Raw genomic sequence first — 108,113 nt, forward strand, 5'->3', positions numbered from 1 at the left:
ATTTGCAGTTTCGAGTTGAATTGTTTTGCAAAAGAGAAAAAATATGGACAAAACAGAATACAGAAATATCCAATGTATATTAACCTAAACTTTGGCAGGAAATGTACATAAAGTAAAAAGCTCAAATGACCTTTGCAAAGTAAAGGATATTTAGATATTGGAAGCAAAATAGAGACATGAAGATTAATAGGCTTCAGGTTTCAAGTTGGATTTGACTCAAGCTGCCAGTGAGGAAAATTGAAAGCTTTTTAATTAGTATAATTAATGTGCTGGCATCATAGACACATTTGATTTGATTCATTAGCCTCATTGATATACCTTATATTGTACTATATGAGTGTCTGCCAGCTGGATTACTGTATATACCTCGCATTGCTTTTAGCTTGAACTGTAACAGTTATTATGTTACTATTTGATGCCTGTAAAAAGGTAACTTATTCAGCTGATTTATCTATTATATATTTAATCATATCAATAGTTCCATATATTAGCAGAACATCTGTACATTAATAGTACTTTTACTACAGTACACATTTTGAGAAACAGGATAGACTTGGTTGGATTTGAAAGTTAAGTCTTTCAGGTTTGATCAAAATAATGATTACTTTCTCATTCACACAAATGTAGTCGTTACATACAGACTTCACATACCCAGGGGTCATAAAACACACATAAATAAATAAAAGAATAGCCTTAAAAATATCCACATAGCTGTGGTTTTCAGATTTTGCTACTTCAAAGCTTTTATGTTTTTTTTTTATTACAAAAATTAATACGATTAAGTATAAATCAGGTGAAATATTTCAAGAGAAACCTACCGCCTTACGTTAGATGCTCAACAGTCTCCCAAAAAATGCCAGAAAGTGGTTCCTTGTCACACTTTTATAGGGACAATTGATATAACCAATTGTCAAATATTAACTGAGTCAAAGAGAAGGAACAAGGAAGAATATTATTTTCAGTGGAGGTGGTGGCAGTGTGGCCACAAAGGTTATCTCTTTTTTCTGTTTTAACTTGAGAGATGATGGAGGTAAGCCAAGTTCATGAGGACATTTTGACTGATACTCACAACTCCATGAGCACTTTGAGGGTTAAGGTGAAAGTGTAGGTTTAAGTAGGCATTTAGTTGTAATGGTTAAGATTAGGATCCAGAGAATGCGTTATATCAATTAACATCTTCACAAGGATATAAAAACAAATTGTGTGTATCATACTGTCCAAAACTAACTGCCTAGAGAGCTAACTGTAGTGCTTAAATGGGACATTTATATACTGTTATGATGTTGGATGTTAAACATTGTCAAAATTACCTCCACTTCCTCCTCATGATAACATATGACACGTGTATTTTAAGGCCTTTCCTTATAGACGTAATCATGTGTGCACTAATAAACAGGGTTGTAATGTGCTAACTTTGCAGAGCCGTGAGTATTACAAACCAATATGCAGTGTTTGTCTGATCAGCCTTAAAAGCTAAAATCTGTTGTCTTACCGGATTTGCCTGATTTGTATTTCTTTGTCTCTAAGGCGCTTTAAACAACATCCCCACTCTTGTATTGTTTAACACAGGACTGTTGTCACACATTGGTTGTAGTGATGGTTGCTGGGTTAGTTTAAACAATTCCACGATATAAACCTGACATTTGTGTTTAAGAATTTATACTTTATATACAGTCAATGGTGTAGATGAGTAGGAGAACATAATTTGGGGCTTTTGAGCTCTGCAGTTTTCATTATCACTGGAAACTGCTCTGCTCATTGTAAAGAGTAACTTTTCCCAAGAAATGCCAGAATCCAAGTGGTTCCTTGTTACACTTTCATAGGGACAATTGGTATAACCAATTGTCAAATATTAACTGAGCCAAAGAGAAGGAACAAGGAAGAATATTATTTTCAGTGGAGGTGGTGGCAGTGTGGCCACAAAGGTTATCTCTTTTATCTGTTTTAACTTGAGAGATGATGGAGGTAAGCCAAGTTCATGAGGACATTTTGACTGGTACTCACAACTCCATGAGCACTTTGAGGGTTAAGGTGAAGGTGTAGGTTTAAGTAGGCATTTAGTTGTAATGGTTAAGATTAGGATCTAGAGAATGCATTAATCAATTAAAATCTTCACAAGGATATAAAGACAAATTGTGTGTATCATACTGTCCAAAACTAACTGCCTAGAGAGCTAACTGTAGTGTGTGGATGTTAAACATTGTCAAAATTACCTCTACTTCCTCCTCATGGTAACATATGACACGTGTGTTTTAAGGCCTTTCTTTATAGACGTAATCATGTGTGCACTAGTAAACAGGGTTGTAATGTGATAACTTTCCAGAGTCGTGAGTATTACAAACCAATATGCAGTGTTTGTCTGATTAGCCTTAAAAGTTATAATCTGTTGTCTTACCGGACTTGCCTGATTTGTATTTCTTTGTCTCTAAGGCACTTTAAACAACATCCCCACTCTTGTATTGTTTAACGCAGGACTGTTTTCGGCAAAAGGTCAAAATCTTCAGTCACACATTGGTTGTAGTGATGGGGGGCTGGGTTAGTTTAAACAATTCCACGATATAAATCTGAAATTTGTGTGTAAGAATTGATACTTTATATACAGTCAATGGTGTAGATGAGTAGGAGAACATAATTTGGGGCTTTTGAGCTCTGCAGTTTTCATTATCACTGGAAACTGCTCTGCTCATTGTAAAGAGTAACTTTTCTGCCTGTTGTACATCTACAGCCTGTATGTGTCTCATACAGGCATACAAGTGCTGCAGCATATTTCTAGTAAATAACGTAAGGCAAAGCAAGGCAGTTTTATTTATATAGTGCATTTCATACACAATGGCAACTCAATGTGCTTTACATAAAACAGAAAAACATGTAATTTGAGAAACATTAAAACATACAATTATCCCCCGCCCCTCCCCCTCCCCCATAATAAAAACAAAGTACAGAAAAATAGAAAGACATAAATAAAATGCTAGAATAGAGCATTAAATATAAGATTGCAGCATAAAATAATAAATTAGCTTTAAAATCATTAAAAGGACATAGAGTGCAAATGAAAGATTAAAATGTAAAGTGCTTTAAAAGAGCTCAATCATAAGCTCAGGAGAAGAGAAATGTTTTTAACCTGGAAGACAATTTTCCACCTCCTGTCAGAAGTGGTTCACAAAGGATGACTTACTTCCTGTGTACCAGTGACCTCCTATGTGATCTAAACTCCTGCGTCATTTCCACAATGATGTCCACCCTGTTTCTGTGACCAGGTTCTCTTGGGTCTGAGATCACTGTACAGGAAACTTTAAAGTGTACACTCATCATTTCTGTGTGTTTATAATTCTTATGTGCATATTTCTATACATGTACTGATGCTCAGTCAGTCAACAACCCAAAGATATTCAGTTCATTGTCACAGAAGACTAAAAATACCAGGAAGTACTCACATTTAAGAAGCTGGAATGAGAGAAATTTAGCTTTTTTTCTTAAAAATGACTAGATCAAAATAGTTCATGATTTAATGACTGATTGTTGTAGATCTGGACTTCATTATGTTATCTTCAACATTTGGTAAATATGTGTAGTTTTAAGTCCTCTCTTTGTGACAGGAAGCGAAGCATAGACTGTGTAAAATCACTCAATCAACTAAAAAATGAATCACAGGAGAGCAATTTATTTCCTAAATTTGCTTCCTTTTGGAACAAGTTTACTGATTTTAATTGATCTGTTTTTAATTGATCTGTTGATAGGCTCTGTAGTGAGAACAATGAGCCTGAATTTTACAAATAGTTTCATTATTTCAAGGTACTGCATGCTGTTTGATCAGCTCATCTTACTTTGCAGCTCTACATTGGAAAAAACAAAATTGCTGTTGTTGCAGTTCCCACTTCTGACCAGTAGATGGCAGCAGAGATCAACAATCTGCTGGATATAATTTGACACATGGGCTGATTGTCCTTCAATGTAAAGACTATTATACTTTAATATTCTCTGGGTATGATCTTTCCTTTCTCCTCTTATTGTCTTTCATCTCCAACTTTTCATCTCTTTTCAAAAGCCTCTGTTCCCACTCCTTCCTTACATCATGACCTTGGCCTCCTCGATGAAGTCCTCCTCGTACATGGCTCCCTCCCTGATGGCCTTGATGGCAACTTTGTGCTGAGCCCTCCACTTGCCAAGCCTCACCAGACCGAACTGACCGCTGCCCAGCTCCTTCATGAAGGTAAGCTCGCTGGGGTTGATCTCCCACTTCTCTGCAGGGGCGGGGAGGGAGGGAGGAGAGATGAATATTTGTTCATGGATGGTTTAATGTAAAAAGAAAAAAGTGGCTCAAGGACTCTTAAACTAAAGGAGCTGGTAAACGTTCTGCCAAGTGATTAATGGAAGAACGACTCCACCTCCTGAACCACTGCCACCATCAATATAAGAACAAAAGTAATATATTAGACTGAGATAAGCACTAAATAATGAGGCTCCTTACCTTGTAGTCATAGGCGGAGCTAAGCAGCAGATTCTCAGCTGTCGGATGCCACTCAATAAGCGCCACTCTCCTGGAGTGACCGATCAGAGTCTTCCTGGCCTGGGTGAGGTTCTGTTGGACGCCACAGACCGGGATGTCCCAGATCTTTACCTAGACACCCGCACATATCCTTATTTTCACTATACGTGTTCAGGGCTGCAGCTAACGATTTTTAAAATAGCTTTTCAGTAATCTGGTAATTGATTTATCAACTAAACGAGTAATCATTGCAGCTAAGTTTTAACCCAAAAACTGTGTTTCAGCTAAAACAACTGAGCATTAAAGTCAACACACACACACACACACACACACACACACACAGGGAAAACATGAAGGGGACAGTGCATACGGTGCAGTCCTCTGAGCACGAAGCGATGCAGTGATCGTCAAACGGGTTCCACTTGACGTCCAGGACTCTGCTCCTGTGACCGCAGACCCTCGGGTGCTGAGGGTCAACTCTGCCTGTCTGAGAGAGACAGCATGAAACCACTTTTACTGCTCTGAAGAAGTCAGTTGAATATGCAAAAATGTCAATACTATATAAAGTTACTTGGGCTTTAATATAGATTTGTGTGGCAAGAAAAATCCTATTTTCCCTACAACTAGTACCAAATTAAGAACTTTAACCACTGACTGATATCCAGCTGATGTCTGAGTTACTTTAAACGCCTCTTGACATGATTAGCATAAAATTAAACATTCTTATCAAACAATGGACTCAAAGGCTGAAACAAGTCTACACTGTGGAGAACATGACAACCCTACTGCAAAAAAAGATGGAGACTTTTCCACCAAAGCCTGAACAAAAGGACGTGGTTTGTTTTGTTAGCAATACGTGATAAAAGTCTTCCTCCGCTCCTCTTCATCTGATGAAAGTGGAAATTTCCTCAAATTTCTCCAGAGCAAATCTGGCTTCGGACCTCTCACTCATGCATTTAGATTTGGGTGTTGGTCCAGATGTGCTCACTGACGTTATTCATCCTTTCCAATTAGCTGCGTTAATAGTCCAGGACTCTCAAGGTTGCATTCATGTGTTATTTGACATTTGATTCCAGCTTTGACAGTCTGAGGATTGTTCAGCGTGAACTGACTGACTTGTATCATGATTATATTTGTACAGGCCACCAAGTAGAGCTCAAGTACAACTTCTCTAATATGGAATAACACAGATGCTCCTCTCACTCAATATAAATCATATCAAAAACATCTCAACTGTATTTATGCTGATATGATACATGAGAGTACTGAATCACAGCTCCCTTCACTGTATTTGTGACATTTCAACAAACCACAGATTAGGTTCCTTATGCAAATTCCCACAGTAAGGAAATGATGATGAAAGAGGGAAAATAACATTAAAATGAGAGGTCTTCAGTCAATGAGTCACTCATTTCATAATTTCAAGTCATAGGATAGGTGTCATATGATAACAAAACAATAGAATTAATAGAAATAAAAATAGACTAAAAGGAAAACATGGCATGAGATAAATATGACAATAAAATACAAAAGTAAGTATTCTGCTTCATTTGTTGCTCTGTAAACCAAGTACAAAGAGTTTTGTAGACTAATTTCAATCACTTTAAACATTATAACATTTTAGAAAGGGGCACCATGTTGGTCATGGTGGTCTAAAGGGTTGAGGTGCTGACCACGTGCCACAATGTCCATGATTTGAGTCTCCCCAAAAAACTGCATATAATGTGTCTTACCTTGCGTACAGTCATGTAGGAATCAGTAGAACAAACTTCTGCTGCTGTGAATACTGCTGTCTGTCTCTCTCCTCCTGCTGACTTCTGACTGCAGCCACCTCCAGGCTGCTCTCTTTGCTTTGTTTCTGTGTGTGTGTGTGTGTGTCTGTGTGTCTGTGTGTGTGTGTGTGTGTGTCTGTGTCTGTGTGTCTGTGTGTGTGTGTGTGTGTGTCTGTGTGTCTGTGTGTGTGTGTGTGTGTGTGTGTGTGTGTGTGTGTGTGTGTGTGTGTGTATGTGTGTATGTGTTCACTCCTGATCCATGACATCTAGCCTCCCCTTCTACATTAACCAGCGAGTTTATGCACGGCTGCATGCACACAAACACTCCTCTACATCCGATACTATGGTCACACACACACACACACACACACACACACACACACACACACACACACACACACACACACACACGTTTTAATGTTACAGCTTTCAACAGTTTTAGACAATAATGCAACAATAGTTACTGAAAGCTGAGAACAGTTAGATAGAAGAGTTTTAAAACCACATTCCTAGTCCTCATTACTTCTTTTTTCCTATGATTAAGGCATAAAATATATATACATAGATATATTTAAAAACATTTGCATAATGTAGCATACTGTCTGGAGTAGCATACTGTCTGGAGTCGCATATGCTGACATCAGTGAGTTGCTCACAGATCTGAATGTAGAGTAGAGGAAAACTACTGATGTATTAATAAAGTTTTCCTATTCATGCATTGAATAGCTGGTGATGCTTTTGTTCAAAATGTAACATCCTTAAAGAGTTTTCTTCTCCAGAATAAGCATGTGAGTTTTATTCTCTCTCAGGTCTAAAGATGGGATGTTTTTAGAGGCAAATTTGTGAGTGTAGGTTTGGACCATATCAACAAAACTCAACTATTGACAAACATGATTTGATTGATTTTATTATATACTGTAGATTAACTGCAGAAAAAACTTGATTCAACAGTCTCTCAAGTAAGAATGACAATTCTACAAAGCTTAGGTTACATTTTATTACAACTTTTTTAAACTGGTCTTAATGCAGTTAAGGTAAATTTGAACTACTTGATTAAAGTTACATTTTAACTCAGGGCCACTTGTAACAACTGTTATGAGACAGAATATACACATATCCCTTCCTATTTTTATTGGACATTGGCATGATTGTAATTTCAAGGAGGGCCGGAATGCTTTAGCACTGAATGTGAAGAAAAGGTTTAGCTGTTAATCAGCTGTCAGCAAAAACACATACAAGATATGTATAAACATAATAATGAACATAGGTGTAAGAAAAGGACACAGGGTGGAAGTCGAGTTGCTTTGGGGTTCAGTAGTTGTAGGCATACTCACTGTTGATGTCTCAGTAGTTGAGTTAGTTTGGGGTTTCGTAATTGTCGGAGTGATTGTCGCTGATGTCTGGGAAGTCGAGTTACTTTGGGGTTCAGTAGTTGTAGGAATACTTGCTGTTGATGTCTCAGTAGTTGAGTTAGTTTGATGTTTAGTAATTGGAGTGACTGTCACTGATGTCTGGGTATTTAAGGTAGTTTGGTAGTTGGTAGTTGAGTTAGTTTGAGGTTTAGTAGTCGAAGGAATGATTGTCATTGATGTCTTGGATGTTGAGCTTTGTGGTTTAGTAGTCAAAGGAATATATGTTGTTGATGTCTGGGTTGTTGAGTTAGTTTGGGGGTTAGTAGTTGTTGGAATGATTGATGCTGATGTCTCAGTAGTTGAGTCAGTTTGGCGTGTAATAGTTGCAATAGTGGCAGTTACAGTGGTTGGGAGAGATGTTGTGATCGGTGGGGCCGGGGTTGTTAATGTTTCTGTAGTTGTAGAAACAGAGTTGTTCAGAGCAGGGGAAACAGTAGTTAAAGAAATGCTAGAAGTGGTAGTGGCACAGCCAGACGTAGAAGTAAGAGAGGCAGAAGTGGTACTTGCAGTCACAGGTTCAGCAGTAACTGTTGAATCACCACTTCCCAGTCCATCACCACCTCCACCTCCACCTCCACCTCCACCTCCACCTCCACCACCACCTCCACCACCTCCACCTCCACCACCACCACCTCCACCTCCACCACCACCACCTCCACCTCCACGTCCACCTCCACCACCACTACCACCATCTCCTCCTTGCTCATTGTCATTATCTGAATTGTTCTTTGTGGTAGTAGTTGTAGTAGTGGTTGTGGTACTGACAGTACTAGTAACTGTTGTCATGGTAGTAGTTGTAGCAGCTGTTGAATGGACTGTAGTTGTTGGTGGAATGGTAGTAGACTTGGATTGATTAGTGGTAGGAAAAGTTGAGGACAGATGTGTCGTAGTAGAAGATGCCAGAACCGATGTTGTTGTCAGAGGAATAGTGGTTGTTGGAGGACTAGTTGATTTTGTGTTGTGAGGGCCAGAAGTGGTACTTAGAGGGTCAGATGTAGAAGTGGCAGATGTGGTACTGAATGGGGTAGTGGGAGGAACAGATGTGGTAGTAAATGGGCCAGATGTGGTATTGAGTGGAGCAGATGTGGTACTAAGTGGGTCAGATGTAGAAGTTTCAGATGGGGTAGTGAGAAGGGCAGAAGTGGTTGGGGGAGGGGCAGAAGTAGTTGAAATGTATGGTGGGCATTTGCAGTTAGCCTTAAGACTTGGGTAAAACTTGCTGACAGTTGTGTGGAGAGGACATTGTGTTCCAGGAAACACTTTAAATTCTGAGGCCGTTGTGTTCAGTTCTTTTTCGAGTTCTGCCAGGGTCTTAGTCTGCAGGTATTTGTCTTCATCTTGAACATTGTTGCCCCAGTGTGCACTCGCTAGCCACTTGTTCTCACTGCGACTATAGCAGCAGAATGCTGACCAGAGCATGAGGGGAATATTTACCCTGTTGTTGAGGAATACGGTGCCGGGTTGTGCTCCTGTTACTACAAACCCTTCAATTTTATTATTGTTGTTCATGCAGTACTTGTCCATAACACATCTGATGCAGTTCTCCATTTTGTACCAACTTCCTTTGTTGAATGTGCCTACTTGTGGAACAATGTTGGTCAGGGTGAAGGTAGACATTCTATCAGTTTCGTTAAATCCATAGGAGCTTGGGAATAAATGGCCCCTGTCGAACCCTCCGTGGAGATAATCAATGTCCCCAGCCTGATGCTCGTAGATCCTGTTTTTGGCTCCATTTTCCATGTTCTTGTTGTAACATATCTTCTCAAGCTGTAAAAGTTGGAAAGAAAGTAACTGATGCAGGCAATATAATAGGGAAATAGATTAAATGTTAAATAGATAAATAAAGTGAAAATAATTTAAACTCTCAGCAATCCTATCCCTATGAGCCCAAAACTGGCCATGTTTCAACAGGAAGACTCATTTATTTTAATAGATTCTGCTCATTTCCATTTCACAAAGCAAAGGTGGACTGACAACAATTAAAAGACTGAGATGACATCAGCTTTCAGCCAAACCTGGTCAGTGGCAGCATAAAGCAACATGTATTATGGGAAATATTCTGTATATATAAAGCACTAGTACAACAGTCACTAAATGATAAACATGATGCCTGAAAAAGTAGGATTTTATGATAATTGTTAAAAGCAGTTGGACAACTAAGCCAACTAGTTCAAGCACTTTTTCAGTTTTGAAACACATCTTAATTCTAATCTATCTGGCCCTTCATGTGACCCCTCAGTTCAGCCTCTGTCTGAAAGAGGCTAAAGTTAAAGGTAGGAGGGGACTGTGTCATTTTCAAATAATTTCAAAAAACCTATGAAATAACCTACATAATAAAGGGTACAGAATGGACAGCCATTTGTGAGCATGTGCGAACAATAAAGTAAAAGTAGAGCTAACTTTGCAAACATTCAGAATAGACTGAAGCTCTTGTTTTTCCTTGTGTTAAACATCGTGATTGCTGTAATTTCGCTGTACTTCTGTATAGTGACAAAATAAAGCCTATCTACTATCCAACATCCTTACAACATATAAATAATTTTATTTATATAGTTAGTACTATAGTTGGCACTCTGGGTGTTAGTTTGGTGTTAATTTAAAAAAAACTAAATTAAATTAAGCAAAACTAATTAACTAGTGTTAATTAGTTTTGCTAAGCATGATAGCACCCTAGCCAGATTTACAGTACATAATATTTTCTTCAGCCATGTAATAGCATTTACGAAGCTTAAGTTGTTAACTAGCTAGACTATCTGGTATCATGGAGAGGCTTGGGTATGTTGGTTGTAAAAAGGATTTTCTTTTTCGTCCAAAAACACACATGTGGTTCTATCTTCCAGAGGACTCGTTTGGGCCTCCCCGTTTCTCCTTCCCCTCTGAACTTCTATTGATAGATATGAACTAGTATGTGTGATATCAATGACCAGAGAAAGCCAGAATATATCACTTCTCTTTATCAAATAAAGCATTCAACTGTTCAGTATTATGATCATTTTTATACCTTAATATATAATGTATCTTGGAGGAGATACAACTCATAAAAATCCCCCAAAAATTTAAAAATATATTTATAAAAAGTTTTGCTTAGGTACACATGAGATAACTAGGATTTTATTGTTCACATCTCATGTTCTGCTCCTGCCTATTTAAGGGTTAATTTACTATTCTCCATTTAGAACAGAATCCAACATGGCACACTTGTAAAGTTCCACCTCATAACAAAAATATGAACATGTTCTTCCATCTGACCAACTAAAGTTGTTTGTTATGCGCTGTGGCAGTCCCAAAAACTCTTACAAATTAGCTAAAAGAGAGCATGAGTAAATGACAGCTTGTAGCATTTTTTTTTAAATTAAAAAACACACCTGTGGTTCTATCTTCCAGGGGGTCTTGGGTCTCTTCGTTCCTCCCCCTCTGAACTTGGCAGCAGAAAACACTGGGATCCTGTTCTTGGTGTCGTAGAGTGTCACAAATCTTCTTGTGTTCACAAAAGTCTGGCAAATGACTTTGTATCGGTTTTGATCTTGGATGTTCCCGCCCTCCAAGACTCCTGGTACCTGTGGTGGAGTTTCCTCAAGGAGAAACCCTTTACAATCTGACATCGACCTCACCACTTCCGTCGCTGTGGGAACAACGGACAGAAGGAGGAGGGCAGTAATGGGCCGGAAACACCACGTCTTCAGTGATGTCATCATAAAACACTGTGTGTCCTTTGGTCAGAAGAGAGAACAAAAAAATAATGAACTCATGTAAGTGAGCATTATTAATTGAACAGATGCAACAAAATTATTATCAAGAAAGAAAGAAACAGAAACAGCAATGCATACTTAGATGACCCCTGGTATCAACATATAGTTTTAGTTTTTTCTTTATTATGAATCATGAATAGAATATTTTTAGATGTTTTTTCTTTCTTGTCTGGGTTTTTGATTCATGGAGTTTAAAATATACGACAGTTCCTTTCGTGTTGTGTGCCCTGTACTTGAATTTTCTAGATCATGGCATTAAACTAATGAAGGTTCAAGGGTATTACAGCTTGGTTAATGATTGTTAAATCACCACCACTGTGCGCCTTTAACAAAGTACTCATACTGTAGCTGAAACACAAACGCTCACTGTGTACACAATAAGATGAAAAGAAGATTTGCAGTTTTGAGTTTAATTGTTTTCCAAAAGAGAAAAAATATGGACAAAACAGAATACAGAAATATCCCATATATATTAACCTAAACTTTGGCAGGAAATGTACATAAAGTAAAAAGCTCAAATGACCTTTGCAAAGTAAAGGATATTCAGATACTGGTAGCAAAATAGAGACATGAAGATTAATAGGTTTTTACGTTTCAAGTTAGATTTGACGCAAGCTGCCAGTGAGGAAATTTGAAAGCTTTTAATTATTTTGACTGTGCGAGCATCATAGACACATTTGATTTGATTCATTAGTCTCATTGATATACCTTATATTGTACTATATGAGTGTCTGACAGCTGGATTTAGCTTGAACTGTAACAGTTATTATGTTACTTGTTGATGCCTGTAAAAAGGTAACTTATTCAGCTTATTTATCTATATTTAATCATGTCAGTAGTTCCATATATTAGCAGAACATTTGTACATTAATAGTACTTTTGCTACAGTACACATTTTGAGAAACAGGATAGACTTGGTTGGATTTGGAAGTTAAGTCTTTCAGCTTTGATCAAAATAATGATTACTTTCTCATTTACACAAATGTAGTCGTTACATACAGACTTCACATACCCAGAGGTCATAAAACACACATAAATAAATAAAAGAATAGCCTTAAAAATATCCACATAGCTGAGGTTTTCAGATTTTGTGGCTTCAAAGCTTTTATGTTGTTTTAAACTACATAAATTAATACAATTAAGTATAAATCAGGGGAAATATTTCAAGAGAAACCTACCGCCTTACGTTAGACCCTCAACAGTCCCACGAAATGCCAGAATCCAAGTGGTTCCTTGTTACACTTTTGTAGGGAGGAAATGGTATAACCAATTCTCAAATATCAACTGAGCCAAAGAGAAGGAAGAAGGAAGAATATTATTTTCAGTGGAGGTGGTGGCAGTGTGGCCACAAAGGTTATCTTTTTTTTCTGTTTTAACTTGAGAGATGATGGAGGTAAGCCAAGTTCATGAGGACATTTTGACTGGTACTCACAACTCCATGAGCACTTTGAGGGTTAAGGTGAAGATTAGAATGTAGGTTTAAGTAGGCATTTAGTTATAATGGTTAAGATTAGGATCTAGAGAATGCATTATATCAATTAACATCTTCACAAGGATATAAAAACAAATTGTGTGTATCATACTGTCCAAAACTAACTGCCTAGAGAGCTAACTGTAGTGCTTAAATGGGACATTTATATACTCTTATGATGTTGGATGTCAAACATGGTCAAAATTACCTCTACTTCCTCCTCGTGATAACATACGACACGTGTGTTTTAAGGCCTTGCTTATAGACGTAACAGGCTTGTAATGTGATAACTTTCCAGAGCTGTGAGTATTACAAACCAATATGCAGTGTTTGTCTGATCAGCCTTAAAAGCTAAAATCTGTTGTCTTACTGGACTTGCCTGATTTGTATTTCTTTGTCTCTAAGGCACTTTAAACAACATCCCCACTCTTGTATTGTTTAACACAGGACTGTTGTCATGCATTGGTTGTAGTGATGGTTGCTGGGTTAGTTTAAACAATTCCACGATATAAACCTGAAATTTGTGTGTAAGAATTGATACTTTATATACAGTCAATGGTGTAGATGAGTAGCAGAACATAATTTGGGGCTTTTCAGCTCTGCAGTTTTCATTATCACTGGAAACTGCTCTGCTCATTGTAAAGAGTAACTTTTCTGCCTGTTGTACATCTACAGCCTGTATGTGTCTCAAGTGCTGCAGCATATTTCTAGTAAATAACATAAAGAAGACAATTTCCACCTCCTGTCAGAAGTGGTTCACAAAGGATGACTTACTTCCTGTGTACCAGTGACCTCCTATGTGATCTAAACTCCTGCGTCATTTCCACAATGATGTCTACCCTGTTTCTGTGACCAGGTTCTCTTGGGTCTGAGATCACTGTCTTTAAATTGTCCTCATGAGCAGATTTTTCAAAAATACAGTACTGTGCATTTCATTGGAGACAAGGCAACTTTATTTGTATAACATGTTTCAAACACAGAGGCACAAGTTCCTTTATATAAGGCAAAGAAATACAAGAAAATACAATCGTAGCAGGATAAAAAACAAATGCACAGAAAATATTCAACAAGAAATTGAGATTAACTGATATTCTCAAATTGATTGTGTTCTCAACTTGGATCCAATCATATCATAAGTGTGCAGTTGGGATGGAAGGTATGACTACTTAAGCACAAAACTGCTGCTATTGGTTATTCTGGTAATGATATAACACTTGGTAGTAGGCAAGGACATTTTCGTAATGGTGAAAAATGGTTTCTGGTGTAAGAAGAGGGCATGGGGTGGAGTAGTGGAGGAGTAGTATTAAGAGGGGCAGATGTAGTACTAGTACGGTCAGATGGTGGTAGTAAGGTGGTCAGTTCTGGCACTTTGTGGGTCAGATGAAAAAATGCCAGACGTGATAGTAAAAGGAGCAGATGTAGTAGTAATTGGGCCTGAAGTGGTACTGAGACTGGCAGATGTAGCACTAGGAGGGTCAGAGGTGGTACTTTGTGGGTCAGATATATAAGTACCAGATGGGGAAGAGAAAGGGAGCGGATGTGGTAGTAATCAGGCCAGATGTGGTACTTAATGTGTCAGATATAGAAGTGCCAGATGTAGTAGAAATAGGGCCAGATGTGGTCCAGAAGTGGTACTGAGACTGGCAGATGTAGCACAAGGAGGGTCAGAAGTGGTACTTGATGGGTCAGATATAGAAGTGCCAGATGTAGTAGTAATAGGGCCAGATGTGGTAGTTAGAGGGCCAGAAGTGGTACTGAGACTGGCAGATGTAGCACTAGGAGGTTCAGATGTGGTACTTTGTGGGTCAGATATATAAGTACCAGATGGGGTAGAGAGAGGAGCGGATGTGGTAGTAAGAAGGCCAGATGTGGTACTTGATGGGTCAAATGTAAAAGGTCCAAATGTGGTGGTAAAAGGGTCAGAAGTGGTACTTGATGGGTCAGATATAGAAGTGCCAGATGTGGTAGTAATAGGGCCAGATGTGGTAGTTAGAGGGCCAGAAGTGGTACTTGATGGGTCAGATATAGAAGTGCCAGATGTAGTGGTAATAGGGCCAGATGTGGTAGTTAGAAGGCCAGAAGTGGTACTGAGACTGGCAGATGTAGCACTAGGAGGGTCAGGTGTTGTACTTTGTGGGTCAGATATATAAGTACCAGATGGGGTAGAGAGAGGAGCAGATGTGGTAGTAAGAAGGCCAGATGTGGTACTTGATGGGTCAGATGTAAAAGGTCCAAATGTGGTGGTAAAAGGGTCAGAAGTGGTACTTGGTGGGTCAGATGTAAAAGTGCCAGGTGTGGTCGGAAAAAGAGCAGATGTACTAGGAGGTACAGATGTGGTGGTAAGAAGGCCAGAAGTGGTACTTGATGGGTCAGATGTAAAAGGTTCAAATGTGGTGGTAAAAGGGTCAGAAGTGGTACTTGATCGGTCAGATATAGAAGTGCCAGATGTAGTAGTAATAGGGCCAGATGTGGTAGTTAGAGGGCCAGAAGTGGTACTGAGACTGGCAGATGTAGCACTAGGAGGGTCAGGTGTGGTAATTTGTGGGTCAGATATATAAGTACCAGATGGGGTAGAGAGAGGAGCAGATGTGGTAGTAAGAAGGCCAGATGTGGTACTTGATGGGTCAGATGTAAAAGGTCCAAATGTGGTGGTAAAAGGGTCAGAAGTGGTACTTGATGGGTCAGATATAGAAGTGCCAGATGTAGTAGTAATAGGGCCAGATGTGGTAGTTAGAAGGCCAGAAGTGGTACTGAGACTGGCAGATGTAGCACTAGGAGGGTCAGGTGTGGTACTTTGTGGGTCAGATATATAAGTACCAGATGGGGTAGAGAGAGGAGCAGATGTGGTAGTAAGAAGGCCAGATGTGGTACTTGATGGGTCAGATATAGAAGTGCCAGATGTAGTGGTAATAGGGCCAGATGTGGTAGTTAGAAGGCCAGAAGTGGTACTGAGACTGGCAGATGTAGCACTAGGAGGGTCAGGTGTGGTACTTTGTGGGTCAGATATATAAGTACCAGATGGGGTAGAGAGAGGAGCAGATGTAGTAGTAAGAAGGCCAGATGTGGTACTTGATGGGTCAAATGTAAAAGGTCCAAATGTGGTGGTAAAAGGGTCAGAAGTGGTACTTGGTGGGTCAGATGTAAAAGTGCCAGGTGTGGTCGTAAAAAGAGCAGGTGTACTAGGAGGGACAGATGTGGTGGTAAGAAGGCCAGAAGTGGTACTTGATGGGTCAGATGTAAAAGGTTCAAATGTGGTGGTAAAAGGGTCAGAAGTGGTACTTGATCGGTCAGATATAGAAGTGCCAGATGTAGTAGTAATAGGGCCAGATGTGGTAGTTAAAGGGCCAGAAGTGGTACTTGATGGGTCAGATGTAGCACTAGGAGGTTCAGATGTGGTACTTTGTGGGTCAGATATATAAGTGCCAGATGTGGTAGTTAGAGGGCCAGAAGTGGTACTTGATGGGTCAGATATAGAAGTGCCAGATGTGGTAGTTAGAGGGCCAGAAGTGGTACTTGATGGGTCAGATATAGAAGTGCCAGATGTAGTGGTAATAGGGCCAGATGTGGTAGTTAGAGGGCCAGAAGTGGTACTGAGACTGGCAGATGTAGCACTAGGAGGGTCAGGTGTGGTAATTTGTGGGTCAGATATATAAGTACCAGATGGGGTAGAGAGAGGAGCAGATGTGGTAGTAAGAAGGCCAGATGTGGTACTTGATGGGTCAGATGTAAAAGGTCCAAATGTGGTGGTAAAAGGGTCAGAAGTGGTACTTGATGGGTCAGATATAGAAGTGCCAGATGTAGTAGTAATAGGGCCAGATGTGGTAGTTAGAGGGCCAGAAGTGGTACTTGATGGGTCAGATATAGAAGTGCCAGATGTAGTGGTAATAGGGCCAGATGTGGTAGTTAGAGGGCCAGAAGTGGTACTGAGACTGGCAGATGTAGCACTAGGAGGGTCAGGTGTGGTAATTTGTGGGTCAGATATATAAGTACCAGATGGGGTAGAGAGAGGAGCAGATGTGGTAGTAAGAAGGCCAGATGTGGTACTTGATGGGTCAGATGTAAAAGGTCCAAATGTGGTGGTAAAAGGGTTAGAAGTGGTACTTGATGGGTCAGATATAGAAGTTCCAGATGTAGTAGTAATAGGGCCAGATGTGGTAGTTAGACGGCCAGAAGTGGTACTGAGACTGGCAGATGTAGCACTAGGAGGGTCAGCTGTGGTACTTGGTGGGTCAGATGTAAAAGTGCCAGGTGTGGTCGTAAAAAGAGCAGATGTACTAGGAGGCACAGATGTGGTGGTAAGAAAGCCAGAAGTGGTGCTAAGAGTGGCAGGGGTAGTACTAGTAGGGTCAGATGTGGTACTTGGTGGGTCAGATGTAGAAGTCCTTTCAGGAGTTTGTTGGGTACTAGTTGCCAGATGATGAGGAATATCTATGAGGGAGAGAAATTTATTGGCAGTCTTAGATGTAGCAATGACTGTTGAACTACCACCAACTCCCAGCATACCAAAAAACCTTCCCAGTATACCAGCTAGTGCACGACCAGCAGCTACTAGTGCACCACCACCAGCAGCTACCAGTGCACCAGCAACATCAGCGACCAGTGCACCACCACCACCTCCTGCGTTACTGTTATTGTTATTTTCTGAATTGTTGTTGGTTTTCTTCTTAGTAGTTGTGGTTGTAGTAGTTGTGGTGGTGGTAGTAGTGCTGGCTGTTGTAGTGGAAGTAGTTGTTGTTGCAATAGTAGTTTTGGTGGCTGTTGTAGGGACTGTAGTTGTTGGTGAAATGGTAGTTGTCTGGGGTTGTGTAGTTGTAGGAAAAACTGTTTGAGTGGTGGTGGTAGATGGTTGGACAGATGTGCTCAGAGGAAGAGTAGTTGTTGGTGGACTAGTTGCTTTTGTGTTTGTAGTTGTAGGTATAATGGTGATCAGGGTGGTGGTGGGTATATTTGAGGGAGATGTTAGAGGGCTAGATGCAGTACTTTGAGGGGCACTAGGCATGGTACTGAGAGGGGCAGATGTAGTTAAATGGTCAGATGTGGTAGTGTGAGGAGCAGTGGTAATGAGAAGGGCAGTTGTGGTACTTGATGGGTCAAATGTAGAAGTGCCAGTTGTGGTAGTAAATGGTCTAGATGTGGTTCTGAGAGGGGCAGATGTAGAAGTGTCAGAAATGAGAGGAGAAGATGTGGTACTTGGTGGGTCAGATGTAGAAGTGGCAGATGTGGTACTGAATGGGGTAGATGTGAAAGTACCAGATGATGTAGTGGGAGGAGCAGATGTGGTACTGGGAGGGCCAGATGTAGTACTTGATGGTGTAGAAGTGCTATTTAAGTTAGTTAAAGGTCCAGATGTGGTTCCTGGAGGGGCAGATGTCGACATGTCAGAAGTGAGAGGAGAAGATGTGGTAGTAAGAGGGCCAGAAGTGACACTGAGAGAGGTAGAAGTTGTAGGGGGAGGGGCAGAAGACGTTGAAATATTAGGTGGGCATGTGCAGTTAAGATTTGGGTAAAACTTGCTGACAGTTGTGTGGAGAGGACATTGTGTTTTAGAAAACATTTTAAATTTTGAGGCCGTTGTGCTCAGTTTTTCTTCGAGTTCTGCCAGGGTCTTAGTCTGCAGGTATTCATCTTCATCTTCAACATTGTTGCCCCAGTGTGCACTCGCTAGCCACTCGTTCTCACTGTGACTATAGCAGCAGAATGCTGACCAGAGCATGGAAGGAATATTAACCCTGTTTTTGAGGAATACGGTGCCAGGTTGTGCTCCTGTTACCACAAAGCCTTCAATATTACCATTGTTGTTTATGCAGTACTCGTCCATAACACATTTGATGCAGTTCTCCATTTTTTTCCAGCTTCCATTGTTGAATGTGTGTACTTGTGGAACAATGTTGGTCAGGGTGAAGGTAGACTTTCTATCAGTTTCAGCATATCCATAGGAGCTTGGAAATAAATGGCCCCTGTCAAACCCTCCGTGGAGATAATCAATGTCCCCAGCCTGATGCACATAGGTCCTTTTTTTTGCCACACGCCTCATGTTCATGTTGCCATCTTCATTCTCAAGCTGTAAGAGTTGGAAAGAAAGTTACTGATGCAGGCAGTGTATCAGGGACGTAGATTAAATATTCAATAACTAATTAGTTACACCACGTGAAAATAATTTAAACTCTCAGCAACACGACCACAAAATTACTTCAGGAAGCCTCTGCTACCTCTGGAGGTAAAGTACTTTTTAAATAATATCCAAAACCCTGTGGAACAACCTTAGCAACAAAGGCAACAGAACGGATAGCCATTTGTTGATATGTATGAACAATCAGGTGTTATTATGAGGAGGAAGTAGAGGTAATTGACTTTTGACCATGTTTAACATCCAACATCATAACATAAGTATATAAATGATTTTTAAAAATCACAAAGTATAATATGTCCCATTTAAGTAATACAGTTAGCTCTCTAGGCAGTTAGTTTTGGACAGTATAGCCAGGCTTGGGGAGTACCAGAATACATCATACAGCGTTATGAAATTAGGATACAAAAACAGGTAACTGTATTCCTTTACAGCTATAGAAAAAAAGATTACAGGTACGTTTAGTAAAAATGGGGAAATTCAGCAGGATTGCAGTTTTAAAATACATTTTACAATAAGGACAATATACTACCATGCATTATAAAAGTCCCAAACATGAACTGCACAGAAACAAGAGGAAAAATTAACTCACTGATCCATAATGGTTTGAGTAGTGGATGACACGGCATGACGTGAGCAGGTGGGCACAACAGGCTTCACACCTACATTGTATTTAAAAGTTGTTACGCCCTGTGACAGTCTCAAAGACTCTTACAAATTAGTTAAAAGAGAGTAAATGACAGCTTGTAGCACACATAATGGCTCTCCACCAATATGACTGTGTGTGCATAACGTGTTCAGAGCTGACAGCATGTCACTGGTCACTGGACACGTACAATACTGAATGAGTCAAAGAAAACTTTACACACAGGCCACGCTGTGGTTCATCAGAGGCAGATTTTTTTTTTCATCAAAAACACACCTGTGGTTCCATATTCCAGACCTTCGGGCGTTTCCCCTCTTTTCCCCCTCTGTACTTGGCAGCAGAAAACACTGGGATCCTGTTCTCGGTGTCGTAGAGTGTCACAAACTTTCTTGTGTTGTTAAAAGTCTGGCAAATGGCTTTGTATCGGTTTTGATCTTGGATGTTCCCGCCCACCAAGATTCCTGGTACCTGTGGAGTTTCCTTAAGGAGAAACCCTGTACAATTTGAAATCGATGTCACCACTTCCGTTGCTGTGGGAACAACGGACAGAAGGAGGAGGGCAGCAATGGGCAGGAAACACCACGTCTTCAGTGATGTCATCGTCAAACACTGTGTGTCAGAAGAGAGAGGAAGAACAATCATCGGACATTAAAAGTAGAGTTAGTGGGGTTGAGCATAGCTCAGCGGGTAGAGCACCCACCCCATGTGTTGAGGCTATAGTCCTCATTGCAGGTGACCCCGGTTCGAATCCCAAGCCGAGTGGTCTCATCCTGCGTGTCATTCCCCCTTTCTCTGCCTCTTGTTTCCTGTCTATCTCCACTCCTGTACTCCTGTACATTAATGGCAAAAAAAGCCCAAAAATATATACTTTAAAAAAATAAAAAGTAGAGTTAGTGAGTCTTCAGTTACATCTGCAAAAGATAAGATATGTGTCTAATCAACATAAATGATATAGTGGATTAAACCAGTGAATAACCTGAACAGCTTGTGAAGTTCATATTAACATATCTTTATTTGTCTTGTGTTGACAAGCTGAGAAGAGCAGTTGAAAGTGCTGATGCAGGTCTTTTCTAGACTGTAAAACATTTTTAAAGATATTTCTTTATTTAAATGGACTATTTTCAGTTTATAGTAATACATATTGTTCAAAAGGTCAACATTATGGCCTTTAAATGACACTTGAGCTCCTCCTTGTGGCAAATAAAATGTCCTGCATGTTGCCTTAGATATCAGTTAAGGCCTTAGCCAATCAGGGAAGAACACCAATATGAGTGTGTAATCTATAGGGTTGGGCCAAAAAAAAAAAAAAGATTTTTATATTAATCGTGATTTTTTTTCTGGCGATTTTTATTTATTAATTTTATTTTTTTTTTAATTTTCTAAAGACCAACTAAATGTAGCAGTTGACTTAAGTTATGTGACTTATGATGTATTATCAAGTGTTTGGTTCAACCTGTTCTTGTCTAAAGAAAGACAATCACAATAATTGAAATATAAAATCGCAATACTCAGAATCAGGACCCAAAAATCATTAGAGAATCGAATCGGCACAAAAGCATATCTGCCCAGCCCTAGTAATCTATTCCTTTTTTGAGACTCTTGTAGAGCAGTGAATTCAGTTTGGCACACTTGGTAAATGCATCGACTACAATGGTTCATTTTTTCTGAATGTTTAAACACTAACAGTGATTCTTGAAACACTTTCTTGTAGCCGATGCATTTATCAAGTGTGCCAAACTGAATGCACGTTCTCTGCCTTTAATTTAATTTAATAACATGGTATATGTTTTGACACAAAAACAAGCTTTTTTAAACAGTTTGAAGAGTTTTTCAAAAACAGTTTGTTTTTGCAAAAGATGTATAATGTTTGGCTGGTTTGGTGTAAGGTTTTGTAATAGTGTGTAGAGTTTGCAAAATAGCCTATAGTTTCAAAGATAGTGCTTCAAGAATTAGTTAGTGTTTAAACATTCAGAAACATTTGTAAATAAAGCTGCAATTATTACTCAATTAATCTATTAACAATTATTACTACACATTTTATTTCTGTATCAAGAGAAGTTTTAATATCTTTAATATCAAATGAAAAATCACTGAATAAGTGTAAAACAGCTGCTGTGCTGTTTGTGTAATTTCTGTAAATATGTATTCACTACATTTACAAATACAAAGGTGAACAAAATGGAGCAAAAAGAGGAACAATGCCATGAAAAGCTTACCTCCTGTTCAGGTTTCCTCAAAAAATGCCAGATGGATGTCTTCAGGTTCAGGAAACACTGAACAAGACTGTCTTCCTCAAATCTGAACTGAACTTAAGTAGGAGGTCTGAATCTTATATTCAGCAGTGAAAGTGGGTGTGCTCTTACCATCAGTGATGCTGAGTTTACTCTTGATTGACCGTCATGTACTCAGAAGAAGCTGACAGACGCTTTGCTTTCTCGCACATTCAAACTGATGACAGCCTTTAAATTAAGGCTTTTCATGGTAGTCAAAGCTTTTTTACATAGTACAGTACATAAATATAATAAAAAATACAAAAAGTAGAACAATTGAAACAATGGCTTGGTTAAATTGTTGCAACAGAGGCCTCAATAGAAAATCAGACAGTTGAAGATTTTATAAGAGGTGAGTTTTAAGGGACTTGAAGAAGAGAGAGAGTCTGTGATGTAGATCCAGATCTACTTATGCAGAGCGATGAGAAGGAATTTGAATTTAATTTGTTGCAGGACAGGAAGCCATTGGAGTTTATTTAAGGATGAAGGAGTAAGCTACAAGCATTCAAAGAATAGGCTCATGATTGTTGAAGTCTGTCTTAAAACAACAGTTAGGAGCCCAAATGAACAATAAACCAGTTTTTCTTGCTGTAATCATTCCTCCTGTGATATACTGAGCATTATAAACTTACAATGTAAGTGATGGGAGACAAAACCCACAGTCCTCCTTCTGTGTAAACATGTATTTAAAAGTTTATATGAAGCTTCAACTGTCCAAATGAATCAGGTCTTTCAACCTTACAGTGGTTTTAGTGTTTTTTGTATTATGTATTTCTAAGAAGCAACGTCCACATAAACATCTTGTTCCTCTTTTGGCAGGATTAACAGTTATTTAGATTATGGTTTTAATGAGAAGTCACCCTGTGGAGAAACAGGAATCAAAACCAACCTTAAAAGACATGGCTCGTGATTTTCAACAAATCTCACATGCTAACAAGTAATGTGTGTGCATCCAAAGTCGGATATATCTTATTCCCCTGTGCTGTAGACCTCCATTATTTTTTAAGTACTATTAAAAACATGTCACACTGTTGCTTTGTTAGGTTTGTTTAGAAACACTTTAGCTAGCTTGTTGTGCTATATATCACAACGTCAAACTAATGTGACCAAACTCTTCACAATGAAGGAACGTGTCACCCAACACAGCGTCGTGGCTCACTCGTGTTTTTAACCATTTCTAGACGACAGCAACAGAGGTCTACATCACAGAAGAATCAGATATATCAGGCTTTAGAAACACAAACAATACTTGTTAGTAGAACAGCTCATATCTGATCTGAAGATTATGCTTAGGCTGCATCGAGTCTGACGAAAAAATGAACTTGTTTGACCATTTTAGAGAAATGAAACTACAGCACATAAAATAGTTTAGTTTCAGAACAAATTCATAGAATAGTTTTTAAGTCAAGTGATGTGCTGTGAAACAGACAAGTCTTACATTGAGAGCAGATTAGAGGGGGTTACAGTAGGTTCAACTAAAAGAGAGTTAAAGAGTTACAACAGACGGTAGAAATAAGCATCCAAAGTATTTGTTTCATCTGTATATGACAGATATGCAAGGGTGTAAATAAACTATGGAAACCAATTACTAAATGGTATAAAAAGTAAAAATTTGAAGATATTATAAATAAAAATCAATAATTAACAATTAATTCATCAATGACTAATTATGTTTTATATGTAATTTAGCTTTTTGGTGCTTAGGTGTTTAGTTTGCTTTTGTTTTTAAAGTCATACATTTTAAAGGTTTTCTACATAAACTGCTGTATTTTTACATTGCTGCATTTTTTTACTTAATGCTGGGCAGTATATTGATTTTGTATTGCCAGACTGTAGTTCTATTATTTGCCTTTACCCAGTTAGTCATTATATCTACATTACTGATTATCAAAAAATCTCATTGTGTAAGTATTTTGCACCCCAACCCAACAATATATCAATATCGATATCAAGGTAATTGGTCAAATTTATCAATATTTGAGTTTGTCCATATCAACCAGCTCTACTTTTACTCAAGTAAAAGAACTAAGTACTTCTGCTAAGTTTGTTATCAGAACAAATGAGACGAGAATGAGACGAGAACATTACAAACATGTAAATGTGATCACTTATTTGACAGTCTGCCTCCTCCTCTGCATGCAAATGGTAGCGTCACTAAATCCAAACTTAAAATTATAGACCTTAATAAGAGCAGCAATGTAGAGACATTCAGATGCAAATAGCTCGTAACTTTTAGGGATAATTTTTCTAGTAACTTAAAATACTGTTTCACTTTCTACTTGACTTTATGATTATTTACAAGTTAAAATGTGAAAAACTAAAAGGAAATCTCTGTGATGAAAGAACACCGTTTTATGTTTCTTTTATTAATCAGACCTATAAAGGGAACACAAATAAAGCCATTTTAATCAGACTGGGAACCAGATAACAAATACCTAAACTTGGGAGTGAGTTGTTTTTCTGTTTTTTTGTCCCTGTATGAAACTGGGACTGCAACGTAGAACTGCAATGATTAATAAGTTACTGATTAGTTGAAACTATGAAATCAATCACTTTTTTTAATAAGCAATTCATCATTTGTCACTTTTAACAGAGGAAATATCGAAATTCTGTGACTCCAGCTTCTTAAATGTGAATATTTTCTGAATATTTTTGGGTTGTGAACAAAACAAGACATTTTGAAGATGCCATTTTTGGCCTCCGGGAAACAGTGTAACACCATTTTCTGTCATCTTTCGACCAAACAACTAATCAATGAAATCAAGAAAATAATAATTAGTCGATGCCTTAGTCGTATCAGATCAGCTGCAGCATCCAATCACTGCCAATTCCCAATAAAGGGTGTGTCAGTTTGATAAAAGTCTTTAGAGCACAGGCCTCTGAACGTCCTTCCTGATGGTGGACCAGAACGATTCCCGGGACACTCCAGAGGCGAGGAGACATGAACAAAAGGTAATAAGAAGCACTTTATCTCATCTGATGTGAGCCTACTGTAAGACCAGACATCTTCACATGGAAAGCCACACCTGACGAACAGACTGAACAGCCAGTTTCTCTCTTTAATATTAATGTTCACCATGTGACGACAGATTTGCAGTACAGCTAAAAAAAACTGACATTTGAACATTAAAAAACAAACATAACAAAAACTAAAATCAACACCCTGACATTCCTTTAACATCACAGGAACAATTCACACAGCTGAGTCCTTACTGGAAGGAAAGTGAAGCTTCATAGTGTGTTTTGTTAGCTGACACTTTTTACCACTGCTCACTTTTACCCATTTGTCACCAACAAATCTCTGACCGAAAGCCCCATGTCCAACTAGGAGGTAGACTCGGATGGTTTCAGCTACACAGATGCAACCTAGACTCCTGTGTCCATCGTTAGAGCCCATTACACATGTTCTTTATTGCTGTTAGCTTGTACAGGCGTTAGATTTGTGCAACAAACTATAAATGCTGTCTGAAGACAACATGAGCAGCTGTCCAAGGGTTGTTCTGGTTGAGCAGATCTGAAGATCTCTGAAGACTCGACTGGATTAAACAAATGTGAGCGTCAGTTTTAGCACCGTTACACCGAGTTCTCAATGTTGTCGTCCTGTTCTACAGCGCCGTAAATCAGACAACACCCTTAAGAATCACAGAAATGACCGAGGTGGAAGCAGCTGATTGGTCAGTTGGTCAGTTTGGGGGAGGGGTGTCACTCTCCAGAGCGTCGGAGATCATTGTGCAGAGCTGAGAGAAAGAAGGACGCTCCTCTGGTCTCTGGAGAGAGAAAACAAGCCATATGTTCATGTTATTATTTCAGGCTAGAGCTGCAACTAACGATTATTTCCATTATTGATGAATCTGTTGATTGTTTTCTTGATTAATCCATGGTCCATAAAGTGTCAGACAATGGTTCACAACCCAAAGATATTCAGTTTTCTGTCATGGAGGACGAAAAAACCTGAAAATATTCACATTTCAGAAGCTGGAATCAGAGAATTTGGATTTGGACAATTGAAACACAATTAATCGATTCATAAAACAGTTGGTGAACAAGTGAAATTATGCTGAAACAGGTGATTTCCTAAAACTCTCACCTCATGCCAACAGCACTGCATGATTTCATAGATGGCAGGTGTGGCCATTTTGGGCCTGTAGAGGCGGTGACCCTTGGTTACCAAGGTAACGACCTCGTGGTTGGGACTCTGTTCAAACGGCATTCGGCCCTCAGTGAAGACTTCCCACATCAACACACCTGGATGCAAAAGAAGACGGAGGTTTAGTTGTTAAAGCACTGAGTTCATAGTAAACATGAGAACATAAAAAAAAGCTGCAGATCTCTTTTTTAATAACTGTACTTCATCTTCCTAAATTAATGTTCTGGTGATTTTTTGGCACTCACCGAAGGACCAGACGTCAGACTTGCTGCTGTATTTGCAGAAGTTAAAGACTTCAGGAGGCGACCACTTCACAGGGAACTTAGCACCCGATGAACTGGTGTACTGGTCGTCCAACACATATCTGCAATAAACACACAGAGATTAGCATATGAAGTTGTTTGTTCTCTATATGCTACCAAATTACATAACACTTTCAAAGAAATGGCCCACGAATTAAAAACTGTGTTCTGTCAGTCACTTAAAGAATGATCAACACATTTATTAAGAAATTGTGAAAAAGAGCATCAACATAATAGCCTCTAATGAGTGGGTCATCATCAACGAAACTGCAAATTACTCAAACAGGAATTTAGTATAAAATTAAGGCAACTGTAAACTAAAACATTACTGAAGTCAGTCTGGTACCTGGCCATGCCGAAGTCAGACACCTTCACCACCAGAGCGTCATTCACCAGACAGTTTCTGGCAGCCTGCAGAAGAGACGGAGGGGTGAATTTGTAGTTTGACACACAAAAACACACATTGAAAACTAAATATTTTCTGTCAGTGTAAAGTTACAAACTAAACCAACTTAACCAAAGTTGTTTGTTATATTTTGATTAAATACCTGTAAATTACTTGAACCAGTAAAATAAAGCATTACCAAACATGTTTATATTTTACTGGAAGAAAAGACACATATTCAGCATATAATGAGAGATGAACAAATAATTAACACAGGAACACAAAGTTAGGTCTTAACAATATTTCAAAAATATGAAAAGGTGCCATGACGCCGGTCAAATACACAAGTGAAATATGAAATTTGAGATTTGCAACCTTTTAAAATTTTTGGAGTATGCTCACTGGATTTTGGGTTTAGCACTCCACTGAGAATCCCAGTTGAAGCACAACCCTCCTCCTCCCATCTACATGTTTATTGCTTTGAGGCCATGTTAATAACTGAGATGAGCATGTAAAGGTGTTTATATCCACTGTCCTCTTTCAGCAGGACAGTAAGAAGAAAGACTTTCATGACTGAGTCAAACTGTAAGAGGTGGAAAAACCTACAACCTTAACTGATGTAAACTATGCCCAATGAAAGAAAACTACAACCTGGTTTCCATTTGATGTTGAAACACCTCACATCTCAGTGAAAATGTTCATCAGTCACATAAACACTGCTCTAATGTCTCCACACAAAGATCCTGACTTCTGGGATGCAAACATTCACGTGAAGAGAAACAGACTAAAGAAACTAAACGTCCGCTTGGATCAACGGAGAAACCTGCAGTTACCAGATCTCTGTGGATGAAGCCGTTGCTCTCCAGGTGCTCCATGCCCTCGCTGACGTCCAGGCAGATACTCAGCAGAGACCCCAGGCTGAAGCTGCCCCGCCGCTGCCTGAGGAAGTTCAGCAGGCAGCCGTGCTCCATGAACTCTGTGACGATGTAGATGGGCCGCTGCTGGCTGCACACTCCATACAGCTGCACCAGTTTAGGGTGAGATAGCCTCCTGGAGAAACCGTTTTATGAGAAAGTTAAGTACAGGAAACTTAAAGTGTACGCTCATCATTTCTGATGTGTTTATAATTCTTATGTGCATATTTCTATACATGTACTGATGCTCAGTCAGTCAACAACCCAAAGATATTCAGTTCATTCTCACAGAGGACTAAAAATACCAGAAAATACTCACATTTAAGAAGCTGGAACGAGAGAATTTTAGCTTTTTTTCTTAAAAATGACAAGATCAAAAGAGTTCATGATTTAATGACTGATTGTTGTAGATCTGGACTTCATTATGTTATCTTCAACATTTTGTAAATATGTGTAGTTTTAAGTCCTCTCTTTGTGACAGGAAGCGAAGCATAGACTGTAAAATCACTCAATCAACTAAAAAATGAATCACAGGAGAGCAATTTCTTTCCTAACTTTGCTTCCTTTTGGAACAAGTTTACTGTTTTTAATTGATCTGCTGATAGGCTCTGTAGTGAGAACAATGAGCCTGAATTTTACTAATAGTTTCATTATTTCAAGGTACTGCATGCTGTTTTATCAGCTCATCTTACTTTGCAGCTCTACATTGGAAAAAACAAAATTGGCTGTTATTGCAGTTCCACTTCTGACCAGTAGATGGCAGCAGAGATCAACAATCTGCTGGATATAATTTGACACATGGGCTGATTGTCCTTCAATGTAAAGACTATTATACTTTAATATTCTCTAGATATGAACTTTCCTTTCTCCTCTTATTGTCTTTCATCTCCAACTTTTCTCTCTTTATCTCTTTTCAATAGCCTCTGCTCCCACTCCTTCCTTACATCATGACCTTGGCCTCCTCGATGAAGTCCTCCTCGTACATGGCTCCCTCCCTGATGGCCTTGATGGCAACTTTGTGCTGAGCCCTCCACTTGCCAAGCCTCACCAGACCGAACTGACCGCTGCCCAGCTCCTTCATGAAGGTAAGCTCGCTGGGGTTGATCTCCCACTTCTCTGCAGGGGCGGGGAGGGAGGGAGGAGAGATGAATATTTGTTCATGGATGGTTTAATGTAAAAAGAAAAAAGTGGCTCAAGGACTCTTAAACTAAAGGAGCTGGTAAACGTTCTGCCAAGTGATGCAGGGGCGGGACAGATACAGAAAGGACGAAGGAGAGATGAATATTGTGAGCTTTGTTCATGGATGGTTTAATGTAAAAAGAAAAAAGTGGTATTTGAGGACTTACCATAGCTGAAGCCAGCAGTGGACGGAGCAGACTTGTCCTGTTTTCCTACAGGATACCTCAACCTGGCTACAAGACCTGAGACAGACAGATCAAAAGACCAAATAAAATAATTTGGAGGGCTTATTTCATAATTATGACTCAAGTATCTCATGATAATGGGATAATATTCTGTGACTTTTATCACACTTTATGGTATGCCTTAGTTTGATCATTGATACCATACTTCTTAGACAGCAATATAGATTTTATCTGCGATGAATTACTGATGAATGACTTTGTGTATATGAAGCATATCATACCAGACTTTTGATACACAATGTTAACATACTAATAGTAATGGTTAAGGTATATTATCACTCATAGTGTTAAATGTTGATAGTAGGCCATAGTAGGACATAGTAGGCCATCCCATATGTTGTATTGATGTGTTACTTTGTGCCTCTTTTCACCTGACAGTCTCTTGTACTTGCTTAACTTTTTAATTTCATGGATTACATCAAAGCTTTTACAGAAATCAAATCAAAGTGTGTCTAAAGCCTCTTCAATACATAAGTTGCAGGTAAATTACTGGGATCATTTTACAGGTACTGCTAATGATTTTCAGTATTCAGACTTGTAGCTATATTCAAGAATATTTCAATCTTGTATTGTTTCACACATGTCATGGTACAAACAGTCCAGCAGATGGCGGTAATGCAACAGTGTTCAGTGTTGACTCATACTCCTAAAAAGAGGGCTTATTTTGTATATAGCTTGTTAAGTATCAAATCAGCTGCAAAAGCATTGACAAAGCAACCATAAACAAGTCCTGCTTTCATTCACAACACACTCAGTATTTTCCTTGAAACGTTACTAGATCGTGAGGTGGGGAATTAGCGGTACAGATTTCCTTGAATATTAATCCCTGCTCCCATTCGCGCATGACCCCATGCAGGAAATGTTCCTGAACATTTCAGGGAAATACTGTATGTGTGAAACGGGTTTTAGTGTCTAACAAACCTACCAGGAATAATATTTTGTGTGAATTCTAACACCGTCTTTTACCCACAACTTTAGCCTGTTGGACTAGAACAAATCAGTGGCAATCGAATAGAAACTGTATCCTGACGGCAGTTTTTCTGAGGCAACAACAGAATTTGAATCAACCATGAATAAAGCCACTGTTTATCATGTATGGATAACTAATACTAAAAGTATGTCTTATCTTTTTAGCCAAATGAGTATAAAAACCAGCTGTTATTGCTCACTGACTAATGTGAAAATGACCTGTACGCCCAAACACAATCTCAAACACTGTTATCAATTAAATGCAGTCATAAATGAATTAAAAGGTTCAGTATGATTGCATGGGTGTGTGATCTTTACCTGCTGCATTGTGTTTGTGGTACTCGATCAGATCTGGGATAGAGTTGAACAAATGTTTCTCCGCCAGGTAAAACTGTGTGGGCGAGCCTTGCGTCTCCTTGATGTGATAATGTTTTACAGCTGCACCTCCCTCCCTGCAACCATTTAAACAATATACACAATGCTTAAGGTTACAGATCCATCAGATAAGGATGTGATGAGGCAGTTAAGTAAGTATGGTAGTTTTCTGTCTTTCATTTCGTTTCTAGCAGACACACACATATAGTCTCATTACCCTCCGACAGACTTGACGTAAAGAGACACTGTGTAGGTTCCTGGAGTGCTGGAGTCTCTAACAATGAAGGATCCTTCTTTGTCCTGCAGAGGGTGGCAGAAGCAGACAGATAATCTAGATTACAATCTTTGCCATTACTGGAATTCCTGTTGATGTGATGCAGGCAAGAAAGTAGGGAAGAGACAGGCAAGAACAGGAAGAGGGAAGGACACAAGGAACAAGGAAGATGACTCACCTCCTTCCTCAGGAGTTCCTCTGCCTTGTTCCTGTTGATTTGTTTACTGTACCAGCTGCAACACACAAACAAATGTGCCATGTGAATTTATTTATATGGTTTTATGAGATATGATTGTTTTTCTGGGGAACACCTTTTTACTTGACATCCAATCAAATGGTTGGCTTTGGATTTCAAAAGCTATTTTCTGCTCATTTTCAGCCATACTGGCAAGAGAGGCTAGACTGTTGTGGACTGTTTGTTCCATACTGAAATATCTCAACATCTATTTCATGGACTGTCATGAAATTTTGTAGAAACATTCATGATCTCGATAGGATGAATCTGACTGGCTTTGGTGATCCTCTGACTAGCGCCACCATAAGGTTGACAATTGTGATTTATTTGTGACATCCTGACAACTATTGTATGGACAATGGTAATATATCAACATCTTTTAATAGACTGGCAAAAAAATTAGTAGAGACATTCATGGTTCCCAGACAATGTATCCTAATGACTTTTCCTCTAGTGCCCCCATTACGTTGACCTTTTGGTTCTTATATACTTATATTAAAACCATATATGCTAGATTATTACATAACCCAAACTGATTATGTCAATTGATATTGTGCTTTAATGGTGCATATACCATATACTGGTAATCAGACAGAGGAATATGCTGCACCTAACAAAATACTCTGACAAGCTACAGAAATGTCAGATTTATGTTCAGGTTTAATGAAAGAAAAGGCTTTAACCCTTTGTAGGTCTGCTCAACCGTTTGGTAGAGGTCACTTTGTGTCATGATATCTGCTCAAAACCAAAATCTATTTAACCCATCTAACTTTATGGGCAATCTTCACCGCTTGTATGAAGTATATAATGCAGACAAAAGACCATCAGATTGCGTTATGGTTGCTATAGATACAGGTTGTGCTATGGTTGCTATAGATACAGGTTGTGCTATGGTTGCTATAGATACAGGTTGTGCTAGTGTATAAACGAAGAAAACCACAAATCACTGCTGACATCAGAGATCCTGCTGGAGACATTTCTGAAGCGGACTTTCCTTTTTTCATCTTGTACACAAACAGAATGAGTCTCTAACATGTTTTTAAGAACAAAATGAGGTCTGTAGTGGCTGTAAAACATCACATTTAGGGTCAATGAGAAACAAAAATCCATGTTTTATGTTGTCATGGCCTCAAAGAAGAAGGAAAAGCAAAACAATGCACTTTCTGGGTGTGACCTACTAAGGCTTTAATGACTAATAATATATCCTATATTCAGACCAATACAGTAAACACACCATTTGCCCAACAGTGAATCTGCTCACTGCTGCTGATCTACTGTGAAATAATTAACAAACTCACACAAACTGCACCAGGTTTCCAGATTTCTTCTCTGTTACATAGTTACTTGGGATGTAGCCTTCCTCACTGCGAAACACACAAACAGAAACACAAAGAGAACGATTAGGAGCTGGACATTTAACTATTTTAAATATAATCAAATTACCAACACCATGAATCTCTTATTAGCATGTATTCACCCTCATAAAGACTTGTAATGTTTAAAATGTGACAATAACTCTGGTATGATATGTACATTTTATAAGCACCAAGTTAACAGTTAATGAAAGGTTTATAATGCATTGCAATGTATTTATCAGCAGATAAAAGTACATATTTAAATTTTTATTAATATGCAGTATATGGAAACAATTACAACCTCTCCTATTAAAACGTTTTATATTATTAGGGCCTGAGTGCTGACCAGCGAGAAGCCCTATTGTATCTGTAAACCGACATGCATGGGGGGGCGAGGGCCCGTTCACCGCTGCTTGCAGCTTTAATTATTATTATTATTATTAAGGCCCAAACAGTACTGGATTTTTAGGGCCATTGCTGATGCCAATGTAAGGGAGTCCAAAAAACTTCAGATATCGATATATCGGTTGATATACAGAATATATGTAAAAGCTTCTTTTTTTCAGTGATCCCTCAAATGTGGTTATCAATCAGTTTAGTTTACAACAATGTTAATCTCATACAAGGATAAAAGAAGAACCGTATTCTTTTTATTGTACCCAATTTAGCTATAAACTCATTTCCATCTGCAGGTCGACACTAATACATCTGATGCAATAAATGCAAATACATAAACCATAATTCACCCAGAGAAGATTTGTTCACTTTATTTCATTAAGTGTTTAGTTAACGAGATAAATGTGACGACAGATCATCATGAACTCACCCGTACTGGTTGCGCGCTTTGAACCAGTGAACGTCACATCGCTCCAGGATAACGTACTCGTTACCTTTGACCAGACTCAGGTCGTGCTGTTCGGCCGCCGGGAAGTCATACAACGCCACCACCACGTCTTCCCTGTCTTCATCTTCATCATCCTCTTCGTCATCGTCGTTGTCATCGTCATGTGCCAGTGGGACAGGAGGAGGGGGCCGTCGCTGCAGGACGAGGAAGTATTAGCTGTGTGCGTGTGTGTATACGTGTGTATATGTGTGTGTATATGTGTGTGGGTGTGGTTAGCAATTACCTTCCTGTCTTTACACTCCTCTCCAGGAATCGGGGGTAACGGTTTTCTGGAAACTATAAAAGAGGAACAGAAACAAACAGCAACCTAAGCAGAAAGTTTGAATCAGTTTTTGTTGGCAGTAACCATCTCCACTAATAACATCACCGGGAACTCTGACCTTTGACCTCTTAACACTGATTCCTTGTAATATCAGTGATCAAGAAGAGAGGATTGCACACTGTTACAGTATTTGAAGGGTTGGTCTGAATGAGTCAGCGAAAACAGCTTGAAGTTAATATTACACTTCCTGTTTTTCTGCTTTAGATTCAACTCAGTGATAAATTTTGTGTTAAAGGTTCAACATGTAACATTTTAAACTGCAGCATCCAGCTAACAGAAGGAACCATGTTTTACTACATGTCTTTATATTACTGCTGGCTGGAGGTGGAAGTAACCACACACATTCACTCAAATACTGCATTGCATGTACAGCTTGAGGTACTTTTCTTGTGCTTCTGTCACTTTATTCCATTGATCTCTACATTTATATGATACTTTGCATATAAATAGTTAAATCTCTACCTGGACCACTAAAATACTATTTAAACATTCATGCACTCATGCTTTAATGGCATAAAATGCAATTTAAATGCACCAAAATTCCTCAAATTACTTTAAAACAAGCATTAAAAGTATTTAAAGTGCTACACCATCTCTACACAGGAGGCATAGCGTGACATGATGCTCCGTCTGTCCACACAGGATGCATTCAGGTACCCTTTTGTTTGTAGGTCTGCCCTTTGCCCAACATACAACCTGTAGTTAAAGCGGTCATCGTTGCATGAAATGGAAGATAGAAAATAGACTTGAAGCATGAAAGTACACTTTCACACTTACGCATAAATAGCAGAAGTTAAACATGAGTCGTTTTGCAGCTGTATAGATGAATCAGGAGGCTGAGTTATGTGTTCACTCAAGTGTCAACACCACTGCTGCGGCGTCAGAGTGAAACTGAAGATATTTACACTCAGTGGTGGAAAAAGTACTCAGATCCCAAACCTCAGAAAAAGTACCAGTACAGCAATATAAACTTTACAAATAAAAGTCCTGTATGAAAAATCCTACTACAGCAAAAGTACTGCAGTATTATAGTGATGTAGTATGCAGTATTACAGTAACTACACTCACTACTTTATATACAGTTAGCTAGTTTATACTACTTTATATACAGTTAGCTAGTTTATACTACTTTATATACAGTTAGCTAGTTTATACTACTTTATATACAGTTAGCTAGTTTATACTACTTTATATACAGTTAGCTAGTTTACACTACTTTATATACAGTTAGCTAGTTTACACTACTTTATATACAGTTAGCTAGTTTATACTACTTTATATACAGTTAGCTAGCTTACACTACTTTATATACAGTTAGCTAGTTTATACTACTTTATATACAGTTAGATAGTTTATACTACTTTATATACAGTTAGCTAGTTTAGTCCAGTGGTTCCCAACCTAGGGGTGGGGCCCCTCCAAAGGGTCAGCAGATAAATGTGAGGGCTGGTGAGATGATTAATGGGAGAGGAAAGAAGAAATAACAAAGTTCTGAAACACAAATGTGTTTTCAGTTTTTGGACTTTTTTTTACAAAGCTTGTTATATTACTCTTGGTACTAACAGATACAGTCCCTGATTGGCCAGAATGTGATGGAAACATGAGGATTTAATTAAGGTTTTAGTCAAATTGAACAAAACAGGACTACGTTTTGTTAAAAAGTTATGTTTAGTAGATTATAAACTTTAATTAAATAGAATTTGGTGTCTTTGTGTTCAACATGCAATGAGTATAATAGGATTTTTTGGGCATATTCCACAAACAAAAATGCTTAAAAAGTGAAATCCTTTTCGTAACATAACAACAAGTGCGTTACCACAGCAGCAGTAATGGCTGCTTCCGCCTGCAACCTAGATTCATGTCTTGATTGAAAAAGGAAGTGTATCTGAAAGGTCAGACACGTGTGACATGGACGTCTGAAAAACGAGGTTGAAAGACCTTCTGTGTGACGCGCTGTCACCTGAACTCATCTCAACTCTTCATCTATCTGTGAGCCAACTCTACAAGCACTAGAGCTGCATGGTTTCTATTAAGTCTGTGTGTGTTTATCACTGCAAGTAGAAAGCAGAAGTATTTTTACAGTGTGGTGTTGCTCCAGCTGTTAAAGTAGCTTTAACATTAGTAGAATGAGTGTAAACTGTCTTACTGTCTCCAAACAGGTTATACTCCTCACAGCCGAGAGCCTGTTTATCCACCTGACGGCAGCAGAGCCACGCCCCCTCCTGCCAGAACTGGGGGTGAAACTTGGCCATGACCACCTGGTTGTCTTTGATTTCTGCACACACACACACACACACAAACACACACACACACACACAGAAAAACATCATATTTCCATCACGTTTTCCATCATTTGAGCTTTGACTATCACTCTTTCAATGAAGTTATCTCTTCTTCTGAAGTGGTTTAATGCCAACCAACAGTCATACAACAGTACAGCATTACTACACATTAAATCACACATGCATGAATATATTTACACTAACTGCACCAGCTTATCATCACCTTTAAGTTCATGTGTTGAGGCACTAACCCTGCTGTGATTCCACTTGTGAAACACATATTTTAATGAATGAGAGCATTGACGGTCAACCAGAACCAGCCAGACAGCAGAACAATGAGCTGAAACTCAACTATGAAGCTCTGTTAAGCTGCATCGTCACTGTAGGTTCACGACTACGAGCCAAACACATTACACACTGACAGATCAGACATCAAAGTATCTAAAACAGAAAGCTTTAAGGATGATTTTGTCGTTTCCTGATGTTACCCCTCGTCTCACGTCAGGAGGCGGCAGCAATGGAAACAATGTGGGGGCTGCTGGAAAGTTGACCCAGGTGTGAAAAACCTGTGTGTGGTTTCAAGTGTGAAGACAACGTGGTAGCAAAGCGTGGGTGAAATGTGTGTGTGAGTGTATGTGAGTGTGTGTGTGTGTGTGTGTGTGTGTGTGAGTGTGTGTGTGTGTGAGAGAACTGTGTTACTGTGTGTTCTTCTGCTGTAGTAGAAGGAAATAAAGCGACGTAGATTAAGAGACTGACCATCTTTGAGGCTCTGAACCCAGAGACTCCTGCTGTCGTGACTCGGAGCGAACACATAGAGAGTGTTGTTATCGTACACCACCTGCACACACACACACACACACACACACACACACACACATCATTATTATTATTATTTCTAACACTATACCTCTAGCCTGCAAAGTTATTGATGCTGATCTCAGTGAATGTAAAAAACTTCTGATAATGAAGTCATTTGTTAAAACCTATACAAATAAAGTTGTAGCAATCAATCCAGTGACATAAAATTCATCTACAACATCTATATTTGTTGTATGTGTGTGTCTGAGTGTTTTGTGTGTGTGGTACCTGGAAGGGGTATTTGTTCTGGCAGGGAATGACTCCTCCTCCGTTCTTGACGATCTCTGCACATCTGATGCGACTCAGATCAATCGAGCCTCTCCTGAACTTCTTCTGTTGATGGAAACAACACAAAGGTATTTGACTTTTTTTTTTTTTTTCCTACTCTTCGTTGTGTTGTCATGTATTTTATTCTGTTCTCTTCTGCAGGTGTGGCAGTATTTATCTGGAGGTGATCATAAGTGGTCGATTCATTTCAATAAATATTCAAATGATCCAATATTTCAGCAAAAATCAAAGAATAGAGAGAAAGTCTTTCCTCTCCCATTAATCATCTCACCAGCCCTCACATTTATCTGCTGACCCTTTGGAGGGGCCCCACCCCTAGGTTGGGAACCACTGGACTAAACTAGCTAACTGTATATAAAGTAGTGTAAACTAGCTAACTGTATATAAAGTAGTATAAACTAGCTTACTGTATATAAAGTAGTGTAAACTAGCTAACTGTATATAAAGTAGTATAAACTAGCTAACTGTATATAAAGTAGTGTAAACTAGCTAACTGTATATAAAGTAGTATAAACTAGCTAACTGTATATAAAGTAGTATAAACTAGCTAACTGTATATAAAGTAGTGTAAACTAGCTAACTGTATATAAAGTAGTATAAACTAGCTAACTGTATATAAAGTAGTATAAACTAGCTAACTGTATATAAAGTAGTGTAAACTAGCTAACTGTATATAAAGTAGTGTAAACTAGCTAACTGTATATAAAGTAGTATAAACTAGCTAACTGTATATAAAGTAGTATAAACTAGCTAACTGTATATAAAGTAGTGTAAACTAGCTAACTGTATATAAAGTAGTATAAACTAGCTAACTGTATATAAAGTAGTATAAACTAGCTAACTGTATATAAAGTAGTGTAAACTAGCTAACTGTATATAAAGTAGTATAAACTAGCTAACTGTATATAAAGTAGTATAAACTAGCTCCACCTCCAGCAGCTACAACAGTAACATGCTGCTCTAACACTGATGCTTCACTATTAATAATCTAATGATGTCATATATAATAATATATCACTACTTTTACTGTAATACTGCATACTACATCACTCATAATACTGCAGTACTTTTACTGTAATACTGCATACTACATCACTGATAATACTGCAGTACTTTTACTGCAATACTGCATACTACATCACTCATAATACTGCAGTACTTTTACTGTAATACTGCATACTACATCACTCATAATACTGCAGTACTTTTACTGTAATACTGCATACTACATCACTGATAATACTGCAGTACTTTTACTGCAATACTGCATACTACATCACTCATAATACTGCAGTACTTTTACTGTAATACTGCATACTACATCACTCATAATACTGCAGTACTTTTACTGTAATACTGCATACTACATCACTATAATACTGCAGTACTTTTACTGTAATACTGCATACTACATCACTCATAATACTGCAGTACTTTTACTGTAATACTGCATACTACATCACTCATAATACTGCAGTACTTTTACTGTAATACTGCATACTACATCACTCATAATACTGCAGTACTTTTACTGTAATACTGCATACTACATCACTATAATACTGCAGTACTTTTACTGTAATACTGCATACTACATCACTCATTATACTGCAGTACTTTTACTGTAATACTGCATACTACATCACTATAATACTGCAGTACTTTTACTGTAATACTGCATACTACTACGAGTCCTGATCAGAAATGTAAATAACATCAGTATAAGTAATAAAAAATGACCTCAGCTTTTCCTTCATAGTAGGACAGTGAGTTCTTGGTGAGGACAAACAGTCTCTCTTTGTAGTTCAGAGGCGACGTCCTCTTTTTCTGTTGCGACCGCTTGATCAGCGTCTCCTCCAATAGCTGCTCAGCACTCATCCTGGCCCCGCCTACACCCTCAGCCCATTGGTGGGGGTCGTCGTCAGAACGTTGCGGGCTGGAGCCGAGCTAAGAGTGAATATTGGACACAAACAGAGATGCATTAATAGGGGCGACCAAAAGTGACACAAGAAATACATTAAAAATCAATGACTGTGCCAAAAAATGTATGAATTATAGGAGTTGGGGAAAAAATCGATACAGCATCATATCGCGATAGTTTGCATCGATATATCGTATCGATACGCCGACGCCAAGTATCGATCTTTTATTATAGGAATTGCAAATGAAAATTGAAGCTCTTTTTCCTTTGGGGAAATAATTTGCAGTTGAAAAAAGGTAATGCATGTGTTTTAATAGCTTTTGGATAACATCACAGGTCTACGGCAATAAGATATGTCAGACTTAGGACACACACACATAATACTTGTTCGTAGATCAGTTCATTGTTAGTGGCAGCCTTCTCTTTTTAAAATGGCAGCAATGCAGATCTGAGGAATGTGCCTTACTTAAGACCATCATCTTGTTTTAACCAGGAAATGTTTCTCAACCATTTCTCTCAATAATGACAGAATGCATTTCCTTATTCTGACAAACTAATAATGATTGAGTGTTCTCATAATAGGCGGTGCTGTTATTGTTATTATGACAAACACCTCGATCACGCCCATATCCTAATAACCACCACATCTACGTCATCATGTGTTAGCTACATAAAAAAAAGGGTCAGATTTGATCAGCTGTTTATATAACATACAGATACAGTCTAATACGTCAAACATGTTTCTTGTTCTGAATAAACTGCTGAACTTTGCACAGAGGCTTCTTATCAGTGACAGCTTGCTTGGAGATTAACTCACACAACTGTTAATTGTTAACTAATGAATCCCTACAGCACCATTTGTTAATCTGAAGAGGACACAAGGCCAGAATCAGGTCTCCATCATCATCATCATCAGTGTGGTCACTGGTGAGAAATCCTTCCAACACAGCAGCTCAGTGATTAAAACTACAGTACAACACAAATTGAAACCTCTGAAGAAGCATTTTATGTCAACTTTGAGATTTTCCCGAGACACAGTCTGACCATCATCTTTACATAATAAAGTGTTCATGGGTCGATGTGTTCTTTGCGGCTTCCAAGCTGGTTAACTTGATTTTTCCCACACTGACAAAAGATACAGTCCGTACACATCATGCAATAGTAGGCTACACTTAGTTATTTTTTCTCACTGGCATCTCACCTATTTAATGAAGGTACAGTTAGCGAGGTATTATTAGTACTGTATTAAACGATCTGCAGCCTCGTCCTCTTTTTATAGCAGGTTTCTATCTTTGACTTTTGTTAGTGGTGATGCCTTTACGTGAACATTTGGATGCCAGATTGTGGTTTTAAAAATATTTACCCGAGCAGAGATACAGGTTCCTTACCAGTTTCTCAGCTTTGCATCACCTGACGTCTGGGCTGCTTCACTTGTTCCTCTTTCCTCTTTTAACTTTTTCCTTTAAAATCTTTGGATCAGTTCTTCTACGCTTCTGTCTCCTCTCTCCTGATTGATTCACTCAGTCTGGAAATGAAGCTACCTCCCATCCTTTAATAACTCTGACAGAGCATGATGCAAAACTTTAACTTGTTTGGTGTTGATTATGGTAGTTGTGGCAATCATAAGCCGGCTATGTTACATTAATGTTTCACTTCTGCTCCACTGAAGAGTATCTCTAGCTACTCACTGTATTTTGTCTCAGTTTATTATTTGGTGCTGTACATATAAAGATTGATTGATTGATAAATTGTCACATATGATCCTCTGATTGATGAAAGCGGCTGCAGTCTGTCAACATGCGTCTACAGAGGGTTCGTTTGTTTTAAACACACACGTAGCGCAGGTGGGCGTTAGTTTGTTGGTCACTTCTTATTAATAACAACATCCGTCTCTGAGTGTCACACATGGAAACCAAAACGATCATTCATAGAAGCGATGGTCGAAACCAGTGAGAGCAGTCTGACCTGAATCTGACAGATCAAAGACAGTCAGTAGAGTTCATACTGGACTGTGCAGACGCTGTTTCTGATAGACGAGTGCGTAAAAGACGCTTACGTGCATTTAATGTCCACTACATCCCGGAGATTTATGGGGAAAATAACGAAATGGGAGCAGGGGGTGAAAACAGACTAAAAACCCGGAGGATCGAGACATTCAGAAGGTTGTGTTTTATGTCTTTCCCCCCTATTTTCTTTTCCTTTCCTCCTTTTTGGTTTCGAGACTGTTTGTATAAAAGCCTGACAGGTTGAGGTGCTGCTTTTTTCATCTAATAAAAACAGCCTAAAGGCAGGCCTACATAAATTAAGTTATAATAACTTCCTGATTTATATCAGGAAATACCTGATCAAAGATTAAGGAAACAAGTGCAAGACCCGAACAAGCATCTCACTCTGCTGAATGGACACATTTTGTTGTTACAACATTAGATCTTATCTAAGTTATGAATGTTTTATGATGCAGTTGAAGATTTCTGTATGTTTGTAAACTCTGATCAATAGAGAACAACCATCTATATTTGGCTGCACTGCCTTAATATTTCAAATAGCCTATCACCCATCCTAAAACATAGGCTATATAAATTCACCTACAGCAAAAAGTCTTATCTGAAAACACTTTTGTGTGAAGTCCAAAACAATTGAAAAAACACAGAATTATTCACACTTTTAAATTGCCATCCGTGTTTCCGACAGCACGTGAATGCAGCAGAAGGAAGCGAAACGTTGCTCAGCGCTCAGTACACCTGCTCTCAGGTGCTATTAGTCAATCCGAGTTGATTATTAACTATTAATGAATAGTTTAATGGTTCATAAACGCTCTGCATTCTTTAAGTACATTAAAGGCAGAATATGATTTTTTAATGCACTTTTTTATGTATGTCGTTTCACCACTGCAATATACTCTACTCTTATATTAAATCAGCTACTTAAAGCTTTTTCAGCATTCTGATATATTTTAAAAGTAGTGTATTACAGCTGACCTGCACGTATCTGTCATTTTGTTGGGCAGTTTTGACAACTGACAGCCACAGACTGCGCAACAGTAGCTTGTAGAAATAGAAATAAATAATGTGGTGCAGAAGTTTCTCTTACCTTTGCTCTTCATTGTCAGATTTTAGCTCCTTAGTGTGCGTTTTCCTGCCATGTCGCTGTGTGTCTGAGGAGCTGGATTCAGGAAATGAAGAAAGGGAGGCGGACACACAACCAAGCAACACACACGCGCACACAAACACTGAACCAAACACTTAAACTTCCTTATACACTGCTCTAACCGCAGTGTGTGTGTGTGTGTGTGTGTATGTGTGTGTGTGTGAGAGAGAGAGAAGAGGTCAGTGGTGGATGACATCATTTGACTGTCAAATCAATCAGATAGCTGAGTGGAAAAATATTCTGTATCTTCAGCAGAATCACCAATCAGTTTCATGTGTGTTTGTGTTTGTAGTTGTGTCTCTGTGAGGACCAGCTAGTGACAACTTCCTTTCAACATTGACATCACGTTTTTAATGAAATGAGAATAGTTTTCTAAGTGACAGTTTGGAAAGTGCAGCCTTTCTGGACATTTCTGTTAAGTGAGGACATTTTTCAGTTTGGGATGTGTGAACCTTTTGAGGCTATATTTGAAAAGCAGGAAAAGAAGATGTTCTTAGAAAGTGGGAACTTTTTAAAGTCAGCGATTTTGAAAAGTGAGGACATTTTTCAAAAAGTGGAAATATATTTGGAAAGTGGGAACTTTTTCAAAAGGGAGGACATTTTTAAATGAAGTAAAAAGTAGGAACAGTATTGGAAAATGAGGACTTTTTTAAAGCAAGGACATTTTTTGGGGGGGTGGGGGGTAACTTTTTGACAACATTGTTAAAAAGTGAGAAAATGTTGTAAACAGGAAGTCGTTGGTTAAGACATTATTGAAAAGAAGACATTTTTGGTAAGAATCAGGTACAGGTTAGAGTCAGTTGATGGGGTCCTCACAAATGTAGAAGGACTAGTGTGTGTGAGTGTGTGTGTGTGTGTGTGTGTGTGTGTGTGTTTAGCAATGAAAACTGAAAGAGTTTGCTGCATATAAACTTCCTCACTAAGTTTATATGAAACCTTTGAGTTAAATAATGAACAGTTGACACCTCAACACCTGCTCCTCATATTCAGTCCAGAGAGACACACAGCTGTGCGTTTGCATGTTTATCCGAAATAACAAACTACATTATTGACAACTACTTACTCCTTTCATGACAGACAGCCGCTGGTTTCAGTTCTTTTCAAAGAGAATCAACTTGCAAAACACTTGAAACTTGATGCGGGTGCACAGTTCATCACAGTCAACATGTATGTCACCACAACTATCACTAGTCTATTATTATTATTAGCAGCAGCAGCAGCAGCAGCAGTAGTGGTGATGGTAAAATTAGAAGTAGTAGCAAAGATTAGCACTTGAAAGGACTGTTTGAAAAGTCTCGTGGTGCGTTCAGGACCCTCTGATGCTCCAGCATTTGACTTTTGGTAGTTTCTTACTAAACAGAACAAGAAACAACCAGACATGTTTCTTTTTTCACATACTGTAGTTTGTTTTTTTATTGTTTGACCAAATCACAGAGCAGTGTGAATGGTGTGGAGTTGACCTGTTGACCCATGCCCAGTTTATTATTGAATCAACTTCACACTAATAGTCAAATAACATAAAGTCTTAACAATATTCCATTTACAATAACATTTTGGCAGTGCATACATGAAATGAACCTAGCTGCTATGTCTTGATGTCAAACTATGACCAAATGATCGACTTGTTTCGGTCTTCAATGATTTTTCATGTTTTGGCCTTCTGTTGTCAAATCTATTTACATTAATGATAATAATAATAATAATAATAAGAAGAAGAAGAACAAGGTTTGGATTCATTACAGGGAGCAGTAATAGACTGGTATGAGGATGTGAACTATACTGTAAACAGACAGGAGACCAATTAAAGGTATTTCAGGAAGGACGTTCAACAAACTCTGAGTCTAACCCTGAACTCTGAGTTGACTAATTACTCTGAATATCCGGTTCCACAACAGCTGATCTGAATTAGTTCATTCAACTCTGAGTATGTTCACCTTGAGTTTCATCATCAATGGAGCCCCGATACCTAGATTCACCACGGCAACTACTGAGAAAACAAGCTCGAGTTACGTCACCCCACTGTAACTGGAGCTCCCCCTGCAGGCCTGTGGCGAGTATGAACATATATTTCGCAAAAGATTTGTACCACTGCAGACGCAAAGGAGAGAGAAGCGGCCTGAGTCAATGCTGCAAGTTTTAATGGACCACTCCACTGACTTAACTTACCTCACTTAAAATTGTAGCATACATTTGAAAAATATGTAGTAATTTAAACCCCCATCAGAAAGCTGTTTTAACACAAATGTCCTCTGGTCTAATATCCTGCTTAGTAGATTAACATTTTACACAATTTCAACACCTTTATTTAACACAGTTTTACTTATATTATACATTGGATCATTGATTAAGACTATATGGCCGGAGAATGTTAAGAAATGATTAGTGTAATGAGCAGTACACCGTTCTAACAGATATTCATCCCGGAATGAAAGCACATCCAATTGAGCCCTGAATCTACTGACGTAAGGGAATTAATTCTGCCTCGATATCTATGAGATCCATGTCTGGCAGCTTGTTTCAGGAAGGAGGAGACAGGTAGAAACTCAGGGTTTCTTAATGAAAACCTGCTAGCGAGCAGGTTATGTTCACAGAGTCACAGAGTTTTCTCTAAAACCCATCAATACCATCTTCTTGTGCTCCTCCAACCCCCACCAAAAATACAATAGATACTACTGTTACCATTAACTTAAAAAAAGAATATCAATTAGCCCATTTAATAATACAAACCCTAACCCTAAAAATAAACGAATGAGTAGAATTTGGACCTAAAACACTTAAATAACATGAAAAATAACACTATGAAATTCCCTCATCATGTCAAAATTTAAATTCGACTTTAATTTTGACAATAATTTGACAAAATATTTGGTTTTCAACCAAAAAAATTATTCCCAACAGCCTCGACGCCACTTTGTGTTGAGTATCACTAGCAAAAGTTAGCATTAAGCTAACACACGTAACTAAGAAACATGGTAAACATTACACATGCTAAACAGCAGCATGTTAGCATTATTATTGTGAGCTTGGTAGCATTTAGTTGAAACAACAACAACAACAAAGCTATTAAAAGTGTTGAGATGAAATGTTTTTTAATGTAAACTCAAAGTTTAATCAGAGGAGTCACATGCTTGGTTCAACTTTACACCGTTTCAGCTGTTTTTTTACATTATGGGTTTTACAGTGCGTGCTTTGTGTGTGTGTGAGAGCTCTTCCTGGAGTTATTCGCAGAGACGGATGCTTTGTGGTTTCATTCACGTCATTCTTTCACTTCCTCTCCATCTCTTTGTCTTCATGTCTCACCCACTCTCTCTATATATACACAGACGTAATGATGATTTGTTTTCAACTCAGACGTCAGAAACTTTAATCAATGTGGTAAAAGCAGACAACATCAGCAGCAATAAAACATCTCTTCTTCTTCTTCGTCTTTCTCTGCATGTGTTTCTGTCTTTTCATTGTCCTCCGTTCTTCTTTTCTTCTTCTTCTTCTCTTGTATTCTTCACCTTCTCTACTTCCTCCACCCACTTCTCTCTCTCTCTCTGTCTCTCTCTCTCTCTCTTATTGTCTCTCCCCCTTTCTCTTTATCTTTCTACATCTCTGTCGCTCAAGGTTTCCCACCTGTGGCATCATATCAGCTCAGTCGACGCAACTGATTGCAGAGAAAACAGCGCTGACCTGAAAAACACGAGCTGAAGCAGAAAAGCTGGAGCTGAAGAAGACATAGTAGAAGAAGAGGAGGAGGAGGAGGAGGAAGAGGAAAGAGAAGACAGTCAACCATGATTCACTCAAGTAAGTACCTGTGCATACACACACACACACACACACACACACACGGGCACATCTGCTGATACTTCATAACAAACTCTAACTACACCTTACAGTAGGGAATATAACACACACAGCATTATCGGATGAAATGACACTTTCTTTTACACACTTTCGGACGCAGCAGAAAACAAAAGCAGAATGCAGCAAAAAACTAAAAGAAACAAGAGTTCAGCAAATCTAAACAACCGAAGCGTTCAGTAGCACAACATCAGGTTGAGTAGAAGTTACGAAAACAGATCAATTTCAGCACTGGCGCGGACTGAAAAGTAAGCGTAAACTGAAAAAGAAGTCAAAGTAAATGTATACGTACACTTTGGAAATGTGACAAAATAAGCAGAGTTGGATCTATTCAAATGCTATCATACTGTATGTACTGTAAGTCAAAAGAATGTGAAGTAAAAAGTGGTTAAAGGAGTTTGAGTGAAAGTTACAAACATCTCTTACAATACTGTCTTTGAATATTTCTTTTAATTCACAGAATATGAACTAAAATCTCGCGTTTTCCTCTAAAACCATGAAGACGAGGCTAATTAGACCATTGTGAGATTTAAAAGTGGCGGTTGAGTTTGAGGGTGTCACAGCACATGGAGTCATATGTAGCTCTTTCTGCTCTTTTAATTTTAACGTTCGAATGTTAGATAGACATGCAGATAGGTGGAAACGGAGATTGAAAGCAGCAGGGAGGCAGAGACACACCTGTCTGCAGAGTGACACCTCCGATCTGCTGACTACACTGACACGTTCATCAGATAAAAGTGAGGTTTCGGTTCTGTTTCTCTCACTGGCATCAGGCAGGCATTAAGCTCCACAAGTCCTTCAACTGAAAACACCAAATACGCTGTTTCTAACGCCTCTTCTGTGTGTGTCGATGATTATGATGTGTGTGTCCTTCAAAACTGTTAACACATCACATGTTGAAAACTAAATGTGTTATAAGATGTGACAATACTGTAGTTAAGGAGTGGTTGAGTTTAGGGGAAGCTTCACAATGATTCAAGTCTGTCTGAAAACAACAGTCAGGAGCCCAAATGAACATGATTCCTCCTGTTCATACTGACCATTAGAAGATCCCTTCATCATGCACTTACAATGGAAGTGATGGAGGACTAAATCCACAGTCCTCCTTGTGTGATCTGAAGCTAATATGAAGCTTCAGCCAACAATCTTTCAACGTTGACAACAATAATAGACACAGAGTGGACTCTGCACTTAAAAGAAAGAAGTAACTGTGGAAGATATACATTTGATGTGACTAACCTAGACAACTGAAGCTTCATATTATCTTCAGATCAACTTTTAAATAACTTTTTTTTCATAATTACTCTAGATTACTGCAGAACAAACACATGGTTCAATGTTCATTTGGGCTGTGAATCTGTGAATCTGTCCTTTAAATAAGTACTTTGTTGGGATTAGGGGGCAATCGTGATCAAGGTTGAAAGAAACCATTTTCACGTTAAAGTCTTGTGTTTTGTTATCGCTGTATAATAACGTCAAATGATTTTTTTTACTTTGCTCTCGTCACAATTACTATAGCGGTTAGAGGGTGCTGAAAAAACTGTTTCTGTTGTTCATCTTGGCAGGACAGTCGGCTTTTTAAACCAGTTTATCACCAACAGAATCAAACAATGAATGGTTAAACAATGCAAGTGTTACTTTCAGTACACACCTCCTACATCAGGGCTTCCCATCTTTTGTATCTTGCGATATCTTGAACAAAGCACTGTTTTCTTTCCATCGTCAATGGTTGATTGTGGGATTGCACAGTCTGATGAAGGCACACCACCAACTAGCCTTAACCATAGTGTTGTCATATCATAAAAGGTCATTTTTCAACATTGATCTAGTTTTGTCCTGCTGAGTTCATGGACTAACCACGTCTTTTATCGTTAAAGTTTGAGGACTTGTTGTATAATAAAGGCCTAACAATATGTAACAAAAACATTTTTAGAGACAGGCTGTGTTATGGAGGTCAGAATATAGACCTTACATGAATTGGATGAAATAATTCTCTCTTATAGACTTTCCAAATGTAAATTCGGATGATAAAAAAGTGTTGTTGTGTTTTAGAGGGGCTCAAAATCACCTCCTCTAGAGAAATATATCTCATTCACATTCTGCCTAAGTTAAAAAATAATAAAAAGCTTGACAATTTGTGGAGATGATCACATGAGGGAGAATCGGAAGCACCATTTACTCGTGCTGCGGAGAGCTCAAGTGTATAACATCGAAGAATGTAAGGCTTCGTTCACACTGCAGTTAAAAGTGACCTGAATCTGATTTGTTCGCTCAAATGTGACCCATATCTGATTGGTTTCTGACAATGTGAACAGCACAAGTCGCATTGAATCAGACATTTCCAAATCCCATTCAGGCCACTTTCAAATGTGGTTCTGAATCGGATACATATCGGATTTTTTTTGAATGCGACCACAATCTGAACAGTCAGGTCGCATTTAATGGGACTTTGACGTTATTCTGAAGCAACACACATCACAGTTCTGCGCCGCAAGACAAAAGCTGAATCATTAAAGTATTAATTTTCTTTCTCCTCTTCCTCCTTTTTAACATCACCCGCTCACAAACACACTGTTTTTAACATTAGGCCGTAAATGAGACTACCAGTAACTTCACCAGCTGTTGCTGTTGCCATGGTCGTTTCCGTAAACACCGTTCTGTGCGTGACGTCATTAATGATCAACAGAGCATGCGGGTCACTTCAAGAGGCCTCATTGAAAAGTGTAATATGAATAGCCAAACAATAAATCAGAATTGAGCATAAAGGCCTGCAGTGTGAATGTAGTCTAAGAGTCCAGTGTTTGAGAACAAGACAATGAGGAGGTTTAGCCTTAGCAGCAGTTATGCCAGCTAACAAGAAGACTCTTCTCTACTCTGTCACAATTATTTACTGTATATGAAGATGGATTTCATGACAGCCAAAACATCTTGATCTGGCTGCAGCGTAGGTCATAAATCATGAGCCAAACTGAAAGAGCAGAGCACACATTAAATGATGTTTTTTGTAATTTTAACATCTTATCACGCTGATAGTTGTGCAGGTGTTCTCTCAAACCTCAAAAATCTGCCCAACTCTACTGTGCGCCTAATGACATCACACAAGCAAGATGGCTACTCCCGGATAGATAGATAGATATTTTAGCTTCACTTGTATATAACGGCAGGAAGTGGAAACTTGTTGTCCATATTAATACATAGTCAATGCTTTAGATTTACAGTACAGATAGCCTAAGTCATTTCACAGAAAACAGATGTGGTTGTGTGTCAGTGAGGAGTCACACATCATGTGACCAAGTAATTTGTCTTACTCGTTGTGTGTAACTTGTGAAATGTCAAGTAGATTCTGTTGAGATAATTAAAAAGGAGTTAGCTGGCGCTCAAATTTAAGAGACGCGCCTTTCCTATTTCCACATAAACCATTCTAGTCAAATTCAGGGTCTAGGATCATGCAGGATTTATGCAGCCCCTCAGTTCAACATCTGTCTGCAACAGGCCATTTTAGCTCCTATCTCTTTAAGGCCCCCACTTACTTCAGATTAGTCAGCTTCAGGAAGCTTCCTCCAGCTCCACAGGCTGTGTGAACTATCTATAGTAGTGAGATATTATTGCTTTTTCTCATTCTTCTTGTTCACAACTTTAACAACACATGGGACAACCGTAGCAACAAATGCTACATAACAGATGGCCGTTTGTGGGCATGTGCGAACAATCTGATGTCACCACGAGGAGAAAGTAGAGGTCAATTTTTAAATGAGGCCTTCAGAGCCACGAGTTTAAACTTAAAGGCAGCATTTTTACATATGTTCACCTGAAGTCTTGGAACTTTGACCATGTACATTTGACATACGGTAAAACAGTGACATTGCAAATTGCAAAAAGCAGAATATCCCCTTTAAGTAGGCAGTAATATAATATAGATACCACATCCATATTTACCATGGTACCATGAAACTGTTGTGAATGGGATGGATTGCTAAAGAATTGTGCCATTGTATTGAATGGGCTTTTTTAAATTATTTTTTTTAGTTGAGGGTTAGGTTAAACATGGGGTAATAGGTCTGTCTCAAGTCAACAGAAGAATCTCGTTGAATAAAACAAACAAAAGTCAGTGTTGCAAAAAAAGTTATTTTTTAATTATCAACTATTTTTTAGCTAGTTGAACATCAGCCTTAAATTTGATATGCGAAAAAAAATGTATAGCTAGTTTGAGTCTAAATAACATTCAGGGGATCCAATAAAATCGGTTTATTATTCTCAATTGAATAAATGTAGATAGTTTGTCCTTTGATGCCAGTTCGGAGTCTCTCCAAACTGACTTCATGGGAAAAAAAGCTGCGTTTCATAGACTTATTTATCAAGAGACAATAGTATCTAGATACCTTGTGACCACATCCTTATATACATAATCTCTGATCAGCAATTTTAATCTCTGGGGGACAAAACTTATTCCACATGCATGCAATAAAAAGCTATTTTGAATTTATCACCATGAATGATTAGCTGGTAAATATTATTGGCAGCGATCTACAAAGGGCTTCAGAGACATATTATTATTATTATTATGTAATTTTGTCCACCATCTTGAAATATAAATAACCATAATCTTAATGAGGTATCTAAATATGGACTGAAGACTGAAGTTGATACTCATACCCAATTAAAGATGTGCAATAAGCAGATTTCCTTCACATTTACCTGATTGGGCAGTTTGGGAGGTAGTTGACAGAAGGAAGAGCGCAAACATTTGTTTTGCATATCCAAAAGCCAAATGCCGAAAGTCTGTTTCGTATCTGACTGGGAAACCTGTGGAGGAGGGAACTTCTTGGTTGGCCTACAGAAACATCAGAGACAGTGTGTTAATGGGATGTTGGTTCACCACAAACCACCAGAAGAGTTCAACACTCCTTATGGCATGATGGGAGGATAACTATCAAATCAGCTGTCTGTGCGTGCCAGTGTCACCTTTTAACACACATAACGATCATCGGTTTGCAGATGTGTTCACCTGCAGACACTCAGGAAAGACAACAGGAAGACAAGCTGCCTGTCTCTGTCTCTGCACATACATACATTCACACTCATACAATACAAACGCTGAGAAAATGACCCACACTTTTTCTGTTTAATCGCCCACAGAAACGCTCACATGCACTTACAGAAAGAGAACGAGTGTGTCAGTTCTGCAGAAAAGGAAACTACACTTCCGGACAAAGACCTCCTACTCAAAACCACAAAGAGAAAGACAAAGACACATAGACAATCAGAGAGTTTAACAAAAACATACGTGGAAACTATAAGAGAATGTGAAAGAGACTAGACACATTTAATTAATGCATTATTTATTGAGGTACTATATATTTTTTTGTGTTTTTTTCACTTAGTCGTCAATAAAATCGCAAAATGTCCGTTGCAAGAGTTTATATAAATATTAAAGGGTCAGTTCACTCAAATTATAAACATAATCTAGTGGCAGTCAGAACAACCTTTGTCTTTGCCCCACGAAATGCACACAGTGAGATAGAAATATGAATACTAGTATTAACTATGTTTTTTATTATGATCACAGTAATGCAGTGTTAATGTGTTTCATCTCTTAACTGTTTCCTCCTTCAGATCAATCCATCCACTCAGTCTTCTGCTGCTGCTGTGCTGTCCAGACCAGGTACAGTCCGTCAGTGTTTTGCTTATATTTTATGCTTCAGCTCCCTTTCATATTAATTGTGATTGTTTTTACCTGCTTGCAAAACCAGTCCAGTTTCAGTCCTATTTAAATTCAAAAAGCTAAACAGAGAATTGTGATTCAGTCAAATAATATTTACTATGAATTATTATACAAATGGGAATATCAGTCCACATGTATTGTCATTGTCACCTTGTTGTCATTTTGCTATTTTACTTGTATCTTGGGTTGAGTCCCCCAACTCACATTTATTATATTGTGAGTTTGTTAAGGTCAAGTTATTACAGTTCATCCTGAAGAGAACATGAATGTAGGCACCAAAGGTTCATGACGATCCATCCAAAGGTTGTTGAGACTTTTCACTCAAAGCCATAAATGTAAACCTCATGGTGATGCACACAAAAAGTCAGAAAATCACCAAAGTTGTTATTATTACATCTGAACCAAATTTCATCCAAAAAATGTGACATGACATTTCATGTAAAACCCCAAAGGGACTACAGATGACAATGGGCTTTAAGCTAAATCCGTACATAAAATTGTAGATGATCCCAAGAATACTTGCAAACATTGTTGAAATAGTTAAAATAGTAGAGATATTTCGCTGGAGAAGTGAAATTTTTCAGTTCCCCGGAGTCGTATTCACTCAGAAGGATTATCTAACTACAGCAGTTTCACATCTTTGCAAAATTTCAAAGTGTGCTGAAAAAGAAGTAACCCAATTGCTACCTAAAAGGAAGGACATTTGAGTAAATATCAGTTGTATTTTGGGAAACATCATTACTACATAAAGTTTAAGCTGACATTCCTCAAGGCACATAAACACATGGAGAGAAATAAGTTGATTCATTGATTGGTTTCAGGGAATTCAGCACCCGCATGGAGCTGGAGGGAAGCACCTCGCTGTGTTTCCAAAGCAGACGACACCCAGGTCACGCCTGCAGGGTAAGACAGAGCGTGTTCATCATGAAGATAGAAGGTAAATGATGATGGAAGAGTTACAAGTTTTTATCTGCTAATTTCTTTTCTTTGCCTTTATCAGGTCGACAGGTCGAGGAGGAAACTCCCGCTCCCCCCTCCCGAGGATGAGGATGGTGAGGGCACGGGTTTGTTAAGTGTCGTTGCCATGTACGACTTCATCGCCAAGGAGGACACTGACCTCACACTCAAACAGGTACTCACACAAACACACAATAGAGTTTAAACAGTTAGTCGATTAATCTATTAGAAAGTAGATCACCAGCTATTCTGACAGTTGATTAAAACAGCCTCTCAAACATTAGATTCTGATTAATTGAAAAGTGAAATCAATATGAAAATAACAGTTAGTTGCAGCTGTAACCCTCCCACATACTGTACAGAGACACAAACCAAGCAGTAGATATGTTAAATGTGTTGTGTCCACAGGGAGAGGACTACATCATCCTCCACAAACAGGACCAGCTGTGGTGGAGGGCGCAGGACAAACACGGGTAGGTGAGATGATGTGATTGTATCATGTTACTGTTCTACAAATGACTGTTGTCCAAATGAATCATTATGAGCTATAAACATAATAACATTAGTAAGTCAACAAGTACAACTGTTTTCTTTCTACTGTGTTTCTATCAGGAATAAAGGCTTCATCCCCAGTAACTATGTGACAGAGAAAAACAGAATTGAGGCAAACTCGTGAGTCTCATATTACAGTTTATGTTTTCATTATTCAGAGGAAAAGTGAAACATCAAATTGTTTTTCACTGATCAATTAATTGCATTTTCTTTGTTTTGTTTTCCTTCCTGAAGGTGGTACTGCAAGAACATCACCAGAACAGAAGCTGAACAGCTCTTGAGACAGGAGGTATCTACCTGTCTGTCTACCTGTCTCACTATCTGTTCATGTGTCTGTACATACAGTGGTGTAGCTAACTGAAAAGAAAACTGAAAGAAACAGTGACTAATGTCTCTTTATATTTGTTATGAGTGTTAAAGACGTTGTGTTTCTTGGGTTGAGTGATGTATTTCTGGATGTTTTTTTCAGGATAAAGAGGGTGGTTTTGTGGTGCGGGAGTCCAGTCAGAGAGGAGTCTACACTGTGTCTGTTTACACTAAGACAATAAGGTGATTCGTGTTACAACATGCGACCTGAAAGTTGGTGGTGTAAAATTTACATACACATCAAGTGGTTGCCTATAAACAGATAAAGGTTTCAACTTTTTGTTTGTTTTTGTCTGTGCAGTGGTAACGGCGATATTAGGCATTACCAGATTAAAACAAGTGACACTGGACAATTCTTCCTGGCTGAAAGACACACCTTCATCTCCATACCTGATGTCATACACTACCACGAACACAACGCAGCAGGTACACAAACAATTCTGTGCATGGTACGGTCGAAACAACAGTGCTCTATTTAATACTACGTTAGATATAATATGTCTGCTGGCATGTGTCAATGTGTAGGTCTAGTAACCAGGTTACGGTATGCAGTCGGGCCAATGGGAAGGTGTGTTCCCGCCACAGCAGGATTCAGCTCAGGTAAGTAAATAAATCCATAGAAACACACATTTACTTAAAGCTGATTTGTGCATCATCAATAATGCCTTTGCTAAATTTAGTGAACATACAGTAAGTCTTCCTTTCATTTTTTCATGACTCTTTACCAAACAGGCAATTACAATCTTTACAATCTTAAAGTCTTGATTAAAAGAATTCAGCAGTTTCCATTAACTCCAATAAGCTATAACAATCTTTTTGTAAAGACTTGTTTACACTTATTTTTCTTGATTCTTATCAAGAGTCAGTTATTATATTTAGCTCTTATATCTATTTTAACACACATTTGTAAGGGGTAGCTGCCATCTGCCATAAACACTAAATATGTGCTTTGATGCATGCAAACCAGCGATGTGTAAGAGTGAGCCCGTAAATAGGAACCAGGAATCAATAAGCAGAAGAATAGTGTTTCAGTTCTCACAGATACTTCATTACTATTTGGTATGAAGTGAATTTGATGAATCTGTACAAGTTGTTTTTTATGAAGTTAGTGGAAACTAAGGAATAAAGGTAAACTAAGCTTTTACCAATTTAAAACACAGTTAGAAGTATTTTATCACAGTATGTGATAGCTTATTTTTCTTTTTTATATTCTCTACTGTATCTGTCTTTATCTTTTCCACTCCTATCCTCCTCCCTCTCTTCTTCCTCCCTCTTTCCCTACCTCCAGAAAAGTGGGAGATCAACCCCAGTGAGCTTACCTTCATGAAGGAGCTGGGCAGTGGTCAGTTTGGTGTGGTGAAGCTTGGCAAATGGAGGGCTCAGCATCGAGTGGCCATCAAAGCTATCAGGGAGGGAGCCATGTATGAGGAGGACTTCATCGAGGAGGCCAAGGTCATGATGTAAGGAAGAATCAATGGAGGGAGGAGGGGCAGGACAAAGAGAGGATGGAGGAACAGGGCAAGGTGTTGATGGAAAGACAAGAGATGGAACTTGTTGTCAACACAAGGAAGTGAAACTGTATGTCTTTGTTATCTCTCTCAGGAGGCTGTGCCACCCTAAATTGGTACAGCTATACGGCGTTTGCTTGCAGCAGCGCCCCCTGCTGATCGTGGCCGAGTTCATGGAGAATGGCTGCCTCCTGAACTTCCTAAGGCAGAGGGGCAGGACTCTGAAGGAGGCCTGGCTACTGTCCATGTGTCAGGACATATGTGAGGGGATGGAGTACCTGGAGGCACATTGTTTCATCCACAGAGACCTGGTGAGTCACAATATGTGTGAACTGAAACTCCCACGACAAGATACATACCCAAAATTTACCTGTGATTATATTCAGCTGGTTTTTCATGTGACACTATGAGTTGCATTACAGAGTGTTTCACTTGTACTTCTCTGTTCTCCTTGATCGAGCCTCTATGCAAGACATCTGGGTCTCCTAAAACCTTCAGTATTTGTTTACCAATAGCTGTGAAATGTGTAAAAGTAAAAAGTAATAATTAAAAATCAATACTCACTCATTCAGTAAATGTACTGCTAGCTGTTGTCACATAAAATACTGGACAAGCGGGCTAAGTTATTCATCAGTTTCTGGATATTTTTCTCTCATCCAGGCTGCCAGAAACTGTCTGGTTAACGAGCACAACGTGGTGAAGGTCAGTGACTTCGGAATGACCAGGTATGGCCACCATTTTCATTCAAGTTTTAAGAAAACTAAACTTCCCACAATTTATACATTCAAATTTGAAACTATACAAGTGCAAGCAGTTCTTTGACTGTGCTCACGTTTGCAGGTACGTTCTAGACAACCAGTACACCAGTTCTAGTGGTGCTAAGTTCCCCGTAAAGTGGTCTCCTCCTGAAGTTCTCCACTACAGTAAATACAGCAACAAGTCTGACGTCTGGTCCTTTGGTGAGGAATGACTTCATGATCAGTCTTATCAGTGCTAAAAGTAGAATAAGTCAATAATAGGACTAGCAATTCTGGTAACACTAGTACTAGCAATCTGACTGTCAGTAGTAGATTGGCAGCAATTATTGGATTTGACCCACACAGGTTTTTAATGATCATTACAACTCATGTTTTAATCCGAAGCTGCTAAAGCCAGAACTAATGGTCAGTATCTTCAAAACTGAAAGTTATAAGCATAAATGTACATAAACAAAGAACAACAGATATACAAATACACTGATGAGGTACAATAGCTGACAGGCCTTTTTAATTACTTATTCAATGTATTTTACAACTTCATGCCTGTTCTATATATTAGAAATATATTAGATTGTTGTTCATTTGAAATGTAATTAATACAAGACATATTAAACTCATAAAATGCATTTAAAACATGATCATTATTTTCCATAGAGATATATGGGTGTCTGTAGACAATTATCTCCATCTAGTGGTGAAAGTTAGTAACTACAACATCACAGACCAATGCAGGAGATTCAGATGGTGAGCACAGGAAATCCGGCCTGTTATATTATAAGAAAAGTAAAATATATCTGTCTTAAATAGTGTGTATTATTTTCTCTTTTAATATATCTTTCTTTCCTGTTTCAAATATTCTGTGTCTGATTTATGGATGTTTTCCACCAGTACTGAAATCTGTGTGTTTGCAGGTGTTGTGATGTGGGAGATCTACTCAGAGGGTCGGACTCCGTTTAACAACCAATCCAACCTGGAAGTGGTCAATGACATCACCAAGGGAATCCGACTGTACAGACCGCACCGTGCCACGCAACCGCTCCACGCCATCATGTACCGCTGCTGGCATGAGGTAAACACTCGTCCACATGTAGTGGACCAAAAAAACATTTTTGCTGTTTTGTTTTAACAAGATCCTTTTCACATTACAACAAGATATTTTTTATCTATTTTCTTGTTTTTATTAATCTTGTTATATCACAAAACATACTGTAAATGGAGTTTGAATTTTGTTGCCACTTAGTTATTTGTATTTATTGTATGTATTTGTTTTTGAAAGTATCACAAATTTTGTAAACCACTGTATCAAACCTTCACTTTTTTCTTCTTCCTCTCCTCCAATCCCCTCTGTTTCGTGTCCGTCATCCACTCGTCTTCTTTGGTGAACTGTAGAGGCCTCAGGGTCGTCCATCTTTCTCAGAACTACTGGAGGATATCAGAAAACTGGCAGAAAACCCTGATTGATATGCACATAATATTATTTTATTGTACTTGTTTTGTTGTAATAATATGTTTTTCAAACTATGTTTAATGTTATCATGGATGTACACAGACTGTAAATAAGTATTTGTTCATTAAAAACTTTTTATAATTAATCTTTTTATAATATTTTATCATCTCACCAGCCCCCACATTTATCTGCTGACCCTTTGGAGGGGCCCCACCCCTAGGTTGGGAACCACTGGACTAAACTAGCTAACTGTATATAAAGTAGTGTAAACTAGCTAACTGTATATAAAGTAGTATAAACTAGCTAACTGTATATAAAGTAGTATAAACTAGCTAACTGTATATAAAGTAGTATAAACTAGCTAACTGTATATAAAGTAGTATAAACTAGCTAACTTTATATAAAGTAGTATAAACTAGCTAACTGTATATAAAGTAGTATAAACTAGCTAACTTTATATAAAGTAGTATAAACTAGCTAACTGTATATAAAGTAGTATAAACTAGCTAACTGTATATAAAGTAGTATAAACTAGCTAACTTTATATAAAGTAGTATAAACTAGCTAACTGTATATAAAGTAGTATAAACTAGCTAACTTTATATAAAGTAGTATAAACTAGCTAACTGTATAAAGTAGTATAAACTAGCTAACTGTATATAAAGTAGTGTAAACTAGCTAACTGTATATAAAGTAGTATAAACTAGCTAACTGTATATAAAGTAGTATAAACTAGCTAACTGTATATAAAGTAGTATAAACTAGCTAACTGTATATAAAGTAGTATAAACTAGCTCCACCTCCAGCAGCTACAACAGTAACATGCTGCTCTAACACTGATGCTTCACTATTAATAATCTAATGTCATATATTATAATATATCACTACTTTTACTGTAATACTGCATACTACATCACTCATAATACTGCAGTACTTTTACTGTAATACTGCATACTACATCACTATAATACTGCAGTACTTTTACTGTAATACTGCATACTACATCACTCATAATACTGCAGTACTTTACTGTAATACTGCATACTACATCACTCATAATACTGCAGTACTTTTACCGTAATACTGCATACTACATCACTCATAATACTGCAGTACTTTTACCGTAATACTGCATACTACCTCACTCATAATACTACAGTACTTTTAGTGTAATACTTTAACTACATCACTCATAATACTGCAGTACTTTTACTGTAATACTTTAACTACATCACTCATAATACTGCAGTACTTTTACTGTAATACTTTAACTACATCGATACTTACAGTAGGATTTTCATGCAGGACTTTTATAACTTTTGTAACGGAGTATTTTCACATTGTAGTATTGGTACTCTTACTGAAGTAAAGGATCTGAATATACATACATAAGTAAACTGCTTGAATAAAAGTAGGAGTGCGTGGCGGGAGGCGTTACCGTGGCAACGTGTCGGGTAACACACAAGAGTCAAGTTAACGTGTCCGGTGACCGCGAGACAACACGCACATCATGTTACTCCAGTGTTTACGTCGATAACGAAAGCTAAGCACCGCAGATCAGACGGATAAAGGAGTTTCCCTGTAAGGTCAGTGTTATCTAACGTGAGTTTAAACTGTACGGGCTGCAGGTTGTTGTTGTTTATGTTCGGTAGTATCTGTAACGTTTCTTCTGCTAAACTTCTGTTAACATTCAAAACATTAAAAAGTAAGCTAGTGACTGAAGGCACGTGTAGATATTCTGCTGTTAAACGGGCTTTACTTTTAAAGGATAAGTTCACGATGTTTAAGTTTGTGTGTTAAAACAACAGTCATGTGTTCATCTGTCTGTCTCCAGGCGATGGCGGATGTTTTTGTGATAACTCGTGACTAAAAATGTTTGATTTTGCAGTATTGTTTCTCAACATTTGGGATATATTTTGCAATGTTTTGTCTGCATTTGTGCAGGAAATATGAAAAATTACAAGCTAAAGAAGATAATGCCTTTCCATTTGCATATCATGTCTCTTCAGAAAACAACAACAACATTTAAGCCTGACTGCCACCAATTCATGTTTGTAAAGGATAAATCTGGTGTCACTGAATCGGCTTAAGATGTGGAATTAAAACTGGGTTATAAATCATGCATTAATTGTTCATTTCTGGCAGGTTAATTAGATGTAATTTCAGCACAGTGCACAGTTTCAGTGCCTCTCCTCATGTGTGGACAGCAATGGATGGAAGAAAGTTAAAATATTTGGGATTTACAGGAGATCAACAATAGATTTGTTTTCAAAGTTATGTAAAAGTTTTGATGTGAACTGCAAACGTTCAGCTTTTAGTTGGGGGCAAAATATTGCTGGACCATAATTGTAAAGTGTATGTAAGTGTTTTATTGGTATAATTTAATCCAAAACAAAACAATACAATCTCAGTTGTTTCAAGCAAATTAAACCCTTCTTTTCTTTTCTCATCTTTCAGGGTGCAGAGTCTAATGGAGCGTTATGAGTCTCTGGGTCTGGTCGGGGAAGGCAGCTACGGGACTGTGCTGAAGTGCCGTCATCGAGACTCCGGCCGCCTCGTTGCCATCAAGAAGTTCATGGACTCAGACGATGACAAGACGGTGAAGAAGATCGCCCTGAGGGAGATAAAGCTACTCAGGGTACCTGTCAATCATTCCAGTCAGACAGTCAATGAGTCTGAACAAGCAGCCTGTCAATCACAAGTCAAACACAACTAAAACAATTCAGTTATATTCATACATTTAATATACAATGTAAAGAAAGAGGAAAATGTTAGAGGAAAAGAAATCAGCTGCTGAAATCAAATTCAGAGAAAAAAAAAGAGGCACCGTCTCTGCTGCCTTTAGTACTCGGCTTCAAGGTTCACACACTGTTGTGGTTAATTGACATTAACACAGAAATGCTTTAACATAGGTTAGGGACATAATTAATTGTTTGTTTTGTGTGGATAAGATATGTACTTATTTCTCCACTGTCCTTCTAACCATCAAGCAACTGCGTCATGACAACCTGGTGAACCTTCTCGAAGTGTGGAAGCGTCGCCGCCGTTGGTATCTGGTATTTGAGTTTGTGGAACGAACGCTTCTCGATGATTTGGAGCAAAACCCAAACGGCCTGGACCTGAACACCAGCCGGCAGCACCTGTACCAGATCCTGAGGGCCACCGCCTTCTGCCACCAGCAAAATGTAGCGACAACAGCAGACTGACAGTTGAAATCTTAAACTTCTTCACATCCACAAGGATCAGTTTTTTCTAATTACAGTTTAAGATGATAAAGAAGTCTATTAGCTTAGCATAATTTCTGAAAACTGCGGGAGGGAAACAGCCAGCCTGGCTCTGTCAGCTAATAAGTCAGTGATAGTTAATTGAACATATAATAGCCATCTAACAATCTGACATCATCTAAGACAAGATCAGACAGCTGATGAAATTATCAGTTCCTAGTCAGAAACAGAAAGACAATAACTGTGGATTCTCAATCTTTTCATTTGTCCTCCCTCCCAGATCATCCACCGGGACATCAAGCCAGAGAACATCCTCATCTCTCAGGGGGGTGTGGTCAAGCTGTGCGATTTTGGATTCGCACGCATAATGGCATCGCCTGCCGAGGGTGGCGTCTACACCGACTACGTAGCCACTCGCTGGTACAGAGCCCCAGAACTACTGGTGGGAGACACCAAGTATGGCAAGTAGGTACTAGTGTGTAGACCTCAGGATGTGTTAGTGTAGGTGTTCTGTGGATAAAGATGTTGACAAGTGTGTGTTTGTGTGTCTGTGCAGACCAGTAGATGTGTGGGCTGTAGGTTGTTTGTTAATAGAGATGTTAACGGGCCAGCCTCTGTTTCCCGGAGACTCCGACCTCGACCAAATATATCACGTCGTCAGATTCTTCGGTAAGAGCTTCACACTCACATATGTCTTCTCACACATGTCTATGCACACAAGGGTGTAGGTCTGATTTCAGAATTGCACATGGAAATCCAGAGCTTACACCAAAAAAAGTATGTCAAAGTTATTTCTGGCATTTCAGATATTCATATAAATCTAGAGAATAACACATTATTATGAAATTTGTCATATCATGCTTTCCAAATTAATGGTTGAAATTAATAGTAGAAAATGTAGTGACATTGCTGTATTTATACATTAACCCTTTTCAAAATCACATTTAGTTTTTGTTGAAAAAAGCTGAGCACTGTCCTTTACTGATACTGCCTAAATTTAATTCTTACTGATGTTTAATTCTAGCATCTTTTTAGGAGAAAATGTGGATGTCATGTTATGTTTTGGGTTGTTTTCTTACCCACAAGCATTTAGAAGAAACCTGCAGCCAATCATACTCTACTTTGTTTTCCTCTACCGTAGGCAACCTGACAGCTCATCACCAGGAGTTGTTCTACAGGAATCCTGTATTTTCTGGAGTTAGATTGCCAGAATGTCCCAGCAAAATCCCACTGGAGCAGCATTTCCCTACAATCACACCCACTGCCCTGGACCTAGCACAGGTACAAATGTATAATATCTGTGATGTTGCTTCAGGCATGTTTTGAAGTTCCAAATTTGCTACCTTGTCACTTGCTAAAAATAGAAAACCCCAACTATTTGTACTGTAAATAAATACAATCAGTGATAAAAAGCATAAAAAGCAGCCTGTGATCTATGCATAACACCACACCTATCTTACTGTATCACCCAACTTGCCTTAAATGGTAGTGTCAGCTGTGCATTTGTTCAGATGTTTGTCAATTAGACAGTATCATTACCCGTGTGTTGTCTCTATAAGGACTGCCTTCAGATGGATCCAGAGAGACGAGCTCAGTGTTCAGAACTGCTAGAACATCCTCTGTTCACAAATGACTCTTTTCAAATCAGGTAACTATGTGTGTTTCTAGTTTATCAGGAAGATTTACATTTTCTTAGTTGTGTGGTTTATTTTCCCAAACAGAAATAATAGTATCTCACAAATTGTTGAGTTCTTTCTGGTCACCCATTTCTGCCCTTAGAGTAGGTTGGTACACCTTCAAATGTATGTTAGCCAGGATTTGCGAATGGGAACTTTTCAAATATTGAGCAGCAGTGATACCCAAAATCAAATCATCAACCTTTTGACAGCTGATTAGCCTCCAAAAATCAAATGACTAACTTGCTGCTATCTCTTCTACCCATTTGCAGGTTTTTGGATGAGCTGAATGCTAAGATCCAGAAAGACCACAGAGAGAACTCTACCCTACCCAAAATAACCAAAGCCCCAAAACGAGAAAGGGATGAAGAGGATGAGAGGAACCAGAGAGGCAAAGACAAGAAACAATCTGAAGAGCTGGAAGTGAAAGTCATGAAGGAAAAGGAGAAGAGAGATAAAAAGGAAGAGGAAAAGATGGAGAAAGTAAAAGGAAAGCAACCTTCAAAGCTGTCTAAAACCAGTCGGAACCTTTCAGAACCCTTGTTGTCCACCAAACAATCCAAAACTTCAGGAGCCAAGGTTTTCGATAATGCAGCAAAAACAACTGTGACCACGAAAAGTAAACTGGGAAAACCTGTTGGTGCACAGTTGAAGAAGGAACTTGAAATTTCGAAATTAACTAAAACTCCCAAATCTGATTCAGAGGCTACCAAGACTGCAACAGATCTGAAGGACAATAACGCAGTGGCAGCTAAATCTAAACATGGGACTGCTGCTTCTCCAGAGCCAATGGGGGACCACTTGAAAAATATGGATATAAAACACATAGATTATAGGCGCTCAGATAAAGCTTTGTCGAGTGAAAATATGCTAACGGTAAAATCAAAACCCTGGAGATCTTCTACCTCAGAGTCAAGTCAAGAGTTTGGGAAGAACAGTAACAACACAGACACAAAAGTGCCCAACACGTTGAAAACCTTGACAACCGTCGATCCAAATGGGAGCTTATTTTCAAAGCCTCGTTTGGATTCACTTGTCGATGGAACAGAAACCAATATAACACTAAACACTGTGTCAAAGAATGACCATAATATTGCTACTGCCTCAACTATGTCGAAGACATTCAACATGACTTCTACCTCCGAACATCAGACAGATCGATCGACCATGGGCACAGAGCAGAGAAAGGCCTCTGACTGTGCAAAGGTACTGTCCTCAAACCCCAAGCAAACTAAGACTAACTTGAATTCTGGCGCAAAAATGTTCAAAAACAGAACATCTTCCTCCAGTAGCCTTTCAAAAACTCTGAACACGGATCTCTCAACACAGTCACCTACAGTTCATGTAGAGTCACTGACAAAAGGAACCTTAAATCCAAAGTTGTTCAAAACCAGCTCAACAGCAAATGCTAAACCTACAAATAACAGCGCATGTGTAACTCACAAATCTTTGAACCTTTCAAAAGACAGGGAACATACAGAAGTATCAATCACAACCAAAACTCAGCAGGATAGTTGTTATACTCCCAACAAGAACATCAACAAGGACGGATGCTTAAACATAAGCCCAGTGAACAGAACACCTGAAAATCACATTTATATAGCCCATGCTTTAGGCAGAGATTACAGGCACGATTCTGAATCTTCTGAGCCCTTCAGCATCAATGAGCAGAGCACTTCAAAGTCTAAGATCATCACAGAATCCAGAACAACGTCAACCTCCATGCTGAATGAAATCCCCAAAACCAGCACAACAGTAGGACCAACTATTCCAAAAACATTAAAGCTCTCAGATAAAGAGAACAGAGAGTCTTTAATGAATCATTCCTCAAAGGTCTCTATAAGCTCAGGTAATGAGCAAAAGAATAACAGGAGTGAGACGGAACCGAACATGAAATTATTGAAACAGCCTCACTCTAAATCTTTGGTTGGAGAACCTAAAACAAAGCTTGGGACTTTTAGCATTCACACAAGGTCAGCTACAATGACCCCAACAGCTCTGAAAACAGCATTTCCTCCTGAGACAAGCAAAAAAAGTGTCAACCCAGAAAGGAATGACAAAACAAATACAGCTACCATCGCAGATATGACGTCAGTCAAGTCTACAATGACACCAGACCACAGTCCTTCAAGTAGAAGCTCTGTCTTTCACTCAAACATGGACAGTGGAGACATTCATGAGTTTTATTTCTGTGAAAAAACTGTACCTCCTCTATCTCCACCACCTCCTCCTCCACCTCCCTCCTCCACTCCTCGCCTCCTCCCTCCATCCTCTACACCCGTCATGACTTCTATTGGCACCAAAAGCCCTGCCCTCAGCGATCACCTCAGTCTGGGCTCAAGACTTCACCCTGGAACTCACAGCCTAAGGTACTAAAGTTCACATAACACTGGTTTCAGGTCAAGTTTCTGCTCCTCAGCACCATAATCCCATTGGATCGAGTGCAAACCTTGTTTCTGTAAATCAACTGGTGTCTAAGTTGACATATGATGGAATGCATTTATGTGTTTATGTGTGTGTGTTACAGGAGTATAGACAAGCCAAGGTATCATGGTGGCATTTATAGTAGACTGACCCAACAGTCTCTATCCAACCACATTACAGGATCACTCACTGCACAGGTAGCTCGTTGTATCCATCATTTCTCTCAAGTCACTTTTCACTCATATACAACAGAAATTGCCACTGTGAATCTCTCTGTCTCCCCTCAGGTGTTGTCAGAGAGGAGTGTGACCTCTGAGCGATCCTTCCTGTCCAACTGCAGCAGTGTTGCAGTGCCCAAAAGGAAGTTGGACATTCATTTCCCTGATCTGAGGAGCTCAGTGTTGCCAGAGGTCAGAGGAAGAGGGGGTAAGCAAACTTCACAAACCTCTAGTACCAACAATTCAGCAAGGCAACACATCAATCCCCCATTATAGATGATGGCCCAGCAATAATGACCCCTTTTGGCAATCTAGGGTTTAATAATACTTACACACAGTGGTGAAGTTCTTTAAAATTAAATCAGTGTTGTTTGAGGCTTCACAACACAAGGAAAAAGAAATTAAGAGATGTTTTAGCATCCCGCTTCATATGAATCAGCTCACATTTTAAAACTCAAGAAGAGGCAAAGACAATTCTGCAATCTTTCTGAAATTCCAGTCAGAAACATTCAAAATGTGATTTGACCCACAGAAAAAAAGTCCTCATCTTGTCTTGCTACTTGTACGTCAAACTAAGCTTTCCCTCATTCCAAAATATGCACAAGATCACCGCTATTTAAGCTGATACTTAATCAATTGCATGAACTGAACATGCTAATATGCTAAATGCCAACTGCATCAACACTGAGGAACTCCATGAGCATGTGTTAGAGGTGAAGCATTGAAGGGTGTACTCCCTATATACACATTATTCAAGTATACTTAAACCAGTTTAGCTAAATGTTGAGATACCAATGTAAGTAATAATAATAATTTCTCTAATCTTTTCCCAGGTAAATACGGCAAATGTGTTACCAAGAATCAGAGAAAAGAGAAATATCCAGTTCCCTTCATCCCTCCATCAGAACCACAGCAGCATGAAAAAAACAGTACTGACACAAACAAACCCTAATGAAATATGTAATTCACTTATGTAGCATTAGCAGTGGCTAAATATAGTAACGTTGATGTAGCACTTAGCAAAAAGCCAAACTATATGTATGTATGTTCTAGTTATTGGTTATTATAATGATGATGTAAATACAACAATGCAACAATTATATTATTATATTGTTATATTTTATAATAATTTTGAGCACCTTCAGTCAAACAAGACACACACAAAAGAGCTGTCATTTTTATTGAAGAGAGTTATTATTTTTCAGGCACCTTTTTTAAGCAGCAGACAAGCCATTTATATGTTAATACTTTTTTTTTTTTAATTCTTAAACAAAGAGAGCATTAATGAAATTGTTTAACTTGTGTATTGTAAAAAAAAAAATAAAGGCTGTTGAAAAGGAAGATTGGTTGCGTCAGTTGTGGTTTATGACAGCAGCTAAGCTAACAGCTCTGAACTAACACATATGAATACTCTTTTCGAGATTACAAAAGTTATGTAAATGCATGTTTTAAAAGGACATCTGTATAAAATAGCTTATAATGTCACAGTAGTGATGCAGATAGCTACAACATCTGGCTGTTACTTTAGCAGTAACCAAGGCATGCTACTAAACTATCATGAAGAAACAGTCTCAAAACTGTAACTTATATCAAACCTTCTCCAACAGTTTGATGATAAAAATCTAAATTTAAAACATTAAAATTCGTCACTCGAATCCTCTGAAGGAAACAAACCTATTTTCCATCTGTTCTCATTGGTCCTCCATGCTCTCTTCATTAGCATTGTCTTTATGTCATCACTATGAGATGTACTGTCCCCTCTGAGATGCAGCCTTCCTATTAGCTGAGGGTTAAAACTGTTGAACCCTGGGAGAGAACGAGCCGCATGTCTTCTGCTATTGACCAGAACACAGCACAGGAGGCAGACAGTAGGGTAGTTGAATCTGTCTGTGATAGGTCCGCCCGGCGCTGGCAGCTTCCCGAATGGTGGTCCAGGGTTTTTGGTACCTGGCTTCTTTGGTGGCAATAGGACAGCTGGGTTTTTGGTCCTTGTCACAACCGGCTGGAAGAGATAAGAGATAAGATGAGGCAGCTTTTGAGCATAGAAGCATTGTACATGTGAAACAAACATTACAGCAACCTTTAAAAACACAATGAAGAAAATAAAAAAAGTAAAAAGATCAGAACAACATTTTTTAGAAGGATACTTTTTGGTTTTTTTAGTGAGTGAGCATCCTAGCGCCTAGCTAAGTGTACAGACTACATGATAACAGCTAGGCTAGCAATATCTTTTTTAATTCTTTACAATCTTTCAAGCACAGATGGAAAAACAATTGTTAATTTACTATGTAGTTAGCTTCTCTATTTGTTCAGTTGTGACTTTGGGCAGCTTCCCAATATCTTGTAGCTCCAAATAGCTCCAACTTGTGGTTCCACCTAAAACCACAACTTGTCATTTCTGTTGATACACAGATTAAACAAATGAGATAAAACATGTAATTATGAAACTTTAGAGGTGTTGGTAGTCGTGCTGCCTGCTTCCAGTCTTTATCCTAAGCTAAGCTAACCACACCCTCAAACACTTAGACATGACTTTAGCATCAATCTTCTCACCTCAGTTTTGGAGAGAAAGCAAAGGATTTCCTAAAATGTTGAACTATTTCTTTAAAGTAGTATTAAAAAGACATAAAAGTAAACAAAATAATAAGCAATAAATAGTGTAATAAACAGGCAAAGGGATAGAAACACTGCAGCTGACCAACCACCATGGATAAAAACACATTTTGTTCCATGTTCTGAACAGATACCTTCCTGGCATTGGGTGAGGTTGTGGTTGTTGTTGTTGTGGTGGGGTTTGGTGTGTTGATAGGGAAAATCCTGCAGGTGTCCTCCACAGGGGAACCATCAATTTCTGGAAGATCGAAGTCCAACGGAGAGGGGAAGGATCGAGCTGAGAGAGGATATGATGAGAGGTATGATAACTAACATTTACCAACAACATCTGGCATCCACTACAGTATATACCAGCCTTCTTTCATTAATATGAAGTGGATTTGGAACACATTAACATCCCTTGAGTTACAAAACTTTACACCAATAATGTTTTGCTAAATGAGCGAATAATGTTGGCTCGGTTAGCATAATTGGATATTCATTCTAAACTAACTCTGAAACACATTTGTCCATGTAAGCAGATATAAACAAATCAAAGTCATACCTACATTTACAAAGGAATATATTGTTTGTCATTGGACAGAGCTACAAATGTCCCAATCAATTTACAAATTACTGAAGTCATTATTAGATAAGACATTCCTAACCTTTACAAGTAAATCACCAGTTTGAAACTATCTAGTAATTATTAATACATTTGAAAAGACTTTGCACACAAATGGATTACTAACAGCTGGGACAACCTCGTCCAGGTGTGTTGGTGCTCATAAGGACTCTTTGTCTGACGGATGCCACGCCACGAACATGATGCGATGTTGCTTTTCAAAGGAACTGTGTATCCTTCATTTAGTTTGCCTCGTCTCTTTTACCTGTTTTGTTTACACCAGTCACCAGTTAACCTGCACTTTGTGAGTGTGCATCAAGGTGTCTGTGGCGCTATCTGATCTGTCAGTCTGTGTTGCATATTTCATGGTAATAGGTCTAAGGTGTGTTTTACTTTTGTCTTTGTCCTTTGTGTGCTGCCATGAAGACGACACACTAAAAATAAACCTTTCCATTCCTGATGCAACACAAATCACATCTCATTATGCAGCATTTTTGGGGAACTTTTTTCCACACAGTTTGGTTTAAAAGGAGAAAAACATTCATTTAAACTAGTTGTGTTAGTAAAGATTTGTCAGATTTAGATGAGTACTTACTGTGAGTCAAGTCGATGCTCTGAACTGTGAGAAGGAGGAAAGAACTTAACAGATCTGTCCACCTGCAGGACATGACTACTGATGGAGAGAAAAATTAAAGAGCAAAGCAAGAAGAATGAGTAAAATGAGTGAGCAGGAGTCAAAGATGACAGACTCAAGAATGAGCAATAAATACTGGACATGAAGAAGGTGATGGAGGATAAATGGGGAGGGAAAGTGTGAAGAAGAGGGAGGAGAAATAAATGGATAACGTCTAGACTGTGAACAGATCTGATGGTGTTTGTGGTTCTGAGTTGCAACAGAATAAAAACCGATTTAATCCTTTTTGCTTCGTTCATCCAGGGAAGGTCTACGCAGTAACATCAACAGCACCAACAACGCCCTGCTTCACAGAAACACTAAACCTTATCCTGTCATGAAATAGTCAAGCCTCCATCTGTTTCATTATTTTGTCTTCATTGTTTGGCAAACCCGACTATAAAAGATTTTAATTCATCTATGACAAGCTGAGTCCAGAGGTTAACTGTTGACAGCAGTTGTTATGGAGAGTCACAGTCACTTCCTCCACCTGGACTTTCCCTGTTTTGTTTTGTTTTTATCCTTATTACTAAATACTTATTACTTTAAATTCCAGCTGAGATTAGTGAGGGGTTAAACCTCTCATGTCTTGTTATGAGTAGAAGAGTTTATCTAATGGAGAAACCAACCCTCAACTAAGCAGGACATTTACAACATCACTTAGCCACCACCTAAAATAGCAAAACTACATAAAAACCCCCAACATAATCTTTAAATTACCAAGGGGCACAATTATGAACCCAAATGTTTATATTCCTTTATGAGCTATAGCTGCAATGATTAAGCAAAAGTTGCCAAATCTCTGCTTTCAGCTTCTCATTGATGCTTTTCTTTGTCATGTTTGACACTGAATTGAATATAATGGACTATAAGACAAAACAAGCAAACTGAAAACATCACTGTAGTCCTTGTTTCTTAGTCTGACTCATGTTTTTCAGTCTGAGCTTGTTAAATAAGGTGACTATGAAATTTGTGTTTAGATTTGTGTAATAAAGCCTCATCACTGTTAATTTAGGGAGATAAAACTGCCTCTCTTAACTGTCATTCACTCATTCATTTCCCATACAAAGCTTTTCCTCTGACAGACAGTGTGTGTCTACCTGTAAGCTTCCAGCCATTACTGCCATTACTTAAACATACCTAGACATTTCCTAACATCACACACACTCATGCTGTGATATTTAAAGCCACAGTTGCTTTGGAAACAAGTGTCTGTTTATATACACACACCTACTGTACACTCAACCATGGCGCTCTAATCTTGTATGTAGGTGTGTGTGTGTGTGTGTGTGTGTACATGTGTTCGTTTATTCATGATCCTCTCCTATTATCTTGTCATAAACAAAAGGCTGACAGTTTGTGTAGCCATGCTAGCAGCAAAGCTCTGTGACTGTTTGTCAGTCCTGTAGTCCAACACTTTAGTCCAGACTGAAATATCTCAGCAACAGTTCGAAGAATTTCTACTAAACTTGGCACAGATGTCTTGGCGTAGTGTCCAGAAGACTCTTTGTCATGTCTTTCGTTGCTACGCCGTCATCATTGTCCTTTCGAACATGTCTATGCTTTCGAAGTTCTGCGTGGAGGGAACGTGTTGCTAGGGGATGTGACTCTGTGTGTGTGTGTGTGTGTGTGTGTGTGGTTTCAGAGGAGTCTCTATCTGTATCCTTGTTTATCTTCCGGTCACAGTAGCATGTAGCATTGCGCTATGTGCTCTAATAACAGAAAACACGTACCTGTCGTTCATTATTAATAAATATAGCAACTGCCGGAGGAACTGACGCTTTGACCGGACCAGTCACAGCCCTTGCGGTCCGCGTTGCCATGACGCTTAGGATTTTTTGGAGGTGCACGTCAGGCTACGGCGTAGGACGGCTACACGTAGCTATGCTGTCGGTCTGACGCAGAAGCATAAATCAACTCGGCTGCTAACTCAGCTAACTGGCTAACTGTAGACTGTAGTAGTAGTAGTGTGTGCTGAATGTATTTCTACCTCTACAGCAGCAGGGGCGGGTTTATGCTAATCACTAAATCCTGAACACAGAAATGTTGAAACACAGTTTGTGAAGCCTAGCTCCACAATTCAAATCTAAATGGTTGAAATGCTTTTTACACATTTACATTTATGAATTCACTTTACAGTCTTTAACAAAGTAATATGAATCTCTGAGTCTGATAGCTCGTCAGTTTCAGCGCTTTCGTCCACATCTCATGGTCTTCACTAGTGGATGAAGTACTGAAGACAGAGTTGCGATCATGTAATTACTGGTGAGAGGTCAAATCTTGCAGCTGATGAAGACACTGAGATGTGGCTGAAAGGTCTGAACAAAAGAAAAAAGCTCCAACATCTTGTTAAACTCTTTCCAGGTCCAGGAATTAATTTTAAGTCTCAAATGATATTTTGCGTTCAATGTTAAGCGATTTTAACTGTCCCAGTGAAACAATCTCAAATATGAGCTCTTTATGACTCAACATCACTATATAATGTAATAAGTACAAATATTTATTAAAATGAACAGAACCGAGGCCCCAAATTTACATTCAACAATTTATTTAGAAAAATCATAAATATAAATTTTTTCGTATTTGCGTGATGAAAAAAAAAAAACTTCTTTAACTCTTAACTGTAAAGTGCAAAATCATACTGTAGATCTTCATTAGTTAATACACTGAAGTGCTTTGGTGTTAGTAAGGAGTGAACACATAATTAATAATGCCTCTATAACAATGAAATATCATTTTACAAACAAATCATCAGCGTTAGAGATCTGGAGGATTAAGTTACATCATTTGAATTAACAGACCTCAGTACAAATATACATCCTATGTAAGAACAGGTCTGTGCTGGCTGCAGGGTACCGCCACGGAGCTAACGGTGCTTCCTGCTCACATATTACAGATTTTTCACAAAGTCTTCCTCTCAGATTCTACTAACATGATGAGGATGATGACGACAGCGGCGGCGGCGGTGGTGGTGATGAAGGTCTATGTGAACTTCCTGATGAAGCGCAGTTTGAGGTATGTGATGGTGAGGAAGATGGTGGTCATGATGGCCAGAGCTACGTGGTTCTGCCACAAGCCCCAGGTGGAGTAATCCACACCCTGCTCATCCATAAAGTCTTCCCCTGTGCAACTGGACACAAAGCACAAAGATTCCTCAGTGACCAGACCAGACCAGACCAGACCAGAGCAGACTGTGTGACTAACCCATTACATGATGCTACTGTCTGACTGGCAGCCTTTAACCAATTAACTAAATGAATAGTTTGACTGTGGAACCAAGTATCAGCCTGTCAGGCTCACCTTTTAATGTATGAAAGCAACAAAAATAAAACTAACTAACTTTCATCTAATTAGGTCGTCAATGTACAATGTACACTTTATAAGCAAGTAACTAACTGTAAGTAAGGCATGACATAACTAGAAATGAAACAGAGGACTAACTGTGAGTCAGAAAGCTGTCCTGAAACACTGACTAAAGTTAAAGCAGACTTCCAGACTGCAACTGAAATAGCACTGAAGTTCATTCCTTTTTTAATTGTATTAGTTTGTAATCAAATCAACCCAACAGGAGGCTGATGGGATGTAATGTACCGTTCTGTCCAGCAGGTGGAACCATGCCTCAGCAATCAAAACTAGACACAAGTATCTACTGTGTGTGTGTGTGTGTGTGTGTGTGTGTGTGTGTGTGTGTGTGTGTGTGTGTGTGTTTCTCTTACGCAATTCCCGGTGGTATGGCGCTGCGGTTAGACGTTGGACAGAAGTTCAGCCCAGTAAACTCATTAATCTGCAGAGCCTGAGGAGACACGAAGAACCTCATCAACACCTTCATCATCACCACCTTCAGTCTTACTGGAATACTTTAACTACAACAAGCTCATAATACTTAGGTACTTTTATTGTGGTAGGATATTTCATGCAGGATTTCTACTTATTACAGGTTTTTAAACATCATTCATCAAGTAAAGCAGATTAATACTTCTTCCACAACTGACCCAACATTATCTTTTTTTTTTTTAAATCGCCTTCAACTTCCTGTTCTGCACCTGCTAGTAGATATGTTGCTTTTTCTGCCAAGTGTCAGAATTTATTTATGGCATTGTAAAGTCTTTCTCTCACAGGCACTTGCAGTAAAAGGAGGAACTGAAAGCAGATTTGATTGGACTGTAACTGTGTGTGTGTGTGTGTGTGTGTGTGTGTGTGTGTGTGTGTGTGTGTGTGTGTGTGTGTGTGTGTGTGTGTGAGAGGTTTCTGTGAGTGTTTATGTACTTACACTGAGGCCATATCGTGGTATACTTAGGTATTTCAACCAGGCCAGCCAGCTGACGATAGAGGGAAGATTCACCAGCAGACCTGCAAAGATCTGCAGAACAAGAGAAAGAGGTTAAAAGATACAATATTAAATGTTTGTGTTGATGTGTGTTAATATGACTGTGAGTGTGAGCGTGTCACCATCATGAAGACATAGGAGATGGTTATGAAGATGTTGGCGATGGCCACCACCGTCTGGTCGGCTGAGATAGCCAGAGCCATGGAGGTGGCTGTGTAGGCGACGAGCATCACGGTGAACATGAAGAGGAAGAAGGCTTCAACTGTCGGCTTCAGACCTGCACACACAAACATCCAAGAACCGAGGTTATAGTTGGTGGACAACATCTGAATTATCTATTACCTGATGAATGGATATCTTTAAAACAAAAAAAGGACAATTGCACACAAATATTGCCAAAGAAATTAATACATTTAAGAAAATACTAATCCAAACTGTAGACATATCATGAGAATAACTAAAAACAGGAGGAAAGTGAAATAGAGTCCAAATAAAAGAAACACAGTTCACATTTTTTAAACCATTTGTTGTGTCTGACCTGCAGTTGAAAAATTCGAAAATATTCAATTTACAATAACATCATTTTTTTTACATTTGTCACAATTGACGAGCTAGACCCATAGCATTGGCATGTTACTTTTCCAAATGACTGAAACTATCAGCTGATTGATATTGTTGACATAGACTTAGATACACAGTAGAACAGGCTGCAACTATAGCATTACTGGTGTGTGTGTCTCCAACCCACCGATCATGAAGTACGCCACACAGCTGAACACGATGGCAGGAATGGTCCTCAGCGTGATGATGTCAGACAGCATCTTACACAAGAAGTAGACTGACAGCCTGTAGTAACCGCTGATGTACTCGTGACTGGAGAGAACAAAAACCCCAAACAGTTATATTTATAAACCTGATGTGTCCTTTGAGTCCGACTGACACTGCAATCAAAATAATGTCATAACAATAATTACTTCTTTATGGGTTTAATTTAGCACTTAATCTGTATAAAAATAGTGTACGTAGCCACTGTGATGTCACCCATTGGTTTGTGGACTCCTGTTTTTAAGCATTTGGACAGTCGCCATCTTGGATTCTTGGAGTCAAAAGTGATGAGAAGTAACCATATTTGGACAAGAGGGTAGAGTTAATCCTACAACTAGCTGCTAGCTTGGTTAGCACGGTGCATTTACAGTCTATGGTTAACTGTGATAATGCTAATGCTAATTTTTGCAAGCAAAAAACAGGCTTAAGGCCAGTAAAACAACATGTCTTTACTACACTCCTTATAGGGTCTTTTATCACAACCAAATGCTGAACAAGTCTTTTTTTAGATGTCCAAAATGTTACAACATTGACTTTAATGAACTGAAAATACACTGAAATAACAGCTACACCAATACTGTGAATCTGCCTGTCAACATTACCTAACCAATGTTGGTAGTGTCTCATCAATCACAGCATAGCCGTGCCCTAAAGCATACACTGTTTTATTGTCAAATTTAAATTAAATGGGACTATAATTTACTAAATGAAAATCATGCTGTATTGACCATAACCTCATTAGAAACCTGTTTACACAGGTAATAAATCAAATGAAAAGTAGGGTCATTTTCCATACAGTCTTTTTTGGAGCCAATCGAGATGCCCCCTGCTGGCCATCAAAGAGAATGCAGATTTAAATAATTTCCACATTGCCTTCACTTTTCAGACCAGCTTGGTTTAGCAGTCAGAGGATTAGCCAAAAATGTGTGTGTGAGACTCACATGAAGAGTTTTCTCTCTGAGATGAAGAGTTCAGCAGACGACAGGGAGCTGAAACACTGATTCACGCAGATGAAGAAGAGAGCGCCAAACCTGAAAACACAACAATATGATCGCTACATAAACTCATCCACAACTCAACTCACAAGTCTGATCCAGAATATTATAATGTACCAATATAACAATAATATACTGAGACAAATGCTACTATTACTGATATGTAATTAGTGTTGCAAAATTTTCAAGCAGAATTTTCAAACTTGGAAACTTTCCATGGGAATTAACGGGAATTAACGGGAATAAACTGGGAATTTACTAAACTGAAGGTATGTTCTTATTAGGGAACTTAAATATAGTTGTGTAAAATAATATTTTAGCATAATCCTGACTAAAACAACCAGATATCATACAGTACAGTTGAATATATATGCTATCTGAGACCACGCCCCCTACATGCACTGTGCATTCCTCCATCACATGCACAGATCCCCTCAGGGATGTGTAGCTTCACTGACACATTGTTGTATTTTTTGTGTGTGAAACCATTAAGAATAATAAAATTTAGTTGTTTTTTTTAATATTAAATTATAAATAATTGTATAATTTAATATAACTTCAACAGCTCAGGGACATCAAGCGACATTGTGCACCTTTTTTTATCGTCAACTTAAAATAATGTTCTGTTTTTTAATGAAGGGGTGGACTTTTTTTATCCAATTAATCAATCAAATGATGATACCTTTCCACTAAATTACCCTCAGTTGCCATAAATTCCCATAAATTCCCATTTAATTCCCATAATTCCCTTAATTCCCATGGAAAGTTTCCAATTTGGAATATTTCCAAAATTCCCCAGCTTAACTTCCCATGCAAATTTACCGGAAACTTTCCAGAAATTTACCGGAAATTTTCCACCCCTTTGCAACCCTATATGTAATACTAATATGTAGTACTATTACATAATAAGACAAATACTTTTACCGCTGCTACTGCTGGTTTTACCACTAATAACCTACTACTGTTATAATACTGCTAATACTATTATTGCTTCTGCTATTGATACTATTGAACTACTTTTAGAAGTAACCAGAATGTAATTAAATAAAGTAGAATACCTGTTCTGCATCCCACTCGGATCGTTCTGGACGTCAAAGAAGATAGCTCCAACCACCAGAGCGAGGAACGCTGTTACTATAATCTAAATATATTAAAAACGGTGAGTGAATAATCAGCAGTAATCAATGCTGTATGTTTACTGTACGTCATATATTGTGCAAGACAACTCAGCTCAAAGTCAACATTAACAGCAGGAAGCAAAAAGAAACTACTGGATGATCTCACCTGAGCGACGGAGGTCTGAGGGTTGAGCATGAGGTTGCGGAACGTTCTCTTGAGAACCCATCTGAACTGCGTCAGGAAGCCGGTGTTGTAGGTGATGGTCCGGGAGCGAGAAGAGGTGGTCGTTGGCTTTCCAGCTATTATCCTTTCTATTAAAAAAAATAGAGGAGAGGGAGTTTCTACTTCAGTATTTATTCTTATTATCTCTTTTCTTAATTAAACCTGTAATAACTGCACAAAAAGGGAGTTAACCCAATATTTCTATTTCAATTAATGTTGTGTCCTTTTGTTTATCAATTAAGTTATGTTTATTTTTGAAAACTTAGATATAATATTCAAAAACATTAAAAGGAGCAACTCGACTTTGTGATCTTTGCGTACGTACCCAGCTCTGTTTTGGTCTGTCTGAAGTACTGGCAGTTTCTGTATTCCTCCACCAGTTTCTCCTCGATGCTCTGTTTGGATGTCATAACCGTTTCTGAATCTGGATCTGAAGGACGAGGGAAGAAGAAACATCCAACCAGGTCAAAGAAATGTTGATGATGTGCTTTTGTCTAAACTTCACCCAACCTGACGAATGCATAAAGAATGAGTCAAACCAAAGTTGTTTGAGAAAGCAGTTGCCAATCAGCTATGTGACTTTCTACATAAGAATTGCTCATGTGGGAATGTTGGGTAAATGAAATCAAAGAGCACGGTCTATATGTGTAAAGTGCCTTGAGAACTTTTGTTGTGATTTGGCGTTATATAAATAAAGATTGATATATTAATTGATTGATAATTATAAATATACACACCTTCTGTGTCCATGTTACTGAGAACTGCAGTCGAATCTCCATTGATGACATCAAGGAAGAAGTCAGCAGGATTATTGTGAGGCTCACAGGTGTATCCTGTAAAATGGAGTGGTGGAAGAAGTATTCAGATCCTTTATTTCAGTAAAAGTACCAAAACAGTAATATAACATTACTCTATTACAAGTAAAAGTACTGCAGTAATACAGTAAAAGTACTGCAGTATTATGAGTGATGTAGTATGCAGTATTACAGTAAAAGTACTGCAGTATTATGAGTGATGTAGTATGCAGTATTACAGTAAAAGTACTGCAGTATTATGAGTGATGTAGTATGCAGTATTATAAATGATGTAGTATGCAGTATTACAGTAAAAGTACTGCAGTATTATGAGTGATGTAGTATGCAGTATTACAGTAAAAGTACTGCAGTATTACAAGTGATGTAGTATGCAGTATTACAGTAAAAGTACTGCAGTATTATAGTGATGTAGTATGCAGTATTACAGTAAAAGTACTGCAGTATTATCAGTGATGTAATATGCAGTATTACAGTAAAAGTACTGCAGTATTATAGTGATGTAGTATGCAGTATTACAGTAAAAGTACTGCAGTATTATGAGTGATGTAGTATGCAGTATTACAGTAAAAGTACTGCAGTATTATGAGTGATGTAGTATGCAGTATTATAAATGATGTAGTATGCAGTATTACAGTAAAAGTACTGCAGTATTATGAGTGATGTAGTATGCAGTATTACAGTAAAAGTACTGCAGTATTACAAGTGATGTAGTATGCAGTATTACAGTAAAAGTACTGCAGTATTATAGTGATGTAGTATGCAGTATTACAGTAAAAGTACTGCAGTATTATCAGTGATGTAATATGCAGTATTACAGTAAAAGTACTGCAGTATTATAGTGATGTAGTATGCAGTATTACAGTAAAAGTACTGCAGTATTATGAGTGATGTAGTATGCAGTATTACAGTAAAAGTACTGCAGTATTATGAGTGATGTAGTATTCAGTATTACAGTGAAAGTACTGCAGTATTATGAGTGATGTAGTATGCAGTATTACAGTAAAAGTACTGCAGTACTATAGTGATGTAGTATGCAGTATTACAGTAAAAGTACTGCAGTATTATGAGCAATACCTGTCTCGCTTTGTATGTGACCGGGGAATGATGATCCCGTCTACAGTTAGCCAGTTAGCTGAGTTAGCAACCGAGTTAGCCACGATCGGGGAGATAGGTATGCTCCCCTCCCCATTGACTCTAATGTATTCGCCTTTTTTTCCTCAAAGGAACCTCACTCTGTGTTCACACTGACCTTACTCGCTCATTTTAAGGAAGATCTTCTGTGTCTCTCACGGTGTTTTCGGTTTTTGGACAGGAGTTACGGTTTTCTCACAGTTTGCAACTGCCGTTAGCAACCATTGGCCTTAGCTGCCCTTAGCAACCGTTGGCCTTAGCTGACCTTAGCAACCTGTTGCTGGGCAGAAACTGAGCTGCTTTGCTGTGATTGGCTAATTCCTGTCCGTCTGTTTTGCCAGTTAACTGAGCTAATTCATTTGAATGGAGTGATTAATTCATGTTTATTGAGGACAAAATAAATAGTTTTATTGTATTGTAGTTGTATGATTTGTGAAGTATAAAAAGATTCAACATTTATCAATAGAAGATGAACAAAATGTACATAATTATAATGAGTAATATAATTTCATACAAGTAATTTAAAATCAAAAAGTATAATAAAATCTACTCTCTTAATGATAAGATTTACTTAACAATTTCATAAAAATGATGTTCCTGTCTGAAAAAATGAAGTAGACTTTACTTAATTAGTTTAAATAAATATTATTTATGCTAAAATATGATTAACATTTACTTTAATATTTTCAGGGATGTTAAGTTGAGAATAAAGTACATTACACTTGATACTGACTAGTAGTATACTTAATACTGTATATTTTCTAGTTATATATATGACATCATTAGATTATAATAGTGAAGCATCAGTGTTAGAGCAGCATGTTACTGTTGTAGCTGCTGGAGGTGGAGCTAGTTTACACTACTTTATATACAGTTAACTAGTTTATACTACTTTATATACAGTTAGCTAGTTTACACTACTTTATATACAGTTAGCTAGTTTATACTACTTTATATAAAGTTAGCTAGTTTATACTACTTCATATACAGTTAGCTAATTTACACTACTTTATATAAAGTTAGCTAGTTTATACTACTTTATATACAGTTAGCTAGTTTATACTACTTTATATACAGTTAGCTAGTTCATACTACTTTATATACAGTTAGCTAGTTTAGTCCAGTGGTTCCCAACCTAGGGGTGGGGCCCCTCCAAAGGGTCAGCAGATAAATGTGAGGGCTGGTGAGATGATTAATGGGAGAGGAAAGAAGAAAAAACGAAGTTCTGATACACAAATGTGTTTTCAGTTTGTGGACTTCTTCTCTAATCTTTGATTTTTGCTGAAATATTGGATCATTTGAACATTTATTGAAAGTGTAAGTATAAAGCACAATACTCATGTTCCTACCAATGTCTGAGAAGTAGTCCAGAGCGCTCTGTGCCGGTCCGTGGTAAACCTGCAAACAAACAGTTCACATGAATCTCACAACATGAAGTCATGACAGTAGCTGATGTATTTTCTAGACTGTGAGGTACTTCATCAGTATTTCGGTGACCTGTTTGCCGTTGACCAGCAGAGTGAGGCTGTCGAACAGGCGGTAGATGGAGAAGCGAGGCTGGTGGATAGACATGATGATGGTGCGACCGTTATTCCCCAGCCTGGAGGAACAGGAAGAAGAAGACGTCAAATATTCTCACTCATGAATGTTCACTGTTTTTAACCCGAACCCTCTACAGTGCTTAGATCTTTGTGTGTGTGTGTGTGTGTGTGTGTGTGTGTACCTCTTGAGTAGCAGCAGCACAGAGTTGGCAGTGCTAGCATCCAGACCGGTGGTGGGTTCATCCAGGAAGAGGACGGTCGGGTCGATGATCAGCTCCATGCCGATGTTCGTCCTCTTCCTCTCGCCGCCGGAGATCCCACGAATAAGCTGGGTGCCCACCTACACACACACGCACACACACACACACACTTTTGAGGACATTCACCTAACCCTAACATTGACCACTGACCCAAAAATCAGTCTTTTTTCCATTGTGAACATGGCTTGTGTCCCCAATTAACTCGTTCTAAGTCTGAAATTTTTCGTCAAAAGTAGCCTATGATAGAACACACACACACACACAGTACACACACATACACACAAATCACTTCCTGCCAATTTCCTCCCTTTCTCTTTCATTTCTTTTATCCCGTGTTTCCATTCTTACATCATCATTTTGTTTCTTTCTCATCTTCTTTTCCCTCTTTAATTTTTTATGTCCTATTTCTTCCTTTCTTTTTCACTCGCTGTCCCCTTTGCCAATGCTTTTGAATCATATCCTCCGCCCCCCCCCCCCCCCCCCTTACCTTGGAGTCAGCTACTCGGCCCAGTCCCAGCTCCTGGATCAGTTTGTTGACTTTCTGCTCCTTCACCTCCTGAGAGACGGATGTCGGGAGACGTAGAGCCGCAGAGAAGCTGAAGTTCTCTCTGACCGTCAGTGTTCCCATCACCACATCGTCCTGCAGATAGAATTTTAAAAGACATGACCTTACTTTTAAATATTCAAAGCATATTTACTTTTGAGGGGTTTTAGGGGAAGTTTGACTCAGTATTTCTTAAAATAATTTAAGGTAAACTGTGTGTGACTGAAACAGACTTGGCCTAAGAAGCTGGTCTTATTGTTGCATGCAGCTCCTTCCTGTCCAAACCAGGAAACTCTCCTGAATCAAAGCCTGTTTATTGGCTCCTTTCACTAAGTCCGCTACAGTCAGGCTGCCTTCCTGGCGGTCTTCCTGTCTGTTTCACCCACCTGCACCACATATCCAGACAGACACTTGAAGTTTGGGGGCTGAGGAGCTCCGTCGATCAAAACTTCTCCCTCCAGACCTGCAGGGTCTTTCCTGGCTGCCAAAACGTCCAGAAACCTGAGCAAAAAAGAGCGACACTGATATTAACTTCAGAACAGGTTAATCAGCTGCTGTGATGAAGCTTCAGTGAGCTTTTATAATTCATCAAGATGCTCCAAACCACTGTGCTTCACAATCATTATAATTAAATAACCCAAATTAGGTTTTTATTTTCATTTTGATCATTGGTGGAACTAGTATCAAGATATTTTACTTTAGTTAAATAACCCTAATCCCCTAACCACACTATGAAAATACTCCATTACAAAGAAAAGTCTTGTATTCAGTACCTTAAAAGTACAAGGAAGTAAGTAAGTATTACTTGGAAAATGTACTTTAAGTATCAAAAGGGCCTCAATCAATGTTATATTTATTATATATGAACAAGTATGCAATATTATGATTGATTCATGTTTTATTGTCTTAAAACATTGAATCAAAATATGACTCAATTTGGCTTTTTTGATGGCAAGCTACAGAAAAAGACCATGAAATCTGCGAAAGCTGCATTGTCACACAATGCATAGGAAGCAACTATGTACAAAAAGAAAAGATAAACTTTGCCTTTACATCGGACAATCAAGCATCACATTCAAAAAATGTCTCATGATGGATACAAATGTTTTATCTTTTCATCTGATGTGATTGTGGTAAATAATTGATGTGACAGGTCTTCCTTGATAAAGCGATAACATTACCTCAAAAGACTTCCCGATTAAATAAAGGTTATAAAAATTTCAAACTCTGACACACTTTCCAGTAAAAGCAGCAAAGTTCAGTCATTCTTTTTGGCTTTGTAATATGTGCAACACTCACGATGACTTGCCGCTTCCTGTCGCCCCCATGATGGCATTAAGACCCGGCTTCATGATCCCACTGAAAGAGAGATGAACAGAAGATAAACGTCTGCATTGTTTCCTGTCTGGCTTCAGCTTTACTCCTTTATTAACAACTGTTTTTAGCCAGACGCTAACAAGGTTTCAGTATCCCAGCAACCAATTGATAGATTGTGAATGAAATTTTGTATGTACACGTTTTCCAGATCTCAAGATCTCATGATGTTGTCTTATCTTAGCAACACAAAGATAAGATTAGACTGTCCTTGAAGGATGATAAAGTCTTATGACATACTAAATACAACGATGCCAGAAAGTCAGTCAACCAAACAAAAATACATCATGTTTTCAGTTCAATTGTTGTTTTTTGTTTTCTGAGGTCATCTAGGAGCTGTTTCTTCCATATTTGTGTGAACTATTGTGAGATTAGTGTCCATACAGCACACTCAAAAATCAAACTCACATCAGACTCAAAACCAGCTCATAGTTACTGTGAAGTCTGAATTTACGAGGCAGTTTCAGGATTCATTCTCATTTTTAATGACGAGGAAGTTTCAGTTCTTCTGTGAAGTGGAAATATTGCTAATAGAAAACTGAAAAACAGTGACTGATGGTGAACTTTGTGATTTCAGATGACATATCGCTGAGGAACTGAAAGATGAGTTTTTGTGGCTTTCTTTGAGTGTTGAGAAACAATCTGACTCAGACTTATTCTGTGAGAGGACTTCCCCTCGCCCAACGTCTGTCAGATCATTATTCAGCAACAATTTTGCTGAATAACTTAATAACATTTTGGTTTACTTTCACAACAGTAACCATGACGCTGCAGTTTGGGTTTTTTTTGCTTTGTATATAATGTTTCTTTCTTTTCTTTCTTCATTTTTAATTTCTTTATTTTCAGCTGTTTCAAAGGAACTGGAAGAAACTTCCTGTGAGTTTTGAGTAAATAAACAGTTTTAATGCCTTCTGACATGTAAACAACGAGGCTGGAAATGGGGATATCAGGTTTTTGATTTATTAGCTAATTGTGACAAACTTCCCCTTGACATTATCAGGTCATTAGTCTGAAAACTTAATGAAACATGACACTGCGTAAAACTTTCAACACTGAAACCGTGATGCTGCGGTTTTGTTTTGACTCCTATGTGACGGATGTTCCTTCCTTCCTCTTTTTCTTACGCATTCATTTTTCATTGGTGTGCTCACGTTCACTTCCTCATATCTGTATTATTTTTATTTCCTTTAATTTGGTGCACATATTCATGTTCCCCTCAGAATGACTTGTAATGACTTTGGTGATAATCTGACTTATTATCTAGCGCCATCCTCAGAACAAAAGATTGTTTTGTCCAATACTTCATTTATCACACAAAAGGACTGAATTGCAGCTTTGGAGTAGCAGTTAACTTCTACCTCAGTGTTTTTATTTACATAGTCTTGTACTTTCGACTTGTCATCACAGAACCAACACTTTCCACACATGCAGCAAAAAATAACAACCAAAAGAGCCTGTCTAATATGTTCCTGCAAACTCAATGTGAGAAAAGAGAAGAGAAAGTTACTGTGTTAAAGTTATGTTTAACACATGCAGACTAAATGTTTATCTTTTATCTGGAAGAGGCAGGAGGCAGGAAGTTAAACAGGAGCTCCTGTCAAACTGCTGCCAGGTATGTGGCACGCACTGAGGCACAGTTTCCTTTTATTTTCTTCCAAAAATATAAACATTTTCAGCAGTTTTTTTCTGTTTAAAGGACAACGTGACAGGGTTTAAACCCACAGAAGTTGCAGTAGATGCAACAGTTAGATTGTTTAATCTAAATTTAAATAAGCTCAGGTTGGAAAAGCAGTCACGTTCTTATAAACTGCAGGTATTGTCCTCACGTGCACGGATTAACTGGAGCTGCACAGTCCGAAACTATTCAACGCTGACTCAAACTAGTGAATGATTACACAAACGGAGCAATAAAATACCAGGTAAACCCACTACTATAAACCCTATGCGTGCAAATCCAGACGCGCTGCACTTTGGCCTATTACATTTTTTTTATAACATACAAAAATACAATTGAAGACTTTGGTCATTTTCATAACAGACCATGATGAACCGAGTGCACCTGAAAATACTCCTCCAACTTCACAGCTCAGTTATTTTATCCATTTTATTTATTTATAGGTTGATGTTAATTGACTGTACTAATTAACCAATTATTTAAAGGACAGCATAAAGTACACTAGTGTTAACCCATATCTATGACTGACTATTAACTCATCACTTGAAAGCTGCTCTTGAAAGTTACTTTTAAATTTTGGTTTGAATAATATGGGCCCTATAAATATGAGTTTCTCCACACCTTGAACTTTCTCAGTAAGTCAAGTTGCAAAAGAATTGAGGCAGTTCAGCATCCTGCCACTGGATCTGTTTGTCGATTTAAGCTGAGAGTCATTGTTTTCACTCGAGCTTATGTGTGCGGGAGGCACAGAGACCCCCAAGTCTCTTGACAAAAGCAAACTTCCTTCCTTTAAGTCCAAACATGTGTGTTTGTGTGTTTATTTGATCCAAGCGAGCCTTGAACGTGTTAACTCAGCATCCCAGGTGACTTTTGTCGGCACGTAGACAAACATGCACACAATGACTGCACATATAGACCGCGCCGCAATCTGAGCTCGAACTTTCTATCACCTGAGGGCAGTGGTGAAGTATTCAAATCCTTTACTTCAGTAAGAGTACCAATAAAGCAACATGAAAATACAAGTATTATGAGCTTGATGTAGTTAAAGTATTACAGTTAAGCAGTGGTTTGTTTTGTTTTTTGTGTTTTGTTGTTCTTTGATAAAACTTTCAAGCATACATGGAACGGATCGTAAATGCACACAATTTTCAGCTTTGGGAGACTTGGTCATGCAATTTCGTGCTATTGAGCAGTAGCAAGCCATGTTGACAGTTGTGATCTTTGAGGAAATGGAAGATCTGCAGTAGAGGATTAACTTATTGATATTGTCAACTTTCGTTGGACTATAACTGCTAAAACAGGCATGGTTTGAGTCAGAAGTTTATCAACAAATGTGTCTTTTTATAAGAAATAAAAAGGTGGTTGTTTTAGACACCTCAGTCAGTGTACTCACTTGAGGTCGATGAGGATGTCTTTGACCGTCCCCTTCTTCCGACACAAACAGTTCCCTCCAACTGTCACCTTGTAGTGAATGTTGTGGAAACTGACAGTGGCACCGTGCAACTGTCGGCCCGAACCTGCAGACTGAAAAACAGTTCATTCACAACAAAATCATGATGACAATTTTTCCAAAATGTGTGATGTTACTATCAAGGAAGGAAGGTAGGAAGGTACCTTTTGTTTGGAGGCTCCATTCACCTCCATCTCCATCGTCACTCGGCTTTCTGGCATCCTCTACTTCTCTCCACCTGAATAAAACACTGAAGAAACTCTTCACTGTAACTAAAGCTGTGGCCTTTTCAAGTTAGATAAGCACCTTTATGCATTACATTCATTAGGTTGGTTGGAAATGAATATATTTCTCAGTGTGTTTAACCTTTTCAAATCATTCTTTTAAGGTTCATCCCCCAAATAAAGTTGCAGCAACTCTGATTTTCTTTGTCGATTGTGTAATTGATTTGCTAAAAGGTTTTCAATCTCATCATGTATTTCATGTATTGTCTCTGGGTACTGTGAAGTCTGACATGCAAATCCCCCAAACTAAACAACAAAACAAAGCAAAACCAAACACTCATGACCAACTGTAATTAGCTGGCTATGTAGTGATGTGTGTGAGAAGCCAGAGAAGCCTGCTAAAACACTACGAGGAAAGACAACTTTATTTATAGAGCTCATGTCATACCAGGGTAATTTAAAAAGCTTTATGGAAAATAAGAAGAAAGTAAACCGTAGCCAAGCAATTTAAGTTATTAAATTAAATAAAAGGCGCCGGTGAACCGGTGTAATAATTTACCAACTATTGACATGGAACAGGAATTCGTGCCAGTGGTCCACAGTCTATTGGGCAGAGTTGTCATGCCCTCTACTTCTACCTCCTAGTCTGCTCTCCTCCTCCCCTTCCTTGTGTCTGTGCTTGATTGCAGGAGTGAAGACAGGTGTCCAGGAGTCAGGGCACCAGCTGCCATCAATCATGATTAGTCCTGCATATATATACCTGGTTCTGCCCAGACATTATTGCTTGACTCTGTTTACTCAGTCAGTCACATCTCTAGTCCTTCTAGAATTGGTTTGTTTGAAGTCTGCATTTTGTTAAATCTCTTGCTGTTTTGCCCATGCCTGTCTCTAGCACTGCTGTCTTCCCCATCGGCTCAGTACTATGGTTAGGGTCGCTCTCAGGAACCCCCCTCGGCCTGGTTCACGGCACAGTCTCAGTAGTGTCACATTGTTTAGTGCCATTAAATGGGATATCTTACAGTTTTATCCCAAACCATGATCTTTCCCCAACCCTAACCAAGTGGTTTTGTGCCTAATACCTAACCATTTTAACTCAAACCATGGGAACGATTTCTGTATCATTTGCAAGCAAAAACATTCCTCCATTTCAAAACAATTTGGTCATGTGGCCTTGCGCAATCAATACCATTGCACATGTATAATAATTCCACGCCAATGATAAATGGACTATATACACAGAGGAATCCGTACCAATAGCTTCCTAAATTTTAAAAAAAGATAATAAAATAACTACTGGATAACAAGCTTCCTATATAGTAATTACTGAGAATTTCTTCTAATGCAAAGGAGCACATCATTAACTAATCATATTATTTTATGGAGTTATTTTAGGAAAAGACAAACACGTCCATTCTCTGACAGCTAGTCTTGGATGCTATTTTATTATAGTTTACGCTAATGTAAGTGACATTATACTCCAACAACTACAACCAAACACATTGGTATGTGTTTGAAAACATAAACTATTAAGAAAGAATATTTGTTTGAGGTTTATTTTTAATTATCATATTGTACCAGTATCAAGGATTGAGTAACAACTTGCAATACAAGGTGTTACAGCAATTGTGCTGTGTTTTCAAACTCAAAGATCAGACATGATAAGGGTTAGAGTCTATACAATCAAAGGCTTCAGAGCAGCTAATAGACTTTGCGGTAAGATTGATCTTTTTAAACTGGTGTGTCCAAGATTAAGAATTAACTTGTGAACTTCAATTTGTGAGCCAACAAAGATGAGTAGTCTCTAACATCCTCAGAAAAATGGAAAATGACAACCTGGCAACTGCTGATGAAGATCATATGATATGACTAAAAGCTCCAGAACAGCTAATAAATGGACCTTGTGGTAAGATGTTTTTCCAAAAAACAAAACTGGTCATTCATTTCTCATTGCGTTTAAAAAGGACTCATGAGTTTTTCTATGACTGTGATTTGATTACATTAAGGCACAAAATGTACTTGGTGAATGTTAACAAAATGTAGAAGACATGGTTAGAAGAAACAAGTGCTGACTTTGCTACGGGACAGGAGGTAAACAGCTATCTCTTGTCTAAGTTAAACTCTTTGTTGATCCAACTATTTATAGCATTTGATCAAATCATTGAATCTGTTTTTCTGATGAGGACAATTTTGGCTTTCAGCTACTTGCCTGCAGTTCTGCTGACAAGGCTCAAAACAAAACTCACTCTGCTGAAAATCTGATAGAAAAATCACAAAGTCTAAAATTCTGTGACCTCTGACCCTCAACTCCCTCACGGATAAGTTTTCTACTGAATCGGTGACTAAACTCAAATATGTAGATATCAAAAGAAGTCTCTCTGGACAACAGAAGCAGTTAAACTTACTGTTTACTTCCTTTTCTGTTCTACAAACAATCCAGCTTGGTCAGAAAGAGCTCTATTTATAACTTCACTCCACTGAAACCTGATGCAAATGACTCTTGTTCAGACCTGTGCAGTCTCTGGATTTATCTTCATCATAGCACACAATTGAAATACTAATAAATTAAAAACAAGAGTTCATTACTCACCTCCTGAATAAAAAAAATCCCTTTGAAAACAGCTGCTGACGGACATCCAAACCACAGGACACTGAAAAGAAGTGAAGAGAAGAAGAGAGTGTGGACAGACTGCAGAGATCAATGTGTGTGTGGCAGACAGAGAGAGCAGTTTGTTCAGCGTTCAGTGTGTGTGTTAAACTCAGTTTTATGACTGAAAGCATGATAAGAGAAGTAGGGAGAAGGGCAGCAGTGTGTGTGTGTCACTCTTTCTCTTCCTCTTTCATTGGGGGTTGCCTTAACTTCAGTAGTGATACAGCAATATCTAAATGTAAAAATAATCCATTACAAGAAAAAGAGCTGCATTAAATCTCTTACTTATAAGAATGTGTTTTCCCAAGTGGCTCCTCTTGTAGTGTTATATATTGTATATTATAGTATTAAAATCACAGATTTATTAATGCGTACTATTTATTCCCACTGGTCTCAATTGTGACCACGTGTTCTTTTTTTTTTTCTTTTTCTTTTTTGGAAGCTATAAAAATGTTGTTGTTGACTTTCGGCCACACGTGACTAGTGTCACATGACCAGATCAGTTTACGTTCTGCTTGCACCTCTGGAAGAAGATTTATATCTTAGATTTCTACAAAAAGAAGTAAGTGAAACATCTTATTTAACAGACAGAACTATCATATAATGTTCATATATTCCTTAAAGGGTCTACTACTGAAATAGTTTGATAATACTCTATATAACCACTAGTGACATGAAATTTAAATACTCAAGTAAGGATGGATGTTCAAGATAATATTCAAAGGTATAAATGTGCATTTTGTGTGCTTCAAAAAAAGTGAGTTTCATAGTTGTTGGGGCACACTGGGCACACCCTTACCAAGAGTCTGCATGGCCTCGCATAACTCTGCCTGCAGTCTTCTTGGCCATTCCCTGTAGATCATACAATTAAATAATTAACATCAATCAAGTGCTTACAACAGACTAGAACACATTAAGGAAATGCAATAACATAGTCAACATGAAGATTAGATTTACGCATACGCACAAACTCTTAATTAAAACCGAAAAGTCTGGTCCGGTGTTCTGACCATTTTCTTCTCTCCATATCAGGGTCACTATTAATAAAAATTCTAAAAATAATAAATAAATAAATGTGTATGTGTATATATATATATATATATATATATATATATATATATATATATATATATATATATATATATATATATATATATATATATATATATATATATATATATATATATATATATATATATATAATCAGTATCTGCATGTACTGTATATTAATGTTATACTTTCTCCCAGGTTTTAAGTTTAAAGGGTTTGGGGATATAGGTTTAAAAAGTTATTTAAATGTTGTGAGGAATACACGTGGTCAATGGAGAGTTGTGTTTTGTCTGTGAATTAGGGTCACCTGTTGAGCAATACAGCAGCTCCCTCTGCTGGTCAAACCTCAGTACTGTAAATTTGAGATCAACCGATGAATCAGCTTCAGCCTGTTAATCACAGCAATGTTGCAAGAAACCAACAGAGTGAAGAAGCTCAGAAGTGACTATGACTATATGGTGCTGAGTGGAGACCAAAATAATACAAGAAGTATAAACATATAAAATCTACTTAAAAAAAAAAAGTCTTATGGATGTCTATAGAGAGATTATCTCCGTCTAGTGGTGAAAGGTAGTAACTACAATAACACAGGCAACATCCTCTTTTTGAGTATCTCAATATATTGAATTAACGATCTACATTACAAACTATTTCTTATTGTTAATGTGATAAAGCATTTTTAAGTCATGGTAGGAGATTACTGATCAAGAATCTCCATGTCCAAATAAAGAGGCAGGTTGGCAGCACTGACACACATATGCACGCACAGCTACTGACATCACAACATTTTGCGAAGGTCAGCACACACGCAGTTGGTCATGAGGTTTTCTGGGTCAAGTTCTAGTGTGAATGTGCATCAGAGTCACTGACATGCATTTTTCACTATGTTGTCGGACTTTCCGTGTCAGCTTGTGGTCATGTGAAGAAATTAGAGGAATCTCAATAGTTTCTATATTTACCCAACGACACTTGAATGGCCTCGTTACACTCTGGAGGGGAGGGGGTATGAGATTCAAGTGACGCTATTGGACAGGAGGAGGACGAAACCAGACGTCAATCAGCCAAGAGTATTTTTCCACAAAACTACCTGCAGTTTTTTTCCCCAAGAGATAGTGTGTACGTGTTTGTGTGCGTGTGTGCGTGTGTATTTAAAACGTTATCTATTAAGCTTCCAAGCCATCCAAATGAGTCAAATCAAGTAGATATCTTTCAATGTAACCCTTTTTGTCACTATACTATTTGATGCTAAAAGACTGTAAATGTGTCATATATCACCTGGTATGACTCAGACTGCTTGAAGCTCAATAGAAGCTGATCAGATACTTTTAAGTGACTGTATTTATTCTCCATCACTGCCATTGAAACCATATTTGAATTCATACATTCTTTTACTAGTATGAACAGGAGGAATTACTACAGTCTTTCACTGTTCATAGAGACACCTGACTGATGTTTTAAGACGCTCTTGAGTAAATGTGAACCCGTCCTTTAACTGTACCGTGATTTGTGTCACAACACAAGAAACAAAAGCTGCAAAAAATAGTTCAACAAAATGAAGTTTCAGTTTATTTGTTCTTCTACATAGATCTTCTAATTGGATGGTCTGAGAGAAGTCAGGAATCAATGGTCAGAGCTCAGAAGCTGGTAGGGGATTCAGTGTGTTGTCTAAAAACATTTTGGTGGATAACTGACACAAGAGATGATAAAATTATAGTTTTAGATAGCAGAAAATACTCGGTGTAAAACAGCTTTTGTTTAGTTTTGTGATCATTCCTCCAAAATGAGATAACTTGACCCTTGTTCTCTAAACATTGTCTACGGAGCAGACAAATTATTGCAGCAGACGAGACGACCAATAGCACCTTTTGAAAACATAAAGACTGCATTATTTTAGCAGGTGAAAGGAAATAAAAATACACAATTTCACCCGTATGTGTTTCTTTCAACTGACTCTTGGTATGCTTTAGCCAAGTAAAGAATGTAACTTTTTTCTTCAGCTTTGTGGAGATATGTTTTTCAGATAATTCAGTTGGTTGGTTGATTATTCAGCTTGAGAAGTAAAAAAAAAAAGTCAAGGGGTATCCTGTAGATTGTAATGGAGGAGTGTTTCTTTGGTCATGTTGCTTCATGCAGAGTCTATATTTTTGTATTTGGTGTTTTGTTCCCTGTACCCTTATCAAGTGACATAGTAAAGGGCAATAAAAGACTTGAGCCTTTTTGTGAAAAACTCTAAATCCACCAAACTGGAGGTAAATGGTTTTCACTGGACAGCAACTTATTTTCACACACGACCAGTGATGCGTTCAGATCTCGCCTCCTTTGCACGCATTTGACCGTTGAACTATTTGTGTTTATTCACCCCAAACAAACAACTTGAGCTCTGGGATACTCAATCTGAAACATGTTCAAATTGATTGTAATCACAGTATGTCTAAAATTCACTTTGTGCTCTGTCTGAACACACAGTAATATAGCTAGATTTAGTTTTTATGAATACTTTTAATACGAAAGTGGCTATTTTTGGGCTAAAATAACATTTTCTGAAAAAATACAGGAAGGGTGTTAAAATGTTTCATCCGAACATGCAAGAACACCGTTTTACAAACTTGACATACAAACACTGTAGCAAACGTCTGTCTATATATGTACAATACTTTAATATACACTCTATATACACTGTTCAGCTGGGAGCGAAAACAAGGACATCAACACTAAAGATGTGTACAAAGCCAACATTGCTGTGGGTCTCCAATGGGTCAAAAGTGTCATCAGATGAATTTGGGTTTGTTGTCAGATCATTTTGGGGGGAAAAAAATCAAAAATATTTGTGTCCTTCAAGTCAAAGTCTTTAAATCATTTTGGTGAAAGCTTCAGAGCTCTGTGATGTTTTTGCATGTGGTTATCCTCTACGCCCATCTCCCACTTGAAGCAAAGTTCCTGCTTATACTGTAGACTGCGGTGGGACTCTGGTGCTTCCCCCAGGCACCAAAGGGGACGATGATGATGGTGGAGTTGTCCTCTGAGCCGTACTGCAGCGCCTTAAAAACACACATTGTTTGTCATTAACTTACATTCCTCTTAACTTTTCCACAGTTATTGATTTCTTACATCTCCAGGAGTGCCTGTCAACAATCATGCTTATGTGGCATCCACAATTTGTTACACCAGAGAGTGAGAGCAAGAGGGTTACATAAGAATCTGATACCTGCTGAGTGATGACGTCCGCAGCCTCTGTAGGGTCATGGCACTGTGTGATGACATCACAGATCTCCTGATCACTCAGCAGGAAGTTGACGCCATCACTGGTCAGAGCCAAGAAGGAATCGTTGGCGTGCTGGATCTGTGGAGACAAACGGAGAGCTCAGGATCTCATGTTTCTATGCAGCTGTCAGTTTCTGGAGTTATCCAATTACAGGGCAAAAGTTGGATGGCAGCACTGTGATCTAAAATTAAACCACAGGATGGATCCCTCTGACCTCTGATGCAGACAATTAATACTACACTGAGGACAAATCCTAATGGTCATAACTTGCCACTACACTGTGTAGACATACTGTCCTGTTTTGAATTTCAGTTTGTTGTGCAACATATCACAACCTCTTGACTTTTTTCCAGATTATGACTTACTCGAAGAGCTTCAGTACAGTGAGTGCCCTGATGGTCGAGTAGCTAGAGTGCGTGCCACGTAATCGCAGCATCCCTGTTACGAATCTGGGCAGAGACCTACTGTATGCTGCAGGTCATTCCCTTCTCTCCCTGATTCCTGTTGGCCTCTCTGTCATGTACTGACTAAATAAAGGTAAAAAAGCCCAAAATAAATCTAAAAGAAAAAAAGATACAAAGTGAGGAGGTAACGGAATAAGCTAGTAAAGGTCTGTAAACAGAATTACTTCTCCATATTGGTGGTTACTTTTTTTTGTTGCCATTTTTACTCTTAAGAGCTTTTTAAAAAAATGCTAAACCTTCATGAAGATAGGAACATGTTGTGTAGTACAGTGCTGTGACTCATTGATATGTTTTTAATAGTTTTCGGATTTTCTTACAACTCTCTAAATGCAAAATGTGTCAAAAACAAACTTCTTTAATCTAAAAAATCGCAGATGAACTTTCACTGGGACTCACATTGATCCGTTGCGTGTCTGGGTCAGGGATGACGCCACTGGTTTTCAGGTGGAAGTCTCCAATGCTGCGAGTCATGGCTAGCCGCCCGTTAACATTAGCCTGACCCAGACTATTCCACTTCACAAAGCCCCCAAAACTCTGGATCCTGAAAATACCAATGGAGGAAGAAGATTTCAGATCCTTTACTTTAGTAAAAGTACCAATACACTAATGTAAAAATACTCCAATACAAGAAAAAGTCCTGCATAAAAAATCCTACTCACACCTTTTCACCCAATTACCTATGACATAGTTTTTGCATTTTGCAGCACTATCAGTGTAAAAAAGGTTTTTGCCAAAGTAAATAAAGCTGGATTGGTGACCAATGCCAATAGAAGTTCAAAACCAATTGCTGCAATGTTGCAATAAAAACCTGGATCCTGAAAATACCACATTTCAGATCCTTTACTTTAGTAAAAGTACCAATACACTAATGTAAAAATATTCCAATACAAGAAAAAGTCCTACTCACACCAGAAATCCTGATGAAGCACATTAACTAAGCTTTTCGGTGTATTTCGGTAGATTTTTGGAGATATTTGGAAAACTCATCTCAAGAGTTTTAGGGACCTACATTCATGAAAACTCCAACCTACAGGGCTTGACTTTATATGTCTGTAGGTCAAGTGTTAACATTTGGATGACATTCAGAGTTAAACATAGCCTTGTTCCACTGTTATATAATATGAGCTGTGGTTAGCTAAAGGGAAACCCAAACCTGTCAACCTGCAGCTGTGCTCGCATTTCACCTATGCATTAGTGTCCTTGAGCAAGGCAGTGGCTCGAGGTCTGGCCGACAGCCACAGTCAAACATACTGCAGAGTCTATTTATACACAACGATGTGTGGGAAAACCTGAACACTGCTGGGCCCCTGCTCACTTTGAACTAGGATTACCTTTTGAACCATATCTGCTGTTTTTTCTGTGCCGTATATGCAACTAAGACGCAACTAAAGGTCTCGTTACTTAATTACCAGTGCTACATGATTCTTTACCAGGAAGAGGGAAAAAATCTCAGAAAAATGAATATTCCCATGTGAACAGGGCTTTCTTAAACATTGAACAATGCTCTGACTGTCAGCCTTCATAATGCTGTCAGGTTACTTTCATCTTTTTTCTTCTTTATTGTACGTTTCATCTAAGCAGCACTGAATGCAGCACTATTCAGCTGCCACCTGGTAAAGTCCCTGATGACTTCCCCAACAAACACACATTTAATGTAAGAATTCTTTTAAGTCTTATTTTACTTTTCCCTTTTGTGCTGTTACCTGCGTGCTAAATATTTTATTCTTTCTTAACATCATATGTATAAATAGTATCGTTAGAGTTTGTTCATATAATTATTCTACATGTATTTGTGCTTTAGTAGTAGCTGCAGTAGAAGTCACACAATTATCTTAATAGGTTACAGTTGTCATAGTAACAGCAGAAGTAAACAAAGCGGGGAGAGGGACAAAGCGTACCGTCGTCTCTCGTCCTTGCGGTCAGGTGTGTGATCTTTAGTGAGCATGTTGGCTTGTCCTTTCCTGCACAGCATCGCCCGGCTATCACCGGCGCTCCCGACCACCAGCTCAATGCCATCCCGTAACAAAGCAACCGTCGCTGTGGTCCCAGCTGTCAGGAAAGAGGCTGAGGAGGAAGAGAGTGGTGATTGATGAGTATTTAGTATATAGAGTAACCTCCTGCAAGCACATTTTACATGCTGTATTTTTTAGTTTTACTTCATTTTAATTTCATATTAATTTTTTGCAATCATATACTTGAAAGTTAGTATGGATAGTGAAGTAGTTTTGTGTGTGTGTGTGTGTGTGTGTGTGTGTGTGTGTGTGTGTGTGTCTTACGGTTGTTGAAGTAGCTGAGGTGTTGGTATAGAGCTTTGTCAGCATTCAGAAAGGCTTTCTTCAAAACTTTCTCCAGATCATCTTCCTCCTCTAAAGCATCTCTGTTCAGGAATATTCAACAACTGCATCAGTGTTGTACAAGAAACCATTATCAGTTTAAATGTTGTAAAAATGTGAAAAACAATTTTTTTTAAATAAATTTGAACCTGATAAATTTCTCCATGAAGGTGTAGCAGTAGTCAGCAGCATGCGGGCCGCCGTGGCCGTCAAACACAGCGAAGTACAGCAGGTTGTCATTGATACGGGCGACACGGAGACGGTCCTCATTCTGCTTCCTGAGACCCAAAACAGACGCGCTGCCAACACGCGAAAGACTGACCTAAGAGAAAAGAGTGTCAGTTCATCACTTCATCATCCAAAGTCCATCTAATGATCCACTCATTCATTAGACTGTCTATCTATTTATTTATTTCTTCGCCCTAATTATCCATACATCAATCTATGTATCATTCATTCACATATCTAACTGACCATCCATTCATTTTATTCACCCTCTCATTCATTTCATCCATCTATTAACCCATTTATCTACCCTATCCATCTACTCAATAGTCCATCTGTTCATCCTCTCATCCATTCATTAATAACACATTCATCCATCCCCTGTTCCTCCCAGTTACCTGTGGAATGGGTTTTCCATATTTGATACTGGAGGGCAGGAGGATTGGTTCTTCTATCCTGTCGTCCCAGATACCAAATGAGTCCCAGGTGACCGGCCGGCCGTCGACACTGTCAAAACGGTGCACGCCGCCGCTGGCCTGCCGCACGCCAACCACCCCAGATAACGCATCACCCACCTGCGGGGCCATCATTTTTTTAAAAAGAGGGAAAAAGGGTCTTGTCTTTAATCTTCAAAAATGGTCTTTTTCATTTTGTGTTATGAATCACTTTTTCAGACACAGTAATAAAAACATTACCTGCCCAGAAGCTGTGAGGGTTTCTGGTGAGCAGCGTACTGTGAGGAAAGTTTGTCTGGTGATGGTTGAGCGACCACAACGCAGGAGATTCAGCAGCACTGTGGATGACATGGTGGACTGTCTTTAACAGCTGTGGAGATTTTTTTTTTTTTAAAGTGGAAACACCTGGCCAGGTGGCGGATTTCTGAAATTAAAAAAAAAAGAACAAAATGCATTTAATTAGTGATGGAACTAACAATGATTTTCCTAAATATTTCTCCAGTGATTGTCATCTGAAATCTTCAAATTGCTCTTTTTGACGAACCAACACTTGAAAACTCAAATATATTTAATTTGCATGGACATAAAACAGAGAAAAGTGTTTTGATCTCACATTAAACAAGCTACAGGCAGAGGATGTTGGACAGCTTTGCCAGATAGACAACCTATTGTGTCAGCTTTGATCCAAAAGGTTGTGAAACTGTTGCAGAGATGTGAAATGTGAGATCCTGATAAGACCCAAGTTGAAACTTGAAAGAGGAAAAGGAGAGAGGGGGTCTGCTGTTGGCAAGAGTTGAAGGAATGTAATGCTCAAAGCTGGCTGACATTCATAAATACTATCATTCTCTCTACCTTCCTCTCATCCTATCAATCATATCTTCCTCCACTCTGTGTTTATGCCACAAATAGCCCTCCATTCCCTGCTGTGTTTTAGCACATTGTCTACTATCCATTATACGTCAGATACACCAAAGCCAGGCTCTAAAAATGAGTCTGTCGTCATTTGAAAATTAGACTTTTTCCCCAAAGAGACTTAAAAAAAACACTGCTGGTAGAAAATCTAAGCAAAAAAAAAAGTTAGTTACTGAATTATTGGTGGATCTGAAGTGGTCCCTTTTCACCCAATTACCTACGACATAGTTTTTGCATTTTGCAGCACTCTCAGTGTAAAAAAACGTGTTTGCCAAAGTAAATAAAGCTGGATTGGTGACCAATGCCAATAGAAGTTCAAAACCAATTGCCGCAATGTTGCAATAAAACCTCATTGGCCCCAAGTCACAGGTAGTCAGATGAGGTTCTAACTTTAATCTGTCACCTAAATGACCTTTTATTTGGCATTCAAGCACAGTGAATACACATTAAAACACATGTGACCACTGGTGTTGTCAAAACATAACACTGCACATGCGCACATGAGCACACACATAAGTAGATCAAGAGGCTATACACACATACTGGTATCCAAGTTCAGGCTAATATAGGTGAGTTATTTCTGGAGCACATTCTAAGATTGAATCATATATGTACTCAAGGAAGTAGCATTAGTTGGGGAGATATTAAGATAATACAAAATAAATATTACTAAAAGGAAGTAAATAAGCATGAGAAAATTATTAAACCAAACCTAACAGAAATAAATATTACTACAATTGTGTTTGTTTTAGGAAGGAAAATGCGCTATTTCATTTTTTGATACATGGTACAATCTTATTTTTTTATCTTGACATTTCACTGCTTTTTCTTATTGTACTTGCAGCTAATTGTGTTTGACCAGATTTATTTTGTTTTATTCTGTTTTTACTTTTTATTTATTTACTGTAACAACTGGTCTTATGCTTCATATATATTAGCAAGAAACCCATTAAAAAAATCTAAATATATTTAGAATAAGGAAATCAGACCATAGCAATAATACAGATATGTGAATATCCAGATATCATATAAGACAGAAGAATAAAAGACTGTTGATACACAATGTTATTTAAAGGCCATCATAGCTTTACTATAATAATCAGCAAAGTCAAAATTGCAGCAACAGAAACTAACCTTTGTTAGTTTAGTTACGTTTCCTTTTATTTCTTATTTTCCCGCCTGGTCCTGTCTCAGTGGCAACAGGTGTCCAGAGTTCCAGCAGCTGTCTCGAGCCGTCAGTTGCCCACAGGCTGTTGCTGATGAGCTCGGAGGCTCGGCTCGAGGGCATTTAAAGCCGAGCTGCAGCCGTCCAATCAGGATCAGTGCTCTCCTGACGTCAGTGGCCAGTGCTCTGGAGGGGGTGTGTACGATTTTGGGCGCCAAGCCAGTTCAAGTCAGGAGGAAGAAATGTCTCACTCTCTGTACCCCTCTCTGGCTTCCCCCTCACTTTATATAATAGTTTTTAAAACTAAAACTAATGCTAGTAACTATAAGGTAAGTGTCCTGCTGCTTTACATTGCCACTAGTAATACATAAAACAGCCATTTAAAGCAATATGTGTCACTAATGCTATAGCTACTACAAAAAATAATTATAACTTGTTTGCATGGTTTCATATGGGGCAAAGGTTAGCACCAGAAAATGGAAGATGAGGGATGTATTATAGTTGATATTGTACTTGTGCTTGTACAATTGTGCAACTGATTGATCACAAACAAATGTGCAATTAACCAAATTATGTACACCCAAATCATAAGAGTATAATATGGGGCTTTTGAGGCCTGGTTGGTAATCTAGTGCTCTGGAGAGGGTGCGTATGATTTTGGGCGCTAAGCCAGTTCAAGTCAGGAGGACGAAATGTCTAATCTCTGCACCCCTCTCTGGCTTCCCCCTCACTTTATATAATTGTTTCTCAAACTAAAAATAAACTATAAAGTATCCTACTGCTTTAAAATGCCACTGGTATTACATAAAAGAGCCATTTTAAAGCAATATGTGTCACTAATGCTATAGTTACTACAAAATATACTTCTTACTTGCATTGTTGCATGTGGGGCAAAGTTTAGGACCACAAAATGGGAAATGGAAGATAGTTGATATTGTTCTTGTGCTTGTACAAATTTGCCATTAATCAAATTATGTACACACAAATCATGGGAGTATACAGAGATTTTGGGGCCTGGTTGGTAATCCTGCCTTCCTTGTCTGTCTATTACAAACTATACATTTCACAAATATCAAAAAAATTAAGCTTCATAATTTATTTTTACATCAAAACCAATAGTGTTATTCCACTTTTAGTACATAAGTAATTACTAATAATTAACTTGCTTTAGAACTGATAGAGCCGTTCCTATATTTTGATACATAAAGCAGCAGCTCCCCCTAGTGGCTGAATCACTACTCCCTAAAATAAAGGGGAGCCACACAGATGTTTTACCGTGTGCCGGATCCAATGGAAGAAAGCAAGAGTTTAGTCATTTTCAACATTAAATTGAATGTAAAAATGTAATATGGTGTTGAGTTACACGTGATTTCCTTCAATACTTTGGAATAAGTTCAGTTAGTGAATTATCACTATAACAATGTAATAAAAGTGAAGGCTGTGTGCTGCATTCTACAGTTTACAGTGATCCTAGAGTTCCCTCTGCTGGCCATCTGACAACACTGCACATTAAACAGACCCACCCTAGCAACAACAGCATTGGTGTCAAGCACTAATGTGTACTTAAGGACAATTTTGAGGTACTTCTATTTAGTGCTACTTTATATTCATACTCCACTATATAGATCAGAGGTTGTACTTGTACATTTTACTCAAATAAATTCATCTGACAGCTAGATTAAAATCTTACATAAAGCAAACATGCCACCAGATTAATTTTGACACTTTAATGTGAGCCAAACCCATAGGTTAGAAATCACTTGACTAAACCATTTTACTGTGTATAGAATAGTCAAAAACTTACTCAAACTTGACCATCTAACATTAAAATGCTACTTACACATTTCAATACTGCTGTACTTTTGTGAGATTTTGAAAGCAGGACTTTTACTTTTAGTTGAGTATTGTTTTACGAAATAATCTGAATCCTTTCCCACCACTGAATAGCAGTAGTCAGCTTTTAGCATTTAGATGGCAGCAAAACCTTTAAACTGAGGCAATTTTTAATATTCAAAATATTTTGTATGCCTTTATTGATGCTCTTACTTCACTTAGCTGCACTGTGAATAGACATATTACACTTTGGATGGCAAATTGGGAAACTGGGACACATATTTAAAAAAAACACAGTAGTGTCTATCACTCTGTTTGTTTAATTGATTTAACCTTAATCCCAAAATTAAACATCTACCAGCCAACCAATCACAAGACTAGGAGGTCACGGGACTTGCTGATAAAACTTCAGGTATTTGGGTCAGCAAACTCACCTCCTTTATAGAAATGTGAAGTTTAACCTGACAATGTCACCAGAGGAAAGGTCCTGTTGTTTACTTGAAATCATGTTGGTTCATCTGTGGTCATTTTAGGACACCTCAGAATCAGTTTGTCAGGTTTGTGAGACTTGCCTCAACTTTCATCAGTATAAACTATACCTCCACAGCTCACAGATGCTTCTAGCCAGGACAGGCATGTGCCATAAACGGTCTATGCGGTTGTTTAGGGCCACAACCACTAGGGGGTGCTACACGATCAGTGGGACTTTATATTTTGCCAGCTCTTCACACTACAGTGCGGTATTTTTACATGTACATGATAAACCATTATATTTAATCCCTTCCCAAACGAGTTAACACAATACATATTACGCTTATCACTGCCATATGAATCTCTGTAGTTCACATTATCTTCAGTCTGTGGAACTTTCCTCTTTCCTGAACTGGCTGGATGAATGTACTGCCGGTTGAGAAGCTAACTTCCGGTTAGCTATCTGCTAACTTCAACGCGGAAGAAATAGTTTATTTATGCGGCTCTTCAGACTGTCCAGATGTTACCGGACAGATGGATAAATTCGGCTTATAGCGACAAGAGTCGTTTCGCGGGAGTTATGATCAAACTATTTATTTACTGTTTTACAGCCGCAGCAACGAACTATGTAACCATGGTAACCTAGATACACAGTAGGTAATGCTACGGCAAGGATGAAATAAGGACTATTAAGACTCACAGGCCTCATTAAATTAACTTAATCAACTATATAAATGCGAACAGTTGTGGTGTTTTAATTTTTCATAAATCACTTTTAAATCCACATGAAGAGAGGAGAGCCAATCAAATTCAACCTGCTCTCAGAACAGTGGACATGAGAGGACACAAGGCTTTAAGTCAATACATCAGTCGTATGCATTTTCTCTTTAGAAATCTCAATATGATTTCTACTCCTGCAGTTAGACATAAATAGAGATATACACACTGTTACTCAACTGTTTTCATTGCTGCATGTTCCCAGTGTATCTGAAGTACAGACTGAATAAAACATTGCAGAGAGATTCTGTTAACATGAACGTGACTTTAATGTTTTTGAATAATTCAGAGAAGCAATCCGGTGCTCCATCAGCAACATGACGGCACTACAAGAGGAGAAGGAGGAGCAAAGGAGTTATAAAAGAGGGGTGAGATGGACTGAGAGGTCACAGATGGAGTTATAAGATAAGGAAAGTGAGAGGCCGAGGAAGGTGAGAAAACGTGTGCTGAGGGAGGAGAAAAGAGGCAAGGGAGAGGGAAAGAATGGAGGAGAAAACAAAACAGAAAGAGGTGAACTAGAAGTTAATATGCTGTACTCGTGTTCTGACTCCGACATGTGGGAATACATGTCCTACTTAGAAGACAAATAAAAAGATATGGAGTCAAGTGCATATACTGTAAAGATGACATGAACTTTAATTTGATGTTTATTCACCAACATAATTAGGTGTTTCTATAATGTTACAGAGTAAATCAAAATATTACATTTAAAACAGAAATACTGTGTCTGTGTGTGTCGCCCCCTACCAGTAGCCTCTTGTTATGGCATTAATAAATGCGATGGAAGTGTAGTGACCCAGATGGGGTGGAGGCAAAGGGAGAGAAGGGAAGCAAAAGAATGGAAAAGGAAAGAAAAGGAAAATGGATGGAAAAAGTAAAGTGACATGCTTTTCATCTTCAGAACACAATTCAAACTCTTTCTCACCAACACACACCATGACTTTCTGGGTTCCCCGAGTGCTTGAGTGCTTTGTGTGCCATTTCGTAAAAAAGGAAGTAGATGAAATATTTACCACCAATGACGACTAGAGAGCTGCTGTCCTCTCTGCTCCACTTCAACAACCATGACTGTTTTAAACTGAACCTGAAACTGAACCCCACCCCAACTAGGTGGGGTTCAGTTAAATATGTTAAATATTAAATACATTAAATTTATAATTACACAAAGCACAAACACAAACAGCAAATTCTGACAGTGGAGAAGCTCAAAACAGATAATATTAGATTTTTTCATTTAAAAGAAACACAGAATTATCAACCTAGTTGGAGATGAATGTTCTGGCTATCAACTCAGCCATTAATTATCTAATTACTGCAGCTCTAATTGTTATACGACTCACCCTGTATTTATATGACAAAACATTTAGTCCATACATAAAGTTGCTTTTCTGAGTGTGACACAATTGTAAGGAGTTTTAATAGCAATAAAACCTGTAGTAGCTGTTGTATGGACATCAGCAGTAGCCTCAGTGTACAACTAGAATTAGCAGCAATAGTAATACTGTAGAAGTACAGTTGTAATATGTAATAACAGTAAAAGTAACATGAGTGGCATTGTAGTAGTATTTAACATTGATGAAAATAGTACTCATAGTTGTGCAGGCTGCAGCAGTATTAATATTGCCTCTGAATAAAGTGTGTGTTAAAATAAACTGTAGAATATAATCATATATATGATGACTGTGCAAACAAACAGCAAGCAGAAAACTGCAGGTCGTGTTCAAGATAATGAATATGAATTTATGGTTATAATTCAAGGTAACGCTAACCTCCTAATGTCATGGTTATTATTGTAGCTATAACAAAGGGGGTTTAACTTTAAGGAAGTAGTAACCAGTAACTTATAACCTCAAAGTGATCATAACCTGACCAGACACCTTAACCACAGTGTTGTCACATCACAAAATATCATTGTCTTTTAAAAGTGATTTAGTTGTGATGGTTTTTGAAAGGACAAGCAAATGATAGGGGCGCCAGATTGGAAAAAGCTCATATGTGTCGTTCTAGAGTCACGTGGTCAAATCAAATATTTGGTCAGTAAATTCGGAGGACTTGTTGGATTGTGCTCTCTGCAAAGAGATTGATTAACTTTTGTGCTTTGCAGGTGTGAGTAGGATTTCTGGGCCAGTCTCAGTCTGCCACAGCGGGCGCCTTCCTGCAACATCCCAAAATCCCTCCTCTCCTCTTCCTCTTTTTCTTCACCTTGTACCCTCTGAGGCTGCTGTCAGAGCAGATGGATTTCCTCAGAGTCCTGATGTGTTTCTTCTGCTCCTGAATCTTGGACTCGAGGTGAGACTGGATCGCCGTACCCAGGGATTCCAGGTCCACTGAAGCACCGTACACCTCCCATGTCATCCCCTTCTCGTCCCACGCCACCTCTTGCGGCTTCACCATCTCATCCCTTTCCTCCTTGATCTCTTCCTTCTCGTTTTGCTCTCTTGCTTTCTCTTCCTCCTCCTCCGCCTCCTCCTCCTCTTCATCCTCCCAAATACTGTCAGCGCTTCTGTCCCTGTCTTGTTTTGGTCCAAGATGTGGCTCAGACGCAAGCGTGGGGCTTTGCTGGAAGCTGTAGGTACGCAGACAGGCGGGGAGGGATTTAGCCTTGTCAGTCACAACAGAGGGAAGCACTGATTGGCTGAACATCTCGATGTCAATCTTGCAGACATGCTGGAAGGGAGGCTGACCAGCAGAGACGCAGGACAATGAGGGGACCGTGGGTGAGATCAAACTATCAAACTGAAGGCTGGGAGAGCCAATTGGAGAGGAGGTGGTAGCTCCCATGTGAAGGCTAGGGCTGGTGGAGACTGAACGTTCAACTGACTCCACTTCCACCTGGATGCCCACTTCCCTCCATTCCACTCCCTGCGGATGAATCCTCTGACTGGGGTCGGTCATGGTCGCTGTTTCCCTGATACTCTTGGAGGTCACTGGATGAGTGGAAGGGGGAGGCAGAGGAGAGGAGGGAGAGAGAGACAAAGAATCTACCAGACCATCTTTCTGTTTACTTCCCTCCTGCTTCTTCTCTTCTTTCTTACTTTCTGCACCTGTCGGCCTCCATGATGGCATGTTGCTACCAGCAGTGATGACATTTGTATCTCCCAAGTGACCAGGTTTGCTCAGCGGGGTGAATGGTACAGTTGTTTCTGCTGGCGACCACACTTCTTTGTCAGTCACATCTACACTTCGCATGGCACCCTGGGATTTCACCAGTCCCCCTGCAGCTGCTGCTTTGGTCTCAGGCAGTTTTAAATGTTCTTCCTCGATAGCAGCGTTTGGTTTCACCGAAGTCTTGGTAATGGATTCGAAGGTAAGACCCCGAGTCAGGCTGGTATTATGGGGTGTGCTGCTGGTTTCCACAGCAACAGATCTCACAGCTGCAGGCTCTGGTGTGGATCCTCCCCTTGTTGTCAAGGCAACAGTGGTTCTGGTTTTGGGGCTGGAGGTGGCCAGCGGACCCAGCATCACACTGGAACCTGGAAGAACAAACAACTGTTTGAAACCTGACTAGCACAGAGCTTACTCTGCATTTTATTAATTTTTTTCCAGTTCTCTAAATAACTCATTTCTATAAATGAATGAAAAAACAAATTACACTCCTATGTCTGTTTACTAACTGTTATTCCAATATGTATTAGCTTTTTTTTTTGCAGACACACTGCATTAAAAACACCAAACAGAACCCAATTTCTATGAATACAATAATCTTTAATGCAAAAAATAGCTTTTCCTGGGGTTTCACAAGTGGATGATTTTCCCTCTTAGATTATGTGATGATTAAGACCTTGAGATGTAGCTTAAAGCTTTAAAAAAGCTAGTAAGAAGACCTTGAGTTAAGACTGTGTCAAATTGATTGTCTTCTTATTATGAGAAAGTTGTTACTCAAGTTATTGTTAGAAATACGGTATTATGGTCTTTTTTGACTCATTATGAATACAGAGTCTGTTTTAAACATCTGAGACATTTTATTTAGAAAAAAGGTAAGATCTCTCCAAATCCATCTATCCTTACAGCCCAGATTCCCTTCTGACCTCCAGCAGGATGTTTTTTCACTGTTTTTACACATAACTTGCATTTCTAATGACCACCTACTTAGATTGGCTGAGGGTTAAGGTTAGGAACTAATTAGTAATGCAATTTCCCTTGTGCTGCATCTTTACCTGGAGTAATGTCAGCAGCTGGAGACGTAAAACAGTACATAGCAGTCTAATAAGTAGAGTGTGATCCTGAATGAAGGAAAGAACCTGCTGTTGCGAAGATTGTTTTTTAGTTACCTCACAAAGTAAAAGTTATTGTTTCAAATGTAGCTGGAGGTCGATAACTTAGTTTTAGCACATATATTATTTTGCTTTAGCTGAATAACAGAATTATTTTTACAATAATAAAACCACATGACAGTAAATTACCTGGAGCAAAACTAGGACTCCTCTGGCCATCCTTGCTTGGTTCACAGCTGAGACCTTTACCAGGACCAGATCCAGGACTCTTACTTGCTGAACCAGGTCTTGGAGAGAGTGTCAAGGAGGTGGAGAAATCTGCCAGAGTTGACTTTGAACTAGACCGAACTGGCCCAGGCTTAGAAGAATCGGAACTGGCTTTTGGATCTGAACCAGGCTTAGCACCGGTGCCTGTGGTCTTGAGGTGGTTGTCTTTGGACCCTGATAGACCAGTTCTAGAGGACGATGGGGAGATGGATGTGGCCGGATCAACCTTAGAGCCAGAGGCCACCAGAGAAGCTTTAGAAATGGATGGGGTTGGACTAGGCTTATCAGAAGTAGAGCTCAATTTCAACTCGGATCCAGGTTTGCAACTTGAACCGGTTTTGAGATTCTTGGGATCCAGATCATCATTTGACCCCAAGACAGATTTAGAACCCATATCTGTCTTAGAATCAAGGCTATCTCTGGAGCCTGTCCTGGACTTAGAATTGGGACAGCCTTTGGAATTGAGTCCAGTTTTAGAGTCTAAGCTGTCCTTTGATCCATAATTGATTTTGGATGCAGTGCCACTTTTAGAATCCAGACTATCTCTGGACCCAGTCCCTAATGTTTTCAAACTGGCACTGGCTTTGGGATCAGAGCCTGTTTTAGCATCCAGACCCTCCTTGGATGCTGTCGTGCTTTTAGAATTCGAATTAGATTTGGATCCTGAAACAGCACTTAAATCTTTACACTCAAAGTTCTCCTTAGACCCTGACGTGTTACTGGTTCTAGCTTTTGTTTGCACGGACAGTTTAGGACTCAGGGAACTCGGTTGGGTGGTCTTGGTATTAAGCAGTGCTGATTCAGATCTCTGATTCTGTAATTTTGGGCCCACAGTGGTCATCTCAGAAGTGTTAGTCCTTGAGTCTTGTCTGGTCTGCCCATTTAACTTTGCTGTTGTGCTTGCTGATTCTGATTTGGGTGTTTTGGGGTTAATTGTTGGGGTTTGATTGGCCAGTTTTGGACTAATAACATTTAAATCTCCTTTCTGACTGTGAACCTTTGGGCTTACAGGAAGGTGTAGTGTCAGAGGTGGCTGTGTCCCATCTTCTTTCCTGTTGGTTTGCATTTTCAGGCTCACTGTTACTTTACTTGTAGTCTTTGTTGTCAGTTCAGTCGTCACAACAATTTGTGGTTTGGGGTTCATGACACTTGCAGATTCTGATCTCACGATTTGTGTTTTGACTCTTTCAGTTGTTCTGGGGCTGCTCGTGATCGTCGTTTGATCCAACCGATGTGGTTTTGGACTTGTAGTCATGAGTGCTGGAGTATGTTTGGGGTTTGGGGATTTCAGCCTTTGCTCGCCTTTGCTGTTCACTGACGCTTCGGCTGTTTGTGAGCGAGACAATGATGGAATTCTGCTTTTTTGCCGTGACAGATCATCTCTTTCCCCGGGCCACTTCACAGTGGTTGTGAGGGTGCTTGCTGATTTGCCGGTTTCAGTAGTAACTCCTCCTTTTGCCCCAGGTCCCCCATCAACTTTATTCCCATTTTCCTTTTTGTTGCCACCATACAGAATCAAACGGGGGTTGCTCGGCGAAGTCAGGTTGAGGTTGAGGTTGAAGTTAGGCTCTGCCCCCTTGCTGACATTGGGATCTGTGTTGCAGTGGGCTTGTACAAGCACCGCCTCTCCTGGGATCTCGCATTCTGATTGGGCAACATCCTTCTCACGTTTAGAAACATTTGGGGATGTTTCCATGGTGATGGTGAAATCCTGGAACAGAAGTTTGTCTGTACAATTTGGCAAAGGTTTCACCTGATTGTAGAGAGAAACAAATCATCAATACAAGTCAAATATAATTCCCAAACTACATACAACTGATCAGACCAGAAGAAAATAATTAATGGATTTAATTCAAATGATATTTTATAATTAGAAATGATGTACTTGGTGTTATAAAGAAATACATGTATCCTCAATTTCTATTACTAGTAGAAATAGAAGCAGCAGTACCAATAGTAAAGAAAGTCTATTCTGTGATGTCATTTTTTATTATTATGAATGAAATAATGACAGAAAAGAAAATCTGATAGATTTTCCTGGCTGCTACTGTAAATATCATCTTCAGATGAATCTGTTTGTTTTTCCCCTGCTGTGCCTGACACATTCATGACTAGTTTTGTAAATAGTCAAAGTGTTACCTTGCCTAAATTAAGAGGCTAAAGGTGGAAATGTACTGCAAAGGTTGTAAAGCCTTATAAGGCAAATTTGTTGGGCAACATAAATAAACCTTTAAAAAATCCATAATATTTTGCTTTATAAGAATGCAACACATTTATATTCGTTCAGTCCCCAACTGAGATGTGGTATATTATCATTACATTTGGAATCAGGACATATTCTTATTATATTTGAATAGTATTGGCATTGTCAGTTATCTCAATGAGATTAAGTAAAGGAAGTGCATCATTCCCAGCTTTGATTTATTTTTCTTTGGACTGTCTGTTGCAGAAGTTCTCATTAATATTGTTTATCATATTCTTATGTGTCATATAATCCCAGGAGTGTGATTTTAATTGCATGCCATGAAAAAAAACATATTGAGGGCTGCAACTAACAATCATTTGTACCATTGATTGTTTTCTCAATTGCTTTAGGTATGAAATGTCAGAAAATAGTGAAACATGACTGTTCATGGTGACATCTTGTTTTATCTCATCAACAGTCAATAGTTAAAAGTCATGCATGACACAGGAAAACCTCAAGTCTTTGCTTTAAAAAAAGTTTTAAATGATTATTAGATTTTCAAAATAGTTGTCAAATAATTTTCTGTTGACTGACTGTAGTTCATTCATTCCTTTATGTATCATTAATCAGCAATAAACCTTTTATGCACCATAAACTTACTGAATCACTATCACAATGAGTACCAGAGTAATATTTTAATAAGGTAATAAGAGATGAAATGCCATTAA

General features: G+C 38.6%; 5 protein-coding genes across 5 annotated transcripts; 1 reads left to right on the forward strand and 4 right to left on the reverse strand.

The window, feature by feature from the left end:
* Positions 1 to 25,312: 25,312 nt before the first annotated feature.
* tec (tec protein tyrosine kinase) lies at positions 25,313 to 42,113 on the reverse strand. Its single transcript, XM_053343644.1, has 18 exons — positions 41,979 to 42,113; positions 38,708 to 38,914; positions 36,908 to 37,012; positions 36,578 to 36,659; positions 35,686 to 35,814; positions 33,441 to 33,493; positions 33,140 to 33,351; positions 32,257 to 32,322; positions 30,902 to 30,956; positions 30,667 to 30,749; positions 30,393 to 30,526; positions 29,028 to 29,102; positions 28,626 to 28,797; positions 27,601 to 27,817; positions 26,729 to 26,793; positions 26,326 to 26,444; positions 26,021 to 26,178; positions 25,313 to 25,700 (listed from the first exon to the last, which is right to left on the reverse strand). The coding sequence occupies exons 2-18, from the start codon at positions 38,843 to 38,845 to the stop codon at positions 25,617 to 25,619; spliced, it is 1,947 nt and encodes a 648-aa protein (XP_053199619.1). The 5' UTR covers positions 38,846 to 38,914; positions 41,979 to 42,113; the 3' UTR covers positions 25,313 to 25,616.
* A 3,625-nt stretch (positions 42,114 to 45,738) lies between these two features.
* txk (TXK tyrosine kinase) lies at positions 45,739 to 57,215 on the forward strand. Its single transcript, XM_053343661.1, has 16 exons — positions 45,739 to 45,824; positions 51,495 to 51,543; positions 52,425 to 52,506; positions 52,604 to 52,735; positions 52,969 to 53,033; positions 53,173 to 53,232; positions 53,347 to 53,401; positions 53,582 to 53,661; positions 53,780 to 53,904; positions 54,004 to 54,078; positions 54,767 to 54,938; positions 55,081 to 55,297; positions 55,647 to 55,711; positions 55,827 to 55,945; positions 56,656 to 56,813; positions 57,134 to 57,215. The coding sequence occupies exons 1-16, from the start codon at positions 45,812 to 45,814 to the stop codon at positions 57,203 to 57,205; spliced, it is 1,539 nt and encodes a 512-aa protein (XP_053199636.1). The 5' UTR covers positions 45,739 to 45,811; the 3' UTR covers positions 57,206 to 57,215.
* Positions 57,216 to 71,160: 13,945 nt separating this feature from the next.
* LOC128384069 (broad substrate specificity ATP-binding cassette transporter ABCG2-like) lies at positions 71,161 to 87,860 on the reverse strand. Its single transcript, XM_053343649.1, has 19 exons — positions 87,713 to 87,860; positions 85,066 to 85,151; positions 84,845 to 84,975; positions 81,702 to 81,761; positions 80,789 to 80,903; positions 80,346 to 80,498; positions 79,781 to 79,938; positions 79,555 to 79,657; positions 79,407 to 79,455; positions 76,849 to 76,944; positions 76,437 to 76,541; positions 76,055 to 76,200; positions 75,829 to 75,911; positions 74,717 to 74,806; positions 73,699 to 73,823; positions 73,073 to 73,227; positions 72,894 to 72,983; positions 72,340 to 72,416; positions 71,161 to 71,753 (listed from the first exon to the last, which is right to left on the reverse strand). Exons 2-19 carry the CDS (start codon positions 85,120 to 85,122, stop codon positions 71,606 to 71,608), a joined length of 1,941 nt encoding a protein of 646 aa, XP_053199624.1. The 5' UTR covers positions 85,123 to 85,151; positions 87,713 to 87,860; the 3' UTR covers positions 71,161 to 71,605.
* Positions 87,861 to 91,227: 3,367 nt separating this feature from the next.
* Positions 91,228 to 97,762, reverse strand: ppm1ka (protein phosphatase, Mg2+/Mn2+ dependent 1Ka). The gene is made up of 9 exons (XM_053343678.1): positions 97,608 to 97,762; positions 95,802 to 95,985; positions 95,505 to 95,681; positions 95,031 to 95,203; positions 94,825 to 94,925; positions 94,447 to 94,612; positions 92,945 to 93,089; positions 92,028 to 92,162; positions 91,228 to 91,860 (listed from the first exon to the last, which is right to left on the reverse strand). The coding sequence occupies exons 2-9, from the start codon at positions 95,910 to 95,912 to the stop codon at positions 91,729 to 91,731; spliced, it is 1,140 nt and encodes a 379-aa protein (XP_053199653.1). The 5' UTR covers positions 95,913 to 95,985; positions 97,608 to 97,762; the 3' UTR covers positions 91,228 to 91,728.
* A 4,895-nt stretch (positions 97,763 to 102,657) lies between these two features.
* Positions 102,658 to 106,896, reverse strand: gprin3a (GPRIN family member 3a). Its single transcript, XM_053343625.1, has 2 exons — positions 105,123 to 106,896; positions 102,658 to 104,192 (listed from the first exon to the last, which is right to left on the reverse strand). Exons 1-2 carry the CDS (start codon positions 106,894 to 106,896, stop codon positions 102,850 to 102,852), a joined length of 3,117 nt encoding a protein of 1,038 aa, XP_053199600.1. The 3' UTR covers positions 102,658 to 102,849.
* Between the last annotated feature and the right edge of the window lie 1,217 nt (positions 106,897 to 108,113).

This window comes from Scomber japonicus, chromosome 22 (assembly GCF_027409825.1).
Source record: "Scomber japonicus isolate fScoJap1 chromosome 22, fScoJap1.pri, whole genome shotgun sequence".
NCBI lineage: Eukaryota > Metazoa > Chordata > Actinopteri > Scombriformes > Scombridae > Scomber > Scomber japonicus.

What these genes read in the sequence shown, in the direction of transcription:
- tec (XM_053343644.1), bottom strand. Translation starts at nt 38,845, where the DNA reads ATGAGTGCTGAGCAGCTATTGGAGGAGACGCTGATCAAGCGGTCGCAA. An exon ending in TACGTCAAGTCTGTCGGAGG is followed by an intron (nt 30,527 to 30,666) that starts GTAATGAGACTA and finishes AAATGGTTGCAG; the next exon opens with GGAGGGAGGTGCAGCTGTAA. An exon ending in TGCAGTGCTGTTGGCATGAG is followed by an intron (nt 25,701 to 26,020) that starts GTGAGAGTTTTA and finishes TTCTCTCTCCAG; the next exon opens with AGACCAGAGGAGCGTCCTTC.
- txk (XM_053343661.1), top strand. An exon ending in GTTTACACTAAGACAATAAG is followed by an intron (nt 53,662 to 53,779) that starts GTGATTCGTGTT and finishes TTGTCTGTGCAG; the next exon opens with TGGTAACGGCGATATTAGGC. An exon ending in GTCTGACGTCTGGTCCTTTG is followed by an intron (nt 55,946 to 56,655) that starts GTGAGGAATGAC and finishes GTGTGTTTGCAG; the next exon opens with GTGTTGTGATGTGGGAGATC.
- LOC128384069 (XM_053343649.1), bottom strand. Translation starts at nt 85,122, where the DNA reads ATGCCAGAAAGCCGAGTGACGATGGAGATGGAGGTGAATGGAGCCTCC. An exon ending in GCCGAGTAGCTGACTCCAAG is followed by an intron (nt 79,939 to 80,345) that starts GTAAGGGGGGGG and finishes GTGTGTGTGTAG; the next exon opens with GTGGGCACCCAGCTTATTCG. An exon ending in TCTCCTATGTCTTCATGATG is followed by an intron (nt 72,984 to 73,072) that starts GTGACACGCTCA and finishes CTTGTTCTGCAG; the next exon opens with ATCTTTGCAGGTCTGCTGGT.
- ppm1ka (XM_053343678.1), bottom strand. Translation starts at nt 95,912, where the DNA reads ATGTCATCCACAGTGCTGCTGAATCTCCTGCGTTGTGGTCGCTCAACC. An exon ending in TTCATGGAGAAATTTATCAG is followed by an intron (nt 94,926 to 95,030) that starts GTTCAAATTTAT and finishes ATTCCTGAACAG; the next exon opens with AGATGCTTTAGAGGAGGAAG. An exon ending in CGCAAGGACGAGAGACGACG is followed by an intron (nt 93,090 to 94,446) that starts GTACGCTTTGTC and finishes TGGTATTTTCAG; the next exon opens with GATCCAGAGTTTTGGGGGCT.
- gprin3a (XM_053343625.1), bottom strand. Translation starts at nt 106,896, where the DNA reads ATGGAAACATCCCCAAATGTTTCTAAACGTGAGAAGGATGTTGCCCAA. An exon ending in GAGTCCTAGTTTTGCTCCAG is followed by an intron (nt 104,193 to 105,122) that starts GTAATTTACTGT and finishes TTGTTCTTCCAG; the next exon opens with GTTCCAGTGTGATGCTGGGT.